At 33.4% G+C, this 107,494-nt stretch overlaps 19 protein-coding genes and 1 long non-coding RNA gene across 28 annotated transcripts; 12 read left to right on the forward strand and 8 right to left on the reverse strand.

Moving 5' to 3' along the window:
- The first annotated feature begins 1,521 nt into the window (after nt 1-1,521).
- Nucleotides 1,522-9,546, forward strand: LOC101212118 (protein STICHEL-like 3). 3 transcript variants are annotated; one of them, XM_031886596.1, is made up of 8 exons: nt 1,522-1,903; nt 2,045-4,688; nt 5,556-5,775; nt 6,053-6,592; nt 6,782-7,343; nt 8,137-8,200; nt 8,743-8,831; nt 9,027-9,546. In XM_031886596.1, exons 2-7 carry the CDS (start codon nt 2,619-2,621, stop codon nt 8,821-8,823), a joined length of 3,537 nt encoding a protein of 1,178 aa, XP_031742456.1. In that variant the 5' UTR covers nt 1,522-1,903; nt 2,045-2,618; the 3' UTR covers nt 8,824-8,831; nt 9,027-9,546. The 3 variants fall into 3 exon arrangements, with proteins under 3 accessions (XP_031742456.1, XP_031742457.1, XP_011658257.1); XM_031886597.1 differs by having other exon boundaries at nt 9,119-9,546; XM_011659955.2 differs by having other exon boundaries at nt 8,743-9,043.
- Nucleotides 9,547-10,143: 597 nt separating this feature from the next.
- LOC105435968 (transcription repressor OFP5) lies at nt 10,144-12,588 on the forward strand. Its single transcript, XM_011659956.2, has one exon. The coding sequence runs from the start codon at nt 11,021-11,023 to the stop codon at nt 12,425-12,427; it is 1,407 nt and encodes a 468-aa protein (XP_011658258.1). The 5' UTR covers nt 10,144-11,020; the 3' UTR covers nt 12,428-12,588.
- A 3,013-nt stretch (nt 12,589-15,601) lies between these two features.
- LOC101219535 (heat stress transcription factor A-4c) lies at nt 15,602-18,049 on the reverse strand. Its single transcript, XM_011659957.2, has 3 exons — nt 17,736-18,049; nt 17,041-17,597; nt 15,602-16,944 (listed from the first exon to the last, which is right to left on the reverse strand). The coding sequence occupies exons 2-3, from the start codon at nt 17,254-17,256 to the stop codon at nt 15,940-15,942; spliced, it is 1,221 nt and encodes a 406-aa protein (XP_011658259.1). The 5' UTR covers nt 17,257-17,597; nt 17,736-18,049; the 3' UTR covers nt 15,602-15,939.
- Nucleotides 18,050-18,801: 752 nt separating this feature from the next.
- Nucleotides 18,802-20,126, reverse strand: LOC101206664 (carboxy-terminal domain RNA polymerase II polypeptide A small phosphatase 1). The gene has a single exon (XM_011659959.2). It carries the CDS (start codon nt 19,892-19,894, stop codon nt 19,070-19,072), a length of 825 nt encoding a protein of 274 aa, XP_011658261.1. The 5' UTR covers nt 19,895-20,126; the 3' UTR covers nt 18,802-19,069.
- A 775-nt stretch (nt 20,127-20,901) lies between these two features.
- Nucleotides 20,902-22,883, reverse strand: LOC101210815 (uncharacterized protein At4g14342). Its single transcript, XM_004134597.3, has 4 exons — nt 22,640-22,883; nt 21,913-21,998; nt 21,702-21,825; nt 20,902-21,192 (listed from the first exon to the last, which is right to left on the reverse strand). The coding sequence occupies exons 1-4, from the start codon at nt 22,643-22,645 to the stop codon at nt 21,145-21,147; spliced, it is 264 nt and encodes an 87-aa protein (XP_004134645.1). The 5' UTR covers nt 22,646-22,883; the 3' UTR covers nt 20,902-21,144.
- Nucleotides 22,884-23,167: 284 nt separating this feature from the next.
- Nucleotides 23,168-26,122, reverse strand: LOC101213329 (putative pentatricopeptide repeat-containing protein At3g23330). Its single transcript, XM_011659960.2, has one exon. The coding sequence runs from the start codon at nt 25,798-25,800 to the stop codon at nt 23,485-23,487; it is 2,316 nt and encodes a 771-aa protein (XP_011658262.1). The 5' UTR covers nt 25,801-26,122; the 3' UTR covers nt 23,168-23,484.
- Nucleotides 26,123-29,538: 3,416 nt separating this feature from the next.
- LOC101219297 (aquaporin NIP1-1) lies at nt 29,539-31,657 on the forward strand. The gene is made up of 5 exons (XM_004134546.3): nt 29,539-29,986; nt 30,090-30,314; nt 30,623-30,820; nt 30,916-30,977; nt 31,159-31,657. Exons 1-5 carry the CDS (start codon nt 29,861-29,863, stop codon nt 31,376-31,378), a joined length of 831 nt encoding a protein of 276 aa, XP_004134594.2. The 5' UTR covers nt 29,539-29,860; the 3' UTR covers nt 31,379-31,657.
- Nucleotides 31,658-32,988: 1,331 nt separating this feature from the next.
- Nucleotides 32,989-35,789, reverse strand: LOC101220257 (seipin-2). The gene is made up of 2 exons (XM_004134550.3): nt 34,599-35,789; nt 32,989-33,814 (listed from the first exon to the last, which is right to left on the reverse strand). The coding sequence occupies exons 1-2, from the start codon at nt 35,691-35,693 to the stop codon at nt 33,356-33,358; spliced, it is 1,554 nt and encodes a 517-aa protein (XP_004134598.1). The 5' UTR covers nt 35,694-35,789; the 3' UTR covers nt 32,989-33,355.
- Nucleotides 35,790-36,566: 777 nt separating this feature from the next.
- LOC101217881 (MACPF domain-containing protein CAD1) lies at nt 36,567-41,191 on the forward strand. The gene is made up of 6 exons (XM_011659961.2): nt 36,567-37,171; nt 37,920-38,158; nt 38,726-38,921; nt 39,097-39,280; nt 39,644-39,798; nt 40,263-41,191. The coding sequence occupies exons 1-6, from the start codon at nt 36,869-36,871 to the stop codon at nt 40,905-40,907; spliced, it is 1,722 nt and encodes a 573-aa protein (XP_011658263.1). The 5' UTR covers nt 36,567-36,868; the 3' UTR covers nt 40,908-41,191.
- Nucleotides 41,192-42,705: 1,514 nt separating this feature from the next.
- On the reverse strand, nt 42,706-44,049 carry LOC116404641. The gene is made up of 2 exons (XR_004217608.1): nt 43,877-44,049; nt 42,706-43,222 (listed from the first exon to the last, which is right to left on the reverse strand). It is a non-coding gene; the product is annotated as an uncharacterized LOC116404641 (long non-coding RNA).
- Nucleotides 44,050-44,182: 133 nt separating this feature from the next.
- LOC101217638 (protein NRT1/ PTR FAMILY 4.6) lies at nt 44,183-45,874 on the forward strand. Its single transcript, XM_011660220.2, has 3 exons — nt 44,183-44,691; nt 44,727-44,854; nt 44,927-45,874. Exons 1-3 carry the CDS (start codon nt 44,218-44,220, stop codon nt 45,810-45,812), a joined length of 1,488 nt encoding a protein of 495 aa, XP_011658522.1. The 5' UTR covers nt 44,183-44,217; the 3' UTR covers nt 45,813-45,874.
- Nucleotides 45,875-46,765: 891 nt separating this feature from the next.
- Nucleotides 46,766-47,755, forward strand: LOC101210573 (oil body-associated protein 2C). Its single transcript, XM_004134596.3, has 3 exons — nt 46,766-47,120; nt 47,201-47,283; nt 47,359-47,755. Exons 1-3 carry the CDS (start codon nt 46,835-46,837, stop codon nt 47,731-47,733), a joined length of 744 nt encoding a protein of 247 aa, XP_004134644.1. The 5' UTR covers nt 46,766-46,834; the 3' UTR covers nt 47,734-47,755.
- Nucleotides 47,756-48,500: 745 nt separating this feature from the next.
- On the forward strand, nt 48,501-50,437 carry LOC101210329 (cyclic phosphodiesterase). The gene is made up of 3 exons (XM_004134595.3): nt 48,501-48,988; nt 49,112-49,166; nt 49,955-50,437. The coding sequence occupies exons 1-3, from the start codon at nt 48,671-48,673 to the stop codon at nt 50,158-50,160; spliced, it is 579 nt and encodes a 192-aa protein (XP_004134643.1). The 5' UTR covers nt 48,501-48,670; the 3' UTR covers nt 50,161-50,437.
- Nucleotides 50,438-50,677: 240 nt separating this feature from the next.
- Nucleotides 50,678-55,706, forward strand: LOC101215728 (integrin-linked protein kinase 1). The gene is made up of 12 exons (XM_004134532.3): nt 50,678-51,383; nt 51,753-51,827; nt 51,904-51,999; nt 52,528-52,613; nt 52,696-52,816; nt 52,927-53,006; nt 53,287-53,349; nt 53,497-53,603; nt 53,827-53,912; nt 54,316-54,437; nt 54,923-55,034; nt 55,302-55,706. The coding sequence occupies exons 1-12, from the start codon at nt 51,057-51,059 to the stop codon at nt 55,407-55,409; spliced, it is 1,383 nt and encodes a 460-aa protein (XP_004134580.1). The 5' UTR covers nt 50,678-51,056; the 3' UTR covers nt 55,410-55,706.
- A 5,220-nt stretch (nt 55,707-60,926) lies between these two features.
- Nucleotides 60,927-67,739, forward strand: CAG3 (floral homeotic protein AGAMOUS). Of its 4 annotated transcripts, none has more exons than XM_011659963.2 (9): nt 60,932-61,072; nt 61,764-62,014; nt 64,258-64,339; nt 65,898-65,959; nt 66,045-66,144; nt 66,244-66,285; nt 67,052-67,093; nt 67,176-67,332; nt 67,427-67,739. In XM_011659963.2, the coding sequence occupies exons 1-8, from the start codon at nt 61,019-61,021 to the stop codon at nt 67,329-67,331; spliced, it is 789 nt and encodes a 262-aa protein (XP_011658265.1). In that variant the 5' UTR covers nt 60,932-61,018; the 3' UTR covers nt 67,332; nt 67,427-67,739.
- Nucleotides 67,740-68,015: 276 nt separating this feature from the next.
- On the reverse strand, nt 68,016-70,005 carry LOC101219776 (GDSL esterase/lipase At1g29670). Its single transcript, XM_004134548.3, has 5 exons — nt 69,651-70,005; nt 69,355-69,479; nt 69,008-69,253; nt 68,643-68,895; nt 68,016-68,536 (listed from the first exon to the last, which is right to left on the reverse strand). The coding sequence occupies exons 1-5, from the start codon at nt 69,925-69,927 to the stop codon at nt 68,313-68,315; spliced, it is 1,125 nt and encodes a 374-aa protein (XP_004134596.1). The 5' UTR covers nt 69,928-70,005; the 3' UTR covers nt 68,016-68,312.
- Nucleotides 70,006-74,040: 4,035 nt separating this feature from the next.
- Nucleotides 74,041-79,438, forward strand: LOC101217410 (subtilisin-like protease SBT5.6). 2 transcript variants are annotated; one of them, XM_031887804.1, is made up of 9 exons: nt 74,041-74,228; nt 74,356-74,548; nt 74,634-74,795; nt 75,096-75,207; nt 75,570-75,635; nt 76,658-77,219; nt 77,616-77,716; nt 77,878-78,238; nt 78,597-79,438. In XM_031887804.1, the coding sequence occupies exons 1-9, from the start codon at nt 74,118-74,120 to the stop codon at nt 79,368-79,370; spliced, it is 2,442 nt and encodes an 813-aa protein (XP_031743664.1). In that variant the 5' UTR covers nt 74,041-74,117; the 3' UTR covers nt 79,371-79,438. The 2 variants fall into 2 exon arrangements, with proteins under 2 accessions (XP_031743664.1, XP_004134922.1); XM_004134874.3 differs by lacking the exon at nt 75,570-75,635 and having other exon boundaries at nt 74,042-74,228.
- Nucleotides 79,439-83,371: 3,933 nt separating this feature from the next.
- On the forward strand, nt 83,372-84,135 carry LOC101217175. Its single transcript, XM_004134873.3, has one exon. It carries the CDS (start codon nt 83,476-83,478, stop codon nt 83,935-83,937), a length of 462 nt encoding a protein of 153 aa, XP_004134921.2. The 5' UTR covers nt 83,372-83,475; the 3' UTR covers nt 83,938-84,135.
- Nucleotides 84,136-87,982: 3,847 nt separating this feature from the next.
- LOC101215971 (transcription factor GTE12) lies at nt 87,983-92,945 on the forward strand. 3 transcript variants are annotated; one of them, XM_031887570.1, is made up of 11 exons: nt 87,983-88,177; nt 88,850-89,751; nt 89,964-90,021; nt 90,091-90,225; nt 90,304-90,365; nt 90,449-90,509; nt 90,599-90,679; nt 90,767-90,888; nt 90,980-91,046; nt 92,122-92,243; nt 92,338-92,945. In XM_031887570.1, the coding sequence occupies exons 2-11, from the start codon at nt 88,990-88,992 to the stop codon at nt 92,578-92,580; spliced, it is 1,713 nt and encodes a 570-aa protein (XP_031743430.1). In that variant the 5' UTR covers nt 87,983-88,177; nt 88,850-88,989; the 3' UTR covers nt 92,581-92,945. The 3 variants fall into 3 exon arrangements, with proteins under 3 accessions (XP_031743430.1, XP_011658267.1, XP_011658268.1); XM_011659965.2 differs by having other exon boundaries at nt 87,984-88,177; nt 88,850-89,787; XM_011659966.2 differs by having other exon boundaries at nt 87,985-88,177; nt 88,850-89,787; nt 90,331-90,365.
- Nucleotides 92,946-96,444: 3,499 nt separating this feature from the next.
- Nucleotides 96,445-100,047, reverse strand: LOC101216936 (codeine O-demethylase). The gene is made up of 4 exons (XM_004134872.3): nt 99,526-100,047; nt 99,196-99,440; nt 97,770-98,094; nt 96,445-96,948 (listed from the first exon to the last, which is right to left on the reverse strand). Exons 1-4 carry the CDS (start codon nt 99,736-99,738, stop codon nt 96,676-96,678), a joined length of 1,056 nt encoding a protein of 351 aa, XP_004134920.1. The 5' UTR covers nt 99,739-100,047; the 3' UTR covers nt 96,445-96,675.
- Between the last annotated feature and the right edge of the window lie 7,447 nt (nt 100,048-107,494).

Raw genomic sequence — 107,494 nt, forward strand, 5'->3', positions numbered from 1 at the left:
TAGCCTTTCACTTTCCCCGTAATTGTACGAAAGCGACGGCGGAAGAAAAGAGGTAACCCCACACCCATAACGCACACACTCTCAGTCCACAATAAATAATTTTAGTAATGAAACGGGCAAAATTTCATTCGACACACCACCACCCCCCACCCCCCACACCCTCTCTCTGGACCACATTCCAAAAAACTACTCCTTTTCTTCTTCTTTGGAGTGGATTGGCAGTTATGCTTAACAAAAAGTAAACAAGGACTATTGTTCAAAAGGAAACCCTAAAATGGAACCCAGAAAGATAATTTTAAAGGGATGTGTTGTTTGGTTTAGGCATCTACATGTTCGATATATAACACATTTCACAAAATACGCTTAACATTCATGTATTAACACGTGTTGTATATTCGTATGGTGCTTGCAACATATACTTTTATGCTTAAGTTAGCTTTTAAAAAGCCTATGTAACAACTTAAATTTGTTGCATGAGGATTCGTTTAATTACCTTGTTTGAGACGGGACTTATCCATCTTATCTATAAACCCTTTCTTTTTCTCTCGTCTCCTTTTTCCTTTAGGTTTCTCAACCAATTTTTGACTCCCAAACTTTTCTTTTAGGTCGTTCTACGTGCTTTACTCTATCTTTCTTTCGCCTTACCATCAACCTTGGCGATTGGGTTGATTATCTGTTTCCTAACCCACGTTTGTACAAATTTGCTATTGTGTGTAGAACATAATTCAAACTACGAAAACTATTGTATATATTATAAAATGTAACGAGTTGAAAAAAAAAAGAAATGAGAAATAAGTAAAAGTACGTACTACGAGCTCAATACATAAATAATATATCGTTGGAAGTATAACACAACAAAAATAAAATATAAAACTCAGGCAAAAGACTAACAAATACATACCCAAAGAAAACAAATTAAAAAAAAAAAACTAGTGCTTCATAAATTTTTCAATAGAAGTTCCACATCACACAGAGCAATTAAGGAGAAAATATGACCGAACAACTTAATACTACATAATTTTCCTCCCTTTTCAAATAAACTAATCGCTAAAACGAGAGAAACAATTCACAATCCAAAATAAATATATAATCAAATAAACTAAAAAGTGTAAAGCGTTCACTATTCAAATGAAAAGATTATAAAAAGAATAGGTTGCTTTGACCTTTACATAAAAAGTCGTAAGTCACTTAAAATAGTAAAGTAGAATCATGAGTATGTATATTTGGACTCACACTAAAGATAAAGTATAAATTATTTGCATTTTGTACACGAAAGATGTTATGAAAACATACGTAGAAAAACATTTTTGTTAAAGAATGTTAGTTAAAAGTAGGTTAAAAAAGAAAGGATAATGAGATTGAAGTTGAATGAAGGTCAGCATAACACAACACAGTCCCTCATTATATGAGAAAAATGTTATTATTACTTTAATGAATGATTTAAGCATTTAAAAAAGGCCACAAAATAAATGAATATAAGATCTTGTCGCCTAAAAAACAATGTATGCTAGTAGTACTCGGAATTTTGAGAGTTGAGGGGCAAAGGGTGTAGTTCAATAAATTTGGATGGAAAAGGGGTATTTTGGGTTGAGAAACGGACACACCGATTCACTGCTGACGTGCCCTCCGGTGGGGGAGGTGTCTCTGAATCTGCCTGCAACAGATCTCACCCAACCCCTTTTCTTCTTTCACTTCCCACTTCCCACTTCCCACTTCCCACTATACACTCTTTTCCTCTTACTCCCCCATTCCTCTGAAGCGGAGTTTCCTGTGTTTTGGACTTCTCTATCACCTTCCTCTCTAACTGAACCTCGTGAGCTTCATGGGAAGCTTGCTCTGAGATCTGAGCTTTAATTTTCCAACCGGTTACATTTGATACTGCCTTTCCCCTCTTCTGATTCAGGTGATTCTTCTTCTTTTCTTTTTGCTTTTTTCCATCTTCTTCAACCGTTTCGCTTTACCCCACCCCTTTGTGTTTTCCTTTTCAATATTATCTTATCTTCTTTCACTCTCCTCCTCACCTTGTTCTCTTCTGTGTTCACAGACACCAACCGTCATTTTTCAAGGGTTTAAGAGGACTGTACGGACGAGCTTTTGATTCTCCATGAGTATTTTCTCTGTGTTTTTCCCGGTTCGGGTTTTTTCTTTTGTTTGCTTGCTGAAGCTGGAGTGAGCTTGTCGCCGGTATGCATTGGAGTTTGCTTGTGCCTGCTCATTAGGTTTCAGTAGGAGTAGCATTCGTATTGCTGCTACTTCCGCTTGATTCTCCAGTGATAAGCTTCATGGTTTACTCGACCCTGGTTTTCTGGGGTGGGTGATTGGGAGTGGTTTGCCGATGGATTTTCTTTGTTTCTCATTTTCAACTTGGCGGAAAGTTGACGGTGTTGGAATATAAATGCTTGACATGGATTCGTTGAAATAGAATCTATAACTTTTAACTTTCGTTGTTTAGATAGGAGGACCTCTGTTTGCCTAAATTGCGGGATATTTGGGATTCATTTTTTGTCATAATTGTGGAGATTTGACCTCGCGTTGTCTGATTTGATAATGCAATATATTTCGATTCGTTTCCTTAATTGTCAAGAAAAATTTCGACCAAATGCATTTATGTTCTCATCATGACTAGAGCTGTCCGCGATAGAATTCTCAAGGAGGCAAATGGTGATATTAGTGATCATCTACGTAACCACATTCACTTGACGAACTGCATTCACTTGAAGAATCACATGCACAAGCACAGCCCAATCTTGGCTGACAGGTCTCTTATGAGGGATCTCATTGTCCTTCAAAGGTCGAGATCTCTCAGGGACCCTTCAGCAAGTCCTCCCTCATGGCAATCTCCCTCAATAACGGATCTGCCATCAAGGATGGGCGAAAATAATGTTGTGATTCGTGAAGGAAGAAGGTCGGTTGGAACCGAGAGTCGAAGGGTAGGTAGGACAATTTCCGGAAGTTCTCCACCCTTGGGAAGTTTTGCCACATCAAAAGTTGCTCCGGCTGAGGTGAATGTGGGCGCGGATGGGGTGACAGCAGTTAGTGAGCACAGTGTTAAGAGTGAAATCCGAGATGGTAGAAGAATTCGGCGAGAAGAGTCAAGTAGGAGGAGTGATAGAAACAGTGTTTTGGATGGCAACGAAGAATCTTCACCTGTTCATGATGCGCATCTTCTGCATGAGGTAATTTCGAGGAAATCAGAATCTAAAGATAGAAAGAGTGAACAGAAGGATAAGCAGGTTAGGAGCATTCCATTTAAGACACTATCGGAGCAACTAAATTCTGCTCCAATAGATAGTGATGATATTGCATCTTCAAGTGCTGTACATGGGAGACGATCTCAGCAGGAGAGAATCGCCGATGAACCTGAACCCAGCTTTCGTGGGAACTGCAGTGGATTGAATAGGGGTAAAAGGCGAAAATTTCGAGGTACAAGGAGAAGTCGTATGAATTTAACTTCCAGAGACACTGGAGTTCAAAATGAATTGTCGGTAGCTTCTAATACATTAGCTCATGGTTCGGCTCATTCAAAGCATAAAATGGAAGAAGAAAATGAAAATTATGGCAACAAAAATGTCATTGGTGGACCTAGAAATGGGTGTGGTATGCCTTGGAATTGGTCAAGAATTCATCATAGAGGGAAATCGTTTTTAGACATGGCTGGAAGGAGTTTTTCTTGTGGCATTTCAGACTCGATGTTAAGAAAATGCAGTCCAACTGCACGTGGGAGAGGCATTTCTGGCACACCCATAGCATCTGATCACTCAAGCTCATCTGCTAAATTTGATGCCGAGGCTCTACCTTTACTTGTTGAGGCATCTGGGTCCCAGGAAAGCATTGAAAATGCAGGCTGGCAACGAGATTACTCTGGGGAATTGGGAATATTTGCGGATAATTATATTAAACACGAAGTTGATTCGGACCTTGCTTCAGAAGCAAGGTGTAGTAACCGAAGAAGAACAAGAGGCCATCATCGTGCTAGACATCAAAATCTGACACAAAAATATATGCCACGAACATTCAAAGATTTGGTGGGACAACATTTAGTAGCCCAAGCTCTTTCAAATGCTGTTTTGAGGAAGAAGGTTGGGTTACTATATGTTTTTTATGGTCCTCACGGCACAGGAAAAACATCCTGTGCTCGGATATTTGCTAGAGCATTGAACTGCCAGTCTTTGGAACATTCCAAACCTTGTGGATTATGCAATTCTTGCGTTGGATATGACATGGGAAAAAGCAGGAATATAAGGGAAGTTGTTCCTGTTAGTAATCTCGACTTTGAGAGCATTACCGAACTACTTGACCATATGATAGCTTCTCAGCTCCCATCACAGTATACAGTGTTCATTTTTGATGATTGTGACAGCTTTTCTGCTAATTGCTGGAGTGCCATTACAAAGGTCATTGACCGAGCACCCAGACGTCTAGTTTTTGTCCTTGTGTGTTCAAGTCTAGATGTTTTACCTCATATAATTATATCCAGGTGCCAGAAATTCTTTTTTCCAAAGCTGAAGGATGCTGATGTTATCCATACTTTGCAGTGGATTGCAACCCAAGAAAATTTAGAAATTGATAAAGATGCACTAAAACTTATCACATCAAGATCAGATGGATCATTGAGGGATGCTGAAATGACTCTTGAACAGCTTAGTTTACTTGGTCAGAGAATTTCTGTTCCTCTAATTCAGGAACTGGTGAGTTATATATTTGAATTTTAATGATTGCAATAGTTGGAGATGAAAGTTTCCATTCACACTTTTCAGAGGCTACTATTTTATGTCTTGATTCTTATGATTGAAATATTTCTGCCTACTTTGAAGTTTGATGTGAAATTTTTACGCAGAGCAAAATGGATCTTCCGCTGCAACTCTGTAATTGTCTTATCTTATATTTCTTGACCTTTTTGTTGCTGTGGAATAGTGAAAACCTAAATTTGTCCTTTCATTGACATATTGTGATCACAAATTTGGTCTACGCTGTTTCATAACTTCAGCTGAAACAAACAATGCTGTCTTTTATCTTGTTAACATGACCATATATTTTCTTGTGTGACAAATCGTTCTTTTTCTTGTTTTAGGTCATTGAAGTAACTTTCATGGATCTCTCTCTCTCTCTCTCTCTAAAAAAGAGTAACTTTTATGGAGTGTTGAGGGGACCTGAGATCCGCCTATATGTCTTCTTGAACATCTTGATTTGGTTTTCAGAACTTTTAATAGTTTCTGAAATGGTTTTCTCAACTAGTGAAGCATGAACTTGCTTAAAATTGCAACATTTTTATTCTGCAATGTTTCAAGTGAAAGACTTCTCATATTGACAAGCTATTTTGACCGATTGTCTGTTTTTTTTTTCCTGTGCACTTTGCGCCTTCCAGCATAAGATAAAATAGGCTAGTTTTTGGTGATTAAAATTCTGGCTCTGGTTACAATAGTAAAAATTATTTTTAAAAAAACTATAAAAATCACAGCACCCTGCAATGTTGTTTGATTCATATAATTTCCACTGCATGTAACTTTCTGATTGTTTCAATTCTGATAATTACTATGTACCCAATTGGTTTCCAGGTTGGGCTCATCTCTGACGAAAAACTGGTGGATCTTCTTGATCTAGCTCTTTCTGCAGACACAGTTAACACTGTAAAACACTTGAGGTTAATAATTGAAAGTGGTGTGGAGCCAATGGCTTTGATGTCACAAATCGCAACTGTGATTACTGATATTCTTGCCGGTAGTTATGATTTCAAGAAAGAAAGACCTCGGAGGAAGTTTTTCCGACGTCAGCCATGTAAGTCAAAGAACATGTTATATATGCGATGGACTTCATTAATTCAGTTTACTGTAACTAGATTGTTGGCCTGTAAAGTTTATAGTCCTGTTTTTTCCTTGGATGTATTAACTAGGATTTAGTCCATTTTCAGATTTTTGTTAAATGTTGCTTATATTAAGCTTTATATCCGGAACTTCATCTTTTGCTGCCTTTCGTTGGTTTAAAATTTGATTAATTAACTAATTTCAAGTCTTAAGCATCTATCAAGCTGATGATTTTTTTTATGGCATTCTAGTATCCAAGGAAGATATGGAGAAGCTACGTCAAGCTCTGAAAACTTTATCTGAAGCCGAGAAGCAATTAAGAATGTCTAATGATAAATTAACTTGGCTTACAGCTGCATTACTTCAACTTGCTCCAGATCAGCAGTATTTGTTGTCCAGCTCTGCTGAAACAAGCTTTAATCACAGTCCCTTAGCGCTGAATAATGTGAGTGGCAGGGGTGTATCAAGGAACATTGATCAGCATGGTCAAATATCTGCAGGCGAGAAAGGATTGCCAACAGATGTTAAGTTTGCTGGTCATTCTGACTCTAATAGAATTTCTAAAGGCATTAGTTTAGACAGAAAAAGACACTCTGGCGTTGGTGTGTCTCCTCAGCTGACTGTCGCAAGCGCTACAGATTTAATGAAGTCTAGTGGAAAGCAGGTTTCTGGTACAACTCATAAAGCCATGGAAGAAATTTGGTTGGAGGTGCTAGGAAAAATTCGGATGAATAGTATTAAAGAGTTTTTGATACAGGAGGGGACGCTTGCATCAGTGAGTTTTGGTGCAGGTACATTTTTCTAAATCATGTTCACAGTTTGCTGTTCCATTCCTCTTTATTTCACTTCATTTATTTAAAAAAGAACATTTCGTAAGTCGATTTGACTGTAAAAATTTAGAAGCGTCTTAAAATTATGTATTGTAATTTAACATCTGATGCAATGAGTTGACTTTTGACGATATACCATATTTTTGGCAGCACCAACTGTACGTTTGATATTCAATTCACATAATGCAAAATCAAAAGCAGAGAAGTTGAGAGAGCAAATCTTACAAGCGTTTGAATCTGCTCTTGGGTCCTCAGTGATAATTGAAATTAGATATGAATCAAAAAGGGATACTCTAGTGGGGAACCATTCATCAGTTACTTTACCGGCATCCAAGAATGGTCTATTGCAGATTAGGGATATAAGTGGTAATATGTCTCAAGCTCAGTTGACGCACTATGGTTCTGGTGAAGTTGGAAGAGGCGAAATTGTTGAAATAGATGCTTCTCCGAGGGAAGCCAATAATCAGAGAGAACCTAATCAAAGGAATTTAGAAGGTTCACAAGGAGAAGTATCAGTCTCTCGGAAGAACTCAACCATGTCATCAATTTCAGAAAGAAGAGAAGCTGGAGCTCAAAGTCGGAGTCAAAGTATTGTGAGAAGCAAAGTATCTCTGGCACATGTTATTCAGCAGGCAGAAGGATGTTCACAGCGAAGTGGATGGTCCACACGCAAAGCTGTATCTATAGCTGAAAAACTCGAGCAGGAAAACTTGTACGTAATGCTATCTTCAAGATTTCAATTTTTCTTGTGTTGTGATGTGTGGTTTCTGGAAGAGCAAAAGCATCTCTTATGCATTAGGGAACTCAAAACAGTTTTCTATTTTATAGAACGAAATTTCTTTAAAATGTGTTCAATAACCTCTTTCTAGCCTTCTTCTTCTTCTTCTTCTCTCCCTCTCTCTCTCTTTCTTTTCCCTCGTTTTGTTTTGTGCAGCTCATATATTTGAATGTTATACACAATCACATTAAAGTTTAGAGTCATTTGATCACAACCTTTGAAAACAAAAACATACGAGTCTTTCATACAAACATCCTCTTACTTTTTAAACACAGCATATAGTGAACCTGTTCGTGAAGGTATTATCTTACTGGCCTAATTGTTCGGCTGTTGCTTTCCTTGGCTGGGATTAGTCCTATGAAGCTACATGTACGCTTAGCAACATGAGGTAGATTATAGGCTGTTAGGAAAAAATCCAACGTCAGGAAATAATGAAGTTCCGAAAGTATATATACGTAAGGGACTTTTAAAATAGATCAATATTAGCCTTTAGAATTCACAAGCTCCTTCAATCCAATACTATGTACAAGAGTGAACAGTTAATTGCTAAGCAACTGTGGCTTATTTAGTTTTATTAAGCTACTGTGGATGGTTTTTCACCACTCACTCACAATTGCAAAGGTTATGACAATTAGTTTCTACGACCGGAGATTTGTTGCTTCCTTGTGTTTCACGGCCAAAGCACCTGCTTAATCTTATTACTTCTTTTTTTTTACAATTTTTGCAGGAGACTTGAGCCTCAATCAAGAAGCTTATTGTGCTGGAAAGCATCTAGAGTAACTCGGCGAAAGGTACTGCAGGAAGGAGATATAAATAACATATATTTTGCATGTTTCAGTTTTGTTATGAAGTTATCTCTTTGAAAAAAAGCATTCAATATTTTGTTATAATTAAAAATGCATATGAACTTTGCAAGGATGGATGCAGTTCATTTATTACCTAATGAAAAATTGTGCCGGTGCTCTCAATAATCAAGTGATTAGTGATCATGTAGTTAAACTAGGTTAGGTTTGATGATGAAGAAGAATGTTGTACCATTTATGGTCATTTTACTGTCAAATAGCTTCACTTGAGAACTCATGGCTTACTTAGAAGATGAATCGGTCTTCTTTTCTTTGAAGAGGTTATAATCATCCGTTTAATGGTGTTGTCCTATTTGTTCTTTTTGCTAAGACATCCTCATGACCTTTTGCCTTTCATGTCCGTTATTCCAATGTTTTGGTTCTGCCTCCGGGTTGAATTACATATATTATATGGTATTATTAATAATAGCAAATAATGCATCAATTCACTTTGAGTTCTAAAATTACTTATTGATAATTGCCTCATGCAGCTATCACGGTTGAAAGTTAGAACTCGAAGGCCACAGTCATTGCTGAAACTTGTCTCCTGTGGTAAATGTCTTTCTGCGTAGTTAGCAAGGTAATAATTCAAGCCAGAAAGGAAGAAGAGGGAGAATCGTTTAGGAAATTGATTAACTTTGTTTTCTCTTTTAGTTGTATTTAGTTTTTCTTCTCACTCTTTTTCCCCGTGCTGATTACTAGGCTCATTTTTATCTGTGAATTCAAATTTATGAAATCAATTAATTTTTCATTCTAAAAAATCCTCATGTGCTAGACCTTTGCCCGCTCAAATTCCATTTCCGCCTTGAAAGATCAACTTCACTTGCACAGCGATTAATAAATTAGTATCTTGAAAGCATGTAACAGAACAATTGTTAGAGAGAGGTTGCATTTTCACATCAAACCCAGACACCTCTGAAATTGTGGAAACTTTTATCAGCTCGGGAATGAGGTTGAGTCTAGGAATTGTCGAGAAATCGAATGCATATAATATCCTAGCTTCCCTTGTGCCATGCTTCTGAAGGTATAGCTGTAGACTCCATCTTCACACCAGAAGGCCTTCAAGACTGGGAAAGTGCGCTCTTCTCGTGTTTACTCTTTATCATAATGAACTTTGAAGATATATGTTTTTGTTCCTCCAGGAATCCAAGAATATGATGATTCAGGAGAAACATGGGGCAATTAGTTTCTGTTCTCCCAGTGTATTTTCAAGTAGTTCTTGCTAATTCATAACACTTTTTTCCTTTCCAGGATACACTAAGCAATTTTATTCCCATAAGCACAATGCATGATAATTAAATAAAGCTTCTCTGCTGCTATGTACAAGTCACTGACCATTAAAATTCCTCCAAGTTGTAGGGCTTAAAGAAAATTATGATTTCCAGCTCCCTCTGAGGGGGAAAGCAGTGAAAATCAGAATAGTTTTTCCAAATTTTCTATTTCATAATGGTAAACAATAAAAATAAAAGGAAGTTTTAACCAAAATTTTATGCTCCCCCGTTGGTAATCATTTTGATATTCAAGTCTTTTAACTTAATGAATGCAACAAATTCATGTTAAGAATCACTTAGGAAGCATTAAACCTATACGATCTCAAAAGTTATTTCTCTTTACATGATCTGCCAGAAGAGAAGCTCACAACACTTGAGTGAAGCTAAAAAGACAATGGTCAAATTGTCTACTCGTTTAGACTATTTCAACAACTGCATCTCATGTCCATTATTATACTATATGGTCACAACACACTTCCACCAACTTAAAAGATTTGATGAACATAGAGCTATGAAATATAATTTTACAGTACTGTAAAACTAACCTTCACCAACTACTCATAAATGCTCTAGTCTACATAACATTCTTTTGCTGTACACAATCAACGACTCTGAAGTGTTTGATATGAGAAACCTCACAGTCCAATGGAGCAATCTTCATTTTAGACCCAAAAAAAGGATTCATAATCTCCATAGGAGAAATGTACGAGCTCAACCCAGTCAGATTGCTGGACCACTTGTTTTCGACTTTTGACTAAAGCGAAAAGTCGGAAAATCTAGAAGTGAAGGGGGAAAAAAAAAGCAATAAAGTAGAAAGGCAAGAAACCCAACCCAATAAAATTCCTTCACTAAAGCTTGACAATGAATTCTCAAAAACAGTTCAATCCAAAACTAGAACTAAGGGCCTCTCCACGTTTGATATATGGCGTCAAAATGTAAAAAAAGAAACCCCATTTTTTCCCCAACTCTGTCTGCCCAACAGGTGTTTGTGATTATGACACACAGCCAACTCCCGAATTCTTCTATGTGCTGTGAATTAGAGGCTATAAGGTGTAGGATGAAATAAAAAAAAAAAGAAAGAAAAAGAAAGAAAGAAAGAAATGGGTTTCTTTTCTTTTTCTTTTTTCCTTTATGTTTTTTTAGCCTCATGTTTGTTCTTTTGTTTCTGTTTTTCTTATTAATTCCTTATGAGAGATTGAGAACCATCCACAAAAGTGATAAAAAAAAGTGGGCAAGTGGTCACAGGATTAATGGCGGGTTTTTCTTTTGAAAAAAACAGCAAAAAGACCAATATGAAACCCACGTTCCTACTTAACAGCTTAACTGTCTCAATAACTGCTACTGCTCTCTACCATTATCTTCTATGAATCACTTTCTTCTTTCATGTTCCACTATCCCATATACTTTTCTAACGTAAGAAACTTCTGTTTTTTTTTTCTTCTTTTTGGTTCTTTTTGTATCAATTCAACTTAAATCCCCTTCTTCCTCCGCTGAAATTATGAAATGGGGTAGGAGGAAACCGCATAATCCTTCTTCTTCTTCTTCCACTTCTTCTTCTTCCTCCTCTAGGCCATCTTTCATGTCTAATATCTTGCCTGCTTCTTGGCTTTCAAAGCTCAAGCAAAAGAAAAGTAACCAAGAAGCTAGACCCAGAAAAGTTAAGGGAACAGAGAAACGGAGTTCTCCTTGCATTCAATCGCCTGATTTTGCTAATGTGACTCCCTCCCCTGGTCAAGTGAATGGTAATCGTAATCGTCTATGTACCGGTGATAATGGTGAATTTTGGAAGCTGCCCTTTGGAGGAGAAGATATTGATGTGAAGAAGAGTAGTGAGATTTTGAGGTCAGTGTGGTACAACTCAGAGAATGAGCATGATCTTCCACGTACAAGTTGTAGAAGTTGCAGAACTAAATATACAGAATTTGAGGGAAATGAAGAGATTCAGAATTTGGACGACATGGTTTCGAGGATGACAAGGAGAAGAAGAAGGAGGAGAGAAGCTCCAATCCAAGTGAAGCTTTTGAGAAGAGAGAGTGAAACTGAATCAACAACTCCAAGGAGCAAATATAGAGAAAATGGGAACTTCGGGAATTTCGGTAAAAAAGGGGTGGAGAAGAAGGGATTTAAACCAGAGAGGGAAACAGATAAAGGGAAGGAGATCAGAGCAAGAAGATTAGTGGGGAAGAAAATGCTGGGGGTTGAAGAAGAGTCTGGAGTTAGGAAGAATGAGAGAGATAAAACCAAATTGACAAATTCAAGGAAGCATAGGTATGTCCCTTCCACCATGTCCAAAAGTTCCAATTTAGGAACTATAGAAGAAAACTGTGTATTTTCTTCTATGAAGGCAGAGGAAAGCGATGGACATGATACTTTGGGCATTGAAATTGATTCAGACTGGGAACGAATGAAGGAATTGAAGATCGAAGAATTGAAGTTAAGATATGAAAAGCAAAGACAACCACTCTACATAAGGAAGGACTCAAATGAGAAGAATCCAAAAGGAAGAAGAAAAATCAGAGTTTATTCTCCTAGAACAGCCAATAAAATCGAGATCTGCAAGATTAAAGCATTGGAGGATATGAAGAAAGCTAAGTTAAAGATGAAGAAGAAGGTAAAAGAAAGCACGGTGGAGGACGATACAGACTTGGAGAGCTTTGCGGTTGTGAAATCTTCCTTCGACCCACAACAGGACTTCAGAGACTCAATGGTTGAGATGATCATGGAGAGAAGAATCAGTAAAGCAGAAGAGCTTGAAGAACTGTTGGCTTGTTATCTCACATTGAATTCCGATCAATACCATGATCTCATCATCAAAGTATTTAGGCAAGTGTGGTTTGATCTGAATCAGGCTGCTTTAGAATCAGAATTACACAAGCAATTCCCTTGTAATGAACAACTTGTTTAGTTTAGCTAATAATAACAGACAAATGTAGTAGCAATCTTATCTGTTGAAAAAATCTCAGTTCATAAACATTGCAGGCCTTGTTCCTTTTCTCATAAACTTCCAGGAAATGTAATATTAAATTATTGTTTTTCTTTTACAACTCTCAATACTCATTTTCTTCATTTCCTGCCTGATTATATTACCAAGTCCCGAAAGTATTTTGTTACTCAAGAATTTGGTCCTCTTGTGCCATTGAGATGATTGAGATATGAACTATGAAGTGTAAGTGAACAGTCATACTCAGTTAATGCTGTACTATACCAAAGTGAACCCTCCAAAGGCAAGAATCTCTAATATCATAGTCAAAACTCTTAAACTCTTAAACCCTTTTTCCATTTCCTTGAGAAGCAAGCATCTTGTGGTTGAAATTGAAGAAAAGAAAACTAACTCAAAAGTTCAAACCCATTATAGAAAATTCCATTTTGGGTCCTAGTGAATAGAGAACCTGTGGGTAAACAGTGTGTCATATTTAAAAACAAGGCAATGGCAGTGATGGATGTAGAAACTGGAAGCCAAGTTGAGGATTTGGGTGGCTGAGTTGCCAAAACGTTAAAAGATTGCTGCTAGAGAGAGTAAAGGACAATAAATTGAAGCAAATGGAAGCATGGTACAAATAATGACCATGAAAGTTGAGTAAAACTTGAACATTGCTCCAATAATTGTCATAAATAAACGACTTTGTTGGGAAAATAAACACAACAATTAATGTATTGCTGCGGCGGATGTGGCTGTTCAGTTCCTTACTGCTTCACTCTCTTCAGACAATTATACGAAAAATAAACAAATTTGGTAAACATAAAACCAAAAAAAAAAAGGAGGAAACATATTGTGGACAAAAAATAGGTAAATACAAGAAAGTTGATTAGATGGATTGGATTGGACCAATATTCATCTTATCACTACAATAATATTTTGTTTTTTTTTTAACGTCAAATAATTTTTTTTATTGAAAGGACAGAATAATTAATGTCAAATCTAACTATATAAAAGGATAGTTTATCTGTTATGCGTTGGATTAATTATAGTAGTCCACACAATTAGGTTTTGGTTACTGCAGAATTCAGTATAGATATTCTCATCTTGGTTAGATTAATTATAATCAATTCATACGTTTTTTTGTTTTGCTAATTGTAGAAAACTTGGAAATGAAAATCTCTCAAAAAAAGGGAGGGAATTTTACTTTAGGAAAGTTTGCAATTGAACCAAATTTTTGTATGAATCCTTTAGCCTTATTCAATTTAAGTTGTGTACTTCCAAATGCTTTATACATACGTAAAACTCTATTTCCATCATTATTATTAAATACAAATTTTACATGTAAACTTCGCTTTTCTGTGAAAAAAAAAAATCACAGCAAATTTGAACAATAGTAACATTTCAATTTGGCAAATCATCCTCTGACTCCCACATTAAGAAAGCTGAGAAAAGTTTCAATGTACTTTAAGAAGTTTCAATGTACTTTAAGGAGAGGAGTAATAGAGTTTTCAAAATTTCTAGTATTCAAAATACTTCAGAGTTCTAAACAAAGAAATACTAAAGTTTAGAATGCCAAGAATAAAGAACCCTAAATTGATACATCACATGGAAATACAGAATAGTCTCTCAAATTTTCACTCTACAAACAGGACCAGCACTTCTTTTAAAGGATATATAACTGCAAACTTGCTGTTTCTTATCTAAAAATATGTATGATCAAACTAGCTTCAATGGCGGGCTTAACCTAAATCAAGGCTGAGATTCATATCCCGACAGAAAAATGGAATAACAGATACATAAAAAGAATTAACAAATTTAAATGGTCAAAAACAGGTTCTATCTTCCATTGCCTGTGTTTCACTAGAGGGTAAACACTCCAAAATCCAGTATTACCATTTAGACAAATGATTCCGTAGCTTTAGGATCATTAACGATTTCTACCACTTTGATTCTTCTCGAAGATATTTGTGTTCATGATAGAATAGCAACTTCCTGATGAATGGGTCTATCCAAGATGGCAGCTGCAGCTTGTGACACTACTCGAGTTTCACTCCGCACGCAAAATTATCTTTAGTCAGGACCATGATTCTGTATGTATCAGGAGTCATGATATTTCCTTAGCTAAGTCTCAGCCAGTTATTTAATTTGCCACAAAGTCAGTGTTTTAGCATTGGGATCTGAAGACCACACCTGCGATAATCAGGGAAACAAAATCTAATCTTGCATCTTTGTAGTTGAAACCACAATAGATTGCATTTGAATCTGTTACCACAGTCCATACAATTCAAACCATCAATAACATCCATGATAAAAGAATTTGAACTGTAGAGACCTATTTTGTGAAATAGAAGGAAAAGGTTCATATAGGATAAGTCAAACTGATGTAAAATAGATAAATCCACAATAACAACCTCTATACATCATATCCTTTCAGTTCCAGCACCAATATGAAACAGCATAATGTAGAATGAAATCAAGTTGTGAGGAAAATTCTTGTTAGGGGAGATAATGCGAGTTGACAGCATTACCTGTCTGGCTGTCAAAGGCAGCAAACAAAACTTTAACACACTGTCAAGTATATGGCCATGCATCAAGCTTTACATTGGTTTTCGAAGAAACATAAACAAATTTTACAAGCAGTAAATTAGGAACAAAGATGCAAGCCATGCCCTCTCAATACAACATAAGAGTATCATGTTTTAGCACGTATGATGTAAAAACCTAGCATTATTAAGTAATAACAGATTTCTGAAAAGAAAATTGGACTGCAAAAGACAAAAGACAGCAACAAGCTAAAACTAACCTTCCTGAGCTATGTGAATAATCACACGTGACTATCGTTCAAATAGCTTTAACTAATATTATGATATTATCCTTCCAAACGCTGACTAGAGTCTGAAAATAGCAACAAGTCATCCAAAAATTATTCAATATTCACCGCCACCCTATATCAAACGGTTGAAGCCAACATCCTCATGATCAAAACAAAAACTATCATCTGCCACGTTAGGAACATTTTCATTTAATCATTTCTTATGACAATTTTTTTTTACAAATAAATTATCATGGGAAATTATTATAAAATGATAATAAGCTTATTGCAATGAACTAAGAGGAGAAAAAGAAAAATTGCAAGTATATAGTACAAACACTTGAAAGTTGGATAGGGAGCTTCCACATGGACATTTCTTTCACTTATCTATCTGATGCATCGTGCCTGTTCTATTGTAGATATCATATAACCTCACATTCGGGGTATGTAAAAGAGAGAATTAGACATAAGCTATTGTATAGTCGGCTAATATTCACAATCAAATGGTGCAAAAGAAAGGACCTTTACGAGCCAGAAATCCCTACAACCATGGTTATAGGAAAGTCGCGGAAACTGATCTCTATATAACTGCACAACATATCAACAATCTATCGATTTCATTAGTACCTAAATTTATTACACATGGGCAACAAAGCATCATCACTTAAAAAAAGATAAAAGAATTTCATGTTTTCTCAGTTGGAGTAAGGTGTTCCATCTGTTCTGCAAGGTTATTTATCTTGTTCCCTGTCCACCAAAGTTTTCCAAAGCCTCTGGACTTAGTCTCATTCTTTCTGCCATTATCAGAATCCTTTCCTTCTGATGCAACTTTTGGAAGATCGGATGAACCAGGATTCTCAGTCAAGAACTGTTCCCAAAACACATCATTTGCCCCATTACGTGCACTTGCAGTAGTTTCATCAGCTTCTTTTCTTGATGCAATGGAATCAGAAGCAATACTTCCAACAGGTTCTGAATTCATGTCAATAACATGGGACTTGGACTGATGACTCCTATCGAGTTGTACAAAAGGAGTTGATGGGCTTTGAATGTCTCTTTTGGTTTGATTGAACTTCATGTTAGGTAAAAAGATAGTATGATCAACATCGTGAATGGTTCTCTCCCAAAATGTTAGGGATGAATCTAACTGGTCAAGGTGCTCCATGTTTAAGTCTGAGGTTGAAGAATAATCTATTTGCTGTTTTGACATTGAATGGGAGTGCTCTTCTAGATCATCCTCAGCACTGGATTCATTGTAATAGTAGGTGACTGTTGTCAACCTCCTCTTTCTATCATGAGAATTTGGTTCTGGCACAAAATAAATCGTCAATTCTGGTTTCTGCAAAACACGAGCAACATGAGAAAGCAATATTTGCTGCTGTTGCTGCATATTTTCAAACCGCTCCTTCATTAACCGCATTTGCAACTGAAAATCACGATGCTCTTGTTCATGTCTCTGCGACTCAAGAAGAAGCTTTTCATTAGTTTGCTTACGCCTCTCAATCTCTTCCTTGAATCTCTTCCTCTCAAGATCCAACAATGGAGATGGAAATCCTTGTCCTTGAACATTCTGCAACGAATGACTATGAACCGGTTTCCTTCTGTGGATGTTCCGCAAAAGATCTGGCCGACCCTTTTCAAAATCCTCATTGGCAAATTCCCATTTCTCTGGATCCACTTTCCTGAAACCCTATTCAAATCAATAACTAATCAATCAAAGAAATCTGAAACAGATTGCTTATCAGTAAAATGAACTGCACACAGCTAGACTTAAGTACTAACTTACATATGTATTAAGCTGTCTGATGAAGCTTGAGAAATTATTATGCTTGAAGAATCTGGGCAGCAGTTCGCACGAAAACTCCAATGGGTTCCACACAATAAAACTCCTATTACCTGAAGTCCAGGATACAATTGGGTCCGTGGAAGGATCATTGACCATCTCGTAAGTCTTTGTCAGGAAAGGAGGCAACGTATTCGAACTGCCCTGCGATTCGTCCATCGTCCTAAATCTCAAAACCCCCAATCCCAAACCATAAAGTACAAAATTCAAACCCCAGAAAGAACCCACAAGGGAGAAAAAAAATGAACACAAAATTCAGAACCGAAAGCTCAATTCTGGGCCTCAGCTTTCAGAGGGTTGATTGAACGTAAAGAAAACTGTATACATCCTCCAAGCAAAATAAAAAACCTCAGAGGGTTTTCCGAATTGAAATGACATCGACGTTAGTCGCAAGTATTGGAGGTTAAGAAACCCTAATACAAACCCTCGAATCTCCCGCAAGGTTTCGAAATTTCAACAAAACAGAAACTTCCATGAAAGTTAAATGTTGGTGCAGTCAACTGTAGAAGAAAATAAGAGGGTCCATGAAAACCAAATAATTGGGGAAGACAAAAATCAAAGGCCCATAGTTGCAGTATGATCAAAGCTGGCGTAGTGGTTAGAAAGAGAAGTGGTCAGCGGAAGAAAAAGAGGATTACCAAATGTCGCGGTTCCACTCTCCATAACCATAATCGGCCAGCTCCTAAATTAACAGACAAATTAGGAGTCCTCTCCCTCTGTTTTTCATAATGAGAAGAGAAGAAATCATATCAGAAACAATCCTCCCCAAAAAGCCAAATTCCTTTTTTCCTGGGGATAACGCGATTGGTATGACAATCAATCACCCTTTCTTTTCTTTTCTTTTCTTCTCTTTTTCACCAAATAGCTTTAATGATAAACACTTTTATATTAAAACCCATCCTAAATATATATTAACAGTTGTAATCACACTAAAATTATAAACTACGTCCTTAATTTTAACTTTTCATCAATTTAATAAAAGCATTCATTAATGTCAATTATGCTAATTGGAACTTCATTTGTAAGTTTAATGCTCTACAAATTCTTATTTATATGCTATAAATATTAGGTTGTATATAATTATCTCCCGTTTTCACATTTGTTTTAAAAATAATAAAACTCCGACCTATAAAAGATGTAAAGTTCAATCGAAAAAAAATGTATAACTACAAGCTATAATTTAGCTTAAAATAGATTTAAAAGGTTGAGATTGATTTAATTTTTGAAGTATTTAGTTATAGAAAATGTAGTAATTTGAATTTGGAAGTAAAAAAGCGTACTATACTATTGGGTAGCGGAAGTGGCGAAGAAGTTGAAATTTTAACGGCCGTTTGATGATTGCATTGTAACTCCGTTTTTCTTTTCGTCGCCAATACAATTTTGGCATATTCTTAAATTTATTTATTATTATTTTTTTAAAAAAAAAAAGAACTTGAATTTGATTTTTATTAATTGCATAAAAAAATAATAGTAGTAATAATGAAAAATAATATTACAGTAATCAAACAAAATAGCCAACCTAAGGATACATTGATTGATTAAGGCTTTTAATTAAAAGATTCAAAGCTTTCACATACAAATAAAAAATAATATTATTAACTAATAATTAAAAAATTACAAGACTTCAGAAACATAAATTATAGAGATGAGGGGTAGAACCTCTGTATTGATTTATTGTATAGCTTTGAAATTGTGTAATGTAAATGTTAAAAATTAAATGGAATCAATGTTAATAAAACTTGCACAAAATGATCGGTACATATTCATCATCATCAAGAAACCCAAAGCAAATACAATTAACTGTTAATTGTTAATTGTGTTACTATGGATTGAATTTGAATTACACAAAGAGGAAAGAAAAAGGAGTTCCTTTTTTTTCATTTGAAATTGAACACTCACTGTTCAACATTTGATTATAATCATATAATAGCATTTCAATCAACACACAAACAAACAAACAAACTCACCGATTTCAAACTTCTTCTCTACTCAGATACTGCTTTACGGCATCTCTCATATCATCGTAACAATCACATACCTCAAAGAACCTTACCAATTTCCGAAGCTCCGTATCCGCCGGATCATCCACGAACGACGTAATCGGAATCGCATTTTCCGGTTGATAAACGTAAGCATTTGGGTTATCATCCACAATCACTACTCTTCTCAAGTCCCTCCCGATTTCAGACAAATCCTTCACATATTTCCCGTCCACCTCCTTACAAGAATCGCGATACAATCTGTGCGAAATCACCGATTTCTTGTCCAAATGGTTCAACACAAGCGACGCATATTCCTTCAATCCCGCTGTGAACACCACTATTTCGTATTTATCCGCTAGGGCTTCAAGAAATTGATCCACACCAGGGCGTTTGAGCACGTAGAAGTTGAGTACTTCGCCGTCGATCCTCGGCCTAACTACGAAATCGAACTTCGCTGGCGGTGGGTCCAGTTTGGAATGGACCAAAGTCTCGTCTAGGTCGAGGAGAACGGTCCGCTTGGCCGGGTAAATGAGAGGAGGGAGTAGGCGGTTGTCGAAGACTAGGGTTCGGACAATGTCGGGTTCAGACTCAGAGGAGGAAGAGTTGGTTTTCCTCAACGATTTGTAGCCTTTGTGACGGTTGGGAGTGCTGATACGGGCCAACTTGGAAAAGATCTTGAGAAGACGGCGGTGGCAGGTGTAGAGAGAGCGGTTAATGGTGGCAACGACAGCGGAGGGGGCATTCTTGATTGGAGACTTGCGGCGGTGGCGGCGGAAGGGGTTGGTAGGGGACCTTTTGATGATCTTGGAGACCATTGTTGAAATGATGAAGAAAGGAGGGAAGTTGGAGGAAGAGAATTTGAAGAGACGGAGGAAGAAGTAGGGTAGGGAAGGGATGGCCTTGGCGTTAGGTTCGGTGTAACGGTCGACTGCTTACATTAACATTTACATTTCTTTTTCCTTTTAAAGTTTAAAATTCGTTCTTTTTATTTAATTTGAATAACTTAAAACAAAAATTGTGACCGTTAGTATAAAACCAGCTTAGTTATGAATGACAACCAAAGCAACAAAAAGCGTCGCTGCCTCTACTCACTGCTTTCTTCCTTTTCTGCCTTTCCTATCTTTTCTTTCTTCTTTCCTCTTCTTTTTTTCTTCTTCTTTAATTTCTTTATGGTTATGTTTAAGATAGTACTTTAGTAATGCTATTTTTAGTCTCAATTTCTTTCTATCAAGTTAACAATAATATATCACATCAGTTTCATTTCTAACTTACGGGATTTTGTTTGTTCATTTAGCTCCATAATTGGTTTTTGTACTTTCAATGTCTTTCATTAATTTATTTCCTTTACCCCGTGGGAGTTTCTAATAGCATGCATATTCATTGTATTATTTGATAATATGTTTCTTATTTGCATCCAACACAACATTCGAACTTTACAAACTTATTAATAAAAAATGTTAAATACCATGAAGTTGTTTAATAAGTAAGTTGTCACACAAACTTAAAAGTAAATAATTTGTTAGATGTTAAATAGTTAACCTTATATTTATTTAAGATTTTTCGTTGAACTGCTTATTGCCTCGTAAGTCATGATCATACATTCAATAAATTTCAAATAGTATATCTTAAATTTGAATCTTTATTTCTATTTAAAAGGGAATACAGAAAAGTTAAATTCGAAGTAATCAGTGTTTTAAAATTAACAAATGAAGGTGGGGAAAGAAGTCTTTCCGGCCATTCAAGAACTCAAAGCTTATTCACTGTTAACGATTTGATTGGAGGAAAATGATCCCGAAAATCTCTATGGTTTGTGGGAGCATCATTCAATCAACAAATTAACTAATGAAAACTTCCATTTCTTAATTATTTCAGTCCATACAAATACGAGACCAACAGCTATTATACGTAATTATAACCTTACATAACCTGAACATGGGAAAATGAATCGTACACTTCCTGCCCATCCAAACATATCATTGGTTCATAAAGAAGAAATTCATTAACACTATAATGACTAATCATTCGCAATCTTAACTACAACTTAAATTACTTAATGATAACAATCTCAATCATCTTCTCTTTCTGGAGGAAGGCCGCAGGGTAGTAACATTTTCTGCAAAAAGGGAACGGAAAACAAACCATTTTATATTTTTGAGTTATGTCCAAAATGGCATCCTATGAGAAAATATGATGAAATTTTGCTGGGTATAACCCCACATTTCAAAACTGAAAAGCAATACATACGCACACACTGAATGCACTTAAAATCATTCACGTTGAATGTTCAAATGATGGTTTATACATATACATGGGATGAAAAAGAAAAGGCAGAAATGTATCAAGAGAACAATTACCAAGGAATCATATAAAAATAGGACTTGAAAGTCATGTTCATGGGAGAAAGGCAAGTTAAGGTAGTGCAGCAGACGGTATTGATCATTACATTCAGAGGTACAGATTAACTACAACTATAGGAAGATATACGCTAGAAAGGTACAAAAACAAATCTAAGATAATTTTCTACCCAATGAAGAATTTCAAAAGAAAAAAACTAAGAATGAGAGAAGAGGAAGCTCACTAGGAAAATTATGAATAAGAAAACAAAAAGAAAAAAATATCAACCTGCATAAAGTTATAGCGTTCCCTCCCAATAGATTCATTTTCTGCTACAGCAAAGTACGCTAGAATGGGGTAATGTCCAACATAAGATGCATAGCTATCACGCTGAATGTTCACTGCCCACTCACTGTACACACAAAGATGTGAATTCAGACATGAAAACTAAAACGAAAACCAATAGAAGATCAAGACTCGGAAGGAATGGAAAACTAACAATCTGTTTAAGTCGGCATGCCCGGTTCCCACATATTTAGCCTGAAGGTGCTCAAGCTGGGAATTGATGTTAAATCTATCACTGGCCTGAATCAAATGTGAGAAACCAACATTAGCGCGTGGTCAAACGAAAGCAAATTTGAGCAATGACAGGAATCCACCATCAATCTCAAATTTCAAAGATGAATTGTTGATTAAGAGGCTTGACATCCACACACGAGACTAACCAACTGAATCGTAATTAAGAATTTAACATAATATTGTTATAATTCTTGGTTGCTCCCTTCGTGCAGAGCCCATTTGCAGGCAGCAGCAGAATGATATAACTCGGATTACATAGCAACTGAAAATAAACAAACCCTAAATATACAAATACATCTTTTTTTTCCTCCGTGAGCTAAGTGGTGAGTTATTCCCAGTGAATGAAAAATAGAAAAATCCTAATCTCCCACAATTTGAGGATTCAGACTATCACAACAGAGGAAGGCCTCCGATCAACAAAACGAAACGGCTGAGTGATACTGACCAACGGGTTACAGGATCAACAAGAAGTGAAGTTATAAACTCATCTCTAAGTGTTGAATAAGCTGAAATCGAAAAGTACGAAATAAATTGGAATCACTTGCAGGGCTGTTTGGTTACTGCTCAAGTAAAGTGAAACACAACCCAAAATGGGAATACAAAAGTATAGAAAACAGTGAATAAGAGGTTGTATGTTTAGTTCGTACCTGCATGTTCGCTCGCAAATTGCAATAGGCGCGACGAAGCAGAGAAGGCAGGCGAAGCGAAAGGTCCAGCACAGTCCACTACCTGCAATTTAGGGTTTCAAGAAGAACCCCACCCCTAATAATTTCTTTTAGCAAAACCCCAAAAGCATAAATGATGAACAAAACTTTGAGAGTCCATATGGTTTCTTGATAACAATCTTATGATTATTTTTTATCGTGTTGATCAAAAAAAAAAAAAAAAAGGACGAAATTTATAGGTTTATTTTCAATTTTTTAATATAATATAATTATTATATATATATATATATATATATATATATATATATTTTTTTTTTTTTTTTTTTGAGATAGAGAGTGTACAAACAAGAAGAGATTTTTAAGTGTTAAAATAGAATGATTTTGAAAACAATTTGCAAAAAGAAAGTAAGTTGTGTAGAAATTATTTGTAAAAAATAGAGTTGAAATATAAAAAACCCCACAAGGGCTACAAAACACAAAGAAAAATCATTTGAGCACAGCACAAAGGAATTTTAATTTAATTCTTATGATTTGTGTATAAGTTAGTATATTCTCACTAATCATTTGTGTAAAAATGTTTTTTAAGGTTTTACCCACATGTGAGACCCGATTTGTTTTCTTTTCTTTTCTTTTGTAATGTGATGAATGATATTCCAAGTCTTCTATCGGCAAATAATTTGATGCTTCCTTCCTACCTTCTCTTATCCACGGTTACTGCACTCATCATCGAAAACTTTCCAATATTAAGGCCCAGAAGAACTTGGGACAATGATCCAACTTGCATTAGTTTAAAACTGAACAATGTGAGAAATCTCCCACTATTATTGTCACCAGTAATCTCCACAAGAACACGTTCCATTCTTGAAATGGTGAAATCGACTGTTATCCCTCACAACTATCTCCCTCCCAACTATCTTTGAAATGAACTTTGTTGCCGTGTGACAGTCTGTACACACGCGGAGGTTCTTTGTCACACGAATTGTCATCCCGGCTGGTGTGTTGATAATACCAAACACAATGGCAAGCCGCTCACTATGGCTACAAACCAAGTATTTCTTTTGCTCTTCTTCCACATCGTGATGAACCTCACTTGTATCTGGCACATAACCCTCTTTTTCCATCAGCTCCACTAGGACTTCCATGGCTTCTCTTATTTTCTCATAACAAGGATGAGATTCATCTCCAGCCATGAAAGCATATACCTTGTTTTTAACTTCAATCCAGCTGCAGGCTGGTGTCTTTCTTATACCTATGCGCCTCATTGAAGCTCTCCATTTTGCTGCCTCTTTCCATCTCCTTGCAGCAGAATATATGTTTGCTAGTAATATATAAGCTCCCGTATTATTGGGATCAACTTCGAGAATTCTATTAGCTACCTTTTCAGCCATGTCAATGTTTTTGTGAACTCGACAAGCAGACAGCAATGTGGCCCATATACTCCCAGTTGGTCCTATATGCATCCCACAGATAAAGTCATAAGCTTCCTCCAACCTTCCAGCTCGTCCAAGGAGGTCTGAAACAGCAGCATAGTGTTCCACTCCTGGAGCAATCCCGAAATCTCGTGTCATGCTATTAAAGTATTTCCAAGCTTCATCAACTAATCCGCCATGGCTACAGGCTGTTAATACAGCCATGAAAGCTACATGATTTGGTTTTATTCCTTCTGTTTCCATTTGTTCAAATAATTCAATAGCATCAGGAGCTTGACCGTGCAAAGCACATCCCATAATCATGGCAGTCCAGGATACCATGTCCCGTAACCTCATCCTATCAAAGATCTGCTTGGCCGTCCTAATGTTTCCGCATTTTGCATACATGTCCACAAGCGAACTTGCTATGAAAATGTTTTCATCAAAGCCATTCCTTGTGATGTATCCATGGAGCTGCTTTCCTAGATGCAATGTTGTCAAGTGAGCGCAAGCTGGCATAATACTTGAGAAGGAATAACTCTTGGGCTTGATTTTAGCCATTAACATTTGGCGAAAAAATCTTAGACCTTCATCAAATAGACCATTCTGCACACACCCTGCAATGATAGAATTCCATGAAATCCCATCACGTTCAGTCAAGAGAGTAAATACACGACAGGAATCCGCTACTCGTGTGCACTTTGCATACATATCAATTAAGCTACTTGCAACATATATGTCTGCATCAAGACCCTGTCTTATGGAACATCCATGGATCTCTTTTCCTCTACTAATATCCACATTCTCTGCAATAAGAGGAAGCACACTAGACAAAGTAAAGGAATCGGGCTTCAAATTAGCACCACCCATCTCTCTAATCATCCTTAAAGTTTCTTCATACAAACCATTCCGAGCATTTCCAGCAATTATAGTGTTCCATGAGACAAGATCCTTTTCAGGCATCATCTCAAAGATCTTTCTCACGCTATCCTCACTCTTCGAATGAGAAATATCTTTGATTTGTTGCCCAAGATTGCAGGCTTCCAATTCCCTATATTGATTTCTCGGTTTGTAGTCTATTTCAAGAACTTGGGCTTCAAATTCCCTGCTTCTGCAAGAAACGTCATAATTAAATGCTTCCATGTCACTTACTTTCCTCCCCTCATTACCAACTAAGACAGAGACAGTTCTAACACTTCGTGTTCTTTCAGTCATTTCATCGAACACTTCACCCGCACCAAGTCTCTGCCTTCCACTCTCCTCCAGAAACCGCAGTTTCGAATACATATTCATCAACGCATTACCAGTATACAAATCAAAATCCAAACCCACCCTTATGATGTAGCCGTGAAGAGACTCCCCCAAATTCAAATCCATAAGCAATGCGCAAGATTTTAGAACAGAAGGGAAGACATTGTGATCTGGGTATAGCCCAGAGGCCAACATTCCAATAAAAGAACCCAAGGACTGATGAGGAAGGCCATGAGAAGTGTAGCAACGAATGACAGATTTCCAAGCAAGCGCTGGAGGGAAATGAATGGTGTTGAAAAGACGAAGTGAATCGTGGAGAAGATTAATGTGAGAGTAGATGGATAGAAGGAGGGAGAGATTGCAAAGAGATGAAGCTTGAAATTTGAGAACCTGGGCGTGGAGTTGTTGAGCTTGTGATCTGGATTTTATGGATAGGGGATTCCTAAGGAGAGCTTTTACCAAAGCTTCAGTTGAAGTCCTCATAGCGAATTTGTATAGCAACAAGAGCTTCTTCAGTTGACATCTATTGCTTTTTCATCCAAAAACAAACACCCTTGTGTGTTGCACTCTAAGTTTTACTTCGAGGTTCCTGAGAATCATCTTTCCTTCAAATCTTTGATCACCATTGCAACAACTAATATTGTGGGGTTTTTTCTTTCAAATTTATGATGAGAAGAATAAGTTAGTTATTTGTGTAATTTTCTCGTAACTTTGCAAGCCTACAAAAAAAACCACATCAAACGTTTAGAGTTCTTAATTACATATAGAATATTGTATCCTTGGAGAGTTCTCTCTCAATTAGAGATTCATTTTTTTTTCTTCATAGATTTGATCTAATACCTCTCCTCTTGCCACATCATTTTCTCTCTTCTTTTGAAAAATGGCAATACTTATTTTTAGTCCAATATGATAAAAGTAAACAATAAAAATATATATAATTTCTTAGAACGACTTGTATCTTTCTCAAATACAATGATTAAATTCTTAAAAAATTTAGAAAACAAAAACAAGTTTTCAAAGCTACTATTTTATTTATTTGTTAGTTTTCAAATTTTAACAAAAAGAAAAATTCTTACGTTAAAAAGGAGTATCTATATACTTAATTTTTAAAAAACAAAATATTTAAAATATAATCGAAGAAGTTAAGCCTTCAAATGATTTTTGAATGAAATAGTGAAAAACGTGAATTATAAAAATTTACCGAATAGTATGTGTTAGCAAACGATATTATCCGTAAAAATTACATAAATTTTTTAGAGAGAAAAATAAACTAAACTTAAATTCGAAGCAACACAACAACACCAACTTTCTAATTTGAGTAAATGAATAATGTTGGAAGATAAGTCTTTGCCTGCCATTTATTAATACCACATTTTTCAATTATTTATTTATTTTATTCATACTTAAATTAGAAAAATAAAAGAAAAAAATAAATATAAAAAGATCTCCATGAATCATGGGATCCCCATCAAAGTAAAGCAAAGCAAGTCTTCCACTCCAAATAACAATAATAATAATCAATTCGATAAATAAATTAAATTGAAAAGTCAAATTTTCATCTTTTTTTTTTCCTTTTCACACACACACACATATATATAGGAATAAAGCACTTTGGCAAAAATCTATGTGAACGGTGTCATATTTAATGAATAAATAGTAGATTCCTCACAACTAAAGCAATCACAAGTATCTTGACCAAGTCTAATTATCTTAATTAGCATGCAAATTTGATCTTAATATCATATGTAAAATAAAAAATTTCCTCTGTCTTATAAATAGAATATAATGTAGCACGTTGAAATGCTATAAGAATAATATATATTTTTTGTAGATATTCAAGAATGTGTATAAATTATAATATGAGATATTCTTTTACAATAATTTTAAAACCAAAAAGGAATAACAGAAGTCATATAACATTTTAAAATTTAACAAAATAATAATTTGAGTATTTAATTGATTTTGGTTTCTTTGCTAAACTAGTTTGCTTAAAGTGTATAAACACTATTAATTTAACTCATTGAGATTGACTCCAACTTAAATAAGTTATATATAAAAACATTATTATTTCTAAAACATTAGGATCACCTGGGTTTAGGGTGATTGTATTGAGCCATGCATGCATGCATCTCAGGTTATTACAAATTTGTTTAACATAATTTTATTAATTAATTCCATCATCTCTCCATGTTTAATAATTGGGTAATCTGTATTATGATGATTTAATTGTAATTTCCTTTTCTGTTATATTCATGAATTGAATGTCAAAAATTAAACACAAGTAATAATCCTCAAAATTAACCTTTTGCTAATTTTGAAATAATGATATTGTTTTCCTCCCGAAATGGTAACTTTTTTAGTTACGTTTCTCCTTTTGTTAAAGATAACCTCAATCCTCTTTCAAAAAAATTGAAACAACAACAATCAATTTAAAAGGAATTTCCAAAAAGACTCATCTTTAAATATAATTAATTATAATAAAAACGTTTTATTGGGTAATTATTTGATTAGGTATTATCCCTTCATGAATCAAAAAGTCCAAACAACCATAATTACAATCATTAGAGCTCAACTATGTGGGTATTAATATATGATATGAAGACTTACATTTTCAATAGTGCGCAATAAAAATGAATACAATCTAGATTAACCTTTCATAAAGTAAATCACGTAATGAGTGACAAACTATGAAGTCACATTGAATCTACCCTTTGTTTGTATACAGCCACAAATATTTAAATTATAATTTCATAATGTGTGACCATAAGATAATTAAAAGCTATATATTATAAACTTTGTCCAATATACATTTGGTCCCACGTGCTATTAATTGTGAGCTTTAGGCCTACCCCAATTGAACGTCCAAAGTGACCCATTGACAGTTGAAAACCCTAAAGGGAATGGAAAAATAAACTCCACAAACACATGGGGGTTGGCCAAGTCTAAACAATACTTTTTCTATACAACTTTTATTGCTTTTAGTTACACCAATTAGTGTTTAAAGGGTTACATAATTTGAGTATAATTTAATGAAGTAGATTATGTTTGAACAATATAAAGTTTAATTGAAGCTAGAATCGTGAAATTGATTTAGCTCGTTTAATTGAAGATAAAATAAGATTTTTTTTATAGATTTGTATATTTATTTGTTTTAATAAATATTTCATTTAAAAGCCTTCCCTCACAAACAACTTTTGAATTTTTTATGTTATTTGCTTAACTAAGGAGCATATAATTCAAATGAATATAGAAAGTCTCTTTTGGACCATACACTTTGATAACCTCTTTACATTTTTGTTACTTTTAACTTGTAGTATAGAAAATAGCGGAAAAAAGCATGTTTGAAAGGAGATTATATGATAAAGGAATACGTGTAAAGAAAAACAATAAAGATAAAAGATGAATGCAAGGAAAGAAGGAAGAAATATAGAAATGAAAAGTTTAACGAAAAGTTTAACGAAAAGTTCATTTATGTGATATAAGGTGGAATTTCTTATAATACGGAAGTACCATAATCGTTATGTTCACACTAAAATTTTTTGAAGAAAAAGATTATATTGTCTTGTTCGTTGTTGTTTTTGTGAAGAAGGTTTGAAGTAATTTTGTATCTAAAAGTTCAAAATCTTCTTAATTTTCAATTTGTTATACTAATAGATAACGTATTTAATTATCTTTTAAATTCTTTTATCATAGTTATAAATACCTAAATAATAGACACATACTTAAAATTGAGAAAAGAAAAAATTAGAGGAATAGAAGAAAATGTTAGAAAAATTATGAAGGGAGAGTTGGGTTAAAAGACCACTTTTCCTTACCTTCTTCTTTCGACTTAATGGATGTTAACTCAAAATTTGTTCATTTATCTCTTTTCTCAACTTCATGCTATGAAATTGTTTGGTTTATTATGATTGGTTAAACAAACTTTCAAAATTAGAAAATATTGAATTGTTTGTATCCAATACTAAAAGAAAGTGAAATTTAGGTTCGAACGAAAAGTCGAAATGAAGTAATAATGTGGCGGAATAAGATGTTAGGGGAAATGTATAGAAAAAGAAAAGAACTACATCCCAAAATTTGAGAGAGAAAACTAATCAAATATTAAATTAGAATATACTAATCATCATATAAGAAATTGGTAAATTTATTATTCAAACAAAAAAGATGCATTCATATCCTTCTCTGTATATCCGGTAGGTAGTTGAAGAAGCCATCAATGAAAGATTTCAAATCTCTCTCTTCCTTCCCATCTTCTTCTTATTATTACATCACTACTTTCAACGATATCTCCAATGTCAAAGTGATTACTATTTTATATTGAAGTGACCCTTATGAACCATTACAAAACAAATATACATTGGTCAATCCTCTTTTTTTCTCTCCCTTTTTATGATTTCACCCTTTTTGGGACTCTATAAATTCCATCTATTCATCTGGGTTTTGGCACAATTCTGTGGAACGAACACAAATAAGTCTAACCAATCTCAAGAATCTTCCACTGTCTTTGCTTAACTCTGTTTGCTTCTTCCTTCACTCAATCATATTCATGGCTGAGATTTCAGGATCAAGCAATGGACATCATTCTGTTTCTTTGAACATCAAAGATGAATCCCCAGCCATCACCAGCAGAGAAGTAGCAGCTGAATGGGTTTCTGTATCTTTCATTCAAAAGGTTTTCCCTAATCCATATTATGCCAAAAAAAAAAACCCATTTTCAAGCTTTGTTTATGTGATTGAATGGCTGAATTTGTTCTTTGTTTTTGGTGTGGAAACAGTTGATTGCTGAGGTTGTGGGGACATATTTCTTGATATTTGCTGGTGGGGCATCAGTGGTTGTGAATTTGAGCAAAGACAAAGTCATCAGTTTCCCAGGGATCGCAATTGTTTGGGGTTTGGTTGTAATGGTGATGGTTTATTCTGTTGGTCATATATCTGGTGCTCATTTCAACCCTGCTGTTACCATAGCCTTTGCCACTACCAAGAGATTTCCATGGAAACAGGTAAACAAAACCAACTACTCTGCTAATATCCATTTATTTCTCTTGCTTCAAAATGGTATATTCTTCTTTGGTTTGGTAAAATTCTTGAACCCCAAGTTTCAATTAACCTCTAAAACAAGAAAAACCGAAGTTTTTTCCATTTTTGGTGAGACTCAACTCTTGTGCTTGTCACAGAGCCTCTCTCTCTTTTTTTTCACCAAACCAGATTTTTTTCATTAATTGATGATTCCTAATCAGATAAGACAAAGTGGGGTGTACTGATAACTGATTTGATTCTGATTCCAAAACAATTCAATTTTTGGTTACAGGTGCCAGCTTATGTGATCTCTCAAGTTCTTGGATCAACATTGGCTGCTGGGACACTTAGGCTAATATTTAATGGACACCAAGATCATTTTTCAGGGACTCTCCCAAGTGATTCATATCTGCAAACCTTTGTGATTGAATTCATCATCACATTTTATCTCATGTTTGTAGTGTCTGGTGTTGCCACTGATAATAGAGCTGTTAGTTCATCCTCTCTTTTTGATTTAACTCTAAATTTCACTAGAATCTTGTTTAAACTAATAATCAATTTATGTTCATTGATCTTTATATATAGATTGGCGAACTTGCTGGACTTGCTGTTGGTGCTACTGTTCTTCTCAACGTTATGTTTGCAGGGTATTATTAAATTTCAATGTCATTTTCAAACTAGAAGAAAACTATTTGGCGATATTATCAAGGGATATTGTTTTTATAATAGAAGTAGTTGAACTTCAACTATGAAAATTCAAACCAATCTCTTTCGCTTGAAACAGAATGAGTCGAAGATGAAAAATAATGAAAGATCCTGTTTTTTCAGGCCAATTACAGGAGCATCCATGAATCCAGCCAGAAGTTTGGGACCTGCTATAGTATCAAGGCAATTCAAAGGGTTATGGATATACATTGTAGCTCCCATTTTTGGTGCAATTACAGGTGCTTTGGTTTACAATACAATCAGGTTCACTGACAAGCCTCTACGAGAGATCACTAAAAGTGCTTCTTTTCTCAAAGGACAAAGTCGCAAAGGTTCATCTTGAGGAGCTTTTGTCTTTCTCACTTTCTAATTCATAAAGATGAAAATTTTCCAAGTGGGGTTATAGCAAATTAAGGGCGTTTTCCTTTTTGTTTCGTAAGTTAACGTAGATGGCATCACTCAAATTGTTATAGTTTTAGTATTAGTTTATCCAAAAAATATGGACACAAACAACGTCCTTATTTCACATGAAACTAGGTTGATGTCGGAAGTCACGAGTAAAACTAAGAATAAACTTAATATTGAAAAGGATAAGTCCAAACTTCTTGATAGTTGCCTGCCAGTTCACATGAATCCTGTTCGTTAATGGATGCATAATTTACTTTGCTTTTGATTACATAAAAGATGAATAAACCAAACAAATCATGATTCGAGTAAGACAAGTAAATGGATCTAAGTCAAACATTTAAGTTCTATTGCGTGATCACCTTTTCGTTCTTTTAAAAAAAATTGTGTCTATCTGTACGTTGGAAACTTTTGAATTCTTTTTAGCCTAATTCCAATAACATAAGTAAAATATTTACTTAAGTTTTTATGTTTTAGCATAACCATTTAGAAAACTGACAGAAAAAGAGACTCAATTTAATGACTATTTGATTTTTAGTTTGTGGGTTTTGAAAATTGTGTTTTTCTTTCCATCTATTAATTTTCTTTGCCATGACTTTCATGGTTTCTAACTAAATATTTGAATTTTTAGTCAAATATCAAAAATTTTTAAAAATGTGTAAAGTAATATAGTTTCCACCTCATACAGAAAATACAATCTCATCACCACGTAAACTGCCACCTCATTTTTATCAAAACACCAAGGAATATTTATTTTCATGAACTATCTTAAAAATGCAGCATATAATCAAGTTTATGTTTCGATTGGATGAAAATGAAAGCATCTCTAATGAACAATATTCTTCAAGGCAATGAATCCGATTTGGCAGCTTTAAAACTTCAAAAATAATAAGAATAAAAACCGATAACAAACAAGAAGTTTCCATTGATATTCAAGTGAAAATTAAGTCCAAACGTAACTGGAATGCCAAAATTGTAAAGGGAAAATTAACCATAAACAACAATATTAGGAATCTGCTACTGGCTGTGACTTGGATCTTGTTCTTCCATTTTTCATCTCATTCTATTTCATCCATATCCATGGGTGAGAGTTCAAGGATGATTCTGCAGCCGATTGTGTCTCTGTACTTTACATTCCTTTATCTTACAGATTAGTGAACTTGCTACTCTTTCCGTGATGATTGTTGTATATTAAATTTTAACATCTTCTAAGAACTTCAGAAATAGAACTAAACCATAAGAAAACTATTTAGCAGTTAAGATGAACAGGCACTACATTCTATCCGTATTTGGCCTATCTTCTAATCAAAAGGACCTTCAAAATTTACATTTAGACGCGTCTCCAGTTACCAAATTGTTCTCCTTCTGTGTTATCAAAAGATATGAAAATGAACAAGGATTTTATTTCACTAGATTGGTGTGGGGACACATGAGCAAAACTAAGAATGCCACATCAGTAGTGCACAATTATTTCAAGTTTTCTTGCAAGAAAATAGTAATAATAATAATAAACGAACAATAATCTGATGATGACAAATAAAAAGGATATGTTGGGAATGAGGGGAGTGTTTTTACAATCACATAAGTGAAGCCCTGATAAAATTACACATACACAGTGAAAAGTCCGGTTAACAGTTACCACAAGACATTACCATTCAAATTGCTCGTGCTGAATTAAACTGTACAAACATTAATATGATCCACTCTCTTCTCCTCACCCCAATTCGCTTCAAACCAAGAACATATGAATCACCCAAAAAAATAAATAAACAAATAAAAGAATGGCCATACTAAACATGTAGCATATGGTCGTAGAGCAACCAACAATGTTGGTGTTGTTGGTTTTATACATCAGCAACAAAATTCTTATTGATTGAACATTTTGACCAGATGTCCGGAGGGACCTTGTTCTGATCTAATCTCGTGCATTAGCAGATTCATCTCTTCTCCTTATTCTAGGAAGGATTATTGGTCTACAACATACGAGTGTAAAAAGCAATTGCATCATAAATGATGTCATGCTAATCCATACATAGATAGTCTTCCTCCAGTACCATATAATCCTTTTAAACAGAGGAAGTTCAGATTCGAGGATTAAAGATGCATTGTATATTTCAGGAATACCAGCACCAGGATCGAACTCTGCTCGCTGTTCAATTGTAACTCGCAGACAGGCCGTTGGTATATTTCCTTCAGTGAAACCTTTAAGCTTAATGTTAAGAGTCTGGGACTCTGATATATAGCCCGTAACAAGAGGTGCAAGCTTCAGAAGAGTCAGTAAAAGGCGAATGGGCTCACTTTTAAACTGTAACATGCATGGATGGCTTGAGCTTGCAAGAATGTCACCACTAACAGAAAGAAAATCTACTCTTACCTGCAACATAACCATCAAATATCTCACAATGATTCGCATGATACACAATACCCAAACATACTAAAAGATATCCATTGATGATACAAATGACTAAAAGAGAAATTTCAGACAAATTAAAATCAAACACTAACTAAATTTAACAATGTATAGACGTTCATGTGCAGCTTCTAGATCCTAAGCAAGATTCTGTAAGCCCTCACCAACCCAGCCTCATCATTCTTTAATACTTAATAGTTAACAAACTCTTTAGATGAGCTTTTCGTTAATGTCTGTAGTCTCATATTAGCTTTAATATGTTGCAGGGGGGTACTCTGTTTTGAACTTATTTTTAAGGTGGCCTTCTCTTCTTCACTTCCATTCATAAATCCTTACTCGTGGAGCAAGGATGCAGAAAAGAAGGATTGAACAACATAGCTGTATACAACAAGTTCTTGGAAGCTCCTATTTCATTAACTATTAGGCTACTATTCCTATAACAACCTCTATCCAATCAAAATTAATTGTTGAAGCTTTAGACAAAATCATTGACCCTCATCTCAGAAGCATAATTTCTTAGTAGTTTCTTCAACTAAAAACGTAAAACTCCATTGTCCACGACGCTCAAGTGATACAGGGCAGGCAAAAAGGGAAATGGGTTATCAAATCTAAAGTAATGTTGTGCTTGTATCAAGTTCATTTCTTGGTCCTGAGAAAATAACACCATTCAACTTCCATGAAGATCAATGCTGAACATACCAACACAATCAGAAAGTTATTATAGAGTTATACTATAATAAAGTCATACCTGAAAGACCCCCAGATTTCTGTTATATTCAGACTCTGGCAATGTTAGTGAGACAATGACCTGCAATTGATGATGAGGAGGAATAACCCGATACTGGGTCTTCCCACTTAAGACATTATCTTTACAATTATATCCATAAAGATCATTTGAGTTAGGCAAGATTGGCATCAAAGCCTCAGGGCTGTGTTTGGTGTAGTCAAAATTTAATACTTCTTTCATCTTCATAGGCTCCTGAACTAAGAACCTCATTAAAAACGCACTAAATATAAGCGCCAAAATCAAAAGACAAAACAAAATGATACAAACATAAGACGACCATAACAAACCCCACACACAGCGGACTCCAACCTTCCAAAGAGACTTGCGTTCCTTAAACCGTTCAGATACCAAAGGACCAACCAAAGCGATAACAAGTTCCCAAACCCCAAGTAACTTCCCTCTCACATACTCTCTCCCGAGCTTAATTGTTTGAAAAGGATGGAAAATAAACATGTAAGAAAGATATAAGAACCACAGGGGAAAGCAGATACTGTAAACGAAGAAGTTAAGTTGAACCCCAATTGCTTTGATGAGCAATCCTGCAATCAACACAAGTATGCTTGAAGAGGAATCCCTGGATTCCACCTCCGAAGCGCCCAATTCGACCTCCGAGTTAATCTCCGCTGTAGTCACCGTCGACACCTCAGTCTTCTTTTCATTTACGCTACTCGAACCTGCCGACGAGTTAGCTTGAACGGATAAAGATTCGGGTCCCTCGACTTTATTTCCATCGTCGTTAAAATCCCAGTGAATTTCTGGGCTCTTCACCGAATCGTCGATTGTAGTCGTTAAAGAACTGATAGAGGAATCTGAAGTGGGAGTCTCGCCTGCGATTCTGCGGCGAACAGAGGAGCGACGGCGTAATAAATTGACAGGGGAAGGGGCATTTTCCGATGAGATTACGGACAGTGGCGAAGAATCGGAGGAGGGGGAAGTGGAAGTGGAAGTGGAAAGTTGTGGTTGATCGGTGAGGGAACAATTCTCCGATGGGAAATCGTGGAAGGTGTCGAAGAGGTCATCGTCGTCTTCATTATCTTTGGTATCGTGGGATTCCATCTCTCCGATGGTGCATCGAACTGCGCAATCTAAAACCAAGACATCGCCTTTCTTACATTATTCAAACTCATCCTTTTTTTCTCAATCTATAATTTCTAAATTCATTAAAATACCATTTTAATTTACTCCCAACTTTCCCATTAGTTAAAAATAATAACAGTAATAATAGTGAAAAATTACGTATGAGGGGGTGAGACCAAAATTCCAACTAACCATCCTTGATAAATTCTTACATTCAACAACACATTAATGTATTTGAGGGCATCATCAATTTACTAAATTGGAAAAACGTACCTTTCTTTATCTTCAATTTTGAAAAATGTGTATTTAGTATCTTCTGTTAATTCTTTCTTTCTTTTCTCCAACTACTCTTTTACCTTATAAATGTATAGTGCTCCAGCGATTCTTCTGGGCCATTCTTTTGTGGTCCATCACGGCAAGAAAGCCGGAAATAGGCCCAAAAGCCCACTAACCCAACCTCGACTATTTCCCTAGCACATTTTTTAAATTAACAAAATAAATTAAAATATTTGTCCGTCTAGAAAGGGGAAGAACATAGTAGTCATAATAATTAATTACAATAGTAAGTAATAAATGAATATGATGAGTATCATTGTGAGAATATGATTTTGATGGAATGGGTGGGTGTAGCGTTATTATATGTTATGTTAGAGAGGCAAAAAGATTTTAGAAAACAAAAATGAATATCACGTGATATATTAAAAACGAAAATAAATTGTAGAGAAAGGAAGAGAGTCAACCCAGAATCGTTCATATTCAATTCTGCTCTAATTGGCACAATACACAAAAACGCGTTGATGTTTTTTTCTTCTTTTTGAAATAATTAAGAGTCAAAATTGTGGCTTTAGTTGGAAGAAGAAGAAGAAGAAGAAGAAGAAGAAGAAGAACCCAAACTCAATCACATCAACCATGACAAAGTCCAACCTGTCCCACCACTATCCTATAATTTAATCTTTTTTTCTTTTTCTTTCTTTCTTTCTCTTTTTACAAAATTGGGTTAAATAAACAAACCCAAATCTAAATTCATCTTTTTTCTGAACTCCCAAGGGTGTAATGAAATCTTCCATTGAAAACCAGCTTCTTTTTTTCTCTTCTTCTTCTTCTTCTTCTTCTTCTTCTTCTCTTTCGCATCTTATTCTTCTTCCCCTTCAGGAATGAAAGATCCTCGTGCTACTTATCAAACCTCCGCCGCCACACCTACTTCAAACATGGATGCTTTGACCACTACACTTCGTAATTCCATCGCAGCTTTAGGGCGTGGTTTTGATGTTACTGCTGATATACGTCTTCTTTACTGCAAGGGAACACCTGGGTCGAGGCTGGTTCAGCTCGATGATGCTCATAACAGGGATCTTGTTTTGTCCGATGGAGTTGTGGTTCCCAATGTGCCTGATGATGTTCAGTGTTCTTCTGATACCAGGGCAACCGAAAACGTCCCTGTTTGTAGCTTCCACAAGGTGAATTTTTAGCTGTTCTTTCAATTGGGTTTGTTTCTTTTTGCTTATGGTTAACCCTTTTTTGTTCCTTGTTGTATTTTCCTTCCTGAATGCTTATTGATTCAATTTTGTTCTCTCTCTCTCCTGCTTGCTTACATCTGATACTTGAATCATTACTAACTAGGCACTATTCGTTTTGCGCTTTCTGATCTCTATTGCTGTTGTTTTTTTCCCTGCACGTGTATGTTCTATAAATCTTTACTGCTGTGGTCTGATTTCTGGTGTTCTTATGTGTGTCTAAGTTCTTGGATTGCTATTTTGTCTAATCAATTTTTGTGACATTTCCTTTCTCGAGCTTGTTGACTGCCCTTATAGAGCTCAGTGAAGCAAAAAGTTAGTTAGAACTATTGCATTACAGGATGAAAATTATTTTTGAAATTGCTGTAAGTTTGCAACTTGATCAATCGTGGATACAGTAAAAGAGAGCAAATAAGGTCATAGACTAGCTGGAAATGGAGTTAAAAGTAATCTTAATTCAAGCAGCTATGTGAATAATGTTGGTGCACTTTCCAGACTCGATGTTGCTATTGAGTTGCAAAAGTTATGTCTACATGTCATTTATTTATTTTTGGACGGGCTTTCTGGTTTATATTTGTTTTTTCATTTCAACTAATTAATTAGAATCAATGAGGTCCATTTGAAACTCTATTTAAATTGAGGGCCTTTTGTCAGTTTATTTAAAATGTACCATTGATTCGTTGAATTTCAGATGGCAGAATACTTCAATCAGAAATCGGATATATCAGGAAACATCCCACTTGGGAGCTTTAATGCCATGTTCAATTTCAGTGGCTCTTGGCAAGTTGACGCTGCAGCTACAAAATCACTTGCTATGATTGGATACTATATTCCACTCTTTAAGGTTGCATTGAAAAGCTCAAACTTAGTCTTATGTGAGGATATAAAACGCGCTGTGCCTTACACATGGGATCCTGTGTCCTTGGCTAGGTAAGCTACCTATAGTTGTCTGTGGTTTGATGTTCTTTGCTCAAAGTTCATTTCGTGGTAGGAATCAAATTTAAAGTACATCACTTCGTCTTCTAGATAAATATATAGTCTTCATAACTCCTTTAATATTTTGAGCCACGAGATAATGCATCATGCCTGATATAAATAATATGCATTAAAACTCTCCTCACATGGAGTAGGGCTGCCTTGCCTGTGGAAAAATGATCTTATAACTGGAATTTTCTTGGTTTGAAATCAGATGAAGCATATGGTCTTGTGGCCAATGAAGCATGTTTAGAAGCAACTCTTGTATTGATAAGTGGATAGTTCAATATTTTGAAGTGTTTACAGTGATGTTTCTTTTTCCCCTTTATTATAAAGGCAATTCTCATGTAGTCAAATTGGTCAATTGCATTCTGCGTTAGACAAATACTCTGTAAGTTCTAGAGGTTAGGGTGAGAATAAGGCAAGTTGATCACTGTCCTGCATCTGTGCTTGCAAGTTGCCAGTTTCATGAATAGTGACGAGTCAATAATAATTTAACTGGGACTTTTTTTGCTTCATCAGTTTTATTGAAAATTTTGGGACGCATATCATTACATCAGCAACTATTGGTGGAAGAGATGTGGTATATATCAGGCAGCATCAGTCATCTCCCTTATCAGAGTTTGAGATTGAGCATTATGTGGAAGAGGTTGGGGAACAGCGTTTTTTTGATTCAAAAAGTCGGTCAACTGCTGCCCCCTTGAGCTACAAGGATAAGGTGAGTAGACAACAAGCAAGTACACTGTTCAGTTGGACTGTATGTCTTGAGGCTCTCAAGTAGTTGTCATTGCAAACCGTTCAAGTCATTTTTCACCTGGTTTAGCATATGGGATACTATGCTTCTATTAGCTTGAGTCTCTAAATATATTACTCACGGTCCGAGTTTTTTGCAGGATGTTACTGTAATTTTTAGGAGAAGAGGTGGTGATGATCTTGTTCAGAGTCATGCCCAGTGGGCAAAGACTGTCAAGTCAGCTCCAGATGTGATCAACATGACCTTTACCCCTATAGTTTCCATGCTTGAAGGAGTGCCCGGTGTGAAGCATTTAGTTCGTGCTATTGACTTATATTTGGAATGTAAGTACATTTCTATTATTATTGTTTTTTTTTTTTTGAGCCGAACATTTCTATTACTTTTAACATATAAAGAAGTAACTATGGCCTAAAAATGTGTTGTAATGGTGACAAGCTAATTTGTATCTTTTTCCTCTCTTGTTGGGGGATGACTTGTCCTGCTCATGAGCTGTACCCAAATTGCATTGCGTTCTTGTAATCAAATTTGAAAACTAATTTGCATTGGTATTAATCTGCTATAAAGGGTTAAATTTAGGTCAAACTAATGTGTTGTAAGGGGTCAAACTAATGTTGCTCAATATGAAGACGTTGGTTCTTTTTTTCCTAAAATTTAGTTAAATTGCTGAGTCATTGTTATTCTCACAGATAAGCCCCCCATTGAGGATCTGCAGTATTTTTTGGATTTTCAAATTGGTAGAGCATGGGCTCCTGAACAAACTAACCTGCAAAGGAAAGAGCCCTTGTGTTCATCACTTCAGTTCAGCTTGATGGGTCCAAAGCTTTATATTAGCCCTGATCAGGTATTCTTCATCTCCATGAGTCTACTAATCTCAAACTGAGTTTGGCTTTGTTAAATCTGATGGTTCTGCTAGTGAAGTAGATGTATGATAGTTGCACTATTCGAGTTTAAGCTGCTTCCATCCATGGTAAAAGAGAATGGTTTATCAAAATCCATACTTACTGAAGTGTCCTGCATATGGTTGTATTTCGTAATTTTGTTATTGAAAGATCTTTCCTCTTATAGAGTCTTGCAAACGGGTCCTTGAAGGAGTCCACTGAACTTACTGAATTATATGCCATCTGTCTTAGTCTTGAGCAGTACTTGTTTGGTTCGGTTCCCCCTTTTGTATTAAACTCTTGTGTTGCTGACAGTAATAGAAACAAATCTGGTAAAAGGTGTATCTTATCAATCGAGTTTGTGATATCAAGAACAAAACAAACTCTATGTCACTCTCTCATCCATCATGTCATGTTGTTATTGCAGATTACAGTTGGCCGTAAACCTGTAACTGGTCTTAGGCTCAACCTTGAAGGCTGTAAACAGAACCGACTCGCTATTCATCTCCAACATCTGGTGTCTCTGCCAAAAATTCTCCAACCCCATTGGGACTCACATGTCGCCATAGGTGCCCCAAAATGGCATGGCCCTGAGGAGCAGGACAGCAGGTGGTTTGAACCTATCAAGTGGAAGAACTTCTCACATGTAAGCACCGCGCCCATAGAGTACACAGAAGCCAACATTGGAGACTTGTCTGGTGTTCACATCGTGACTGGAGCGCAGCTTGGTGTTTGGGACTTTGGTGCCAAAAACGTACTATATTTAAAACTTCTATTCTCAAAGGTACCTGGCTGCACAATTCGACGATCAGTCTGGGATCATAGCCCCTCCACTCCAGCTACTCCATTGAGATCTGATGGTGCCTCATCATCTTCCAGAACAAGAACTTCTGAAGATAAAAAGGAAGACAGTTCAACCAATGCTGGAAAACTTGCAAAAATAGTAGACTTGACAGAAATGTCCAAGGGACCCCAGGATATTCCAGGTCATTGGTTGGTTACGGGGGCAAAGCTCGGTGTCGACAAGGGAAGAATAGTCTTGCGCATCAAATACTCATTGCTGAACTACTGATCGGTCCTTGGTTGGGTTTCCCTTTACAAACTATAAACAGAAGTGGAGCATTTTTTGCACAGAATTCATCTGTTCTTTTTTTCTTCTCGTCCTACATTTGTACATCTTATTAGTTTAGTTTGTAGCCATTTTTTTTTCTTATGTTGATTGTCACAATCATTTAATTATAGTCATGTTCTTGTTGTATTCATCATAATTTTCGCTTGTGTTAGACGACAAAGGCTTTGATGCAAAGTGATAATTACAAATAGGAATAGAATCACTCTTTCAAACTTCTGGTCAAACATAGATTTTGGTGTTATAACTTAGAAGGGAAGCAGCAACCTCCTCTAAGATAATCTCATTAACCTCTATGGATGAAGGATATTGTCATGAGATAGAATACTCCTCTTAAAAATTAAATTCCATAGTAATTTCTTTTTGTCAAAATGATTATAATTTAACTTATATAAAATTTGAATTACTCATCTCTAAATAAAAAGTTATTTTCCTCCACGTGTAATAATAACAATATTTTATTACATGCTTGGAAGAGTTCTTCAATTTTAAAAAATAAACTAGAAAATGAATTACCATATTTAAACAACAGTTCGTTTTTATTTTTTCTTTAATTTTAAGATCCGTGCTTATTATTATTTTTTTCTTTTTGTTTTATTTGAACTTTTTGTCAAAATAAAAACTAAAAAGAAGAAAAGAATTGAACTTCCTTTTATTTGAAAAATATTTTTTTTAAAAGGAAAATTATTATCACATATAATTTCTTTTTGAAAAATAATTACCAAATGAAATTTAAAATTTTATAAGCTTCATTAACTTTTCTTTTTAGTTTGACAACTAATGCTAGAGACTAAAATAAATTAAACTTGACAACTAGTCATCAGAATGAAATTAAAAATTGTTATATCCAATTTTGACGATCTTAAGATGGGTAAAATGTGAGACTCGGTTTTCTTCAAACTTAAGAATTTCATTCTATTTTCATATTCTTTAGAATTATGATCAATCTCATTTACATTCAATGAGATTTCTTATTTTGTGAAGTCCCCTCTCTCTATTTAAAACAACAATTGCTCTTTCTATTGGATCCTCTTTTATAAAAAATATTTATTTATTTTTCTTTTTCTAAAAGATATTGAATTAAAACATGAAATAGAAAAATCAAATATCTAACCTCAAAGTTTTTAGTATCTCTCATACTTCTTCCAACTTCTTACATCAATTCAAACATCAATTCAAAGCTTAAAATACTCTATATTTACTATTATTATAGTGTTCATATTGAGAATAACGAAGATAAGGTTGATTAGAATTTTACTATGAGAAAGAATCTAAGACGTTGATACTTGCTAGCACAAAAAACCTTTAGAACAAAAGGAAACTTTTGTGGGGTTCGTGTGGAGAAAAATATTTTGGAAACGGACATTTTTTGAGGACACATTATTAGAACTTAAAAGTATATAGGCTGTGTGTGACATTATGGTATTTAAGGTCTCAACTACTCAAGATGTGCCTTCCAATAAATGATAAAACCTAAAATAAGTTCAACTCAAATGGTACTAAGAATTCAAGTATCAACTATTAATCTCAAAGTTAGAAATACCCATGTCTATGGTTCTCAGTTGGTATCCTACCTGTTGATATTTTTTATATAAAAAAAAAAAATCTTACGTTTTCTCCTGCTCAATCTATTCTAGAAACAAATAAACTAATTTAAATTTGTAACAATTACATCCCGATTCATTTTTACATTGATTCCCATTCTAAATTCCCTATTGGTTAGTAAACATGCAAACAAGGAAAACTTATCTGCAATCTCATCACTCATCAAAATGATATTTATTCTTACATATACTATTATAAGCACACATTAATAGTTTTTTCTGAAAATGACAATCAAACTACTTTTGAATTGAAAAATGAAACATAATCGATGCTGTATACAGTATATATAGCATACCAAGGTCAAACTAGATGGCCTGCTTGAAAGCTAAAGCATATGTTAAAATTTTAAATAATTAAAACAGTCCAATCATTTAGACAAACCAACTGAGATCATCATGATTATTGGTTCTCTTCTCCTTTCCTAACACTAACAGTTATTCCATTCTTTATGGGATATTGCTCAAACCATCGCATTCTGAGTCTCATGTGGATCTTTCGTCCGGCTAAATAGTTATAATCCATCGAACAACTTGGGCTCTCCAAAGAGAAGTTCTTAGACTTAGTCAAAACCAAAAGCTCATGATGGGAACTTTTTGGAACATTAAGAGATTTATTCTGCTTGTAATTTTGCATTTGTTACTTTGTTTTTATACCTACAAGCACAACCATGGAAAATGCTCTTAGTTTAAAGGTTTGATGTCAACATAAACTTGATGGGGGGATTGGTTGTAATTATCGATTTGGTTTTATGCATCCGTGTTGTCATCAACTGAACTATCAGATGTGACACTCTTCTTTTCCATGCAACAAGAAACCCTTATATATATACATAATGCTCAATCCTACATTTCCAATTACTATCAATCAATTATACTTTTTCCCACAATATTGGAAGATCTCCCTAGCCAGTTCCCATATATGGTATGTTTGGCTGTGTGGGTTAAATCTAACATTTTGGGACTTTTAATTTCGCTGATCCTCGGTTAGTTGAAACGTTTAGCTGTTAATTAGTTGTCTTTTCTATATGCAGGAGAAGCTTGAGATTGTTGAAGGAAAAGTGGACTGGAAGGGAAGATTGGCTTACAAACACAAGCATGGAGGAACTAAATCTTCTTTGCTCATACTAGGTACTCAAAATTATTTGCCCATATTCTAACATATATGACAATAACATGAGTCATAGGAAATAAAAAGAAAGATGGCAGAGCAAGAATTTTAGCTTTCTACACAAACATATTACACACACCACTATATTCCATTTAATCAAAACACAGTTGATTAATAGTTCAAGCAGTACTCTTGATTACCTTTTGGGTTTCTGTTGCAGCTACATTTGGTTTCGAGAGCATGGCGATCTTTGCGCTTGCAGTAAACTTGATTACGTATTTCAATTCTGTGATGCACTTTGAACTAGCCGATGCTGCCAATCAGTTGACGAATTACATGGGTACTGGTTATATTCTCTCTATTTTGATGGCCATTCTCGCAGACACATACTTCGGCAGAGTCAAAACCGTCATAATTTCTGGCTGCCTCGAGTTTCTGGTTCGTCTAAATTCACCGGCTTTAATTTGCCACCCATACCATTAGTACTACTATGCTATCATATTCTAATCTATAACTGATATTACAGGCGCTTATCTTGCTCATGATACAAGCTCACTACCCGAAGCTCAAGCCACCACCTTGCAATATGTTTGATAAACAATCCCATTGTGAGACAGTTGAAGGAAAAAGTGCTGTCGTGCTCTATATTGCTCTCTACATATTGGCCACTGGTACTGCAGGCATTAAGGCTGCATTACCATCACATGGTGCTGATCAATTCGATGAAAAAGACCCCAAGGAGGCGATGCAAATGTCCAGCTTCTTCAATAAACTCTTGCTAGGACTGTGCCTCGGTGGTGCTGTTAGTTTAACTCTAATTGTTTGGATCCAAGACTACAAAGGTTGGGACTGGGGTTTAGGTGTATCTGCTGCAGCCATGTTCTTTAGTGTTGTCATCTTTGTTGCTGGAATGCCACTGTACCGAATCCATATTGTTTCTGGATCTAGTACAATCCTCCAAATTCTACAGGTACACATACTGCCAAGAAAAATCCAGAGTATTTTGAGGCAAATATATCATTACATACGTCCAAATGAATGTTTTTTCAGGTATATGTTGCAGCCATCCGTAATAGAAAACTTATTCTCCCTGAAGACTCTACGCATCTTTATGAGATAGAAAGGGACAAGGAGAATGCTATGGAGGACGACTTTCTGCCACATAGAAACATTTACAGGTTTCGTACAAGAAACCTTCATTAAATTTTCTGCTTTCGCAGTCCAATAATAGTGTTAAAATATGTATTCAGGTTTTTAGACAAGGCGGCAATTCAACAAACACCTTCTCGGCAAGTTGGAAACCCCGAAGCTTCAAGTGCATGGAAACTATGCACAGTCACCCAAGTGGAGAATGCAAAAATAGTTCTCAGCATGGTACCGATTTTCTGTTGCACAATCATAATGACCCTTTGCTTGGCTCAGCTCCAAACCTTCTCCATCCAACAGGGCCTCACCATGGATACCAAACTAACCAACTCTTTCAGCATCCCTCCGGCTTCACTCCCCATCATCCCAGTCTCCTTCATCATCCTCATAGTCCCAATCTACGACAAGATTTTCGTCCCCTTTGCTCGAAAGTTCACTGGGATCCCCACAGGAATCACCCACTTGCAACGAGTAGGTGTTGGATTGGTCCTATCCAGCATTTCCATGGCCGTCGCGGCATTAGTGGAAGTGAAGCGCAAAGGCGTAGCGAGAGACCACAATATGCTGGACGCAACCCCTGTTTCGCAGCCATTGCCAATCAGCACATTCTGGCTTTCTTTTCAATTCTTCATATTCGGAATCGCTGATTTGTTCACATATGTAGGGCTTCTGGAGTTCTTCTACTCCGAGGCGCCGAAAGCCTTGAAATCTGTATCTACATGCTTCCTTTGGAGTTCGATGGCATTGGGATACTTTTTGAGCACCATAGTTGTAAAGATTGTGAACAGAGCTACGGAAGGAATTACGAGAAGTGGAGGTTGGTTGGTAGGAAACAACATAAATCGGAACCATTTGAACCTCTTCTACTGGATGCTTTCAATCTTGAGCTTGATCAACTTCTTTATCTATGTATTTGTTGCAAAGAAATACAAGTACAGAAACCAGAAACCCGCCGTCTCCAATGCCGTTAATGACAGTCGGACGCCATAAGAGAAGAAAGAAGAAGATTATATAAGAACGAATAGTCCCCTAGCGTATATATTATTTGTCATATTTATAATACGAAAAGAAACGTAATATGAACTGTTTTTTTATGTCATTTTTCATTAAGTTATATGATATTTGGAAATTATGAATTATTGATAATTAACAATAATTGATCTTCTTTTTCTTTTTTCGTTTAGAAAAATGGTTGTATGAAAAAAATAGTCGAAAAAATTTACGACAATGAGTTTGTGTTACTAATATCACTCATTACTAATTACTTTTTATATTACGGTATAAAAAAAATGTCATCCATTGTTTTTAAAAATATTTTTATGATATGATACAGTTTTTTTAAAAAAACAAATACCTGCATGCATGCAAAAATATCAATGCTACATGTTATTATCATTTGACAGCAACCAATTATATGCTTCACATAAATTTTAAAAACTGGTTAGGTGACTAACAATAACCAAAGGCAATATAAGTTCCTTTTTATAGATGTGCATTCCTTCTATTATAATATGACATTTGACAAGCTATTATTATTATTTCATTCTTTTTAAAATATTTTAATTATCTCTGAGAGGAAAAACCATAAAAATTTTACTTGTTGGTTTATTAGCTACTGCTGTAGTTTTTTTTTTCAAGGGAAAAAACAATATTCCCACCTCAAAATATTATTGCTTTCTCTTATGAATATTTTCACCAAAGTTTTCACTCCTACGTTTTTTCTAAATCAACTCCAATATTACACGTATATTAATCGGTGGTAAGGCTGAAATAACTTGATATAAAAGGTGGCCATGTTGCATGAAACTCAAATCTCCAATTGCACTACACATGGCTACCAAAGCATCACCAATATCACCCACGTAGATGCAAACGTGGTTCATTTTCTTCTCCTGGTGTTCATACACAACAATACAATAGTATTACAATCCAATCCATCCATTTCATCTCCTTCATTTATCATCCCTTCAACACAACCAGAGACCCAGAAAGTGAAAGACAAGAATCAAAATATGGCGTCCAGCGACAAGCCAGCAGGTCCTTTGAAACAGGGTGGGCTAGAATCACAGCCTCCAGGAGGGAGAGTTAGTGTGGCGCAAGAGATGTTGGGCAAAGGGGCTAGTATTTTGCAGTCACACAATCCTCTTAAGCAAATCTCCCACCACGCTTGCTCCTTTGCCCTTTACGCTCACGACCTCTCTCGACAGATCGAAACCCACCATTACGTCTCTAGACTCAACCAAGACTTCCTCCAATGCGCCGTTTACGATTCCGACACCTCCCATGCCCATCTCATTGGTTCCGTTCCCTTATTTTTAATTTCATTTTTCTTCTTATACAGAGCTCCTCTGTTTTAATTTCAACTCTCTTTTTTTCAGGTATTGAGTATATTGTGTCGGATCGAATCTTCGAGACTCTGTCCCCCGATGAACAAAAGCTTTGGCATTCCCACGCATACGAAGTCCTTATCTTTCCCTTTTTTAACAACCTTTATTTGGAATATTATGTTCCCTTTTAATTAAAGCTGAACGCGCAGGTAAAATCAGGGCTGATGGTACATCCACGAGTCCCGGAAATGGTAGTCAAACCAGAATTGGAAAATCTAGCCAAAACCTACGGAAAATTCTGGTGCACGTGGCAGGTGGATAGAGGGGACAAGCTGCCGATGGGAGCCCCGGCGCTGATGATGTCCCCGCAAGCGACGGGGGTGGGAATGGTGAGGGAGGAGCTGCTGCAAAAGAGGGATGAGTACTATAACATTTCCACACATGCAATTAAGGGGTCGAGAGTTGAGATAGAGGAACCGGAGTGGATCAATCCCCAGGCCGATTATTGGAAACAGCACGACGGTAAGGGCTTTGCCATCGACATTGTGCCTACGGATATGAAGTTAAGGGCACCCTTTCCTTAAGATATTGACACAGTACAGTATAATGTTGTTTGCTTCAGTTTGGTGGGTTTAACGGTGTCAAAACTTTGGCATCCTTTTAAACTAATGTGTGTTTGAATAATGTTGTAAGAACTAATAAATGAAACCTCAGCCAAGTGGCAGATTATTTTTCTTTGTACATGTAGAAATACACAAGCTTTACTTTGATAGTTATTTTGCTCATTCAAAATGATACTTAATAATAAATTTATATTGGATCAATATATTGGTATATTATTGTATTTTTTTTAGAAAAATAGTTTAATTGCCTAATCTACCATTAAAATTTCATAAATATGAAAAAAATTGTCAAAAAAATGTGTTAGAGATTTTCTCCTTTGGGCGGATCCTAATTCTATAAACTTGGAAAGAAACGTGCAAGGTTGCTTGATGATGGATATTCAAATTCAGATGAGGGGTTGAGACCTTGTAGGCTGATATCCGTCTACATGTTACGGATACTGGTGGTCTACTATTGATAATAAACTACTATATACTATTCATAGACTACTATAGTCTACTTATTATTCATTATAGCTATCCATTTAGAAAAATACATTTATACACTTTGAACACACTAAAATGTATATAAGTTGGCACCTATTTTTAAAAAAAAATCAAGATAAGAAATACCTTTTCAAAAAGAAAGGAACTTGAAAGTGAGAATGAAATAAGGGCATATTCCTTTAACAAACTTTGATTCCCACATCCGTATGCAGTGGACATGGCGGTGGAATAGGATCAATAAAAGAACTCTCCCCTAGTGGGCACAAATGGCTCTTACTATATTCTCCTCCCATGTCAGACAAACTACCTTCCTTCGTTACTTTCTTTCTCAATTTCACTCCTTAACTGTGACTACATCCCTCCGCCCAATACAATCCTCGTCAAAATCCAATTTCTTCTATTCTTCACTCCAATGATGAACCCAGAATCGGCATCTATCCAATCCGATGAAGAGGAAACGCACGTGTATTCTGTGTGGGCTCTTCCTCCCGAAGATGTCTCCGCCAGAATCGAGAACCTCATGAAAAGCCTCAGATCCGAGTTTGGCGGGCCCCTATTCGAGCCACATATCACCGTTGTTGGAGCAATCCGTCTCACCGCTGAAGACGCCCTTACCAAATTCCGCACGGCTTGTCAGGGGATTAAGGCTTATCAAGCCACCGTCGATCATGTAACCACCGGAACCTTCTTCTACCAGTGTGTTTTTCTCCTTATTCATCCTACCACCGAGGTGCTGCCCTCTCATCTTTCTGCTCTTCCTTTCCGTCTTTTACGGTTCTTTGTTTTTCCTCTTTTTGTTTGTTTGATTCTTCTCTCGCCTCCTCTTTTTTTTTTTTTTTTTTTTCCTTTTCAGGTGGTGGAGACAAGTTCACATTTTTGTAAACATTTTGATTTCAAAAGCTCTACCCGTAAGTTCTTATTCTCCTGCTGAATTTTTAGTTTCCCAAAAAAAATGCTATATTCACATTCAATGCAGTATCTTCTTAAGGATATAAATTTTGACTTTGAAGTAGCAGTTTTGTTTGTTGATTTGCTAATTCAATCATGAATTACATTCAGAATGATGAATTGGTTCTACTATCTCTCTATAAAATCAAATTGATATATGCTTCAACCAGGGTGAGAGTTTCTGCGGGCCAGCTTATGTAATTTTAGACTAAGATTACCTGATGATCATATTTGGATTTTACATATTTTGTGTTAAAGATCCCTCAATACTTGGTTAATTAATGGGTCAAGGAAGATTCGTTAAACTTGTTGTGATTATTCATCTTGATGGTGATAGTAATGGCAATTATCTGCAAAATGATATACTCATATACGTGAGCAGACTAAGAAGTTGAGCTAAATTTCTTCTTTAAGATCAAATGATAATTTAATTGGATTAGTTATATGAAGGTAAATAAATGCAAGCGTGTTTTCTATTCAATTGGTGAAGTTTAGCATCTTTTGCCCTTCTTTGTTTCGAATTTCTTTACTTAGAGATGAACAGAGAATCCCTTGTATGAGATATAGGCTGCTACTCCTGTATTGCAACTTTCTTTAAATTGGTGAGGTTTGAGTTTTAAAATAGATCAAGTTCTCTGAAAGGTTCGGCTGGAGTAGAATAGAACAAAAAGTATGCTTGTTTAGCAACAAGGTAATGAGGATGCTTCTCGAATCTCAACTAATAACATGAATGACATTTCTGTATCAGCTTACATGCCGCATATGAGCCTACTGTATTCCCACATATCAGATGAAAAAAGGAAGCAGGCAAAAGAAATAGCAGACAAGCTCGATGAAGCCGTGAACGGCCTGAGATTCCCCATTACTCGACTTGCACTGTGCAAAACAGACACTGCGGATGAAACTCTGAAGTCCTGGGATAAAATTGTAGAACACGATCTTTCTTCAAGTTAGCTTCTGTTTTTTATCCAAGCCCCTTGAAGATCTAAGCTATGTTAGTTTACCATATTTGTTCCAACAATGTCGAAGATCTAGACAATGTTCTGTTACACAGTTTACCGTATTTGTTTCAACGATGTCTGTACTCCTCTAGACTTCTTAACTGGAAAAAAAATAAATGTCAGCCGAAGGTCTTGTTTGGCAGCTTACAAAGCTTCGTGATTAGATTGTTTTGAACCTTTTCTGTTATTTAGAAAACAAGTTTTAAAAGTAAACTTTATTTGAAACCAAAGAATTACAGCAGAAATTTCTCAATTTTCTATTTTACTCTTTTTTCGTTTTTTATACAGAAGAATTATGCATTTCTCTAGTTGCATCTAAGAATGGGAACGTTGACAAATTTATAGCAATACAAGTGGACAAAGTTTGTTTATTTATTTATTTTAAGAAATAAACTATACAACAAGTGGAGTTTATTGTATTTTTGCTAAAATCGAGTAAATGAGTTGGAAACATCAGCTTCAATGGCGTTTTGCAAGTCAATTGCCGAAAATTTAAACCAATCGCCATATCTCAAAACTCAAAGAACGAGAACTGTTGTACCGCGACATTCCTTTCTATCTACGCGCGAATACGTCGTCCTCATCATCATCACTAGGCCCACCTTTCCAATCCACTTTTCCTAAAAATCTTCTTGCTTTTTCTCATTAATTGTTGCCCTCACTATCTCTCTCTTTCTCTCTTCAATAAGCATATGCAAATTGCCTTCTGGATCGACTACCAAAGTTTACAGTGAAGCTTTTTCCAGATCCCACAAACCAACCAACTGGTTTTTAATAGTTTTGCCTTATAAGAAGGTTTACTCCGATTCCGACAGATACTTGTTCTTTCATTCTTTTGTTTCCGTGGCAATGACGAGTCCAGTTAAGTTTAAGTTGGGGAAACAGTCGTCCCTAGCGCCGGATGGAGATGTCCATCTTGAAGATTTGGAGGAGCTGGTCAAGCAGCATCAGACTGAGGAGGGGATAGATTCGAGGGTGAGGTTGATGTATTTGGCCAATGAAGGTGATTTGGAAGGGATTAATGAAGTCTTGGATTCGGGAGTTGATGTTAATTTCCGTGATATCGACAACCGGACGGCTTTGCATATTGCTGCTTGCCAGGGATTTGCCGACGTTGTCGCTTTGTTGCTCGAACGTGGCGCTGAAGTTGACTCCAAAGATCGCTGGGGGAGCACGGTAATGATCACATTGCTCTCTCCTCTTTTTTCATTACTAATATAAGCGATAATTTCATCTTCTCTCTCTCATTTTCTAAATTTTGCCATATATGTAAATAAAACACTGAAAAAAAAGGAAGTTTCACTCCAGTCCATTTTCTAATTCCATTTCCCCTGTTCGGCCCATTATGCGATCATGTTGATTGAAGTTCACAATGGGCTTTCTATAATCCGTTACTGGGAACTTGGGACGTGAGATGATATAAGATGGTCTCTGTTGAATGATTTCAGTTGCATTCTTCCTCTTTTGATACAATGCAACGTGAAAATTTAAGAATATTTGGGCAGCATGTATACAGTGTTGAATTGTCTAATGTTTCCTTAACAGCCTCTTAGAGATGCTATACATTACAAAAACCACGATGTGATCAAACTTCTGGAGAAGCATGGCGCAAAGCCTCCGGTATGGTCGCAATTTCTTAACTGGTATGAACCTTTTGGTGAATTCTGGTTCATGGGAAAGCTATTGTTGAATACAGGTGGCCCCCATGCTCGTCAAGAATGCCCGTGAAGTGCCAGATTATGAAATTGATCCTAAGGAACTTGATTTTACTAACAGTGTGAACATTACCAAGGTAAAATTTTGGATCTGTTTGTCTTTATTGAAAAGGAAAGAAAATAAAATAATGATGAAAGTTTGTTCATTTTCTCTTATTTTTGGACTTCATATTTTGTCGTTTCCACTTTTCAAATTATCCCCTTGAGTTGTTATCTGGATTTTCCCCTTTTCATTGATGAATGAAATGTTTTCTTAATAATAATAGCTACTTCAAATTCTTAAGTCATATATATGATATTGACAAGTGATTCTCAGAGAGTTTCTTGTGTGTGAATGAAATTTAACTCTCCATACCTGGCTCAGATTTGTATGGAGTCTATGTCTGTTTGTTCTGAAACAACAGGATATTCAAGTCGTGGTGAAGTGTGAGTTTTCGTGATTGATTTGTCTTTTTCTTCTTCTTCTTCTTTTTTTTTTTTTTTAATATGTTCGATAGAGTAGCTTGACACTTTGAGCTATCTTTGACTTTCTATTATTTCCATCTGCTGCCTCCAATTGTTAGTCGTCTAAGGATAAGGATATTTCGTGTTGGAAACACTTCTAGGGAACATTCCGCAGAGCATCTTGGCGTGGAACTGAGGTTGCTGTGAAAGAGCTTGGAGAAGATCTATTCACCGATGAGGAGAAAGTGTGGGTTCTTTGATCTACTATTTAAATAGACTTATAATAGTTTTTATGGCCACTAGACCTCTTAGCCCTTGTTCTTATACAGGAGGGCTTTCAGAGATGAGCTTGCATTGCTTCAGAAAATACGACACCCCAACGTTGTCCAGTTTCTAGGTGCTGTTACTCAAAGTTGGCCGATGATGATCGTTACAGAATATTTACCAAAGGTTTTTCCTATCACTTAATTTGGAGAAATAGAGACATACTTCAATTTAAAGTTTGGTAATATTTCAATTGAAACTGCGATTAATTTTGTTTTGTGCTGTTTCTGATACAGGGAGATCTTGGAGCATTATTGAGTAGAAAGAGAGAAATAAAAACAATGTCTGTTGTGAGACTTGCCCTTGATATTGCAAGGTCTATCTCTCAATTTAACAATTTGATACATACTATTGTAGCACTTAGTAAATCATGTGAAACCAAGCTGTGAATTATGTTACAGAAAAGAAAGATGGTTATCATAATTTATGATGTTCCCGTTAATAGTTAATAGTGATTGGTGAATGGATTCACTATTAATACGTTCCACAATTCCCATGTTTAACTTTCTTGCAGTTTTATTTGAGAACGCGTGTTCCCTGTATTAGTCTTCTTTTGTTTTAAATTCATTTTTCCACCTGTCTTGAAAAAAAATCAGGGGGATGAACTACTTGCATGAGAACAAGCCAGCACCAATTATTCATCGTAATCTTGAGCCTTCGTAAGCTTTTCTGTTCCGTAACTCATATATTCTTAGGTGTTTTGTTTTTTGTTTCTAATTCAAGTGCCGGAACTTAAGAATATGATTTTTTCATCAAATTTCTGAAACCGGTGACAGATTTTAATATTGCTTTGATCAAGATTTCAGAAACATTCTGAGGGATGATTCTGGCCACCTGAAAGTAGCAGATTTCGGAGTTAGCAAGTTATTGACAGTTAAAGAAGATAAATTTTCAACTTGTTCAGAGACTTCACGTGAGTCTCTTCTGTCTTGAATTCTGATCTACAAATTTTTTGTAATGGTTCATACCTAAGAAAACAATCCTTTTAGTATTCTTTGGTAATAGAGCGTACGGTTCGTTGATGCAGTAACACTTCCTTTGAGGAACTCTGCATCAACCCTTATTTGCCATTAAGTCAAGTGACATTTGAGATCGATTGCTTTAAAACTCAGGTGTTTTCTTTCCTCCATTTATAGGAAGATACCAAGCTCCAGAGGTTTTCAAAAATGAAGAATATGACACAAAGGTGGACGTGTTTTCATTTGCTTTGATTTTGCAAGAGGTATACATTCCTTTCTTTAATTTGTTTTATTTTATGTAGTATAAAGAAATAGTCCCAAGATTTTTCATACAATGATTGCTCCTGTTTGTGACCCAGTTTTATTAAATTAGAGGTTGGTTGCTCTTTGTTGATGCAGCGTTGTATGAGCGATTTAGAAGGTTAAGTCTATCACAGTTGATTTATGAGATTTTATTCATTTTTTTAAGAGTATCGTCCATGCTATATTCCATTATTGATGCTCAGTTCTCTGGTCATGCAAGGGGAAAAAAATTCCCATCTTCTAGGTAGTTTAGGGGGATGATGTGCTTGAGCATATAAAACGTTTAATGCATAAACAATTTTCTAATTAAAGCTTTCTGTTCGACAGTTTGAATACTGATATTTCCAACTTGCTATAATCCAGATGCTTGAAGGCTGTTCTCCATTTCCTGACAAAGCAGATAGTGAAGTTCCTAAATTGTACGCAGCAGGAGAACGTCCCCCATTTGGAGCATTAATTAAACGTTACGCAAATGGACTAAAAGAGTGAGTTCTATCAACCCAAGCTATTTGGTTTTAATTTATTATGAGTAATGGTAAATTTCCAGTTTGTTTCATAATTTTGTTCTAAAATTTAAAATTTTAGGGTTGAAAAGTTCGTGGGTTTTAGTGTATCATTTCTGTAAATATGGTTCTTTCTTATCAGTTATGTTTTTTCGTACCTCCTGAATCTTCAGCATCGAAAGTCTCATTTCTTATAAAAAAAGGGAAGATTACTACTCTGTACTCTTAGAGGTTACAACGGTCTGCATAATTCAGGATTTTAACTTTATTTTGTTGGGCTTAACTTTTGGAAGTTATGTTTTAGAAAGTGGTAATATGCACATCATGAGTTCATAATACTGGTTCTCTTAGCTATCATGCACTGAATTATTCTTCGACACCTCACTTGCAAGTTGCCACCAGAGCCAAATCAATTACCCAGCAATTCACATATTCAATTTGTCCTCGTGAAAATAATTTGTTTGCAGGCTAATTGAAGAATGTTGGAACGAGAAGCCAAATAAGAGACCAACTTTTAGGCAGATAATAACCCAGCTGGAATTCATTTACAACAGATTCTGTCATAAGAGGCGCTGGAAGGTAGCCCATGGCCTCTGCTTTTTGTTGTCTCCCTATCCCTAGAATTGTTTTAGTGCATAAGCTTTTTGAAGATGATGCAGACATCCATAAGGAAGATAAGCCGTATATACCTGTTCACGTGGCTCTTCACTATTGTTGATTTTCTGATTAAAGTTTTATTAGATATCCTATCCTACTTGTACACTTGACAGTTCTTATTTATTTTTAATTATTAGATTAAAAAATGATTTTGATGGAAACTTACTCTTGCCTTCAACATACATACAGGTCAGGCCATTGAAATGCTTCCAGAATATTGAGGCAATGCTGAAGAAAGATCGTCTCCGCCGAAGCAGTTTCAATCTATCTTCACATTCTTCTGCCAGCAGTATTTGATTAGTCAGATTGTGGTCCAATACTATGTTTACCTTTTCAGTGTGTGATGAAGCTTGTTTCACGGAAGTAACTTTCTGACAGTTCTAATTCTACAATTGTCATGACACTGATTTTAGAATTTGCGAGCTTCTGGGATGAGAAACATGTACACCATTTTTTTATTAAAATTCCACCTTTGAATCTGTAACAAACTCAAAATTGAATCTTCATTGTTACTTTGAAATGCAAGATCGTGGTTGTTTGAATGAAACACCTCAACTATATTTCAACATTCGACCTGTTGGACATTTTCTTTTTCATGTCCTTGTATCGCTTCCTTCTTTCTAAAGTCTATTATTTTCCAGAAACGTGTGGATGTTAAGAAAATAACAAAGATAGGAATTCCATTTTGTTGACTGTTGGTGGTTGATTTTTTTTCCCTTGATGTTTTTCATCCAGGAGATGTCAGCACCAAGTGTAGCAGCTAGTAGCTACCAACTTTTGCCAATGTGAACCATCAAATGGGAAAAGTTTGACAAACAGGTATGCTTGTTATATGTGGCATGAAAGTAGTACCAAATTGTAAGTTTCTGTTTCAAATTTGATCCTGTTGGTAAAAGAACCAACTTGCTGACATAAGAAGCAAATATTTGTTTGGGTTGTTTGTAAAGTTTCCAATCACCGATATTTTGGGGATTGGATTTGAAGTTGGAGAGTTGGTCAATAGCTCATTGTGGCAAATTAGAAAACCTCAATTCTATGAGATTGAAAAGACTGGTTGTTGTATCTTAAGAACATCCATTCCTTAAAATCTCCATTTCCAGGGCAATCAACAGTATCAAATCCACATGGGAAATCGGATTTTCGCTATGTTTGTTCATCACATGGCCTTCAGAAATTCGAAGCTTTTAATCCTCACGATTATGGATCTATTTTTTCCATGCCACTGTTTGGTCAACATTGTGAATAGGAGTGTACACTGGCCGAGTTGGGGACTTCTTTTAAATTCAGGTTGCCTCACATATTATTATTTTTAATTGTACCTGTGAAAAAGTAGCACAATATAAAAAAAATCAAATGAAGTAAAATTTAAATCTTGCTCTTACGGTGTAATAGGAGTTTTATCTACAACAGAGTTTATTACTAATAGGAGTGTATTATTAATAGATTTTATTATATTTGCAATTCTTTAACAATTTTTTCGAGCACTGAATTATTAACCCTAAAAGTGTCAATTGCAATTATCCAGGTCACTGTTAGACCTACTTTCAACGTCACTGTTAGACCTACATTCAACATTGTGAAAATTACCCATCTCTTTGTTAAAAATCAGAAAAATATGCAACAGAGCAAGCAACCTTCACTGAAATCTACTGTTTGCTACAAATTGGTCTGAGTTTCCTACAGTTCAAAATTCACAATGCTATGCCACAAACTTAGGGTTCAACAGACAACCCAAACATTCCCCTGCGGTTCGTGGCTCTCTATGACTATGGTCCCTCTCATTAGTATAGGATAATAACTACAACCATACTTTTACATTTTTATAGGCTCTTAGAAGTGGTGGCAGTTCATTCATGTACTTCTCCCGTACACAAGGGAAGCCTTTGGGAAGAGAAGGTGCGCAGTGTTTATATGGGTTGAAAGACAACCTCTCTTATGAGAGGTTCACCCCATGCTTTCTTTGAAAACATATTCTCGTTAAAGTATAAAAAACACTGCAATTTTATGTTCCTTTTGCAAAGGAGATGTGAAACTTATTCAGGTATAGAGCTCAGGCATGGTGGAAAGGAAAAAGTATGTCAGTAAAGCAGAGTTTCTTTCTGGCCCAAAACTGCTACTCAAGAGCTTTAGCAACTCAGGCCATTGCATACCTGCAACAAGTTTGTTCAATTTTCCTTTTACTCTCTCTAAATTAATGCTTTCTTTACACTTCCTCTATCCCCTTCTCCCACTCTATTTCTATTAATGGAGTTTCCATTGAAGTTGCAAATAAAATGAGGAAGAAAAGAAGCCCAAGTTGATAAGTTGAATCTCAATTGCCATTGTTGGTAACTGGTGTGTAGTGAAATGTTGGTTTCATACTTTATAATTCACAAAGCCTTGGTTGTTTTTTTTTTCTTTGGGAGATCTATCTTGTGTCTAGTAGTGGCATGTTGATAGACCACGAATATATAGATATAGAGTGAAATCTAGAGTCATTACAACAGCTATGGCACTACATGTTGAAGCATACAACCATTTTAGTGACAAAAGTGGACCCACCTATATGTAGAACATAAAACACTAGTTTTAGTTAAGAATACGCAAGAAAAAGACTTCAAATGGAGAGATGTGTCATAAGAGTAGAGTACGTAGGACCCTTTGACGAGTTTGAATTGAGTATGATGTTATTTATTGATTTGCACAAGAGAAAGTAGCTAAGTTGAGTTAGATGAAGAAATTAAGATGTTTGATGCAGAGATTAGAAAAATTGAAGAGGGGAAGGTTGAAATTCATAGGTATGGCATATGGGCATTTATGGGGTTTAGGTTTGATTGCATTGAAGCCCTTCACACTCACCCTCTTTTGAGAAATTAAGTGCTCTCTACTGCCTTTTGTGGTCCCTTTCAAGAGAATATATATATATATATATATATATATATATACATATAAAACTCACACACCCTTTTTCTTTTCTTTTCTTTTCTTTTCTTTTTTCATTCTACTTTATTTGAATACCCCAATTTATTCATTTTGTATGAGTAAACTACATAGAGATTATCCCAATTAAATCTTAAACAAGGGAAAACAATGCCAAATTTCTTTCAATTTCATCCCAAAACCTTTACCTTCTAGACTGAAAAATGAAAATATTCTTCTTCTCATGTGTGCCATTTAATTAATATAATTAAAACATGTTTAGGGCAGTTTTCTCCTTGATCTCCTTGTGAATTAGTTCAACTTATAATTATTATTAACATTTTGCTAAATTTTAGAGTGAAATCAGCAGAATTAGAGATGGTGTAATGAGAGCACATGTTTTAGATTAGGTTAATTTCATGAAATTGAATGGTTTTATACATGAAAATTGATACAATAATTAGTCTCTAAAAATAGATTTTAAGAAGAGTAATAAAATTGAAGTGAAAGTAGAATTTAGAAGTTTAATTTTTAAAAATCAAATAGTTAATACATTTTTTAAAATAGCAAAATAAATTAAAATATTAACAAGTTTTAACAAAATTTTGAATTTTATGAATAATGTTAGTAAACTTTTTGTCAAATTTGAATAATTAACCTAATTTCTTTTTCACATTTTTAAAATTGGCGTAGGCACTAAACTTAAAATTAAAATCCTAGTGTTCCATTGAATACATATATGTATATAAGAAAAAGGAAGAAGGAAATATAAGTATAGACTCAAAACCTATAAAATACAAAAATTTAGAAACTTACTAAATAAAAGAATTGAAAGTAATTGAATAATTGATTAGACAAAATTTTAAAAGTATTTTGAAAATAGAATAGACAGAAAATAGTACTAAACTTATAAATAAACATTATTGTATCTCTCATTTGATTAGCTAGAAACCATGGGTGCCCATTACTAATCCCATCCATATTTTTGTGCTCAATAAGAAAAGACATCTCTATGCTATCCTATTTCATCAAATGTTTAGCTTAGAATTATTAGATTTAATATGATGTAAGGATTATTGTTTTCAATTTCCATATGAAGCAACAAAACCCTTTTTAGTTGTTTATGTATTGATGGGTTATTTGTTTTCTGTATATATAATTCAAGTAGAGTAATTAAGTGTTGTAATTATAAACCCAATTAAGTTTTGGGATTGGTTGTTGACTACAACTTTCATACAATCGTCTATCTAACTTGGACACATAATTTTGATGTTCAATGATATGTCGCGATATTTTAGCATAAAAAAAACGAGTCCTTGATGCAATGCTTTTGGATCAAAGCATGTTGAGGTTGTACGATGGGTATGTCAAACTAATTGAGATGCTCAACATCGAGTACTTTGAAAGCATAGTGTGTTAGTATAGATGTGATTTATTGTTCGAATTCTCCAATTCTCAATTAAACTACCAAACATTCAAAGTCCACTTTTTCTTTTTGGAAAAAAATGATTTTTTTATTGAGCATTTATATATCGTATAACTAAGTTGCATAAACTTATGAACACACAACGCTTATTCGCACCGATACATTTAATGGTTAGGTCTGGTTTGATAACAATTTCATTTTTACAATTTTGTTTTTGAAATTCATGTTTTTTACTCCAAATTTTATTTTAAAAAATTATTGTTATTTTTTTGGTTTTTTAAACCATTGATAAAAAAAGTAGATAAAAAAAAAAGGAAGGGAAAGAATACTAACTATAAGGAGTACTGTTTATAAAATCAATAATAAAACTTCATTCTTCAATCTCCAAACCACATGACCAAATTTATTCCAAATCACTTTTTTTTTTTTTTTCACAAAGTTACGCTATAAATGATAAAATGATTCTATAAAGTGATTCTCAACATAATACACACTTCTCTGTATATGATAATTATCAGATGAATACCATATTGTGGATGATGAGACAATAGTGAGATTGGTAAAAGTGAAGACTTCTAATACATTAACCTTTGATCATTTATGCTTCAGTATCCTCTTCATAAAAAGATTATATATATGTTTTCAATAACTATTAAACCAAATAATTATTTTATTTTTAAAAAAAGAAAAAGGATGTCAAGTTTTGCAGAAACACTAATGTTTATAATGTTGAGCCACAAATTGGCCACATGACACATGAAAAAACTTTTCGTGTCAGATTGATCAATTGGGCATTATTATTTTGAGTGTCCAAACCTTTCTATTTAATTGCTTCCATGAATCCACATTTCCTCTTCTATTCTTCTTATTACTTTTTTCTTCCCTCTTTTCTTTTGGAACAATCTTGCCCAATCTCTAACCATATATATATTCAAACTTGAATCTCCTTCCATCAATCAAAATGACTTGTCATTTTACAAACTTTGACATATCCAATCATCATTAAATCAGACCATACGATAAAATGAAAATGGCCCTTCTTCATTCAACAAAATGGAAATTTATTTATGTTTGAGATGGGGCTGCTGAATCCCTTCTATTATTGCCTTTGCTAAGTTAAAATAGAAAGCCCCTTGAGGTTACTTTGTCATATCATATATCTCTCATTCTCTTTCTCTTTTACCTTTACCAAACCAAACCACAAAAGAAAAAAGAAAGAAAGAAAAAACCTCAATGACTTCAAACAATAAACACTAATTAATCATTAATTTTTATTGTGACTGATGAACTCTAAATGAGGGGTTTAGAGAGAGTATTAGTTTGGCAGATCATATAGAATGTTTTTTTTTCCATATAACAGCTATATGTCATTATCTTTTGATTTTGTTATGGCTCTTTTTATTCTCTAATTTGTGTAAAGATTTTTAACATCAAGCTCAATAATGCAACTTATTCCAACATCCCTGTCAACCCATTAATAATCACTTCACAAGTCCTTTTCCTTTCTTTCTCTTTCTCTCTTTTCATCTCTCTCTCTCTTTCTCAAGAAAAAGAGTTCTAGAGAATTTGAGATGCCATTGTAATGTCCAAGCATTATCAGTCACCACTCACAAGAATGATTAAGGAAGAAGGAAAGGTATTTTGATTATATAATGGGACTGTTACATCTTTAACCTTCTCTTTTGTTTCATTACTTGGATTACTTTACTCTAAACAAAAATGAAAAAAAAAAGAATAATAAACAAAAATTTACAGCTAATAGAAAAAAGTTGCAAGTAGAATGATTTGGTAAATAAACATCTGTATAGCTGATAAAGGGTCATTTTCTTTACTTTATAAATACACACACTTCTTTGGCTACCTTACTTCCATTTCCCTCTTCTCTTCTTCTAATCTTTCTGAATACAAGCTGTGTGTGTAGAGAGATTTCATAAAGACAGCAAACATCCCTTCTTTTTGTTCTGTTTTAAAAGTTCCCTTCTTCAACCAGCTCTTTTCCTCATCAGGTTAGTGATCAAAATACTACAAAAAATAACTTAATATATACTTGAACAACATTTCATTATTGTCCCCAAATCTCTCTGTCTCTTAAACCAATTGAAAAAAGAACTTAGATTCAGCTTCTGATTCTCTCCTGCTCATTCCACTTTGTAAATCCATAAGAATGAGACTGAAAGAGCATTGTTTTTTACCCCAAAAATTGTATCTCATAACATGTTTTGTCTCCTTTCTTATGGGATCAACAATAATAGTCAGCAAAATGGAAACAAAAATATTTGAAGATTTGGGTTTTGATTGATGATTGATCTGTTTGGAATTTGATTTAGGGTAAGTTGCAAATAAAGGGGATGTTCCAGAATCAAGAAGAGAAGATGTCAGACTCGCCTCAGAGGAAGATGGGAAGAGGAAAGATTGAGATTAAGAGGATTGAAAATACAACAAATCGTCAAGTCACTTTCTGTAAGAGAAGAAATGGGTTGCTTAAAAAAGCTTATGAACTTTCTGTTCTTTGTGATGCTGAAGTTGCTCTCATCGTTTTCTCAAGCCGTGGCCGCCTCTATGAATATGCTAACAACAGGTAAAACAGAAACGCTTTTATTAAATCTCTACTGATTTTTACATTAATATTTTGTTCAAATCTTCTTTTTTCCTCCAAAGTTCTAGATTTGGGTCATGGAAGTTTTAAGGAAGGGCAAGATTTTGGGAATCTGGGTTGTATTGAGAATATAGTCATTTATTTTTTTGGAGAAGATTTGAGTGGTATGAAATCAAAATTTACCCAATTTCTTTTTTCCTTTTGCTTCATCCATGAGTTGTTTTTGAGTTTGTGGGGATTTTTCTGATGTTTTTGCTATAATTGTATCAGTTTGCTGGTTCTCAGTTTGGTGTATACATAGATCTGGTGTAACAGATGGAAAGATAGGGCATAATATGGAATGGTTAATGGAAGGTTGAAAGGAGTAAGGGTTTTGGTAAACTTATGGTGGTCTCTGAGATCACCTTCTTTACCTTACCTTCCTCCATTGTTTAAAGTTTTTCTGTTTCTTTCCTTTTTACTTCCATTATTTCTTTTTTCTCTCTCTCTCTCTCTATCTATATGTCATCTCATTAGTCCAATTCTCTTCATATTTCCTTGACATTTCCTTAGTAGAAACGTCAGTTTTGGATATTAAGATAAAGAAAGTACAGTTTCAAAACTTTGTCAAAAGACCATATAGAAATAAGCTTATTAGGGTTTCAAACCAAAGAAAAATGGTAAAAGAAAAGAAAAACTCGTAGGTTTCCTTGAAACATGTTAAAACACCCTTTTCCAACCAATCACTTACAAGTCAAGATTGAACTGCCTAATTAGTTTCCATTCAAAACCCTCAAATAATAATCTCATTAGCTCATCTTTGTTTTTTCCAAATATATAAATTAATCAATCAAGCTTTGTCTAGATCATTAATGGGTAAAACCTCAGATTAAACATGTTTAAAAGAAAACTAAATAAAAGCCCTAAGACAAATTTATGGGAAATGTATATTTCAAAAAAAAAAAAAAAAAAAAAAGAAATGGAGAGGAAAAAGTGTAGCTTTTCTACCACAAACAAATGGAGCCAATAGCAAGTCAGAAACTTTACACAAGTTTTATGTTTGTCTCCATTGTTTGGGAAAAGAGGCGTCTGGTTTTAGGGTTTTGGTTCTGATTTTTGGTCTAGGGCTTCAAGAATCTTTGGTCACGTCACTCAATATTTTTCAGTTTTCAGCCTCTCTGACAAACAAAAGGGTTTCTGTCACAATTTCTAAAATGGGTTTCATTTTATTTTCCTACTTCAGATTCAATTCAATTCTAAGTCCTCCCCAGCAATTTCTATTCAAAACCTTGCGCATTTCTTTTAAAACCCGTTTCCCCCAAAATCTCTTTCACTCTCACTCTCACTCTCTCTCTCTCTCTCTCTCTCTCTCTCTCTCTCTCTCTCATACCCATGCCCCAAAATCTCTCCTTTTCTCTTTCGAAGTTCAAACCACAAGAACAAACCAGAGAAGGATGATTGGATTGAAGAAGAAACTAAACTGGGTTTCCTCAATTTAACAAAAAGTTTGAATCTTTGTACAAAAAATATATATATTTTTAGAGAGAGGTTAGGGTACGGAAAGTAGTAGAGCCAAGCCAATGGGACAGCTTGAGCATTTATCTTAATAGGACAGCTATGGCAGCCACTGATTGAAACGGACGGCTATGATGTACACAGAGTTTGAGACACAAGGATTCTTACCGTCAATTTCTTTTTCCAAGGTTTTAATGTTGTATCAAAGTGGATAAGAGGATGTAATTAAGCTGATTGTCCATTGAACAATTGTAACTATTGACAGTTGGCAAATTCTTGACCCTTGATTTGATTAAGCCAATCATAATGTTTGATCTCTGCAAGCATGTCTCAGACACCCAATCACAACCTCGACGAAATTAAGGTATCAGTGCATCGGTAAAGGAAATAATTGATATTTAAATCTGGGAACTTTTTTCTTTTTACCTTAAACCTTACATTCTGTCACATCTATTGAGAGAGGCAATTCACTCTATGAAGTGATTTCTTTCATTAATTTTACTTTTTGTGGGGGTTTTCGTGAAGAATTCAGTTAACTCAGAGAATTGGGTTAATGTGACAGTTTAGAAACATGTTCTTTTTTAACAATAAAAAGCAATGTTTAATGCTTTGATTGTATTTTTTTATACTTCTGTTAATCATAATTTTACTTTAATCGACGTTGCATGATTAAGGAGTCTCAATCAACTTGAAAATGGTGTTGATTTGGGTTATACCTTGGTTAATTGTAGTGTGAAGGCAACAATTGATAGATATAAGAAAGCATCCTCAGATTCCTCCAACACTGGATCTACTTCTGAAGCTAACACTCAGGTATTCGTACTTTTTAATTTCACCAAATTTAGAGAGGAATGGCTGTTCATCTGAGTGTTAAGCATGGAACCTAAACACACATCAAAGAATTTAGTCCAAAGCAAAATTTGGTGAATAGTTTAGTGATTAGAAAGTAATAATAGGTTAACTACAATATATATGAATAAGTTCAAGCATAGAAGTAAGGGATTTCAATTTTTGACCTAAAAGAAGGAAAATGATGTGGATTTAATTTTAACCTATTGCTCAGGTGAACAATAGATTAACCATGCGTGGAGAATAGAGTTATGATTTATGAAATTGTTAAGCTTCATAATTATAAGCAAACTTTGAACCTTTTTGAGCTCACTGAATTTGTAACTATGAGTAAAAATGTATTAAAGAAATTAACAACATTTGTAAAAAAATAATAATAACAATGTGAGCATACCTAAGTGGTGAAAAGACATTTACATTGTCCTAGAAATATGGCAGGTTTGATTGTTGGCTTATATTCTTAGAAAAAGAAAATTAAACATGTTTAGACGTTTCATTTCTCTATAAGTTTGAATTCAATCTTCTGAGGGAGCATTAATATACTGATGGGATTCTATATTCCAATATTTTCTTTTGACAGGTTCGTTCGTTACATTTCTTTAAGACTGTTTCTTATCCACACACATACACACACTACACCAACATGTTCTAAAGAGTTTGGAAAGTCTTGGAGATTGTTCTTCAACAAAACTACGAGATTTTGTAAAATTACAACATTAATTTGTTAAAATGCTCAGCACAGGAAATTGATCTAAAGAGTTCGTTTGGCATCAGTTTTTAAGATGTGAAAGAGTGGTTTTGATATTACTAAAAGAAATGTGCTAGAACACTCTAAAAAATACCCAAAAAAACAGCTGAAATTTTATAGGTATTCAACACCTTGAAAAATTCTCTACATTTTTTTTTAAAACAAAGAATGAAGATCGAAAATCACTAGTGCTCCTAGATATCTTAACTAGGTTATCTCTCAATCTTCACTGTCCTACCCCATGCCCCAATTGCAAAAATCTAGTGCCCCAAGAGATAATACAAATGAGTTCAATAGACAATAAGCAAAAGCTTTCAAAGAAAAAAAAACTATGTGCTTGTGTTTTATTTATTTATTTTTTGCAAGAATAGTATTGTGTGATGTTTTGGATTGATTTCAAAATTGTTAAAACCCTTTTGTTCTTTGATATGGATCATATTCTACGAAATAAAAATCTTAGGGCTTCCGCTCTTCTTGAAAATTTTGGACAACTGTCCTTTTGATCTGAAAGTTACACTTGATATCAATTAAACCATGCGGGCTTAAAAATGATCATATTCTACTAAACAATCTCCATTTCAATCCTCGCAAAATTTAATAGTTAATTTCATTAAGATGGTATGAAATGGGGGTGGAGGGAGGATAGGAGCTCATCCCAGTCCGGCTTCGCCGCGTGTACATTTCTATAACCCAAATATTTATGATGCCATCAACCTTTTTACATTGTCAATCCAACCCTATGAATATAAATCTCACTATTGAATCACAAACCAGTTTTATCAACAAGAAGCTGCCAAACTCCGAGTTCAGATTGGTAACTTACAGAACTCAAACAGGTATTTTGAAGGAAAGTTATTCGATAACATTTCCATTAATTAAAAAATGCAAATTTTCATCTTTCGAAGAATGTTGTTTTTCCAGGAACATGCTAGGCGAGTCTCTAAGTTCTCTGACTGCAAAAGATCTGAAAGGCCTGGAGACCAAACTTGAGAAAGGAATTAGTAGAATTAGGTCCAAAAAGGTTGGTTTTCATCATTGTTTCTTAATTATATATTTATATATTTCTATGAGAAACAAATTAGTTAACAACTTTTTGTTTCTTGCTCTCTCTCTCTTCCAGAATGAACTCCTGTTTGCTGAGATTGAGTATATGCGAAAAAGGGTAAACTTTCATATCCTAATTTGACTATACTTATGCTGTTGATAACTATATATCTTCTCCTAATTTATAATAATGTATTCTATACATGTGAATACAAAACAAGGAAAGTGAAAGAGTTTTGAAATTCTGTTGTGAAAATAGAAGGTCTGAATTGGGAAGTCATTAGATTGGCTATCAAAATGGAAAATTAATTCCATGGAGATGAAACCGATAATCTATTGAAGCCTACCAATAATGAAACCTATTTTTCTAGAAACTTGATGATCAATTTCAAACAAAAGAAAGAAAATTTGTGAGTGAAAATTCTGATGTGACAATGAAGAATAGGCTGTTAATGTGAATATGAAGAAAAAAGGGTACCAAGAACAAGGGATCAAAAAAAACTTTTCCTTTTCAACCACTACGTACGTCTGGATCGTTAGCGCTAAACCTAAGTAATTGTTTGGTGAAAAGAGAAACAACTTTCCAAATAGGTTGGTTGAAAAAGTTTAAATTTCGAATCGGGGTTTCGTTGATTTTCTTCTAAATCATAGAAAGTATATATGTTTTTAACGAGAAATTAAAAATAATAACATAATGTACTTTTATTAGAACGCCCCGAACCTGTAATCCAATTATACACATTATCAACCCTCTAATCCGATTGACACATCTACGTCTATATTATCTGATATTTTACTCAATAAACCTGCTCTCTCATTTCGTTGATGTTATACTTGGCTGGTAGATTTGGTCTATGTTATGAGAAAGTGATTGTTGTTTACAGGAAATTGATTTGCACAACAACAATCAGATGCTTCGGGCAAAGGTTTCCTTCTTTAATTAATTTCTTCAACCTCTGAATGTTATGAGCATTTAAAATTGAAAACTAAAGAGAATAACGGTTGCAGATAGCTGAGAGTGAAAGAAATGTGAACATGATGGGAGGAGAATTTGAGCTGATGCAATCTCATCCGTACGATCCAAGAGACTTCTTCCAAGTGAACGGCTTACAGCATAATCATCAATATCCACGCCAAGACAACATGGCTCTTCAATTAGTATAAGGTTTTTGTTTGTTTTTACTGTTAAAATAAAACCAAAGTAAACCTCTCTCTTTATATACATACATATATATATCTAACCAAACACTTCGTTGCAGTTTATAATAAAATGCATGGTTTGAAGCACTCTGATTGTGGTGGATTTGGATTATGTATAAGGGAGTGCAGGCCATTTGCCAATTATTGAAAGGTACTCAAACAGGAAGTTGAAGAAGTTCATCATCTCTCTCATCTATATGTCTTAACAAAAGTCTTAGCTTATGGACTCTAAAACAAAGACTTAATTTAATATATAAATATAATTGTGTAATGCTGTTGTATTGTATGGTATGTATCCAAAAACATTAATAACCTATCTTTTTCTTCAAATTATGTCTCCTTTGATACAAACTACTAACATATTTTCTTATACTTTCTGTCTTTGTCGTTACTGTTTTTCACTGTCTCAACTTTCTCAGCTGATTCCTATTTGGATTACAAGTCTTTTGTTTCTAATTATGGTTAATTATTGACTGATTAATTCTAGAGATGGGAGGGATAATAATTAAAAATATGGAGATTTTTAATTACTTAGTTAATTGGCTTCATGTTGAGTTGGGAAGAGAAGAAATTAAAGAAAGAACACAATGATCCTAATAGTGGTGAAATAAGAACATAACATTGGAAATGGTGTTGTTACATGAATGGTCTCCAACCATGTAATGTGTGTATATGTATATAGATATAAAAAGTCACAACACAATTCTTTTGGTAAGATAATATTTATAACATATTCATTCTCAATAATTGATTTTCCTTAGGACATATCATGAAAGATATAGATAAAATCTCAAACACCTAAAATACAAACACAAGCCATCAATTGAGTAGCACACAAACCCACGTGTTCTTTTCTCAAGAAATGGCACATATAGCAATTAAAGGGAAATTAATTAAAGCTCTTCCAACAACTTATACATAACTTCCTATAAGTTGGATTTAAGCCTAGAGTTGAGCAAGGCGACGAATGTCGATTGGGTAGGCATCGGAGGAACGTTGAGCGCTGTAAGCTCTTCTTCCAACAATGGAGTTTCCAGCCTCAGTTGGATGGAAGGCATCCCAAAATAGATATTCTCTTCTGTTGGCACAAGGAGTTTGAAAAGGCAAACATGTTATTTGGCCATTGTTCCTCCCAATCCCACAGCATCCAGCATTTGTAACTCTAAAACCTGCACCACACCCAACAATATTAATTATTGAATCTTCATAACAGTACTAAAATTTAATTAAATTGGAAAAGAAGATCAGTGAGTGTATTAATATAATAATTTATACCAAAAGATGAAGGGCTGTTAATGATATCTTGGAAAATGCCATAAGAGTCGATGTAAATGAATCTAGCATCAGGCTGATTTCTGTTGAGTTGATCCACAAGGCCTTTCAATCTGTTGTTGAACAATTGATTTGCAAAGTTGTATCTTTGATTACAACTTCTCCCATCTGGGCTACTTGCCAATGCATTTGGGCTGCACCCAATTTGGCCCACTCCAAACAACACAAACTTCCTTGCTCCATTGTCATACAATATCTACAAAACAGAAGAAAAAAAAATGTTTGCTTTTATTTTTTAAAATTATTATAATTAATGAATAATGTGATATATCAAAGTCTCACGTATACTTAAGCAGTTAAGTACTGACCGATAACTGTTGTGTGTATTGTTGAATGAGAATTTGAGCGTATTGATCAGGCGCGTATTGACGACTTGACGAATAGATTTGAGGCATGAAATAGTTGTTAAGGTAGTCGTTGCTACCCAATCCAATTGAATATATACACTTGTTCAAGTAATCAGCAGCTGTATTTTCATCACCAAGAATATTTACGATTTGTGTAACTATGTTTTGGTGATTTCTTACTTGCCCACTAAAGCTAATTCGCCCTCCCTGCAGCACACATGTATATAAGTTAAAGATAATATAATATTAAAACTTTACGAGTGATGATGTTCTGAATTCAAATTCTTTAGCATAAATAAATTAATTACCAATTGTTGGCCAGTTTCCTCTCTGATTCCTGCTGCTGCAGACGCGTAGTTCACACCTCGAAGTATGTCTCGGCCTCTCGTGTTGGAATAGGGAGGGATGTAGCCATTAAACCCCAACAACTCCGCTATAAGACAAAAAAAATTAATTATATACACACATTATCGATTCTTTTTAGTGAAAATTAGAATGGTTTGATGTGGTGAATGGGTTATATATTATAGTCAAAGATGGTTGCAGTTTAAGTGTGATGATCATGAACATAGTAAATGAAAAAGTGAAACAGGTTTGCATTTACCAATGACGTCAACGGTGGTTTTGCCATTGGAGAATCTTCCAGTTGGGCCACGAGGGAAGTCGATACCGTAAGGGAGGTAGTCGGCACGAGCCAAAGAAGAAAGACGATTGTTGTTACCATTGTCAACTAAAGAGTCACCAAAAATGAAATAGCAAGGAACTTGGGATTGTTGCTGAGCATTGGAAGAAGAGAAAGCAGTAGTGATAAGAAGCAAAGCAAGAAAGAAAGAGCATGGACGTTGATTAGTTTGAAGCACCCCACTGGCAGCCATACCCATAATTCAAAGACAAAGTTGGAAGATTCAGTGATAAAGTTGGATGGATAGTTTTGTTAATCTGTGAAGATTTTTGAAGTGGAAAATAGAGTATAAATAGAAAAAGATATTGAATAAACTATCAAAGGGAATTGGCCTTTTACAGTTGAGAAAACGAAGACTAAGTCTTTTGGCATTTAATACTTAACGCGTACATATACATATACATATATGAAATTAAGGATGAAAGGTGGCGAGCTGTTTGAAATTGATCATCAAAGTCAAAATATTTGTATGTTCATAAATAATATGTAAGTTTATTTGTGCAATAACTCTCGGCCAGTTGGGTTTTGGTGAACAAAGAAATATGTGTATAGTTCTAATTAAATCAATCGAGTGAGTAAGTTGAGAGTCGTTTGTCGGTTGTTGCTTCTTGGATCATCATTTAAAGCCCTCTTGACTATTAGTTTTTAAAATACAACCTAAAAATAGTGTTCATAAGTTAAATTTTAGAAGGAAAACAAAATGTTTTGAAGGGATTGGGAGAAAGGAGTAATAAATATTGAATAAAGATGATTATAATAAAATAAAGTGCAAGTTTTCCACATATATCCAACTGAATATTTATGTTGAAAAGGGGAAGTGGGTGACAAAATTTAATGTTTGGGAGTTGAAGTCCATTCTCACTAACATGCCTAATCAATTGCCACCCTTTGACAATCTTTTCCAATTTGACCTCCTTCTCCATACCCACATCCCCACACATCCCATTGTCGGGTCGTACCAATAAACACAATCTTTAAAACTTTGCTATATTTTCTAAATATTTTTGTTAGTGTTTTTGAAAAAAATAGTTAAATTAAGTTTTGATCTAAGTTTAAAGATGAACTTTTACTTGAATAACTTCATTCAATTTTTTTATAATTATTAATAAAAATGTTCTTTTATTAAATACTATGTTTTTGGGTCATTTGATCTTTTCATAAAAAAAAAAAATAATAATAATGACAATTTTGTTTGGGTCCATCGGTATATTACATAAAAAGTAATTTTAAGCATGTTAATTTATTGTAAAGTAATTAGAAAATCCATTTATTATAGGATAATAGTGGTGGAGCAAGAATTTTCTATAGGAGGTCATAAATACATATAAATTTAATTTTAGATGCATCCAACGAAAATATGGATCAAAATCATTAAATTAAAAAACAAAAAAAAAAAGATATAATTACAAATAAAAGAGTTTTAAACTATAATAAAATTAATTAATTAGTTAATAACAACTAAAACCATTCAAATATCACAATATGAAAAAAGTAAGATAAGTTTTTTTTAAAAAAAAAAATCGAAACCTACCGGATTTGAAAGTGGGCCGGTGAGATGGGCGGGCTTAATGAACTAAAAGAGTGGGCTTCGTCCACTAAGAAGAAGCCCATGTGGATTAGAGTTGACCCCATAGTCCGTATGAGTTTAGGAGCAACGTGAATTTTCTTTTTTTTTTTTTTTCTTTTTTCAAATTAACTGTTTTGATCGTTTGTTTATTTTCTTATAATTTTCTCATTCTTTTATTAATATGTTTACTTTTGTTACTTTTCTTCTTTGAATTTGTAATTTGCGTTTACAATACTGAACCATTGATATTGCTTTGTTATTAATATTTTAAAACATTAATAAAGATAATAATTTTATAATCATGTATATTAGATTTTTAAAAAATTCCTTCTAAATTTAATTTGGTAGGGATGTTTCAACATATAGTAAGATGAATTAACTTTTGTCTATTTTGAGTCTATCACTATCTCTATTAATAAAAAATAAAAATTTGAAAATAAGTCATAAAAGGAAAAGGTAATGTTTTATTGTTTTATCAATTTATGATAATGATTGGTTAGACAAAATTTAGGGATGGAATTTAATTTTGATTTATTCCTATAGGGAAAAGGGTTGGGTACTAAGGCAACTTTGTTTTTCCCCATATGGGTGTGTACTGTATGGTGTCAAGTCTGACATCTGCAACCCTATAGCTTTGTTTTATTTGTTTGTTAATTTCTACTTTGGATTTTTCATTTGACCTAATCTTTCTCTCTTTTTTGTCTTCAAAATTTTACATTATTTAGTTGTATTTTATTGGATGGTGTTTTGTGAATCTGGGGGGATAAGAAGAAAGTTAATTAAAACACGTGAATCTATTCCAACTGTTATGATAGCTTTTGAAGTTTGGCTAGTTGAAAATGAAAAATGTAATTCGGAATGTTAGAGTCACTAGATAGCGATTGATTTCTCATTTTTAGCCAACTTTCTTACTTCAAATTTGAGATGAAATGTTCTTTTTATCTCAGTGAGATGCTTTGCTAAACTTTATATATATCCAAATTGTTAAACTACTATTGAATCTATACGAAGAGTATGTTTTGTAGTATACATACACCGTAAAGCTAATATATGTATAGATATAATTTTTTAGAAGGAAATAGAATCGATATTGGAGATAGGAAAGTTCAACTTCTAACATTGAAATTGATAGTATAAATACTATATGAACTAAATTATGTTTCATTCGATTTAGATTGTTTATATAGTTAATATCGAAGGATATATATATCAAACCTAAACGAGAGGAATTAGATATTTGTAGAATATTTAGTTTGAGGAATAAATTGGGAAAAGATTAGATTACATCAAAATCAAAATGAAGACAAAAGGGTTAGACAAAATGTGTCCATTAGAGTGTTAGGGTTTGCACACATCTCTTGATTGGTAGCGCATGGGAAATGGGTGGTCCTTTGTAAGCCAAAAAAATGGACTTTGGTTATCTCTATATTATAAAGCCGAAGCCGAAGTCCAAGCCCATATCTCTTTCGCCTTTCCAAATCAACCCATCTCTCTACACACTACATTACCCTAACCCTATTTCTCTGCCTCTCATCTGCTTTCTTCGTAAATGGCCCAAAATAACACTCCATTTTTACAAATATTATATTTTTTTTATAATGAGGTCATTACTTTAATAACCTTCCAATCTCTTTTCAACTTGTATTTTTCAGTTGAAAGTGATTTTTTTTCTTTAAGAATTGTTATACGATAATGACGGATTCAAGATTAGAGTACAACTTGTGCAAATCTAATATGATAGATTACATTATATCTTTTGTTTAATATAGACTGAGAACACAAATTTATATGATAATTTTATTATCTATAGTACCCTTTAGAAACATCCGTTTTTTGTTCATTTTTTAAATAAGAAGAATTGGCTTTCACTAGCCTTTGCTCGTTTGTATTTTCATTGTATAACTTGTTTGATTTAAATGGATAGAAGTATTGTAATACACAAGTGCATCCAAATTCAAAGAAAGTAAAAGGCAATAAAAAAGAGTAATATCCATAAATATTTGTTGCAGTACGAATTAGGAGTGTAACAAAAGTTCAAGAAGCAGATATTTTGATTGAGTCCAAATTGATCTGTTGGCTTCGTTCAGTTTTAATTGTATTTGAAGAAAACAAAAACTTGCTAATTTGATTCGACTTATGTATACCCTTGAACAAAATATACACCGACTATTACTTTAACTATTTTATTATTTTGGATGGGTGTGGATCAAATTATTACTTATATTAAAAGTGCATGTATATTTGTTATATTAAAGAAAAGAAACAAAAGATCTAAATTTTACTCCACCAAGAGCAACCAAATTTTATAATCCCGATGGGTTTGAATTGATTTTTAATTGACATGAAAACAAAGAAGATCGAATTGAGTATCACCTCTATCTCTAGTATGAATAATAAGATTGAATCTCAAACTTTGTGAGATCGACAGTACTAGAGGGTTTAGAAATCTTCGAATAACTCAAAGTTTCCACAACTTTCAGGAAATTCACATTCTAATTAACATACTTTGAAGGGGAAAAAGATATGAGATCCAATGGTTGAGAAGTAGAAAAAGAGAATTAAAAAGGGGAAATTGCATAAGTTTTGAGGTAAGATTGATGGTGAGGTTTTTAAAGGTAAAGAATTAGGAATGTCGTAGCGTTTACCAACTGATTGAAACAATCACAAACCATTGCCGTCCCTATCGCCTTTCTACTACAAAGAAATATATATATATATATTATTTATAACAATTATTTGTTTATTTGTTTTTGTTGCCGCATATATAAAATCCCCATATTGAACAACAAAATTAAGAAGAAGAAAAGTTTCAAAATTCGGAAATGGAGAAATCGAGTTTCTTATGCCATTGCCGTCTCCTCCTCCTCCTCCTCCTCCTCCTTATCGGCCTTTTCATTCAACAAGCAGCCTCTTCTTCCAACAATCAAAAAAAGGTCCAATTTCTTAATTCTCTCTCCCTATCTATATATATATTTTTTAAGAAAAAAAGTGACAGTATATATATATGTATATATATAAATATATACAATTAAGTAATTAATTAATAAGTATTAATTATAGGCTTACATTGTTTACTTTGGGGAGCACCATGGAGAAAAGAGTATAGAAGAGATAAAAGAAAGACACCATTCATATTTGATGTATGTAAAAGAGAGCGAAGAAGATGCAAAATCTTGTCTTCTTTACAATTACAAACATTCCATCAATGCCTTTGCTGCAATTCTTACTCCTCAGCAAGCCTCCAAACTTTCAGGTTTTTCTTTTATTTTTTTAAAATAATAATAATAATAGAATAATATGTAATTAATTAATTAACTTTGAATTTAATTATATGGCAGACTTGGATGAAGTGGTGAGTGTGATAGAGAGTAAAAAGTATAGGATGGAGACAACAAGGTCATGGGAGTTCTCAGGGGTTGAAGAAGACAAACCCACCATTAATGACTTGGTTTCTAGAGCTAACTATGGAAAAGATGTTGTCATTGGAATGCTCGACAGTGGTAAGTAAATTCCTTCTTTTTTTACAATTTAATTATTTCCCTTCATCCTAATTAATTCAAATTATTATTCACTATTTCACATGTGATTTTCCCTTTATCTAGAATGTTTTTGTAAATTAGACAGACATACATAAATACATATATATATATATATATATATATATATATATATATATATATATATGTTTGTTATTATTGAATTGAAGTGCATGTGAAGAGAGAGAGAGAGAGATGATATATATATGGTGAGGTTGGATTTTGAATATTGTTTCTCTCTTGATATTTGATTATATGTATGAGGTGTGTGGCCAAAGTCCAAAAGCTTCAGTGATAAAGGGATGGGACCCATTCCAAAATCATGGAAAGGAATCTGCCAAACAGGACCTGCCTTCCAATCTGCTCATTGTAATAGGTACATTTCTCTCTTACCTTATTTCTAAATTAAAAACCTTTTCTTTTAGATTTTTAACTTAGTTTTTGAAAATACTGGTAAAAATTTGATAACGAAACAATAAGTTTAGATGCAATGCCGTGTTTATAGCCTTAGTTTTAGAGGAAGTTACATCTTATGAGTTTAATATTTAAAAACAAAACAAGTAAAAACGGAATGGAACCTAAATGGTTACTAAGTAGAAGATAAAACAGAAAGGGAGGTATATCAGGTAATTTTAAAGAGCAATCCGAAACGAAAAATAGAAATGGAGATGAAATAAACTTCACCACACCACTTGCTTAAACTTTGGAATTGACAGGCATAAGTACACACACTTGCAGGCCCCAGCAGCCAATTGGTTGCCACCACCGAAGGCTGTTGGTAGCCTGCAGCAGCTGCTATACAGAGTATTGGATTATTATCCCAACTTTTTAACAAAGTTTTGTGGTTAACTTTGTGTGTGTGTGTGTGTTCTATGTTCAGTTATTGCCCTTTACCTTTTCCCACTCTCCATATCAAACAAGTTTTAGTGTGTTTTTTCTTTTTCTTTTTTTCCTTTCTCACATCATTTTGGAAATCTCATCAAACCCATGGCCATGCATCTTCTGAATCTCTCTCTCTTTCTCTCTATCTTCCCTCCCACTAACTTTTCCTACTATATTGGAATTGACTACCACTTTCTTTCCCCCCCCCCCCCCCTTTCCAACACACTTTTTAAGATTTACCATTTGATATTTAAATTCTATGATGTGATCAAAATAAAAACAATACAAATGGTCTAGAAAGTAATAATTTAATGCATGTCACAGCCAAACGAACCCATGATATATATATAATTTCTTAGTTTTCATAATTGCACTTATCATGTTTTTCTTTCTTGTCGTTTTGCTTTTAATTAATATTCGATCAAATGTTGCTTTCAAATAAAGTTGAACTTTTGTAGGTAAATTTTGAGTTAAAAGGCTCTCCTTTTTTTATACAGGTTGAGTATTATTCACACTAATATCGGTATCCAAATGTAAAGTTTGTTGCAAATTAAATTACAATTTAACATTTTGAATATAACACAACTTGCTCTACCAGTTTGACCATTTAGGGATAGGGGGACAAAAGCCAATAATAGGTTACCTTCACATCCTTTGTCCTCCTCTCAATTCTTTCTAAAATAATAGAATAATTCCAAAAGTTTCTATTAGATTTATTCGAATGATTCTTTACCTCTTTAATCCGTCGTATGTAATGAAACACTCGAGACCATTTTTAAGTTATGGATGAAATGTTCAATTACCAACTTTTATGTGTCACAGCAATTTTTAACCATAAGAAAAATAACTACATGAATATAATCAAGATTAAATTATAATAAGTTGATATACATATACAATTTAACTTATAATTAACCATCTTAATTGTGGTGGTGAATTTTCAGGAAGATAATTGGAGCTCGATATTACCTAAAGGGATACGAGCATCACTTCGGCCGTTTAAATAAAACGGCGGACTACCGATCACCCTGCGACAAGGACGGCCATGGATCTCACACAGCCTCCATCGCCGGCGGCCGGAGGGTATACAACGTGTCGGCCTTTGGTGGCGTTGCTTGGGGCACGGCCTCCGGCGGTGCCCCATGGGCCCGCCTTGCAATTTACAAAGTTTGTTGGGCCATTCCCAACCAAATGAAAGCTTTAGGAAACGTTTGTTTCGACACCGACATGTTGGCTGCCATGGACGACGCCATCGCCGATGGTGTCGACGTTCTCAGCTTGTCTATTGGAAAATCGGAACCGTACAATTACACGGATGACGGAATGGCTATAGGAGCTCTGCACGCGGTTAAAAAAGACATTGTTGTGTCTTGTAGTGCTGGGAATTATGGACCTACGCCGTCGGCGTTGTCTAATGTCGCGCCGTGGATTATCACTGTTGGAGCTAGCACTGTGGATCGGGAATTTTATTCTCCGGTCATTCTCGGTAATGGGTTGAAGATTAAGGTAATCTTCAGTTATGTTCTTAAGTCACAAATTTTATTCTTTAATGTGTATTATTAGTTTAATGATAATTTGGTGAATCACAATGGAAAAAGGATACTTTATATATATCCATAATTTTTTTTTTTTGGCACTTGGGGAATTTGTGCTTACACTTTGTTTGAGTTACAAGGCTATATGATGCACTTTAGTATTGTGTTTTGAATTTCTTTAGATAGGAAATCTATTGAAAAAATAATAATAATCTTTGTATTATTTAAGAGTGTGAGTTATATATGTGTGTTATCCCACTATAGAATTATTCAATTTACTGTTAGTATAATTATTTAAAGTTAAATTAAAATTGGAGGTTGCCATAGTATAGTTAAAGAATTAATATTGGACTGGGTGTAATAATAGGGATTGTCAGTGGCTCCATCGAAGTTGGAGAGGAAGAAGATGTATCCATTAGTGTATGCTGGAGATATAATGAACCCTCATGCACCTCGAAACCAATCTGGGTACCTATTTTATTTTCTATATTTCATTCTTTTTCTCTTTTCTTTTTCAACTTACTACCAAATTAATTCATTCATTTGTTTTCCTTCAAATCTTTATAGGTAGAATTATATATGTTTGAAAGGTAATATATATAAAATGAGAGAAATGTGTTCTGTGGCAGGCTATGTGTGGCAGGCTCGCTTTCACATGAGAAAGCCAAAGGAAAAATAGTGTTATGCTTTAGAGGTGAAGGAATCAGCCGATTCGCAGGCAGCCTCGAAGTTCAAAGATCGGGTGGCGCCGGAATGATACTCGGAAACGTGCCAGCGGTAGGACGAAGGCCCCACGCCGATCCCCATTTTGTTCCCGCCACCGCCGTGTCTTACGAAGATGCAAATATAATCCTCAAATATATAAAATCTCGCAAAAATCCAACTGCAACTATTGTTCCACCTGTCACTATCTACGGCTCCAGGCCCGCGCCGGCCATGGCCAACTTCTCAAGTCGAGGTCCAAACCCTATCGACCCTCATTTTCTTAAGGTAATCTTTTCTTGACAATTCCCCTTTAAAATACTTTGATCTCTACAAACTTTTTTTTTTTTTTTGGTATTTTCAATTTTATTTTTATGTTCCCTCTAGCTTTTGATCTCTAGACACATTTTTCTTATTTACTTGCTATTTAAATGAAATGGAGTTGGGGTATAATGGGATGCTATCAAAGTGGCAACTTAAGTTGGAATTTTTTAGTGTACCCAACCCAAGTGATCGTATCTTTCTTAGTTTCGTATTAGACAATCAGAATGATTATCTATTTTTGTGCACACAATTTAAAGATGATTGTAGAGAGACAAAATGAAAAGGAGTTTTCTGAGATATGTTGAATTAATGGATATTGCAGCCGGACATAACAGCTCCGGGAGTGGACATATTAGCAGCATGGTCCGAACAAGATTCCCCAACTAAACTCCCTAAATACTTAGACCCTCGTATCGTCCAATACAATCTCTACTCCGGCACTTCCATGTCTTGTCCCCACGTCTCCGCCGCCGCCGCCCTCCTCCGTGCCATCCACCCTACATGGTCCCAAGCCGCCATCCGCTCCGCCCTCATGACCACCTCCACCACCAACAATAAATACGGCCAACCCATCACCGACGACTCCACCCTCGACAACTCCCCCGCCACCCCTTTCTCCTTCGGCTCCGGCCACTTCCGTCCCTCCAAGGCTGCCGACCCCGGCCTCGTCTACGACTCCAATTACACCGATTACCTCCATTACCTGTGCGGCCTCAAAATGAACTCCATTGACCCTTCCTTCAAGTGCCCTCCACGTGCTCTCCATCCCCATGACCTGAATTACCCTTCCATTGCCGTCCCTCAACTCAGAAACGTCGTGAGGATCAAAAGGACGGTTACTAATGTGGGCGGCGGAGGTAAAAATGTATACTTTTTTAAGAGCGAAGCGCCGCGGGGTGTGGCGGTGAGTGCTTCTCCAAATATATTGTATTTCAATAGAGTTGGGGAGAGGAAAAAATTTACAATTACTATTAGTAGAAAAGTAAATAATAACAATAGAAGTAGTAAAAAAGGCGAAGATTACTCTTTTGGTTGGTTTGCTTGGAGTGATGGGATTCACTATGTTAGAAGCCCAATTGCAGTTTCTTCTACTTAATTTTTTCCCCATATTATAGATAATAAACAATTTAGTAATATTTATAATATCTTATATATTTTATCCTCTTTTTTTTTTCTTATCTATTTTTAATTACAAATGAATATTCACTTTTGTCATAATTCATAAATTTTATCAAACAAGTTATCTCTAATGCAATTTATTCTCTAAAGTTTAATAGATGTACATTAAACTTAGGTGCAGCCTCAACAGAAAATGGCCAATAATCCAATATTGACTTTGCCAATTTGTGGATGGCATGAGTCCAAGTGTACAACAGCGCCAAACCTCTAATCTTTACATAAAAATCTGTTGTTTTAATTCGCTTCAATTAACTTTATTTCATACTCACTTATAAATGGCCCAAACAACTATGGGTTGAAATCTACAACATATTTGGTACAATGCTACAAATATATGCCTAATTATACGTTTACCTAAAAATGTATGAAAGCTCTACATAATAGTGCAATTCATGGGACCATGTGCTTTAAGAAAACTGCACAAAACTGACTTAGGTATATATAGATATTATTTTATACATCATCAATCAAAATAAGACTTAACTTCCACATATACAAACAAACCAATTATGTTCACACTCATAAAGTTATATTTTGAAAAAAAAATTCCAACTCCACTTGCACTAAGTAATTGTTGTATCTCATTTTTTAATTGCTTTTCTCAAAGTCTAAAGACATTGTTTGGTACATAAAAACTGCTAAATTGGATCAGCTACTCGTGTCATTGATGTTTAATTATTATACACCTAAAATATTTTCAATGTGAAATGATATGTTTTGATAATTTTAGGAGTTGTAATAAATAACTAGAGTTAATATCAAACCCACCCCAACCTAATTTAGATCAACAATGTATATAAACTTTTATCATTTATTTTGAATAAAACGTTCTTTTAAGGTTTGATATTAATTTGCTTATTAGAATATATACCCTAATCCCTAAATAGCTAATGTGGACAAATCTGAAGTAATTGATTGGATACAAAATTCATTTCAGTTATCCAATAAATTTGTTAATTTAAAATTGTTGAATATGGCATAGTTTTTTTCTGTTATTTTCTTTAGAGGAAGCTGAGAATGAGATTAAGATCAGTCGATCTAATACCCATATTGCCACACCACACCTATCCCCTCCCCCCCCCCCCCCCCCCCCCCCCCTCAACTTCAGTTTCACTTAAAAAGAAAAGAAAAAACTTGAGCACATATCATATCCTATGATACATCTATCTCACATGCTTCTCATCTCTCTCCTACATAAAATAAAATTATTCAACCACCAAACTGCTGCCTATTTTCCACAGAATGGCTTAATTGTCAGATCTCCCAGTTAAATATACAAATTTATCTCTTAAGAAAGCAAACTCTGATCTCCTGACTTCAGTAGGACAAGCTAGTTCTATCTATTTGATCTCAAGCTATCTAGCTAGGCAAAGGCAAGGCATCTACCTGCATTGTGTTTTTTTAATATGTGATTGACAAAACCCAATCTTAAAATATTAAGATTTAAATTAAATAAATAAAAAACTGATATTTTACTTACAAAGAAATCATATTTAAGAGAACAAAGAGATGATTGGGGGGGGGGAGGATTTATCGTTTAAGCGAGGTATGGGGTGACGTGTGGGGTAATGAGTGGCTTGTCGTATTCGAAAACCATTTTTTTCTGCTTCGGGAATTGGTAAACTTTATTCTTCTCCAAATAAATTATAATTAACATAACATAATCAAACTCGATTTTTGACGCGGCGCATGAGCCGACGGATGCGGCTAATCTTAGCTTTAGGAATACGCTTTACGACTTTTGGACTTTTCGAGATTCCCAATGTAATCATTGTACCCAATATTCCTCTTCCGGCTCCACTCGGCGTCTCTTCGGCTTCATTTTCTAATCCTTTTATTAAGGAATAATTAGTATTCTGTTTCCTCACGTAATTCCAGCTTATTATCGCCAAATGAAATTTGTATACATCAATATATATAGACTTTGGTAAAATTATATTGTTATTTCTTAGCTTTTCATTTGAATTTACGTAATCAATGAGTATGGGAGTGGTGGAATTTCTCTCTTTGTTTTTTAATTTTACAATTATGTACATAATAATACACTTGGATTCCACTTTATACAGCCACCATTTTGTCATTTACAAGTCTAAGGTGTTTTCTATTTTTTTATATATTGCTTCTCATGGTAAATAAAATAAAACATCTACTTATTAAAATATCATCTTAAACTACAATTAGGTGTAGTAATGAATAATGTTAAAACAAGGTTAGCTAGCTTAATGACATTTATATACCTCGAGTATCAAATTTGTTTTTATTGTATTCTTACAATTAATTTGTGTTAGAATTTTAATATTATCCTGTTGTTCATAGTTTATTTATTAACTTCTCTCGACACAAACTATGTGAATAGTGATGATCATCAAAAGAAACTGTGATACTTTGGATTTAAATAACAAAAGAATTTTGTGTTGATAGACCAACTTTATATGTCACGGTAAGTATTTTGAATTAAACTAAAATAATTTATATATATATATATATAGTTCATTTAAATGGTGCCACTAAAAAATAGGCCTTTAACATGATTTTACAATTCCAACCAAAAAAAAAATTAAAACACAAAACTTGGATTAGTTTATATTCAGCAAAAAAGCATCTTACTTATTGACTAATCTCTTTTAAAAGCATAACCCAAGGATAAATTAGACAAGTAATTGACAAAGACTTTCTCATGAGTCATTAACAAAAATTTATCCTACACATCAAATCCTAAAAGATAATGAAAGAAGATTTAGTTTGTTGGAATTAAAAAATTGGAAGGTAATCTACTAATAATCACAACATTAACTAATTTGGTCATGGAAAAGGTCAAGGAGATTTCGAAGAAAATGCTATAGAATTGTATATATGGAAGATTAATATTATTTTATCTAAAGAGAAAGTGATTAAGCTCATCCGATATATACATTGAATGACAATAATAATCAAAGAAGTTAAGTATTAAAAAACTAAATAATAACATGCACCCTTAAAGGAAACAGAAATTAAATTATAAATTAGAAGTAGGTTAGTAAACCATTTTAATTAGCCAAAGTCAACGTTAAATTTCCCCATTCTTACGCAACCAAGCTGTCTTCTGCAGCCTACTCATCCTAAAATCAAAATCCCAATGTCACACCTCAATAATATATATAAACCCACTCTAATCAAGTCTTGAAATTGTATGATCTTGTTCATATTTGTCATGAACCGTCTTAATCTTTTTTCTTTTTACTTAAAAAGGTCTCGTGCCATTTGAAATAGCGTACTCACTGTTTTCTTTATTTTGAAGATATGTAAAAGTATTAGTTACATCAAGAACAACTAATTCACTTATAATTGACATATAATTGGAGTAGAAAATACTTCTTTAATAATTGTAATGATAATTGCACAAAACTTGTGCTAATATAAATGTTAGGGTGTTGTCGCATGAACTCAATATATTAATAACTTGGATATGTCAAGTCTATAAATTAAACCCGTTGATGCATTTATTTGTTGAAAAATTATATTGAACTGCATTGGAAGTGTATGGATATCAAAGTTTAAATTCAATATATCTTGAAAACCTAACAAATATGAAAACAAAATATTTATAATTAACTATAAAGTAAATGAGCATTGCATAACAGTTTGAACTCATGATCTTCACTGACTAATTCAATACCATGTTTTTAATCATATATATGATTTAGAATTAGATCTATACATCAACCAAACATTGTGTTGATACCGAGGAGGGGAAAGAAAGTTAGGGAAAGAAGAAGAAGGGGAGAAAAAAAAGAGATGATGTCATAATCTTTGCCTTTTCAATGACGCTATTTCATTAACACATTTCCATCCAAACTCTCCCATCTCCACCATTTTAAAGATTCTCCTCTTTATTTAAAAAAATATTTTTTCTCTCATCCTACAAAATTCCTATAAAAACCCATTCCATTTCTCATTCCCTATCCAATTTATTCACACGCTAAACCCATTCTTTCAATCTCCTCTCAATTTTTACTCATTTCCATTATCATCGTTCCCTAGCTATGGCCGAAGAATTCCACGAATCCGACATCATATTCGCCGACCACCACCACCACTACCGCCGCCGTCGCCGACGCTTTTTCCACCCATCACTCGACTTCGCCCAAATCCTCCTCACAACTACTCATCGGAACACCAGAAACAACACCAACGATGACAGCGACAGCGACAGCGATCGAAACCATCACCACCACCACAACAACAGCAAAGATTTCGCTGCCTCTCTCCCAGTTAAAATCCCAGAAACCGTTTTCCGTTACAGTTCCGATATGGAGGAGCTGGATGAGGAATGGAACAGTGAAGACAATAACAATATAGTACCGCCCCACGTCATCATAGGGCAGCGCCTGTCTGGAAAAATGGCGTTCTCCGTACGCTCCGGCAACGGTAGGACGCTTAAAGGAAGAGATTTAAGTGAAGTTCGAAATTCTATTCTGAGAATGACCGGATTCCTTGAAACCTGACCCCCCTCCCCCCCAAAAAAAAAAAATCCAATTCAATATTTGTGAAAAACAAAACGATTAGATTTATTAATCAAAATGGAACCCATTTTTCTTCATTTTGTGTCTCTCTTTCCTTGAGATGGAAATTGGAATTAGGATTCTAATGTAACAGAAGAGGGAGATTTGTGATTATTTTAATGTTTTTCCTTCTTTTTTCCCCTTTTGTTTTTGTTATACAATAATGGATCAATCAAATATATTTTCTAAAGTATAAAAATCAATCAAATCTCCATTAAAGTGTTTATATTATTATTAGGATTGTGTCCTTTTTTGGGATAAAAAAAGAGTAAAATTTGTAAGCAAATGACAAAGTTGATGAATTATTTTTTTCATGGGAAAAGAAGGGGAGTAATTAATTAGAAGGAGTTGCATGTTTAGAGATTGGGTGGAAGTTCAGAATTATTTAGAGGATAGATATATTAATTAAATTTTTGTTGGGAGTATTGATTGATTATTAAAGAAAAGAATGTAATATTAAAAAATAGTAAATGGGGGTTTTTTGGACAGTCCCAACATCACCAGCTACGATTTCACGAGAGCATAGAAAGAGAGATCCACAACACAACATGTTTCATTATTACTTCCTCTTTTTCACTCAATATATATATATATATATATATATATTTCACTCAATATATATATATATATATATTCATTTTTCTCAATAGTACTCTTCTATATTGGCATTAAATGTTAAATAATTCTAATCCCATTTTCTTTTAAAAAACAATAGTTTAGTTATTAAAACTTTTATTGCTAATATAGTACACATGTTTTTCAATCCTTAACTGTTGAGTTAAAAGAGACATGAAAATTATAGATTAGTCGATTTTTTCGAGGATGGATAACTCTTAAGCTATAAAAAAAGTTCACCTTATTTTCAAATTTGTGAATGTATTTTCGTGAAACTCATTACAAATAAAACAAAACGCAAAAAAAATAGCAATTAACTAACTATAGATATTGAATTTTAAAATTATAGAAAATACAAACATTAGATTTAGACATTTAAATATATATATATATATATATATATATATATATATATATATATATATATATAACATGTGAATATGAATGGAAAAAATAACAATGTTAATTTGCAGTTTAAATTTATGGAGAAGAAGAAGTAAGGTAATGTTTGTTATTTATACTAAAGTTATAAAATGGGTTATCTAACTTTTTCTAAAAAAATAGAAATTAATTGGTTCGTCCAAAAATTGACAGCAAGAGGTGTACTTGAATTCAATTATTTGTAGATAACATAACATTTCTTTATTCTTATGAATCGCATAGATTCATGTTCCTTCACATTCAACAATATACACTGTTTAAAAGATATATATTTTTAAATAGTAATAATTTGAAAATCTATAAATAAATAGTTCTTATAAAAATATTGTTTAAATAATCATTGTAATTTATTATATTACTACAACAAAAGTAGATTTACCTCCGACAATATTAACTTATTTTCATAAATAATAACTAAACATACTAAAATTCAATAATTTATCTAGATACATACTGCAATATTTGCTTTATCTATTCTAAAAAATGTTTATATGTATGAACTAAATAAATATTTAAATTAAAATGTATAAAAAGATGTATTAAATAACATGAAACCCTTTTTGAGTCGAACAAAAATAATTTTGTAGATTTGGTTGCTAAATTATTTAGTTGAAAGAGAGAGGGAAAATAATATGAGTTATTGTTTATGTTTGAAATTTGATTGTAAGAAAAGAAAAGTGGTGAGAAAAACAATATTATCTGACAACGAAGCCACGTGTGCGGTAGACCAATCATTTGAGTGCAAGTGTAAATAAAACAGTTGGGAAAGTACCATACATATTAATTAGTGACGTGGCTCATTACACAAGTTCAATATTTGAACTTTGAAGGAGATAAAAGATATGTTTCCCTTATACGACACCGTATGGATTTCCTCATTTTATTATTTTTTCGCCTTTGTGGTTTTACTTTCAGTTTATATCAATTAAAATTTAACATTACTAATTATGTTGATTTAAATTATAGATCATTTTTTTATATTCAAACTACAGGTGTTAGATTTAAATGCAGTTTAAATTTAACCTAATTATTTAAATTATAAATCTTTTAAACTCAAATTAGAAGTTTATTTCCGCTACCAAATTTTAGAAACACAACTATCCATGTATATATCTAAGAATTCATAAAACAAAATTTTGTAAGTCTTTGGAATATGATTCCATTGTTAAATATTTGGCCTCTGTGAAGCTATCTCTCGTGCGTTTGAAGTTGGTGTTAACTCATTTGGACGGAGATGGATCCTTTAATTGTTTGAAATCTCTTGACTAGATTGATCCTTTCGTGTCATGCTAAACAAGATTTGTATTTCATCGGCTCCTTGCGAGAACTACATCCGATTGGATCAAAACATATTTTTTCTTTCGTTAATCACAATGATAGTCACGTTACACGTAAGCTTACTCTACTCATGTTTAATTTGTAATAATTGACTTATATTTATTTGACTTGAAGAATGTTTTTCGTGAGTGGTTCATATTAAATTAAACATTGATAGTTGTTTTTTCTAATTTTATTTTTTTTGTTTGTCTGGTAAGAAAAGTTAATTTTTTAGTACAATATTTGTGAGAACGAAGATCCAACCTTCTATTTTTAAGATGAAAAATTATATAATGATTGAACATATATATTCAAAAATAATTATTATCTGCCGTGAAAAATAAACTTAATCCCAATTAGAATTTTATTTCAAAGACATTTTTGGGTTGGGCCTTTAGGATTATAAAAGTTGGTATTAGGCCTTTAGGATTATAAAAGTTGGTATTATCTTTTTGTAATCTTGTTTTTCTATGTACGTTCGGCCAACTCCTTCCATCATATATTTCCTAAAAACAACAACAAAGCTATAAATACATAATTTATAACCCAATTGCTACCCTCACAGTTACGAACTTCTATTTTGGTCTTTAAAACTTCTTTTATAGTTTTTTCTAAATTAAAACGCATCTGCCATACAAATTCTATAAATTCTTCAAACAGTCGAATTATGAATTACAACAACAGCTAAAGAAAAAAAAAATGGGTGTTCAAATCACCAAGTATTACTGCCTCATTTCATACATTGTAGTTGTAATTGCAATGATGGGTGAGCCATGCTGGGGAGGCTCCAAAACTATGGCGCCCTTGAGTCGATGGAAGGTGGTGATTTTTAGCCAATTGAATCCAGGCGAGAATTTATTAGTTCATTGTAAATCAAAAGACAACGATTTGGGCGAACATTCGTTGCAAGTGAGTCAGAATTTTTCATGGAAATTCAAAGAAAACTTGTTTTCTACAACACTGTTTTGGTGTACTCTAACAACTTCATCGAAGAAAAAAGTAACAATGGATGTGTTTTGGCCAGAGAGACACAATTGGCTTGCTATTCGATGCAGTTACAGAACTTGTATTTGGGTTGCTCAAGATGATGGTATTTATTTAGTCAACAAGAATGCAAGGGAATTTGTGCGTAAATGGGACAGTTAATTTAATAGCCCTTTTAAAAGTAATTTTAAAATAACTTTTATACATATAAAATGTAATTTCCATATATGTCAATCTCCACCTTATTATTAATAAATAAATTAACAAAATATATGTTTGACTCTAAAAGTTGTATAGTATGATGTGAATGAAATTAAAGTATGATACTAAAATAGAGTAATTAAGAATGAGTAGAAAGTTTAGACGGTGGAAACGACACTTTTGTATTAATTAAATCCTAATTTTAATAATGAAACGTGACAAAAATTAGATCATAGGATAAAAAGGGAATATACCATAGAGAATGGAAGAAAAAGGAATAAAATATTTGTTAATTAGGTTAATTAATTAAAATTAATAATATATTAACGGTGTAATTAAAAAAGGAGTAAACGTTTAGAGAGACGGTGGTAAGAATGAATGCGTAAAAACCTTACAGCTGTAAATCACTGGAGAGTCAACACCAATTGCAATTCAAGAATTCCAACAACCTAACTCCTCCATAAACCCTAGACTTATCATCCCTTCCCCTTCCCTCTCCTTCTTCCCGCGCTTGTTCTCTTCGAGGGGGGCTCTTCGCCCTCTCTTCGATGCTTTCATCTTACCCCTCCTCCATCTCTTCAATCTCCACTCTTCCGCTGCTGCTGCTGCTCTCTACTCGATTTTGGTAATTTCCTCTTCTTTCTCCCTACTAACTCTTCTCTCCCGCCGCCGGCTTTTTGGCGGCTTCGGGTTTCCTTCAACTTCCTTTCCTTTATAGGGTTTTATGCTTTTTTCTGGAACTTTGTTGTCTATTGATTTCAATTTAATCGATTTGAGTTAATTTATGTTGTTCCTCTGTTCCTTGTTTGTTTTCCATCCTCTGTTTTATTGTTTCTTATCGCTTCGAGATTTCGAGATCACGAAACTAGGGTTTGCTTATACTTCTGTAAATTTTGCTTGAGTTTGTTTAATTCTTCTTGATCTTTGATCTTTTGCTATTTTCTTTTCGTGATCTTTCAACTTTTATGTTGACGGTAGTTCCGAGATACGTCCTGTGGATTCTGAATTTTGCTTTATGTTTTTAGTTTCAGCTCGTTTCGTTCCCAATAGAAACTCTTCCTTGTTCTCACTACGCAATTTCAAGTGCTTATGTTTCGAGAGCGCGTTTTTTTTTTTTGTGAGGACATGTTTTGTTAGTTGCTGATAGCACCACGGGGGCCGTTTTGTTTGGTCCCATGTTGGTGGAATTATGAGATGCTATAATCTCACGTCGTTGGGTTTTTTTTTTTGTAAGTCATTTAGTGGGTTACGGGTCTATTTTAAGACTGAATTTTATTTTCTATACTGGCTTCTGCAGGTTAATTTCGAGATGAGTAGTTCTTACATCCTTCCTTATCTGGTTGAAGAATGCCACTTTTCTGAAGGTCTTGGTCGATTTTGAAAAATTAATTATCTATCTCTCTTCGAGTTTTGGATTTTTGAATTATTTTGGTCAAAATGATTGCCACTGAAACCATTGTACCGAGCAAAAAGCTGAAAATTAAATTTGGTGGTAAGCGAGTAGAAGATCATCCGGGTCCACAATCTTGTGAATTTGGAAAGCTTGTAGGCCAGAAATTGTCATTTATGGGTAGGAACGGGTTGAAGGTGGATGGTAGTGGTAGGTTCAAATACTCGTTGAATACTTTCAGTAATGGTAAGACTCTTGCTGCTGCCTGTTGCAAGTCTAAATCTTCTATCACAATTGCTGATAAGCGCAGAGCAACTGAGGATATAGAATCTCCAAGAGAGAAGAAGCAGAAGTTGGACCGGGGTACTACACAACAATGCTCTTCAATTTTGAAAACGCTTATGACCCATCGATTTGGTTGGGTTTTCAACCAGCCCGTGGATCCCGTGGCTTTGAAAATTCCCGACTACTTCTCAATCATCACTGATCCTATGGATTTGGGAACTGTTAAATCCAAACTAGAGAGAAATTTGTATCAGGCAAGTGAAGAATTTGCAGCAGATATTAGACTGACATTTTCCAATGCCATGCTTTACAATCCTTCTGGTAACCATGTTCATAAGATGGCAAAGGAGCTTCTCGAAAATTTTGAGAAGAAGTGGATTCTGCCAAAGGAAAAATGGGTTAGTGGAAGATCAAATTTTCAGCGAGAAAAACCTTCAAATGGACCACCAGGAGAGAAGATTTCCCGAACTCCATCATCTCACAGTTCTTTATTGAATAAGAAGTCAACAGGATCTGAAGAGAATGTTAGTAAGCTGTTTTCAAATGTAAATGGTGCTGAGGCAAGTAATATCCATGTATTTTGTTTAAGGTTCCAAACGCTTATTTTAGAGTAGTATTGCTGGCAATACAGTAGAATCTGTATAATGCAATTTGTCTTATTCGGTTTGCCTGGTTATATAACACCCTTGCTGAATTAGTCAGCATTCTTATCTTGCACGATGGATTAATTTTCTAGGTTGATCGTTCTAGTCCAACTTGTGCACCCAAGCCTCCCAGGAAGAACTTCCATACAGGTATGAGTGGCAGATTACGATTCTGCTTTATGGCCCTGTAAAGGAGCTAATTTGCCATGTATCTGATAGGCACAGAAACTGGCAGTAACGATGCTTCTAGCTCCTTTGATAAACAAACACCGAGACATAAGTGTTCGGGATGTGGTACCATCATGCCATGTCACTGCGTTTCTTCTTCCAGTTTAGACCATGTATCCTCTGGTGGTTAGTTGATTATTCTACTACTTTCTTGATTTCATCCTTGTTATTGCCTAAAAAACTAGTTTCTTCTTAATTATTTAGATCAATCTAATGAGAGACTATTAACAGGAGAAAATTCAGATGTCAATGATTCTTGCAGACGGGTATTGTACTATTGCAGAGTTGTTGTGAAATGTTCACAAATTTTGGTATCACTTATGTAACTTATGTTTGTATTATAATTTAGGATTCTCAAACAAGTGGCTTGTCAGCTTCCCATAAGTCCAAGTCAGATACAGATTCTGATGGTCAGTTCACCTTCATATTTCTTATCAAAATTTTATTGTTCTGATATCCTTCTGATCTGAGGATGCTCGTTGCTTGGAACGATATTAAGGGATTAGAAGTGTTTTGGAGGATGAAGGAAAACCTCCCTATGATCAGTCTTTGGCTCGTGGGGCGAACTCTACTTCCGAAGGTGGTTTTTTCTGTTAATGCGATAGGTATACCAATGTTATTTTATCAAATACATCAGACTAACTTCATCTCCTCTAACTTGTTGCAGTGTGCTCTACCCCAGTTTTTGATGTACAACTTTCACCCAAAAAGGCTCTTCGTGCTGCAATGCTGAAGAGTCGCTTTGCTGAAACTATTTTGAAAGCACAACAGAAGACACTTCTTGATCTTGTAAGTTCATTAATTCACTATATGTATGTCATAAGCATTTTGCTATTAGTCTATTGTGGGTTTACAGTAATAGTTTTCTCGTCGTTGGTAGGGCGATAAAGTTGATCAACTGAAGATTCAACAAGAAAAGGAGAGATTAGAAAGGAAGCAGCGTGAAGGTAAAAAGCAACATCATGTGCTATATTGCCGTGAATGCTATTTTGTTGTTTATTTGGCTGCAAACACTTTCTATTTGATAAAAGGACTATCTTGTTGGTTGATAAATGGATTTTAATGGTAGTCAAATGCTCCGTTATGGGCAGCCCCCTACGGAAATTTCTTTGAAGGGTAAATTGAAGTCGAGCCTTTCCTGATTTCCCCTTCTAATTTTATCTAACATGACGCACCCTTACCTTTTAGTTCGATCAGAAGTTTGAGATTGGCTTGAATTATGGTTGCTCGAGTATGCTAATAATTTTTTTTTTTAATTTTAAAGTAAATAGAGTTTAGGGTTTAGGGTTTATGGTTTGGTTTTAATTTTAAGTTGGTTCTTATGTTTACGAAGGTTTCGATTTGGTTTGCATGTATTATAGTCAACCGATCCATCATGGGTTGATCTAGTGGTAAAAAAGTAGATATAGTCTCAATACCTCACTATAAGAGGTCATGAGTTTGATCCATATATATGGTGGCCACCTACCTTGAAACTAATTTCCTAGAGTTTTATTGACACCAAAATGTTGTAGGTTCAAGTGTGTGTAAGCTTGCTCTAGACAATAAAAAAGGACTATTGTAGTCAGCTAACATGCCAGAATGTGTTGAACAGTAATATCAGTTGAATGTAATTCAAGAAGAATGTCATATTGTCATCTTTTTACATTGGGTTAGCGGGAGATTCTTAAGGTTTGGCTCAATTATAGGGGTGCTGTATTAAAGTTTTTTAAAAATGAAAACCATAACTGACCAAATCAAACCAAGTCTAAATGAAAAGCACTTCCGTTTGGAAAAAAAAAAAAAAACGAAGTTGAAATGATAGGATTGGAGAAGCACTTATCCCTAACAAAAAATAAAACCAAGTAAAATGAGTCCCCAAGCTCTTTGTACTTCCATCTTTTCAATGTTGAAAATTTTGATAACTGATAATAGAGATTATGTACTGGGACCAAATTCATAATTTTTACTCCCAAAAAGTTCTCATGCGTTTCCATGTGCCTATACTAATTGAATATGCATTTCCTTGTCTGAAATATACAGAGAGAGAACGTATAGAAGCACAAATAAAGGCTGCTGACATGGCATTGCGATTAAAAGCAGAGGCTGAGAAGAAACAGCAGCGAGAAAGAGACAGAGAAGCTGCCCGCATTGCTCTTCAGAAGGTTAGTCATTGACTATTTTACCACTTTTATTATGGTATATAATATGTTATCGGTCCACAGCAAGTATCCTTTACCAATCCCTTCTATCTTTTAGATCGAAAGAACTGTTGATCTGGACCAAAATCTTGAGATTCTAAAGGAGCTAGAAAAGCTCTGTGGAGGATTCTTATTTATCCAGCATCACCGTGCAATGGTGAAGAGGTCATTAGACGACTGCCAGTTGGAAAATCCATTAGAACGACTTGGTTTGTTTATCAAAGATGAATTCCTGGACGACGATGAAGAAACCATCTACAGTGTAAATGGGAAAGAGAGGGAAGTTTTTTCCAGAAGTTGAGTGAGAGAGGGAGGGAGGAGGGTTCCGCATATTTGTTTTGTTTTATTGAGCTCCGACTATCTTGACTGCTTGCCTACCTGGTGCGTGGGATGCAGTATATTTGTAAATGGTATTCATATTTGGTTGGGTTTAGGATTTAGGACTTTTCAGATACTATATAGCTGATTAGGGTAGAAGTAATGTATAGCCCAAAGTTCTATGGATGGGAAACAGAAAAAGGAACAGAAAAAAATTGAATAAATTGAAAGTTGCAACTTGTAGTAGGTTGGGATTGACATTTTATAAAATGAAAGTTGCAACTTGTGGTAGTTGTATTGTGCTCAGTCCTTTTATATTCAATGCATAATCATGTAACTTAGCATTCAGAGTGTAGACAAATCAATACTATAAAAAAAGGAACATTGGAAACATTATTGGTTGATGCTGTGGTATTGAAACATTATGGTTTGTGGGTTTGGTTGGTTGTTAAGTCGTCAGGTGTTTATGAGTGAGGAGTTAGCCCCATTGCCATGTCTGGGCGTGGACTTGGCGGATAGCAACTCATCCCGGCAGTCACCAACCCATTCTTTCCGATTCCCTCAATTTCATCAGGTGCATAACTTGACTGTACACCATTGGAGAAAGTGAAAATGTTGGAAAAAGAGGGGAAATTAATACCTAAAAGGATGGCGGAAGAAAGTTATTTTATTTCTACAAACAGGATTGTAATGGAAATATAATTTGTCTCTCCAATCTATTTTCTGATCTTCTCCTTTCAAAAACTGTACCATAACCTTCAACTTCCCATACTTTTATTCCACAGTGCTCCACTTTCTCCTCAAATGGAATCTCAGAAAGCTCTTCAATCTCATTCCTAACTTCGTCCATCAGAGAACTGGTAACTCCAGTGTTCACCAACTGATCAAACCACTACCAAATCACAAACATAGATATAACTGAATGTGTCCAAATTAATTGAAAAAGTTTCAAGAAAAACAAGAAGAGAGACTACAAAGTCCGAAGAAAAATACTTTTGTTCTGATACAGCTTCTTATACTAAATCAACTAGGAGAACTAAGATCTTGTTCTAAAATCTAAAATTACATTTGGCAACCATTTCCCTTTTGTTTCTAAAAACCAAATCAAGAAACACCTTTTCTACCCTCTAAAGCTTGAAAATTGTAATAAAAAACTCACCATTCGGAAAATACATCTTAATCATAGTTAATTATTTACTTCACTAATGAATATAGTAATTATTGTTAGTCAAATAAAAGAAAGATTAAATAATAAAAGAAATGATTCTAAAAGAAAGGATGAGGGAAACTCTAATTTACGGACTTTTGGTACCATCAAAAGTAGTTTATCACTTGGAGTTGCGTAATGGATTAAGATTTTGTTTTTTTTTCCTATCACCAAACAAACGTGTTAAATTACTTTTATTAATTCTTCTCTTTATCTTATTATTATTATTTTCTTTAATATTAACTAAAAAAAATTCAAGAAAGCAATTATCACCTCCCACGATAAAACTATTTATAAAATTTTATCAAATCATAAACACTAAATTCTAAAAATCATAAATATAAGGAATATGAAGTTGTACTAATATAATGATTTGTTTACGAGTATTTCATAAATAAAAATGTGGTATCTCAAAAAACATATTCTTTTTTATTTTTGAAAATAATATGATAGGGCAAATAGAAAGGTGACATGAGAACTCATAGACATGGACCAATTTTATTAAACATGTGATGCATATCATTATATATACTCTTTCATTTATTTAATATTTATGTTACATCAAAGATGAATGGATTCATTCAAAGAATTTGAGGAAGAGAAATTTAGTCCACTTATATATGGCTAACACCTCATCTTTTCATTTCTCTTATTCTATTTTACCGATCAGATAAACATCGATTCCATCTTCTCCAATCTTCAACATCAATCTTGGGTATTTTTTTTTTCTTCTTTTAATCCAATTCGAATTTCTTTTATAGAATAATACCATATTAAATAAATATGAGGTTAAATCTCAAAATTGATTGGTAAGAAGAAGCATAATTACTATATATATATATATATATATATATAATTATAAAGAGTGTAATTTTTTTTAAATCCTCATTTATTTACATCTTTAATTTAAAAAAATGGCAAACAACCCATACAACATTAGCTTGAAGCTGCAACCAACTAAAGTTTATCCAAACCATTCATTCAATCAAATGTATAGAAAGGGGGACTTGAAAATAAAAATATACAATGATGATTTCATCTTAATGGTACTTATTTTAAACACGTATTCTTATGTAAAGCTATATTAAAATTACATTTCGGTCGTAATCACAATTATTGCTAACTTGAAAATTAAGCCTTACACTCATAATTAACTTAAATACACCAACATTATCACGAGCTTTGGAAATTATTTAAGTCTATCGTTAATAGAAAATCTAAAATCATTTTAGAAAATAATAAACCACAAAAAAGTTCAATCAATAATATATATATTAACGATAAGAATATACATATGATTGACATATTCACATCTTTAACATTTACTTAATATTCATATAATACCACTTTTCTCAAATTTTATCATATGATTTCATCAATTTCATTAAGTTGCATGGGATACATTTTAATTTTTTTTTAATGAATAATCATCTAAGTTTGGAGTGCAATGTAATGAAGTTGAAAGTTCTTTTTTAATATATATCAAAATTATATTACCTTTAAGAAATTCATGATCAAAGTTGATATTTTCTTTGAAAAAATATAGATTGGTTGTCCTCGTTGTGGATTTGGCTTGTGTGGTTAAAGCTTCCTTTAGGCCTACAAGTACTTTCGAGATTGACCTCAAGAGTACGTGTATAGGTGTGACACCTAGGTGTGAAGCACTTTTTAATGTCTAAATTAGTACACAACTAAGTACTCAGAGTATTACTTACCTATCTAAGTGGCAGAAAGAAATTCTATTGAAGTTTGTCGTCCGACATTCTTTTGGTACATATGTCATATTGACAATGTCATTCCTAAGTTTGTAGTCTTGAGGTCGTAGGGTTTCACTAAGCTCTACTTGAACATTATATGCTTTTGACAATAGGAATTATGCTTAGACCCTACAACTCAAAGCTTTGACGACATAGATTACGAAAAATACATTGATTCTTATTCATACTTCGAAAGTGCTACACGCTTGAACCTTGCATGAAAATAGCAATCGTACAAATATATATTTGACCTAAAAAATTATTCTAAACTTCACTCTTTTGTTTATGCAAAAAAAAAAAAACTTGATGAACTCTTCAACTAAAATGCAACAATGTCATATATTATTAACTCCTAATTTTCAAGACATCACATCTCTTCAGAACTCAATTACACAACCCTCAAACAATCTCTATATACTCCATCATCTATAAAGAATTGTTCTCTCTTAAATTTCATTTGGAATAATATATTTTTATTCATCTTGATCTGACAACCTCATTGAGTTGTCACTTTGAAATCTCAAAATTGTATACTTTTACTTTTATGATTTGATGTATTGATATACAAAAATACCACGTGAAGCAAATTGAATAGATAACATCAATACTAAACCCATCTTTTTAAATTATCTCATTGTATGTTCATTCTTAATTTACACTTGAAAGTTCTGTGTTTGCCTCTAAATTTATATTCATATCTAATTTCATTTTAATTCTAATATGTTGCCTGCTTTCTTGGTTACATTATTATAAAAAAACTAGAAGCTTGTTACAAAATATGAACAATAATGTATAATACATTAGACAACCAGACATTATTTATGTCAAATCCAATCTGATGACAAAAATCAAAATAAATATATTAATCAATCACACAGCTTAGTATATAAAACAATACGTTAATACACAGTTTTTTTATTCATGATTTAATACACAGTACACACATAAAAATCAATAATTTTAAGAGTAATTGCCATCTACTTTTACTCTTATTTATATTTGAAAAAAGTAATATATAATAAGTACGAAAATAAATTCGATACAAATAAAAATTACAAAATCCAAAAGGTTTTAATATTGTCATATTATTACAGAGAAAATGGATGAGATGAGATTAATAAGTAGAAGATGGATTGGGTGGATGAGTCGTAGGGATTTTCATTCTTTCCAAATGAGATTTTCCATTGAAAGATTGTGTGAAAAAGTCCTTAAAATAATCCTCCATGATAATGTTTTTAAACAAAGGTGGGTTTAGTTGAGAGGCAGTGAATGGCGCAATCTCACCATCAAATCTTGGATTGTAAAATACTGCAATTGACATTCTTTCCTTCTCTGAGTTCACTGTTGCTCTGTGTTCAATGCTGTTGTAAAGCCCATTGCTTATTATCTGAAAAACTCAAACAAACATTATTTTCTAACTTCCAACTCCCATCGGTATTCAATTCAAATATATTTTCAAAAAATATTTAACAATTTTTTTTAGTATAACAGTTGTGAGGATGATCATCAAAGGTATCAATCCTTTAACTAATTTTAAGAAAGAAAGTCATATGACAATGTCAATTGAAACTAAAGGAATAATTCTAGAAAATGGCAGCCACAAGTACTCAAGTGCAGTTGATTTTAACAAATATTATTAACATTCAGATATGAATGCAAGCAGTTACATGAAATACTTTGAAATAGAGGATAGAGATTGGGACAAATTAAAATTGAAGAGGTCAATATATTATAGACGTGTACAATAGAAACCTTCCAGAAAGTTGTGTTACAAAATTCAAATTGAGTAAGCACTTTTATGATACATACTATATGGGACCATGAAGTTTTAAAAGCTTCAGCTTTCTTTTTCCCTTTTTAAATGGTGTTACTACAAAACTTTCAACAACTAATCAATTACACTCCACCCCCCACCACCCAATAAAAGACGTGCATCAATTTATTCCTTTGATGTCTTTCAAAACGATAATATCATTTGTGATGTTCATTTTCATCCACTTATACAACTTTCAAGTGTTTTCAATCATAAGTTGTCACATATTGAAAATTTGCTTTTGTTAAGAAGGGTATGAAAACTAAAGGTGTATTAGAAAAAAAATTAGCATGTTTAAAAGTTTTTTTTGTTTTGTTTGAGTCAATCAGAAGAGAGTTTGAAAATTAGTTGTAATAAGAATGAGATATGTGATAGTGTGAAAGTAAATGTGAAACCTCGATGATATCTCCAAGGTTGACAATGAAGGCATCTGGGATGAAACTCACTGGGAACCAAATGCCATCTTTCTTAACTTGGAGTCCTTCCACTGCATTCAGTTGGTTCAAGATGGTGAGCCCTGATGCATCCGAGTGCGGCCTTAGTCCGACCACCAACTCCGGTGATGGGCATGGCGGATAGTATGACATCCTTATGGCCTCCATTCCATCTTCGAACAACCCCTTCAACTTCCTCACCTCTATATTCAAATTTCCCGCTATCATTCCAAACAATGTCATAGCCATCTTTCTCGTCTCTTTCAAGTACGACTCCAACGCATTTCTATAACCACAAATAACTTCAAAATTAACCTTTTCAATTAGGTTCTTACTTGGGTTTTGTTTGATAAATTATTTAGGTCTCTTATTTTGTAAAGGTTGCATTTTTTTTAATTCATGCCGATTTTGTTTCTAATATATTAGAGGCATACATAAGCAATGTAACGTTGGATTGAGTTTGCAAAAACGAAACTATCAGTTCAATATGTAAAGTATAACTCAAAATGGATTGAGTTTAGGGTTTTTTTCTTTTTCATCTCACAAAATTTTATATTATTTTTTAATATGCAAAGTAAAGAAAATGTATAATTCAAAGTACGGACACATATATATATGCTATATATTCAAATTCAAAAGTTTAAATTCAAATTTATAATAAAAAAATAGAAATAATATTTTAATATATATTATATACATAATCGGGTAGAGTTGGGTCAACCCGACCGACTCATACCTTATTTGCATGATCCGGCTATCCGACTCAATTTTTTAAATGTCTCCAATTTTCTAACTCAATTCTTATTATCTGGATTGATTTGATTATGGATTTGCCTCTAATTTCACAAATTTTCTATAGTGAAATTATTTTTTCAGATTTTTGAAAATATGAGAAGAAAGTGGATATTGAAACAAAGACACTTGTGGACAACAACCAAAGTTATATCAATATGGGTCTCTTTTCTTTATTATTATTATTACTCTAAATTTTTTTTTATTATGCTTATTTTCAAACCATTTTTTGTTTAAGTAAGTTTTTTCTTTTTCAAATAAACATTTAATTTGAATTCTCTACTAAATTAAAAAAAAATATAGAAAGCTTTTAGTTTTCAAAACTTATAATAACATAACAACAAAACCAACTCCAAATTATTATTTAAATATAAGCTTTAATTAAAAATAAAATATAGGAGTGTTTCAAAAATAAAAATAAAAATAAAAACATTTACACTTTATAGAAAAAACCACTAAAATAGAAAATTGATTATTACATAAAGGTAAATAGTTTTGTTTTGTTTTTCTTTTTATTTTTGACAAATTTTCTAATATATATATAATATATATTCGGAACAAAGTGAACACCATAAATGAAAGGTAAAAGGAGGACCTTAAGTATAAAGGGAGGCAGGGAAGAAGATGAGGTTTCCTTCTTGAAAGAGGATTAGTAATGATGTAAACTCTATCTCCCCAATCAAGTTTCTGTTCCATACTTCTAACCACTGTTCCATAACCCTCAACTTCTCCACTCTTCATACCATATTTCATCTTCTCCTCTAATGGAAGATCAAAAAATCCTTCAACCTCATGCTTTAGCTCTCCCAACAATGAAAAACTAACCCCATGGTTCACCAACTAAAAAAATAAAATTACACAAGTCAATTCAATTCATACATACTACATCATATCACTGGTAGAGATTATGTACACGTCTCGTTACCTGAAACAATCCCCATTCTATGCAAGCGGAGTGAAGTTTGAGAAGCTCCGAACGAGAATATTGAGGCGAGAGTAATCTACTCATATCAATGATTGGAGGAGTAGGGAAGGTGGAAGGATCAGAGGTAGTAGAAGCCTCTTGATCCAAACGAATGAAGTTTTGTGGGATTGTGATTTTTGTGCTCTTTTCTACAAGTTCTTTTACGCTAATCATCTTTTCTTTCTTAAATCTCTATACAATGAAAGTTGCCTTTTGGCTTGAGTTTCAAGCTCTCCCTTCTGTGTTGTGGCATCATCACACACCATACACCCCCATCTATTTATACACATTAAAACAAAAACGATCCAAATGTAACGTTGCCTATACAAATTACTTAACATTAAAGAAAAAAAGATCTAATAGTATGTATGAAAAGAGAGAGAGAGAATAGTAATAATCGTTGATTTGCCAATAAGTGGACTGTAAAACGATTGGTGTAATGTAAGATTAACCTAAACTTTTTTTCCTTAGAAATAATTAATAATTATGGTAATACAAATAGATTAATGAGTATGTACATAGTACAATTTAGGCTGGCTGCACTCATCTTCCTACATGCAACTTTATTCAATCACATAACAAAATAAATGTTGTGACATGATAAATAATTGTCATTGGATTATTGGATTGAGTTATGTAGACGGATTTTGATTAATTAAGTTGCATTGTCTTGTCGAGTTATTATTATTTTATCAATTTGATAGGAAATACTTAAATTTATTAAATAAACATAAATATCATGAAATTCAAATCTTAAATACCAATTAATTACAAACTTTTAAACATAATAACAATCCTAAAAGTAAAACATGATCAAAAGTTAGACCCAAAGCCAAACCCTACCAATCACATATGTAATTCTTAATTCAAGTTGTATGCATCTGATATGAAAAAACAAGGTATCTTCTTACTTTTCATAAAATTTTATTTACAATGTTCTTACTTTTTCACAAATAATATATACACATACTAGTTTCATTGAATTTGTAGCCTTTTAGTCTCTTACTTATTCCCTAATATTAAGATATTGTCAAGTAGTTAATGAAATACACCTATCATCTTTTTATAAGATTGCATTTGTTCAACATCGAACAAATTATATACTATCTTATATTATTTATTTTCTTTTTGGCAAAAGTAATTATTCGACTTACTTCTAAACCTAATTAACACATGTGACACTTTATTTCACTTTTTTCTTTCATCAAAAGCTGAAGGACTATAATACAATATCAGGAAAGAATTAGAACCTAAAGAAAAATCGATGGTGAAAATTTGAGGAATAATTACTTTTTTTTTTTTTTAATTTAGAATTGTTTGGAAAATTATTATTATTACTACTATTTTTAGTTTTAATTTAAAACTGTTTATGAATATTGTGATTGGACTATATATAAAGAGAATGTTGGTTCTATACTCCTATATATACCCATTGAAATCACTGTGTCTATAAAGTACTTTTGGTCAAGTGACTTTTCTATATATATTGGACTAGTTGATAAGTAAAGAGATCGAGATCGAGGGTAAGTTGTTGTGATTAACCAAAGTCTAAATTATTAATATTGAAAGATATATATATATATATATATATATATATATCTTTAATTTTATGTATTTGGTTGGAAATTGAGAAAATATTTAGATTCATAATTTGAAGGAACTAAGAAGGTAGGGTTGATTAAGTTAAATATCTATCAGTTTTTATGGACACATTTTCTATTGACATTATAAATAATCTTTTGATTTGTAAAATAGTCTAATATTAAATTTAAATAAATGTGATGCAAGAAACTTTCTGTCCGAAAAGTTGACAGACTTTAATTTTAGTTCTTTACTTTGTCTAAACAAGAAAAATAATCAAATAATACATTACAAAGTTTAGTCCTTGGAGTGTTAGTGTGCTTTGATTTTAACCAAACTTACGAAAAGTTTTAGTTCTATTTTCCATACCTAATTTTCTATTTCCTTCTTTCCTATTTCATGCTATATAAATTTTTTTCATGCGCCAAATTCATAAATGGGATCTGTAATATATATATATATATATATATATATATTGCAAGTTGTTGAGTTTCTTTGATGTACTACATGTCATGCATTGAAAAAGATGTTGTATAGGATAGAGCTACCCAAAGACTTTTCTTTTTCTCTTTAACTCACAAAATAGATCATTAGAAAGTGATACCAACTCTTACTCACAAATTAAACTTGTGTATTATTGTTTAGTTGAACTTATATGTTTACGTTGGTGTCATGGTCTTACTTCAATAAAAAAATTTAAACCATATTAAACTCAAGCCATGCAAATAAATTTGTTAGGAATAACAAAGCAAATCATTAGTTAGATAATTCTTTTTATAAGATTGTTTTTTTAATTTCTATGCATTTGATAACTTTTTTGTCCATAAAATGCCTATAAATATCTTCAAAAAAAATAAATATAAATGTCTAAAAATAAGTTTATATAAAATGTTTACATTTTTAATCCAAAGATTTGAAAATAAGAAATCATCAACCAAAATATTTCTTTTTTCAATAAAAAAAAAAGTAGAAGAGACAGTAATATATATATTTATATATAGAAAAAATGAGAATTTTGTCGATATAATAATTGAATATTAAGAGATTTGAACTTTTCACCCCAAAAATAAGTCGAAATAATATTAATTACTGCATGTTTGGCTTAGTTACATATAAAATATATCGTTTTTCTAATAAAATGTTATTATAAATTTGTTGTATTCATCAATTTTTCTTCTTCTGTTCAACGGTAACGATGCAATTTTTCTCTATTTATTTGCTAACATGAATAAAATTAAATAAACATTTGTTTGTTTCATTAAAGAGTAGTAATTAAAAGAAAAAAGAAGAAATTATGCATGGTGAACATATTCTTTAAGTGGTATACATTGAACATGCAAACAACATATCTTTAATTTCGATTTGACAGTATTGGCTGCATTTGAATAATAACAATAATATCATATTGTATTCTGATTATATTCCTCACTTTAATCAAAACAAACATTAACACGAATTTAATTTTTGTGGGAGATACTTAAGTTTAGCCAACATCAAGAATTAATACCATTAGTATTATGAGATAAAAGTGAAAATAATTCTTAACACCATCTTCAAAATTAAAAATGATCGTTTTAATTGAATTATGAAAATAATTAAAGGAGATTTTATAATAATTGACCATAACAATAAATAAAGGAAAATGGAAATTAAAAGACACGTCGTAATTTTTTAACTATTATTTTTAGTAAATTATTTGATTAATTCTCATAATTTGTTGATATATAATTTTAATTTATTTTGTAATTTTGTAAACGTGGCCCTTAATGTCATTTTCTTTTAAGTGCTTATACATTCAAATACGAATGGTTCTAATTTCATTTATACACACCAAAAACATCTCCACAATATATAAAAAAATACATGTGTGTGTGTATGTTTATGAATGTAAATATATTATATTATAAACTCTTGCTTGAATATATTAAGAAGACTTTACACCATCTCCTTTTCACTTTCAATCCATCAACCAGCAATCAATTTTAGGATAGAAAATGGAACTCAAATTAATATTTGCGAGGGACCCATATATTAGAGTAAATATTAATAAATTTGTTCAATTTTTAAAAATTAAAATCGAGTAAAAATAACCATTTAGTTTTTGAGCATATATCAAATGATATATGTAAGAAGTTAGTGTGAAAATCTATTAAGATTTATTGCATAAATAAATCAATAAACTAATTAAAGATGTAAGATTTAAATAATATAAATTCTACGTTATTAAATAATAAAAAATAGAAGTACAGTTGAAAGTAGAGGATTAATAATCAAAATAGTATTTACTTTTTAATTATTATTGGAATAATACTAATATAATTTTGGTTTATATAATAATTCAAAACAATAATGATGCTTAGGAATTGAAATAAATTGTTTATAAAAATTGAAAAAAAAATTCACGTTAGCATTAGGAATAGGGTTATTAAATTCTACGTTATTAAATTGTTTATATAATTTTATCCTATTATTTACTACAAGGGTCACCTATTTATATTTACAAGATCTTGTATTTGATGATATCATGAATTTTTTTACTTTAAAATTAATCTTTTCATTTATATACTTATGGTCGATCCCTAATTATCTAACTAATATGGTAGGACTTGATCTCGCATTCCCAATTATACTCTCCTTAGATAAAGAATTACCGAGTATTCCCTAAACAAATTATCTATTTGTCAACTCTCTTATCTAGGGTTAACTCCTCTTCACCATAGCACCTTGCCCATATGACACATAAAATTCAACACATGATTATCACACCATAACTACTCATGAGGCTTCACTAAATCTTCGTTTGTCTAGTGCAGACTTAGATATCAAAGACATAGAGACTCTTACTATAGTAATCGAAACCCATCACTTTCTCGACATTTTCAAACGTGAGATAACTATACACCTCTAATATTTTACCAAAATACTTCCCAATGATATATAGAATTGAATGAAGAAGTAAATTTTATTCAAATAATACTCAAACTAATATAACAATAATCATAAATTTATTTAGATATATTTACGGGAGAGGAAAAAGAACTGAAGGGATGGCATAATTAAAGCAAAAAAGAATTGAAAGTTATAATTAAGTTGCTTTAACATTCCCTTCTCCCAACGTTGGTATGCTCACAAATCACATCTCCCCCACACTAAAAATTTACACCAAATTAAAAACACAACCCTTTCAAAATACAGCCAAAGAACAAATTTATAGTAAAATTTTGTATTTTATAAATATTTTTAATAAATTTATCTTTAAGAATAAATCAATTACTTCAAATTTAAAAGGGGTTTAGAAATGGTGAAAACTTGAGGACATAAGTCATTGCTTACGACACCAAGAAATTAAGTGAATAATATCCAATGGATCGCAGTCCTCTCTGTTGTGACCACCGGGTAATGGTTCCGCCGGCCGGTTTGACATTTTCTTTCTTTTTCTCTGGACGCATTTTCTCAAACACCGTAGCTCTGTGAGTTTTGTGTGGGCGTGGAGAGTGATGAACCCCACACATTTTGTTGTTTGTCAATGTCTTCTATTTGCTTGGACTTCTTCATGTTGACAACAACATCTCCACCAAGTCCAGCATATGCTCAATTGTGTCCAGTCAATTGTCTACCTTAGCTTGGACCTGATCTCCTTCTTCCTACCTTCAAAACGCACGTTCTAAACAATAATGTATATTAAAGGCTTACATATTTTGTATTTTACAATGAGTTTTTTTTTCTTCTTCTTTGAATATTAGTAGGAACTGTCTCTTGATGAGTTTATTAACTTCTTAACCAACTGAATAATTATCCTTTTCATTCATGGCTTATACATTATTTCATTTAGCTCGTTATTCACATTATTTAACTTCCTATATGTCTACTATTCAATGTCGTGTTAAGCAAGTTAAAACTAATTCAACATAAATCAATCATCTATCACGCTATCTTGATAATTAATTAAAGATTTACGTAAAATCACAATCAAAGTGACCGAAAATTCTAAATGTTGAAACGACTAGAGAATTACGATGAAAAATCTTACCTTGATCTTGATACCTAGCTATAAATACAACTATATATTTATTGATTAAAACATTATATTTTAAGATGAGTGTTTATAGACAAAGCAATCTAAATTAAAAAATAATTATATCTCTAATAGTACGAAATTGAACACGTAAATTAAACGTGTATGTAAAACATGGTATAAAAGCAAGATAATTTTGCCAAAACGAATACAATTAAACCAACGGATAAGTCAAAGCTTTATGACTATAACCGATATTTTGAAATTCAAATCTTTACAAATCTTCAAGATTAAGAAATTGACGAAACTTAAACGTGACAACTTATATTTTTCTTCGATGAAATCAATTTAACTCTTAAAGTATAAAGACTAAAGATGATTTAACAACACTTTATCAACAAAACCCTAATAGGTAGGATTTGGACCAAAAAATAAAAAGGTAAATTAATTGTAATAAAGAAGATTGATTTTGTAACAAAAATTGAAGACAACATGTCCAACATTTATAATTTTGTTGGGAAGTGTTTCCTTTGAAATGAAAACTGCACATTTTTGCTCATCCAAATCATTTAAAATACCACAAAATTAATTTCATTCTCACATATTAAATCCTCATATCTTCAAATTACTTGAAACAATACAACACCAACACCTCTATACTTTATTTAAATTCTTTAATTGATCATCAACCATTATTCAAATTAACACATTAAGTAATGGATTGTTGATTATTCAATTCATCCATGAATTTTGAGATATAAGGATTATGAACAACATATAATTAGTTGTGTGATAAGAAAATACAGAATATAGGGTTTGAAAAGAGAAAAAACTAAAATGATAAAGTTGAAAAAAGAAAGAAAGAAAGAAGGAATTATTTGTAGAAAGAAAATGTTGAGTGGACAGAAGGAAAAGACATAGAAGTATAGGGCACTACCTCCATTTGTGGTGTCCTTTTTGTCTTAGTTTTTCATTTTTCACAATATTGAATTTTGTGTTTTGGCACGTTTTATTTTATAAAAAATGTCACATCTACCTTAATAATAATAATAATAATTATTATTATAGTAATAGTAATGATATAATTTCTTTGGGTGAACTTTCATAGTCATGGTCTATTTTGGCACTATAATCTAAAAAGTTGTTTCTTATATGTATTCTTCATTTTTTAAAAAAAGAAGAAAAGAAAGGTGTGTATTTGAATTACATTCATTTCCTCAACTACCTCAATTATTTAACATTTATTATGATTATCTTCTTTTCAAAAATTACATAGTAAAATTAAGTACAATTTTTTTTATCACTTATTATCATATTTGAATAAAAAAAATGATATTGGTTAATTTATGGGTCAAATTCATGTCTGGAGTGTTATATGTTAGGTGTAAAAGTAATTGTAAATTTTTTGGTATTAGATTTTAACCTTTTTTTTTTTTTTAATTTGTAAAGACTTAAGACAATAATTGATTGAAATAATAGGGACATATCTTATATTTAACCTTTTGATCGGTCTTTGTTTTCTACTTCTCTAGAAAAAGTATTCTTTTAGTGTAATAATCGTGGATCAAAGTTCAAATCTTTAATAAAGGAGATCATGTACGTATGTATGTGTATATATATATGTGTGTGAAATAAAAACAAAGAGAATATTTTGTTCATAAAATCAAATTTTATTTAACCAAAATTAATCTAAAATTAATGAATTTGGTAGGAGAGAATTAAGTGAGTTGATGAGTAATAAACAATAGACTGTATAATTACATTTATTCATTACATTATAATAATGCAATTTTTTTAAATATTAATCAAGAGGTTTGGGTTATCAAGAACAAGTCAAAACACTGACGAGCTAATCTCCAAGTAGAGTTTATATAATTAAAAAAACTTAATTCAATAAAGTAAAGATTAATCTCTCCTTAATTATTAATTATATCCTAATAGCAAAGTTAGCTTTACTCCACTATTTTAGTAATAATAAAAGTCTTTCAAGGGAAGTTGTCAAAGTCATGTGCTTTGAAAAAAATACATGAAATCTAATTTAAGCACATGGGGATATTGAGAATAAAACTATAAACCTTAAATCATACTCAACATTGACCAAAGTTATTAATAAATACTTTATTTTGTGTTGAATAATACACGCTTTATATATATATAATATAAACATAACATAACCAAAGTTCTAACCAAATAAATAAATGCAAAATTATTGATTACTATTGGTTAGATAATTAATTATTATAATTAGTAAGTTTTAAAAGAAACGAAAATGGAGATAACTTCAACTAATATATATACCTATATACACACTTAATTCATTATTGATTATATGTA

The sequence above is a fragment of the Cucumis sativus genome, chromosome 6, assembly GCF_000004075.3.
Source record: "Cucumis sativus cultivar 9930 chromosome 6, Cucumber_9930_V3, whole genome shotgun sequence".
Lineage (NCBI taxonomy): Eukaryota > Viridiplantae > Streptophyta > Magnoliopsida > Cucurbitales > Cucurbitaceae > Cucumis > Cucumis sativus.

Excerpts from the sequence above, each read along its gene's own strand:
- LOC101217881 (XM_011659961.2), top strand. The coding sequence starts at position 36,869 with ATGAAAGATCCTCGTGCTACTTATCAAACCTCCGCCGCCACACCTACT. Across the intron at positions 37,172-37,919 it reads CTGTTTGTAGCTTCCACAAG|ATGGCAGAATACTTCAATCA; the intron begins GTGAATTTTTAG and ends GTTGAATTTCAG. Across the intron at positions 39,281-39,643 it reads TATTGACTTATATTTGGAAT|ATAAGCCCCCCATTGAGGAT; the intron begins GTAAGTACATTT and ends TTATTCTCACAG.
- LOC105435968 (XM_011659956.2), top strand. The coding sequence starts at position 11,021 with ATGAAATGGGGTAGGAGGAAACCGCATAATCCTTCTTCTTCTTCTTCC.
- LOC101213329 (XM_011659960.2), bottom strand. The coding sequence starts at position 25,800 with ATGAGGACTTCAACTGAAGCTTTGGTAAAAGCTCTCCTTAGGAATCCC.
- LOC101219297 (XM_004134546.3), top strand. The coding sequence starts at position 29,861 with ATGGCTGAGATTTCAGGATCAAGCAATGGACATCATTCTGTTTCTTTG. Across the intron at positions 30,315-30,622 it reads AGAGATTTCCATGGAAACAG|GTGCCAGCTTATGTGATCTC; the intron begins GTAAACAAAACC and ends TTTTGGTTACAG. Across the intron at positions 30,821-30,915 it reads TTGCCACTGATAATAGAGCT|ATTGGCGAACTTGCTGGACT; the intron begins GTTAGTTCATCC and ends CTTTATATATAG.
- CAG3 (XM_031886496.1), top strand. The coding sequence starts at position 61,019 with ATGTCCAAGCATTATCAGTCACCACTCACAAGAATGATTAAGGAAGAA. Across the intron at positions 64,340-65,897 it reads CTTCTGAAGCTAACACTCAG|TTTTATCAACAAGAAGCTGC; the intron begins GTATTCGTACTT and ends ATCACAAACCAG. Across the intron at positions 66,286-67,051 it reads TTGAGTATATGCGAAAAAGG|GAAATTGATTTGCACAACAA; the intron begins GTAAACTTTCAT and ends TGTTGTTTACAG.
- LOC101206664 (XM_011659959.2), bottom strand. The coding sequence starts at position 19,894 with ATGGTCTCCAAGATCATCAAAAGGTCCCCTACCAACCCCTTCCGCCGC.
- LOC101210815 (XM_004134597.3), bottom strand. Across the intron at positions 21,826-21,912 it reads CATGCCGACTTAAACAGATT|TGAGTGGGCAGTGAACATTC; the intron begins GTTAGTTTTCCA and ends TTGTGTGTACAG. Across the intron at positions 21,193-21,701 it reads AACGCTATAACTTTATGCAG|AAAATGTTACTACCCTGCGG; the intron begins GTTGATATTTTT and ends CCCTTTTTGCAG.
- LOC101217638 (XM_011660220.2), top strand. The coding sequence starts at position 44,218 with ATGATACAAGCTCACTACCCGAAGCTCAAGCCACCACCTTGCAATATG. Across the intron at positions 44,692-44,726 it reads AGAGTATTTTGAGGCAAATA|GTATATGTTGCAGCCATCCG; the intron begins TATCATTACATA and ends ATGTTTTTTCAG. Across the intron at positions 44,855-44,926 it reads CCACATAGAAACATTTACAG|GTTTTTAGACAAGGCGGCAA; the intron begins GTTTCGTACAAG and ends ATATGTATTCAG.
- LOC101217410 (XM_031887804.1), top strand. The coding sequence starts at position 74,118 with ATGGAGAAATCGAGTTTCTTATGCCATTGCCGTCTCCTCCTCCTCCTC. Across the intron at positions 74,796-75,095 it reads CATTGGAATGCTCGACAGTG|GTGTGTGGCCAAAGTCCAAA; the intron begins GTAAGTAAATTC and ends TATATGTATGAG. Across the intron at positions 77,220-77,615 it reads GTAATGGGTTGAAGATTAAG|GGATTGTCAGTGGCTCCATC; the intron begins GTAATCTTCAGT and ends GTGTAATAATAG.
- LOC101220257 (XM_004134550.3), bottom strand. The coding sequence starts at position 35,693 with ATGGAATCCCACGATACCAAAGATAATGAAGACGACGATGACCTCTTC. Across the intron at positions 33,815-34,598 it reads GAAATCTGGGGGTCTTTCAG|GTAAGAGTAGATTTTCTTTC; the intron begins GTATGACTTTAT and ends GTTATGTTGCAG.
- LOC101219535 (XM_011659957.2), bottom strand. The coding sequence starts at position 17,256 with ATGGACGAATCGCAGGGCAGTTCGAATACGTTGCCTCCTTTCCTGACA. Across the intron at positions 16,945-17,040 it reads TCAGACAGCTTAATACATAT|GGTTTCAGGAAAGTGGATCC; the intron begins GTAAGTTAGTAC and ends TGATTTGAATAG.
- LOC101215971 (XM_011659965.2), top strand. The coding sequence starts at position 88,990 with ATGATTGCCACTGAAACCATTGTACCGAGCAAAAAGCTGAAAATTAAA. Across the intron at positions 90,226-90,303 it reads AGACCATGTATCCTCTGGTG|ATCAATCTAATGAGAGACTA; the intron begins GTTAGTTGATTA and ends TTAATTATTTAG. Across the intron at positions 90,366-90,448 it reads TCAATGATTCTTGCAGACGG|GATTCTCAAACAAGTGGCTT; the intron begins GTATTGTACTAT and ends ATTATAATTTAG.
- LOC101216936 (XM_004134872.3), bottom strand. The coding sequence starts at position 99,738 with ATGATTAGCGTAAAAGAACTTGTAGAAAAGAGCACAAAAATCACAATC. Across the intron at positions 99,441-99,525 it reads TAGAATGGGGATTGTTTCAG|TTGGTGAACCATGGGGTTAG; the intron begins GTAACGAGACGT and ends TTATTTTTTTAG. Across the intron at positions 98,095-99,195 it reads TGCCTCCCTTTATACTTAAG|AAATGCGTTGGAGTCGTACT; the intron begins GTCCTCCTTTTA and ends TTGTGGTTATAG.
- LOC101210573 (XM_004134596.3), top strand. The coding sequence starts at position 46,835 with ATGGCGTCCAGCGACAAGCCAGCAGGTCCTTTGAAACAGGGTGGGCTA. Across the intron at positions 47,121-47,200 it reads CTCCCATGCCCATCTCATTG|GTATTGAGTATATTGTGTCG; the intron begins GTTCCGTTCCCT and ends TCTTTTTTTCAG. Across the intron at positions 47,284-47,358 it reads GGCATTCCCACGCATACGAA|GTAAAATCAGGGCTGATGGT; the intron begins GTCCTTATCTTT and ends CTGAACGCGCAG.
- LOC101215728 (XM_004134532.3), top strand. The coding sequence starts at position 51,057 with ATGACGAGTCCAGTTAAGTTTAAGTTGGGGAAACAGTCGTCCCTAGCG. Across the intron at positions 51,828-51,903 it reads AGCATGGCGCAAAGCCTCCG|GTGGCCCCCATGCTCGTCAA; the intron begins GTATGGTCGCAA and ends TGTTGAATACAG. Across the intron at positions 53,007-53,286 it reads CTTGCCCTTGATATTGCAAG|GGGGATGAACTACTTGCATG; the intron begins GTCTATCTCTCA and ends AAAAAAAATCAG.
- LOC101217175 (XM_004134873.3), top strand. The coding sequence starts at position 83,476 with ATGGCCGAAGAATTCCACGAATCCGACATCATATTCGCCGACCACCAC.
- LOC101219776 (XM_004134548.3), bottom strand. The coding sequence starts at position 69,927 with ATGGGTATGGCTGCCAGTGGGGTGCTTCAAACTAATCAACGTCCATGC. Across the intron at positions 69,480-69,650 it reads AACCACCGTTGACGTCATTG|CGGAGTTGTTGGGGTTTAAT; the intron begins GTAAATGCAAAC and ends TTTGTCTTATAG. Across the intron at positions 68,537-68,642 it reads TAACAGCCCTTCATCTTTTG|GTTTTAGAGTTACAAATGCT; the intron begins GTATAAATTATT and ends GGTGTGGTGCAG.
- LOC101212118 (XM_031886596.1), top strand. The coding sequence starts at position 2,619 with ATGACTAGAGCTGTCCGCGATAGAATTCTCAAGGAGGCAAATGGTGAT. Across the intron at positions 6,593-6,781 it reads ATCAGTGAGTTTTGGTGCAG|CACCAACTGTACGTTTGATA; the intron begins GTACATTTTTCT and ends TATTTTTGGCAG. Across the intron at positions 7,344-8,136 it reads AAACTCGAGCAGGAAAACTT|GAGACTTGAGCCTCAATCAA; the intron begins GTACGTAATGCT and ends CAATTTTTGCAG.
- LOC101210329 (XM_004134595.3), top strand. The coding sequence starts at position 48,671 with ATGATGAACCCAGAATCGGCATCTATCCAATCCGATGAAGAGGAAACG. Across the intron at positions 48,989-49,111 it reads TTATTCATCCTACCACCGAG|GTGGTGGAGACAAGTTCACA; the intron begins GTGCTGCCCTCT and ends TTTCCTTTTCAG. Across the intron at positions 49,167-49,954 it reads TGATTTCAAAAGCTCTACCC|CTTACATGCCGCATATGAGC; the intron begins GTAAGTTCTTAT and ends TTTCTGTATCAG.